Source organism: Acanthopagrus latus, unplaced genomic scaffold, assembly GCF_904848185.1.
Source record: "Acanthopagrus latus isolate v.2019 unplaced genomic scaffold, fAcaLat1.1, whole genome shotgun sequence".
In the NCBI taxonomy this organism is placed as follows: Eukaryota; Metazoa; Chordata; class Actinopteri; order Spariformes; family Sparidae; genus Acanthopagrus; species Acanthopagrus latus.
The window spans coordinates 290,381-434,559 of record NW_023504055.1 but is presented as its reverse complement, the minus strand read 5'-3'; the positions used below and the strand labels follow the sequence as shown (position 1 = coordinate 434,559).

At 42.0% G+C, this 144,179-nt stretch overlaps 4 protein-coding genes and 3 long non-coding RNA genes across 34 annotated transcripts in view; 6 read left to right on the top strand and 1 right to left on the bottom strand.

Annotated features, from left to right (window-relative positions):
* The window catches only part of LOC119015900 (diencephalon/mesencephalon homeobox protein 1-B-like), a 25,559-nt gene extending 4,653 nt beyond the window's left edge, over positions 1–20,906 (top strand). The window contains exons 2-9 of one of the 3 annotated variants that reach the window (XM_037091970.1): positions 349–554; positions 3,243–3,405; positions 3,511–3,617; positions 3,864–4,000; positions 4,083–4,219; positions 5,684–5,945; positions 12,473–12,789; positions 20,044–20,906. In XM_037091970.1, the coding sequence (XP_036947865.1) occupies positions 349–554; positions 3,243–3,405; positions 3,511–3,617; positions 3,864–4,000; positions 4,083–4,219; positions 5,684–5,945; positions 12,473–12,789; positions 20,044–20,207 (1,493 nt within the window). In that variant the 3' untranslated portion in view covers positions 20,208–20,906. Of the gene's footprint in view, positions 1–348; positions 555–3,242; positions 3,406–3,510; positions 3,618–3,851; positions 4,001–4,082; positions 4,220–5,683; positions 5,946–12,472; positions 12,790–20,043 lie in introns of all 3 variants that reach the window. The other 2 variants (XM_037091968.1, XM_037091969.1) reach the window with 2 other exon arrangements.
* A 6,087-nt stretch (positions 20,907–26,993) lies between these two features.
* LOC119015888 lies at positions 26,994–34,364 on the top strand. Its single transcript, XM_037091957.1, has 9 exons — positions 26,994–27,052; positions 27,324–27,494; positions 27,994–28,071; positions 28,183–28,258; positions 28,470–28,729; positions 28,828–28,917; positions 29,137–29,207; positions 29,559–29,647; positions 30,019–34,364. The coding sequence occupies exons 2-9, from the start codon at positions 27,489–27,491 to the stop codon at positions 30,033–30,035; spliced, it is 687 nt and encodes a 228-aa protein (XP_036947852.1). The 5' UTR covers positions 26,994–27,052; positions 27,324–27,488; the 3' UTR covers positions 30,036–34,364.
* Positions 34,365–57,229: 22,865 nt separating this feature from the next.
* Positions 57,230–58,366, bottom strand: LOC119015891. Its single transcript, XR_005073619.1, has 3 exons — positions 57,945–58,366; positions 57,665–57,783; positions 57,230–57,506 (listed from the first exon to the last, which is right to left on the bottom strand). It is a non-coding gene; the product is annotated as an uncharacterized LOC119015891 (long non-coding RNA).
* A 2,381-nt stretch (positions 58,367–60,747) lies between these two features.
* On the top strand, positions 60,748–62,451 carry LOC119015890. Its single transcript, XR_005073618.1, has 3 exons — positions 60,748–60,962; positions 61,072–61,131; positions 62,305–62,451. It is a non-coding gene; the product is annotated as an uncharacterized LOC119015890 (long non-coding RNA).
* A 4,355-nt stretch (positions 62,452–66,806) lies between these two features.
* On the top strand, positions 66,807–76,111 carry LOC119015889. Its single transcript, XR_005073617.1, has 3 exons — positions 66,807–67,169; positions 67,327–67,418; positions 75,320–76,111. It is a non-coding gene; the product is annotated as an uncharacterized LOC119015889 (long non-coding RNA).
* Positions 76,112–78,158: 2,047 nt separating this feature from the next.
* Positions 78,159–80,105, top strand: LOC119015886 (induced myeloid leukemia cell differentiation protein Mcl-1 homolog). Its single transcript, XM_037091956.1, has 3 exons — positions 78,159–78,791; positions 79,119–79,366; positions 79,542–80,105. Exons 1-3 carry the CDS (start codon positions 78,338–78,340, stop codon positions 79,653–79,655), a joined length of 816 nt encoding a protein of 271 aa, XP_036947851.1. The 5' UTR covers positions 78,159–78,337; the 3' UTR covers positions 79,656–80,105.
* A 2,848-nt stretch (positions 80,106–82,953) lies between these two features.
* LOC119015885 (transient receptor potential cation channel subfamily M member 7-like) lies at positions 82,954–131,011 on the top strand. 26 transcript variants are annotated; one of them, XR_005073603.1, is made up of 41 exons: positions 82,954–82,998; positions 85,175–85,254; positions 90,369–90,407; positions 91,695–91,896; positions 92,127–92,340; positions 93,525–93,649; positions 93,738–93,909; positions 99,937–100,111; positions 100,666–100,789; positions 101,110–101,182; positions 103,609–103,709; positions 104,020–104,154; positions 104,241–104,294; positions 104,390–104,530; positions 104,726–105,003; positions 105,087–105,315; positions 106,596–106,751; positions 108,050–108,193; positions 110,380–110,508; positions 110,638–110,889; positions 111,941–112,115; positions 113,214–113,346; positions 113,472–113,650; positions 113,783–113,915; positions 114,132–114,631; positions 116,503–116,591; positions 117,039–117,135; positions 117,232–117,308; positions 117,406–117,443; positions 117,527–117,555; positions 118,437–118,481; positions 118,607–118,672; positions 120,052–120,335; positions 121,232–121,314; positions 121,831–122,036; positions 122,223–122,274; positions 122,541–122,647; positions 126,173–126,256; positions 127,223–127,292; positions 127,499–128,520; positions 128,615–131,011. XR_005073603.1 is itself a non-coding variant. In XM_037091951.1 (40 exons), the coding sequence occupies exons 1-39, from the start codon at positions 82,993–82,995 to the stop codon at positions 127,285–127,287; spliced, it is 5,271 nt and encodes a 1,756-aa protein (XP_036947846.1). In that variant the 5' UTR covers positions 82,954–82,992; the 3' UTR covers positions 127,288–127,292; positions 128,397–128,536. The 26 variants fall into 26 exon arrangements, 6 of the variants coding, with proteins under 6 accessions (XP_036947846.1, XP_036947845.1, XP_036947843.1 ...); XR_005073600.1 differs by having other exon boundaries at positions 127,476–128,520; XR_005073599.1 differs by having other exon boundaries at positions 127,223–127,326; positions 127,476–128,520.
* The last annotated feature ends 13,168 nt before the right edge of the window (positions 131,012–144,179 follow it).

The window sequence follows — 144,179 nt, the reverse complement described above, 5'->3', positions numbered from 1 at the left end:
GATTCAAATTCAAATTAGCTCAGAGTGATAGATGACAGTCTTTGGTTCCAGAAGTTGTGAGTTCAAGCCTCAAGTGATCACAAATGAACATTGTTGTCAACTGTCTTGTCTTCCTATTCTCCTGTTTGTTGCTCAGAATTGCCTACATTTGCACAGCGTCTATAAGTTTGTTTTGTTTTTGATTGTTTTTCTTTCTTTATAGTACTATTATTATTATTTGGAATATGTTTGTGTGGGTTTAAGGACATATGTGTATGTATCTGCATTAATTAAAAAAAAAAAAAATAGGTCCAGGCTTTACATATCGTATATAAGAGTAAAAATTCTTCTCTCTTCACTCTGTTACAGACTGTCCAAGCCTTCTGCGTGATGAAGAACTGGAAGACTTGGAAACAAAGAACAGCCGAGGGATCACGAGGAAGAGGAGGAGGGATGGAGAGGGGGAAGTGTTTAATCAAAGGGAGGATGAAGAGGCGGGAGGCGAGACAGGAAGTGAAAATAAGGATGAGGAGGACAAAGAAACACAAGCTGGCAGTAAACATGAGGTGACAGCGGTGAGCTTAGAGGACAGCTCGGCTCTGTCGGAGCCTCAGATTGGAGTGATGAACAGCTCTGAGCATTACTGTGCTCTTAGAATGAGTACTTTGTGGTTCTTATGTCTGCCTGCCTGTTGACATATTTTGTAAGCATAAAGCACAACTGTAAAATATGCAGTCATAAAATTTTACAGAGTTTGAAATTTGGCATGGTCCAAGCAAGGGTGCCAGAACTAGGGAGGTAGGAAGTAGGAACGGTGCTATTAGCTCCCCACTGTGTGACCTGGATCCACATTTATTTCATTTATACTGAAACTCTCACCAAAAAGCAACCTAAGGTGATCCCTGAGTGCGACCTAACAGGAAGGAGAGTAATGGTGGACCGCTCCTCAAGCCTTCCTGTTAGGTCGCGCTCGGGGATCGACCCTTTCTGTCTGCCATGACGACGGTGCGTCAAAGATACAGCTGCTAACATGAGTTGTTCAGAAGCCTTCTTTTTAGTAAACTCTGCATACACAAACAGTGTTCTCAATGCTGGTGTTCATGTGTAGAGACCCTGGTGATACTACGAACAAAGTTTCATGTTGTGTCGAGCCTTCTTAGTGAATAATGATTTTGATGCTAGCGTAAAAATGCCCCTTAAACTCCCATTGAAAATGAGCTTGCCCGAAAACGTAAAGACGGTAAATCTCAAAGGTGCCTCCTTCATGGTAATTATGCTTTTACACAAAGGTTTCACTCATAAACAGTCACAAAAAAGCCTAGGTTGCATTTTGGCGAGAGTTTTGCTTTATTTGCAGATAACTATCACATTTTCAATCATTCAACCTGTCAACTGTAGCGTAGCTGTTGTTTTTGGTCTGTCTGCGTACATATTGTTTCACTGCGATAGAGTCACAACTACAAAACCTGCACTGTCGTTGCATTTGTGTAGTTGAGAACAAAATGAAGGCCAAGCTGAAAGATCTGAGCAAGGGGGGCTGAAAGTCTGTCAGAATGTGGGGTCTACCCTGCCCACAATACAAAAGGTGGTGAATAGTTCAGTCTGAGAGTCAGGTGTGTTTAATACAAATAGTGGCTAATGTAGCCGTGTGCCACTGGCCTCAAGCAGAGAGAGGAGGAGGCTACAAAGCTAAGTAAGCTCACTCTTCAAACTCTAAATCCAGCTCCAGATCCAACTGATGCAATTTATTCAATTTTATGAGACTCCATCTGGAGTCATGAAAGGTTTTATATACAACCTTTTCACTTACGCGATAGTACTCCCAAAGACCTGTAAACAGACTTTGATGTGTAAATTTGGTGGAGTTTCCCTTTACGTGGCTTTAAGGTTATAAAAAACGCAACGTCAGTCTGCTGCAGCTCCAGCAACAAACTCAGCTTTAGCTGAAATTTTCAGACACTGATGAGTACAATTTTGCATCTGTTATAGAGGGAAGGCATGAATGTAGTGTTATTGATATCAATACAATATATTGAGTTGTGTTCAAATTGGTTCATTTCAGCTTAGACCCAAATTCAGCCTGACAGCTTAGAGATATTTAGAAAGTTTGGGTAAATTGCATAAACTTGAAAATAAACGCCTGTGGTTTTGAATAATGTTTGATTGCAGAGCAGCATGGCAGACATTTATGCATCTTCTAGTTAAGATCTCCATGTTACTCATTTGTCCTATATAATTACAGTGTGATGTGTATGGTATGATTAACACCTACAGTCTGCTGCAATGTTAATGATGTGGTTGTGAAAACAGCCTCCAGATTTAAATCTCTGGATCATTGTGTGATCTGGTGTTATATAAGTGGGCGAAAGACTTTCATTGAATCATTGGAATACGCACCTGCAGAATTTGATCATGACAAACTGTGTCAAATCATTACATCTGTAAATATGTGAGGGGGAATGTATTATAATAATTCATTATTATTTGCCAGTATAATTCACTGTACCTACACCATGAAATTTGCCAGTAATCTTTATTTTGTAAGTAGGCTCCGTTCACCACCCACAGCTGCAGTTAATCTTAAAGTCATATTATGAACAGCAAGAAATGTACATTTTCCTGATTTCAGGCTTCAGCTGCACTCATTGGAGAAATACAGCACGCAGAAAAGCAAACATAAACCGTACAAACATGCCTGTTTTGCTGGTCCTGTGAGTCGGGTTGTGGATACAGCCAATTCATACAGAAAATGCTGTCAGTTAATTCATATATTACCAGGACATTAATTGTAACTCATGTATAGTATAGTATAGTATAGTATAGTATAGTATAGTCCAAACAATGAATTGGTCAATCAAGAAAATAATTTCAGATCATTTAAAGATGAAACGATCATTATCTGCACCCTTGAGTGTAGATAACATGAGAGGAGCATAGACAAAACTGTAAATGAATTACTTGGTTTTGGAAGTTCTGAACCAGCTTTTATTTTGTTGCTACTTTTCACTTTGTTACTTTGCCTTCTGTGGGCTGAAACATTCAGTTGTGCCCTTTTTGCTGCACTTCAGTTGTGTTTTGGCAGACAAAGATCCCTGCTGGCTTTTAGTTTACACCTCATCTTTTTTCCACCCTCCAAACTTGAGTTCAGCTTTAAAGAAATGTGATTATTCACACTTCACAGTGCAAATAATTATCATTTTTAATCAGGCAATATTTGACTGAGATGAAGAGTACTGAGGCAATGTTTGTCTGGTAAATTGCAGATGGAGATAACCCAGGTCTACTCCATCCAGCGCTCCATCCTCTACAGCACTACGGGTGGAGACCACAGCGTGAGCTTCTCTCAGGTGCCGGGGTCAGAGACTGTGGACAGCTGCCCACCGCCACCTGCAAAGAAGAAGAGAAAACGAATACCCTTCAGTGCTGGTAACTTAAGTGTCAGTTTATCCAGGTGTGTTCAGGTTTGACTAAGCAAATAGTTGACCTCCATTTGGTGTGTGTGTGTTTGTGTACATTTGCATATGCCCGCAGATCAGTTAGTGTATTTAGAGGCCTTGTTCCTGGAAGACCAGTATCCTGATCTACAGAAGAAGAGGCTGATCGCTGCAGCACTTGGTGTCACACCTGAAAAAATGAGGGTTTGACACTTATTTTCCTGTTTTGATCCTCTGAGAGATGTCCCTTATTGATCCGTTCTATTGCTTATTTGATGATGTAACTCTAAGAACAGATTAAGTGCTTGGCAAACAGGGAGTTAAGTCTTACCCCTCTGTCTTGGGCTTGGTCTTGGACCACTTTCTCTCTCTGTCTCCTTCCATTTTCTCACAACCGTCCTCACATTCTCTCCAATATTGCATATTTTTATGTGCCAGATTTGGTTTCAGAACCGCAGGACAAAATTGAGGAAAGAGCAGAGCTCCATCACAGCAGAGGTTGAACACAGACAGAGTAGAGCTGGATATAACAGCAGCCCCACACATCAACCAGTTAACTCCACCATACCCACACAGGCACCTAACAGGTATCACAGTGTCATCTCTGTGTTTATGGAGTTTTTTGCTGTCATACGGTGTATTATTAGTTATGTTTTCTCTCTTTTTCAGTAAGGGAGCTCCCTCTTTTTCTGGTAACTTTGCCACCAAGGTGCCCCAACTCACCTCCACAGCACCTTCTTTCCCCACCCTGTCCAACCAGACTGTGCCCTCCCACAGCAACCTGCAGGCCAGCCTCAGCAGCCCAGGTATCTGAATCCTCATTTATTAACACATTTTCTCAAAATGTACTGCTCCGGATGCATTTGATCATTGTGCTCAATACAATGATATAATGATCAATTGTGTGAAACTAGAGGTTGTGATAAATGGTGAAATGAGCTACATTAGCTTAATTAATGAAGGTTTTTGTGATTGAGCAGCATTCAAATGACACTTTCTCCACAGCTGAGAGTTTAATAGTCTTTGCTCAGAGGTCTAGCATTAATAATCTTTAACACATTCACATGTTAGATTACAATTGTTGTGTGCACACAGCCTGACGTTGTGTTAAGATGAAAGTAACGCAGCTGCCTTGTTCTTGTTCAGTTCAGTGAGACCACGATATGTGGGGATACTGATGCAGAGGGCATCAGCAGAACAACTGCAGGGTTCTCTGGCAAAGATAGGAAACTGGTTAGATGTTCTTTTTATTTGTGTTTCAGAAGCTGTAAAATCCCGTCTCATAGTTCAGCTATAGACATGCTAAATGCAAGGCTTGTTTTGGTCTGAATGTCTAACTGAGAGGTCCCACTGATGGCACCAACACCCCCTTAGTATTTTCATCTGTTTTTTCACAATAAAACAAAAGTAGTGGTTTGTTGAATCTTAGTCTGAATTGTATTTTGAATACTGAAATAATTGGCTTCATACAACCTCCTTATTTACAGTTAGTACTTGTTAGTGTATTTTTCTTCTTTAACGCTCCCATTGAAGAGCTTGTAGAGCGCTATTTCCTTCAGCATAATACGGTCTATCCTGTACAAACAGACAGTTAGGAAGGGACTTGTTATGGATATTGATTAGCGTTTCAAGTAGCCAGTAGTGCTGAAGATATGTTGCGCTCTTCACTGTGGCAGCTGCCAGTAAACACAGCCAGACCAGAACAGATCAGTACATCCTCAAAGAAGACTGAGGCCAGCTCAACGACAGGGAACACCAAGGTGGTTTTGTTTCCAGGGTTGACTCTGAGCATACCAAGGCTCAGTCAAAAAAGCTGTGAGACTAACTAGCTAAGGGCAGCTTCATTTAGCAGCAGTTAGTGGTTACTTTAGCAACAAAGCTACTGGTACAGGTAAAGTTGTGCAATCAGGGTGTCCTGCTCCATCAAAACGCTCCGCTCTTCTGGGCCATGGTTCCTTTTATAAATCCATTGTCCTGTGATAAAAATTAAGAAAGCATATTGGACGCAAAATTAGTATATGTCCCAAAAGTGCAGGATGAGTCAACAACATTTTTATTGAATTCTTCTAAAATACCATTTCAAAATACCTACAAAGCTACTTTATTTTGCTGTTCTTGGGTCTGATATCCATGCTTTGAGTTCAGCCAAGTTTAATCTCAGAGCTCAGTGAACCCTTCACACTGCATGTTAAGAAGAGTAAAATTCCCCAGAAACCAAACTACAGTATCGCTTTAATCTCAGTGTTTAATCTCTATGTATAATCTCCAAGGCCAATCCAGGATGAGAGATGGGGGCCAGCACCAGCTTTCATCTCAGGGGGAGTTGGCAGAGTACCACCCACACCCCATGCACAGCCCTCCCCCACTGCACCAAGCCAGTCCCCCCGTTTTCACAAAGACCTACAACCCTGCCAACCTGATTCCTCCCCTCGTTCACACCCTGGCCCACACCCCACCTCTGTTCCTGGATGCTGTGGAGGCTGGCTCCTCCTTGGCCCATCGTGACTCCCAGTCTCTGCAGACAGGCACCAGGTCAGCTCAGCTCATAGCCAGCAGTGACATGAATACTAGAAGATGATTTGAACAGGGACAACCAGTACAAGAGATGATAGGAGGACAGTGGGTTGGCAGGCTGCAGACATGAGTAGGGATCCTGCAAAATACCGATATAATGATGCCTCAGACAGTGCCTGTAATAGAGGGAGTCAGTTTCAGCTGGCGCTTTGAAATATCTCTGAAATCATGCTGTGAGACATCTCAGTTGCTTTCTACAAAATGATGTTTGTTTGTTAGATGACATTTATGAATCACAGCACGATAAGTCCCCCGAAGACCACACAAAGACAAACAATGAATATTAACACATTTTCAATCTGGTCCTGCTATTAAAGTTAGAGGGTCAGTTCACTTGAATTACAACACAACATATTTTCACTGGTACGACTCTGAGCATGAATAATAGTTCCTTTCAGATTGGTTGACAGTGTTCTGTAGAGTATCTGGGACATTCTGTCTCAAACAGTGCAAGTAGTAATAACCCAATGACTACCTGCAGCGTTGGCCATTATGAGGTAATTGAGAAAATGTTTGTTTTGTATAGCAAGTGGCATGTCTCTGTGGATGGCAGTGTTGTTTGGTCAGTCTGCTTTGCCATGAACGAGGATGAACCCTGTTGATTTTGGCGATCCCCTGACAGTCAGAGTTTCTGCTTACAAAGATTGGCACAAAGTTTATCATCCTCAGACTCAGGGTTCGTACGGGTGCTTGAATTCCGTGAAGGTGCTTGAATTACAATGTTGTTTTTTCAAGGTCTGAAAAGTGCTGGGATTTTAGTTTAAGTGCTTGAAAGTGCTTGACATTATAATTCGATGTCTTTCACAAAATTGTGATCAGACTGGATAGTTTGTTTATTACAAGGAGAAATAAAATCAGTAAGAGAACCGTATGTGGAGACGTTTTCTCCTGGGCTCCGCTGAGCCTCTCTGCTCCTCTCTGCGACCTGCCGGTCTGTGTGTGACTCCACACCGCCCCCTTCGAAGAGAGACAGCAGGAGATGACAAAATGTCGAGAGGCTGTAGTTTTAACGAGCGCTGCATGGCTGGAGAATGATGACTACAAACTATGGTTAAGACGAGGACCGAATCAAAGAGTGGAGTGATGCAAAAAAGATTTGCAGATTTGTGCAATGGGAGAGTCTGCGCTCTCCAGTCACATGAAATGTAAGTTTAGACTTTGAGCAACTAAGGCCAATGCTGCACGTTAACACTTTGTTCATGTTAACCGCTAACATTTGATAAATCAGCGTTTTTACAGACTAAATGATATAAAATGTAGGGTTGTCAAAGTTAAAGTGTTAACTGAATGAATGAATGGATTACTTTTATTATTGTGTCATGCATACATGTATGCTCAGCCCACATGGGCTTATAGGACACAAGGAAAAAAAAAGAACCAAACCAGATCCAGAGCACAACTGGATCAGCACAACAACATCAGCACATCAAAAATTAAGTAAACAAATGTACCTGTCTTCTTTTCCAGGCTTGAGAAATAAAGCTAGCAGTTTTAAACACATTGAAATTAAACAACCACCCCAGCTTCTGCTCATCAGAGCACCAAAATATTTTGGGATTTTGTCCGTAGATTTCATGAAACGATACCTCTCTCAAATCATCATACTATGTACAATATAAAAGGAATTGAGACTCACTCTCTACTTTATCTAGGTCGCACATTTCACATATTATATTCTCCTCAGGAATATATTTAAATCGACCAACCTTAATGGCCAGAGAAAGTTTACCAGATGTCAACTGTGCAACTAAAGATCTTTGACTTCTCTGTAAATGTGCTGTAACATATAATTCAGGTCCAAAGTTAGATTTAATCTGCATATATGTCCTTAATTTTGGTTTTAATAGGACATTTTCAAACCATTTCTCTTCAAATTTCAATAGAAGCTTATTTTTAATGACGTTAACGTTACAGCATCAGTTATTCCTGTAAGTATACACCATATCCACCTCCTCAAAAATAGAGTACATTTCTTTTGACAAGGGGGAACTATGTAATTTACTCCATATAAATGCTTTTTTAATTTATTCTATCCTCTGCCATTTTGTTTAGTTGACTCCACAGTCGAATCATTTCACATTTTCGTTGTACACATCCTGGAATCCAGCCCATATCTCCTTCTATTGCTGGAATTGGCGCAAATTTATGGAGACCCAAAAAAAATCTTATAGCTCTATTCTGTATAGTATCTCTAACTTTGGATTCTTTAAATCCCCACACTCCTGCAGCATCGTTCAGTATGGGAGAGAAGCATGCATTATACAGTTGAGTATAAGTAACCCAAATCATTACAAACTTTAATTTTATTGATAACTGATCCCAAAGCTCTCCTAGCTGAATCAGCAAGGCGCCTAAAACCAGTTTCAAACGTCATAAAATCATCCAGAAGGAAACCTAAATATTTGTATGAGCTAACATCTTCCAAGGGAACTGAATCAAAATAGAATTTCTGTTTACTTCTTTCCATGCCTTTATTTGTAAAATGCATTATCTGTGTATCTCTGATTTATCACCAATCTCCATTTATGACACCAGGAACTAACCAAATTTAGCATATTTTGAAAATCAGACTCAGATTCTGCCAGTAAATTAATGTCATCTGTGTATAATAGAATACCTAAGCATGTGTCATCCAAACATACACCCAGATTATTTTTCTTAATCTGTAGAGCTAAATCATTTACAAACAATACAAAAAGTGTTGGAGAAAGAATATCACCTTGTTTCACACCAAAAGGGGCTTCAAACCAATCAGTATACATATCATTGATCTCAACACAAGCAACTGGGTTACCATACAGACTCTGAATAGCTTTGTAGAATCTACCATCCACCCCTTCTTCCATCAGTTTGAAGACAAGTGAATCTCTATTAATCCAATCGAGTGCCTTTTGGACATCAACAAAGCATGAGAAAGTGGGTTTACCTGTGGCGATTGTAGCTCTAATAATAGTTGACATGGAATGAATATGGTCAACACAGGCACAGTGCTTTCTAAACCCATTCTGCTCATCAACAGTTTCATTTCCAAATATCGAATAAGCCTATAATTCAGTATATTAGAATATCCCTTATAAACTGTATTTAGGAGACTGATGCCTCTGTAATTAAGAGGTATTCTGGGATCATTCTTTACTGACTTTGGGATAGGTTTTATGATAGATTTATACCATGGTGATGGAATTATACCATACTCAAAACGTGTCTGAAACAGGCAAAAGAGGACTTGAAGGAGATATGGAGATTTCAGGGCTTCATTTGGGATGCCTTCTATGCCCGGTGTTTCCTTCAGTTTTACTTTGTCCAAAGCATTTTGAAATTCTTCTATAGTAATATCCCGATTCAAAAATGTATTTACGCTATAGCCTGGCATATCCATACCAACACCATCATCCATTTTGAATTTTCTGTAGTGGACAAGTCTATGGACGACATAATTGGAGTACGTTTGGAGCATTGGGAGCTGCAGTATAGTTTAGTTATCTTTCCCTGCTATCTACCGCCAGAGTACAGGACTCAGTTACTTTTTTAACTCATCTGCTGGCCCAGGTTTACTCCTTCGAAGCTGATGTCATTTATTTATGTGGAGACTTCAACAGTCGCATTTCAAATAAAGATGACTGTAGTGGGGATATTGATAATGTCCCACCTCAAGTGGCCATAGACCAAAGCATGAACAGTCACGGGGAATCACTCCTTGAATTTCTCAGGGATTGTAAATGCTGTGTCCTAAATGGCAGAACAAATCCTGATACTGACAACTTATCAAGAAAATCTTTATCTGGCCAGGGAGGAATACATTTCAAAGTGGGTAGGAATAAACCATATTGGAATGCAGAACTCAAAAAACTTCTGAATGACAAGAGACAGGCTGAGAGGGAATTTTTGAAATGTAAAGATCCAGCTATTAGAAAGCAACTTAAAGATCGCTACAAGCAAACTCGGTCAAACTTTGATAAGAGAGTCAGATTTTATAAAAGACAGTTTAGAGGAGGACAAGCATTACAGGTTTAAAATGCATTATAATGCGCATTACTGGGATTTGTACCGAGTAAAATATTTACCTTTTTTTTTTTTTTTTTTGGAATGGCTTACATCAGTGCGTTACAGAAAAAGTAATGCATTACGGTAATTGCATTACTTTTGTAACGCGTTGCTGTAGGGCTGGGCGATATGGCTGAAAAATGTATCACGATGTAAGTGTTTCATATCAGTCGATATCGATAATTGTTGATCTTTTTTTACCCATTTGAAATAAGAACATTTTTAGAAATAACCCTGTAAATGCTGACTACAGGTGAGATTTGAAAAAAAAAACATTTTCAAGATTTCAGAATCTAAGACATGAGACAAAATAGTGTAGAAGCTGACATTGCTGCTTGACAATGTGTTAAAGGGATAGTTGGAGTTAGTGGGGTCATATAAAGTACATCTCTATAGTCGGTCTGTTCGCTACCGTAATCAGCGATCAGCGCAGCCTCAGTTTGGAGAAGCAGAGAGCCGCTCCAGCCCAGACGCTCAGCTTTGTACTGCAGTGAACGGAGTCCAGACGCAAAGCGAATTTTAACCACCTCAAACAAGGCTCACCTAAAATCTCTATTATTGCAAGTGTAAGTTGAATAGAGAAAATTAACACCGCTGTCAGACCGCCCTTTCTTTTGGTTCTACATTTTCTCAACCGTAGAACCTCCGTATCCCTACGCAACTGTTGCACTAATGCGTAGGGATGTGAAGGTTCTTCGGTCTGTGTCTGAAGTTTTGTTTTGATCAAAATTAAACAGAGTTGCGTGCATAAACCTCTCGTCCGTCAGCTGGGCCTCGCACTGTATTTTGCCACTCGCAGATCATCTGTTTCTAATGGAGTTCAGTGAAATTATCGATCGTTCTATTGAACATATTTTCTGTTGATATTGATCACATGTTTATTGTGATAGATATCGTTATTGTTTCATTGACCAGCCCTACGTTACTCCCAACAATGCATTTTGAAACATAAAAAGGTATGTCAAAAAAGGAAATGACAGGTTGCTCTCAGGTCTCTCTTTGTCTCGGTGCAAGTGTGCCTGAAGAATGCCAAGTGGCTTCCCTTTTTTTGGAAACTTTTTGCTAATATGAAACATAATTCTAGATGTTTACAGCATAATACAATGTACATAATTGTGAAAAAAAATAGGGTGCTGGAAAAAATTGAAAATTACCATTAAAAGTGCTTTAAAAGTGCTTGAGTTTGACCTTGAAAAATGTGTATGAACCCTGCAGACTTCACTTCTCTCATAACAATGATGTTTAAGGTTAAATATTGGTACACATGGAGCACTAATGACATCTCCATCAACCTCATGCAAGCATGCTAAACTAATCTGGTAAACATCACTGTGATGACTATGCACAAGTACAGCCTCTCAGAGTTGCTAGCAAGACTGTAGACCCAAACTTATCAAACCATTTTTTTCAAGATACTGGAATGGCTTACTTCTGTACGATATCTTCAAAAATATTGATACTGCAGAGAAAAATTAACACAATACTGTGTCATAAAAATAACAAGGGTTGGAGTGAAGACAGAGCGAGTAAGCACAGTTGATACAGGTAGATATGTACAGCGTAAATATTCTGAATTTCTGTGTTGGTATTTCAATGTTTTTGAAGACAATCTTGCACACATATAGATTGTTTGTGTCTAACATAGCCACCATATAGTACACTCAAGGAAGATTTTCTTTTCTTAGACAGTTTGTGTCCTGAGAACAGAATAGCTCTTTTGTATTTTTTTTTTATATAGTATCATAAATCTCTGTGCAGTATACATGAAACTTGAAACTGTTTTAATACAGTGGCACCTGAGCTGACAAGATTGCAGTCCAGTCACTTGAAACAATCCTCACTCTATTCGTGGAGCAGAGCAGTAGACAACTCGGTGTGTGATTGGCTCTCATCTGGTTGTTGCTTGCAGTGAGTCGGAGGATATTTGCATCAACTAGAACTTTTTTCAGCTGTCCCCTGAGCGTCTTTCACATCTCAGGAGCTCAGCTGGGCATGGTGGGCTGCAACACTACAGGTCCAAATCATAATAAGGAGCAGCCTATTACTGTCCCTGCTCTTGATTAGACATGTGTGAACAGCCCCTACATCTTTGGGTGAACTGACCCTGACCCTGACCCAGACAGGGAGCTGATATGAGTGATTTATAAAGTAATCATTGTAAAAAAATACCACAGATTTCCTTCTGGACCCCCTTTTCCAGATAAAAATGTTGTCAGTCATCTTTGACAGTCCTGTCACTGCACAGCCTTCACCTAACGTCTCCTTGTATGACTCCTTTTCTCCTTGTCTTGGAAGAGTGATAAAAATACAGATGGATCAGACAGATATGGATTTATCGGAGGAGTTTAAGAGTTTATGACCTTATGGATCTCGCTCTAGTGACACTCTGTATTCATGGATGTGTGCGCCTGAGACTAAATTCTTCTTTGTATTGTCCTCAGGTCTTTCTTTGACTTTGGGGAGAAGCTCGGCGATCTGACTTCAAGCCAGCAGAACAACAACCTCCCCTATAAGCTGCAGCCCTCCTACCCCAGCAGCCAGCCCCAGCATCAACCTCAAGCATCTCTGCCCTACATGGCATACCTCCCCCCCCCCCCTTACCCCACCCACACTCCCCCAGATTCTAACCCTACACCTTACCTGACCTTTGGACCAGGAGGAAACTCCACTGGCATGGTCACCAACTTGACTAGAGGTCACGCCTACTTCCAGTCCCAGAGCAGAGGGCAGGTCCTGCTGCAGTCTGCAGGCCATCATGGTGAGTCACAGGATGACATTTGATTTATTTATTTTTTGTCCAAAAAAAAGGAAACCAAAACATGAAGATCCATAAATTAGTTATTAATATGGTATTGATTTGTGGACAGGACATCTCAGAAATGCTTTGAGAATTACAACAAGTTTGACACCAACGACCACTTAAACTCAAGGATGAACTGATCAGAATTTGGTGGTTAAAGGTCACTGTGACCTCCAAAACACATTTTTTGCCATGTCTCAAGAATTCATACAATATCCATCCATCCATCCATCTTCTACCGCTTTATCCGTTACTGGGTCGCGGGGGCAGCTGTCTGAGCAGGGACACCCAGACTTCCCTCACCCCGGACACTTCCTCCAGCTCTTCTGGGAGGATCCCAAGGCGTTCCCAGGCCAAGGCGTTGCCTCCTCCACCTGAGGCAGTAGCTCTCCCCCAACCCGGAGGGGACAAGCCACCTTTTTCCAGTCGAGAACCATGGCCTCAGATTTGGAGGTGCTGATTCTCATCCCAGCCGCTTCACACTCGGCTGCAAACCGCCCCAGGACATGCTGGAGGTCCCGGCTCGAAGGAGCCAACAAGACCACATCATCCGCGAAAAGCAGAGATGAAATCCTGTGGCTCCCAAACCAGATCCCTTCCGGCCCGTGGCTGCGCCTAGAAATTCTGTCCATGAAAGTAATGAACAGAACTGGTGACAAAGGGCAGCCCTGCCGGAGTCCAACATGTACCGGGAACAGGTCTGACTTGCGAACCAAGCTCCTGCTCCGCTCGTACAGGGACCGTACGGCCCTTAACAGGGGGCCTCCGACCCTGTACTCCCGGAGCACCTCCCACAGAATGCCACGAGGGACACGGTCGAATGCCTTCTCCAAGTCCACAAAACACATGTGGACTGGTTGGGCAAACTCCCATGAACCCTCGAGCACCCTGCGGAGGGTATGGAGCTGGTCCAGTGTTCCGCGGCCCAGACGAAAACCGCATTGTTCCTCCTGAGGTTCGACTATCGTCTGAATTCTCCTCTCCAGTACCCTGGAATAGACTTTCCCAGGGAGGCTGAGGAGTGTGATCCCCCGATAGTTGGAGCACACCCTCCGGTCCCCCTTTTTAAATAGGGGGACCACCACCCCGGTCTGCCAGTCCAGAGGCACTGTCCCCGACTGCCATGCAATGCTGCAGAGACGTGTCAACCAAGACAGCCCTACAACATCCAGAGACTTGAGGTACTCAGGGCGGATCTCATCCACCCCCGCTGCTCTGCCACCGAGGAGCTTCCCAACTACCTCAGTGACTTCGGCTTGGGTGATGAATGAGTCAACCTCCGAGTCCCCAGCCTCTGCTTCCTCTATGGAAGACATGTCAGCGGGATTGAGGAGCTCCTCGAAGTATTCCTTCCACCGCCCGACAATATCCCCAGTCGAGGTCAACAGCTCCCCACCTCCACTGTAAACAGTGTTGGTGGAGAACTGCTTCCCCCTCCTGAGGCGCCGGATGGTTTGCCAGAATTTCTTCGAGGCTGACCGATAGTCCTCCTCCATGGCCTCTCCGAACTTTTCCCAGACCCGAGTTTTTGCTTCCGCGACTGCCTGCGCCGCCGCCCGCCTGGCCTGCCGGTACCCGTTAGCTGCTTCAGGAGTCCCCCGGGCCAACCAGGCTCGGTAGGACTCCTTCTTCAGCTTGACAGCATCCCTTACTTCCGGTGTCCACCACCGGGTTCGGGGATTGCTGCCACGACAGGCACCGGAGACCCTACGGCCACAGCTCCGGACAGCCGCGTCAACAATAGAAGTGGAGAACATGGTCCATTCGGACTCAATGTCCCCAGCCTCGCTCGGGATCAGGTCCAAGCTCTCCTGGAGGTGGGAGTTAAAGACCTCTTTGACAGAGGGTTCTGCCAGATGTTCCCAGCAGACCCTCACAATACGTTTGGGTCTGCCAGGTCTGTCCAGCTTCCTCCCCTGCCAATGGATCCGACTTACCACCAGGTGGTGATCAGTTGACAGCTCAGCCCCTCTCTTCACCCGAGTGTCCAAGACATACGGCCGGAGGCCAGATGACACGACCACAAAGTCGATCATTGACCTCCGGCCTAGGGTGTTCTGGTGCCATGTGCACATATGGACACCCTTATGCTTAAACATGGTGTTCGTTATGGACAAACTGTGACTAGCACAGAAGTCCAGTAACAGAGCACCACTCTGATTCAGATTGGGGAGGCTGTTCCTCCCAATCACACCCCTCCAGGTAACACTGTCGTTGCCCACGTGAGCGTTGAAGTCCCCCAGAAGAACGACGGAGTCCCCGGTTGGAGCACTCTCCAGTACCCCTCCCAGGGACTCCAAGAAGGCCGGGTACTCTGCACTGCCGCTCGTCCCATAAGCCGAAACAACAGTGAGATACCTATCCCCGACCCGAAGGCGCAGGGAAACGACCCTCTCGTTCACTGGGGTAAACCCCAACACATAGCGGCTGAGACGAGGAGCTATAAGCAAGCCCACACCAGCTCGCCGCCTCTCACCGTGGGCAACTCCAGAAAAGAAGAGAGTCCAGCCTCTCTCAAGGAGTTCGGTTCCAGAGCCCAGACTGTGCGTAGAGGAGAGCCCGACTATCTCTAGTCGGTACCGCTCAACCTCTCGCACCAGCTCAGGCTCTTTCCCCCCCAGTGAGGTGACATTCCATGTCCCCATGGCTAGAGTCACCATCCGGGGATTGGGTCGCCGGGGCCCCCGCCCACGACCGCCACCCAGATCCCACTGCACCCGCCCCCTCTGAACCCTCCCATGAGTGGTGAGCCCACAGGAGATTTTTACATATTCATACAATAATTACAACTAAATTGTACAGAATTGTCTAAAAGGATAAAATGATGGAGTGATGTCATTTCATAAACAAAAGGTCAAAGGTCAACTTCAGTGCGTCTTCATAATGTTCTATAACACATGTTCTCCTCATTGTTCAATCCAAAAGCTCAGGCTTGCTTACTTAGACTCTGGCGGCCCGCCATGGTCTAATTTATTCCGCCACAGTCTCAGAGTGAACTGAAAAAAATCTTACACTTCTCATAATAACATAAAAGATCTGTAACACGTGTTTCGCGCTGCGGCTTTGGCAAAGGAGCTCTCACTCTCTGTCTGTCGGCTCTGCCCCGCTCTGCCCCCACCCCGCTGTACATGGCGCGCGCACACTCACTTACACACTCACGCAGGCACGTACGCACTGGAATATATCGCGTTACCTTACGGCATTGTGAAGCAGAGGTGAAGACGACGTGAAGAAGGCATTTTAGGACACCACATCATTTGAGGTAAGAAACTTTAACAAACTTTACAATATCCACTAGTTTAGAAACAATGTTATCCTGATCTATGTACTACAGCAAAAAGATAACGTTACGATGTAAGCTGTCAGTCTCGATTATGTCGATTGATATATCCGGATGCTTTCCGTGAAAAAGTATGTAACTTAACGCTAACCTATATCGAACTAGTTAACGTTAATGTTATTGCCAGAGACGGTTCAGAAAGTATAAATGTATATAGAGAATCGTTGTTATTACCAGCGACTCTGACAACCAAAACTAGAACGGCCAAGACGGTTATTTCGACCGTTTTCATATTCATGTGTGCAATAACTGTGTTGAATGAAAAAAAAACCCCGCAATACTGCCCGTACATAATTGTTCCTAAAAGTGTCTTGATTTTTAGTTTTTATATAAATCATACAAAAGACAATGAAAATGTGATATGTTTTATTGCGGCCAGAAGTGGACTTATTTACCGCACATCGCATGTACCGCAGTCTCTTTTGTCTCTAACTTTGTTAACGGTCTCCAGCTGTGCTTCTTTGCGAATTTACTTGAGTTACTTGAGCAGCAGCTGGCAGAGGAGTAGAGGGCAGAATATATGGAGGGGAGCTGCAAACAGAACCAAACGTCGGACACTTGAAATGGCACAAGCCCGCGTGTGGTAACTGCGAGGAGAGCGGAGATAATCTGCGGAGACTGTGACCAGTGATAACAACGGCTTTTTTTTTGTTTTGTTTTTCTTGTACTAGATCAGGTCGTTTCCAGTTTTTTTCGATTATTATATATATATATATATTTTTTTTATAATATATTAAGTATTAAAATAAATTGTTTCAAATACGTTACTTTTAATTATTAATTGTCTTGTTCTGAGATTTCTCTATTAAAATCGTGTGTAAATATATGCAATAATTACGATGATATGAATATTGATAAATGTATACTCAAATGTGTTAAAATGTACGTTTTGGTGTTATTTCGTTTTTTAAACACAATGAATGCATTCATCACTCAATTGGGTATTTACATGAGAGATTACAGAGTGTAAAATCTAGGAGTCAAAATGAACACTTATGGCCGTTCTAGTAGTGGAATTCCGTCCGTTCTAATGTCTACTTAAGGCTTCGTTGTGGACGAGAGCCCTGCGAGCCATGTAGGCCTAACTAACGTATTTTCAGCATCTGAGGAGCAAGTTACCTCACCAAGACTTTCAAGTCTTAAAAATTATTCAGTTTAACCTGCAGACACACCTTTATCAATTTAGATATAAATTAACATCTTTTTGAAATTATTCCTCTAGGACAAGAACCAGGCTGAAATAATGACCCTGCTAGCCAGTGAGTGCGATGAATTGGGACAGATGTACCCATTACTCAGCCGATTGGCAGCAATTGCACTTGTCATTCCGGTGTCAAGTGTCAACTGTGAGAGAGACTTCTCCACAATGAACAGGGTAAGGACAGAGGGCATGGTAATATGTTGCTGAGATGTGTGTCAAACTTTTAACCCATTGCACTTACATGATAAACTGCATACTCTTTAACTAAAAGAGCAGTGTCCTTAAAATATTTTCATTCATTTGGCTAATTGTAGTTACCTTCATTTTCAGGTCAAATCAGAGCTTCGCAACAGGCTGCAAGGAGAGCACCTGGCTGCCTGCCTGAGGGTCTCCATCAATGGGCCGTGTCCAGAGAAATTTGACTACCAAAGGGCATTAGAAGTGTTTTTTTCAAAACCCAGGAAAATTCAATGTCCAAATTCAGGGTGCAAAGTTTGCAAATAGGAGTGTTGTATAAATGTGTATTTTGGATGTTTTCTTTCAACTAGTCTGAAAGAAGACAAGTTATGGAAGCAAAAGAGGCCAAAATGTTTTTGCCTGCCAAAATGTTGATGCACCCTCCGAATCCATTTTATTTTTTATTACAATTTAGCTTACAGTTTAATTATTTATTATTTTATCTGGTAAAGGTAAACACTTTTGCTTTATTTCTTTGATGGCTCAGATGTATGCGATATTTGATTTTGTGTTTTCACTATTAGTATCTATACAACCAATGTGTTTGTGATTAAATTGTGTACAAGAGCACACAGTTCCTCATAGATCTAGCCTCTTAATTTTGCTTTCAAAGTGCACCAGATTGATGCATTCAACTTCAAAATGGTAAAAAAAAATCTTCCGGGGGAGCATGCCCCCGGACCCCCCTAGAGGGTCCAACATTCACCCACCATAGTCTCATTAAATCCTGTGGGAAACACTGCAGCCATGAGGCCGTAATTCTGGGTCTTATTTGTCTGTGACTTTGTAATACAACACCAGTATGAAAATGGAGAATCTGGTTACATGGACGCACAATGGCCCTGGTGTTACAGTCATGTTGAGTGTGGAGTCAAAGTTTTCTTTCAGGTAGTATCTCGATATTCCTCGTAGAAACACAGGATTTTTATGATAATTGTAGTTGTCAACTATCAATCCAACTCAGTTTGTGTGCTCAAAATGGAAAAAATGAGCCAGTCAGAAGCTTCCTTCCTGCAGCTGGGAATAAAATACTAAGAGTTCATCCGAAATTAACCCAGAATTTCAAAATGAATTGATTTATCATGCTGAATGTGTTATTGGGTTTCTAAAGGTATAGTAGAAAACGTAGAGATATATTCTGGTTGTTTATCTTTTTATACTGATGATTTTAATGTAACAGTTTCAAACCCGTCCAAATCTTGGAAGTGCTTAATCACCAAAAAATCTTTATTCAGTTCTTCTTCTCTTCTCCTTAATGACCCCATAAACTCTTCCTGCTCTGCAGTCAGCTCTAGAGTAAAAACCACAACCAACAAGGAAATACAAGTGTTTATTTTGGCGTTAGCATTTGGCCTTTTTATTTATTGGGTAAACAGTAAACTACAATCATTGCATCCCCTAGTTTAGTGAAAACATATGGGAACTTGTCCTCCTGTGCTCTTATTATCTACTTAATATTATAATGTGCACTTCATTTACTTGCATTGGACCTCATACTTGACCTCATTTTAATTTTTCAGTTGTGAATGAGAGAGAAGCTTCTACCAAACCAGGGCTGTAGGTTGGACTGTGTTAGTGTTTGCCCTTCGTGTGCATTTGTTAATGGAATAAAGGGCTATATCGCTTCAATGTAAACATCTTGGGAAGCAAGAGGGAAGACATGATATAGATGTCCAGAGTAGAAGACAAAGCTGGAAACTACGAATTGCATAGCAGGTGGCTGAATCACTCAGACACCAGGACGCCCATTTATAAGTGTTTATTGAACTTTAAACGAAAGATTAATGATGATAACGACGTGTAATCTAATCACACTTAAACCCATAATTTTATCTACTAAAGTCCTAATCAAATTTGGCACAACCACATCAACCATGAAATAGGTATTATTAAAATGGTTCAAGAATTCATTTGAAACTTTGTAAAATGACGTAAAAGCAGCAACTCAGATTTAAACCAGACAGGTCACAAAATTAAAAATGAGGTGAGCTGCTCCGTACAGCAAAGCGATCCATTTTCCCCGTTATCCTCCTTCACACCGGCCATCAATCAGGGACTTTGATGTGTCACACTCACATAATTCCCCCCACCAGACAGTTGCATGAATGCCAAATACGTACAAAGTACCAATATAGGGAATTAAAAACTCATTACTCACTTGTTGCATATTTGTGCATTGCATCTATTGCAATAGATATCATGGCACACCATTAAGCACTTATGAGCTTATGGGGACTAATGAGAGAGGAGAGAGATAAGAGGGGAGTCAAGGTGGGGAACAGAAAAAAGGGAACGAACAGGAATGCAGGTCTGGTAGGCATACATAGACACATTAGAGGATAAGGTGTGTTTGAGATGTGGCCCTGCTCCTGAGCTAAAATACCCTCGGTAAAGTTCAGCTGTCACATCTCTGTTTAAACCTGTTTCCTTGCAGGTGGGATGGCAGAGATCACTCCAACCAGGGCTTCATCCCTTCTGCCTTCTCAGGTCAGCCCTGCCGCTCCAGAATGCCCTCCAGCGCCCCCTTGTGTCAAGATTGAGAGAGAGATTCATAGCCAGGTCCACTTTGACTTCTCCCCACACAGATTTTTTACTTAATGTTTGTTCGGCTTAGTGTGTCAGTGTGTTGTGTAGGATCTTCTGCATGTTCTGTTTAGATAACTATTGGGATGTTCAGTAGATATTAATGCCAGCATACTTGGTCTGGGTTGCATGTGGCTTGGCTAAAATAAATGCTTGTTGCTCTGTTAATCCTTTATTTAATATGTGTCCAACATATTTTTAGTTTTGATTAAGTCAGTTTTGTTGCAGACCAACAGTTTGGACATAGAGGGGTGTGGGAGGTCGGGTAAAGTGTAGTTCTACATATCCTTTTTCTAAGTATGCATACATGTTCATGATTGTGTTGATTCAGGCATGATCACCTACCAACACACGTAAGCCTTTATTACAAGTTACAATTTCATCATTATGTACTCAACCCCATGCTGATGGAAAGTTGGAGTTCACAAAATGTCTGGAGGTTCACGGCAAAACAGTAAATAGTAGATGAGTTTTCATTTTACAGTTAACTTATCAAGTGTTACACAGAAATGTTACTCGTTACTTATTAACTATAAGTATAAAAGTCACTATATTGTTCACGATAATTACTGCACAAACAGACACTTTATTCATTACAAGGGAGACTAAAGTATAGACTGTTCATCTCCAGTGTTACATGATTATAACTGAGTCTGTACACTTCATTTTATGGTCTGTTAACAACTCAATAAAAGAAAGAAAATGCATCCTCTCCATAAGTAGTCTTTATTGTAAGTGCATTCTGGTGGTTCTTTCAGGTGGAGATGACAAAAAACATGTTTTCATACATGTAATTAAGCTATATGGCCTATTACACAGTGCATGAGTGGTGGGATGCATTTCTAAAAGTCAATCGATCAATCAGTCAATCTTTATTTGTATGGTGCTTTTCATACAGAAAAGTAGCTCAAAGTGCCTCACAGAGATTAAAACAACTACAGAAAAAGAGAAACAGCAAACAAAATCAAGAGAAGAACATTAGAGGAACCCAACCCTCCCACCCCCTCAGACGTGCACAGAGACATACACAAAAACATACACACACTCACACATATGCACGCAGACACACACACTCACACCCACACATACACTAGCTGTCACTACAGACATGGCTGGGCAGCGAGACCTGAGACGTGGAGGAAGCTACCTTTGGGGGGCCAACCACACTGAGAGAGATCACTGTCCAGGGCCACAGGGAGCACAGATACAGAGACCACCCCAACCTGGGCAGACAGGAGGCCCCACACCAAGGTGCAGAGCCCTCTGGTCACCCAGGCCGGAGCTGTCCATGGGACAGCACCCCCCGCGGCCAGACCAGAGACAACTCCCAGTCTGGCAGGCCCCCATGAGGAAACACTGGAGATTAAAAACTGACAGACTAAAACAGTCGAATAAAGCAAAAAGCACAGAGAGTAAAAACATGAAGGACGAAAACATGCTCTGAGTAGCACGGCATAAAAGGGATTAAAAAGAATTTAAATTTCAATTAAAAGCCTGGTTAAAAAGGTGGGTCTTGAGCCTCTTTTTAAAAACCTCTACAGTCTCTGCGACCCTGAGGCTCTCTGGCAGGCTGTTCCACAGTCGGGGCCCATAACAACTGAAAGCCGCCTCCCCGTGCTTTTTTGAACTGACCTGTGGTGGTTAAAGGGCCGGTGCCGGAGGACCTCAGGGTCCGCGGGGGCTGATAGACTAAAAGCAGGTCAGATAAATAAGAAGGCCCGAGACCGTTAAGACATTTAAAAACTAGTAAAAGAACCTTAAAATCAATCCTGAAATGCACAGGGAGCCAATGAAGTGACTTTAAAACCGGTGTAATGTGCTCCCGCCCTCTGGTCCTCGTCAGCACTCGTGCAGCTGAGTTTTGTAATGATTGTAAGTTCGAAATGCTCTTTTTGGGAAGGCCAGAGAGCAGAGCATTACAATAGTCTAAACAGCAAGAGATAAAAGCATGCATCAGCACCTCTGTGAACACCAGCTCAGTACTATGGAACAAGAATATTTTCAGAATCAGAAAGAATTATTTCAAACTGAATATTCACAAGCCATTGAATTCTGTACGCAGTACTGCACGAGTTTGAAAAGGGGTTGGAATAGGCAAAGCTTACGTGTTTCCAGACCCCAACAACACAAATGCATACACAAAAGAGACACCCTTAACGTGATTTTCGTCCCTCATCGTTTAAACTAAAATCTCTCAGGAAAGGGTTTTTAAATCTACAGGGACCTAAGAAGTAATCTATACTCATGTGATGCATTCTGCTGGCCATTCATTTGAGGTCTGAATATTAATTTACTCTCCAATTAAGCCTTGCTTTGTAATCTTGTCCAGGCATAAACAAATATTTTTAGAAATGTAGTTTGTAAAACTACTGTTAATAAAAAGTAGCTTTAGCAACTACTCATACTCATTTAACTCAGCATTAAATACATCAGCATATGGCGTATATGAAACAAAATGTAATGCCAGCAGAAATATGACTCAACTCCAGTTTTATTTTTTAAAGAACAAAAGCTGACATGTTTGGTCAATACCACAGGAACTTGAGAGACATTAACACTCAGGCACGAACACATGAACACACAGGTCGTGTCTGAAGAGGGACTTTTTTTCCCAAGTTTTACCAGTTGTTTCTGGCCTGCTGAGGCTCGACCTTCCCCTGCAGGCTCGTCTTTTCCAGAATTGTTCTCAACACAAGATCACATTAACACGGATGCAAAGATTTACAAACAGTGACATCAGGACTGACAAATGGGTGCATCATTATTTATCGTTTATTATGTATTATTGCCGTACTTACATCCAGCCACGGCGGAATGTTTCCCCCCTGTGAAGAGGTGGCCGTTCTCTGCCCAGAGTTTGATGAAGTGTTCAGCTTACTTCTTCAAACTTAAATGTAAAAGACATTTTGTGTTATGTCAGACAAAATGGTTATAATATAGCAAAAGAGGATCATCCTAAATGTCGTTCTTTATTCAATTGAAATGTTTTACTGGACTTTACAGTTTTACAGAAATAAAGCAGGGATCACAGCCTGATCTGAACGTGTTCATCTGGTCCATTTATGTACAGGAAGTAAAAATAGTCTGTAATACACTAAGAGTGAACAAATAGCCAACGTCAAGCTCAAACATTGCACTGTTGTAATGGATGGAGAGGAAAGACATGTGACTCTTTTCCTTGCAACCAGGACTATTTTACCAGATCAAGAGGTGTTGCTTGGCTGTGGAGTCAACAAAACATCCCTTGGTGGAGAGGGAAGAGGGCTCTCATAGCCGTGAGTGTGTGTGAGTGTGTGTGTGTGTGTGTGTGTGTGTGTGTGTGTGTGTGTGTGTGTGTGTGTGTGTGTGTGAGAGACAGAGAGAGAGAAGCCGCTGCCTCATCAGAACTCCACCACACACATATGAGATGAGATGTGACAGTGGAGCGACTTGAACCTTAGTGAGTTATAAATCCACACGCCACACACTACAGGATTTAAAGTCGCAAATATTGAACATGTTCATTATTTACGATCTCTCCCTCCGACGCCTTCCGAGCGGATCTGACCAGGCAAAATCACTCTTAACACACCCCGCACCACAGGACAATCAGACACGATGTCCTTTGCAATCATCAGATGATCAGGCCTTTGCTGGCTTTGATCATAAGGGGGAAATTGGGACAAAAATCGGCCCGATCATCCTGTAGTGTGTACCCGCCTTGAGGACACAAAAAATCTGATTTTTAACTTTTTGGACGCAAAACTAAATTTTCTCTCCAGCACATATGTTGCCCGAGTCCACATTCCCAAAAACACGTGTGCCAAAGGGGTCCAAGTTGTCACAAAAACCATCAGAAGGGTTCCATGCAAGGCTGTGCAGTGTAAGGCCGCAAAAAAAATCAGATGTTTAACTTTTTGGATGCAAAACTAAATTCTCTCTCCAGCACATTTGTTGACCAAGTTCTTGTGCCTATAAACACACGTGTCAGAGGAGTCCTAGTGGCCAGAAAACCCACAAAAACCATCAGAAAGGGTCCTAGCTAACTAGCTAGCATCATTGGCTTGGTTGTTGTTTGGTTGCCAACTGACAAATGCTGCTAGATAGCTAATCAACTGCCAACTGCTCTATGAGCCTCAGCTCCCCACAAGGAACCAGGTGGGAAAATAGCACTGACCTGATAGCAAGAAAGGACAAGAAGCTTACTTGCTTATCAGTTACAAGCTAAGAAACTGCCTTTTTTATGTGTGTGTTTTTGCTAGCTACCTAGCTAGCATCATTGGCTTGGTTGTTGTTTGGTTGCCATAGCAACATGGCCACTGAAACTACAGCAGCAGCAGTAAGGTACACATTACTCCTCCAGTTTTTTGAGTACCCTTAAGATATAAAATCAGAAAATGGTAGAATAAAGTTCAAACATAGAATTCAAAGATAATATCCAGAGACTTTATATACTGACCACTTTAATAAAACTGATGTTACTACCAATCTGCTGTTTTACACTGAGCATATCACTGCATGGCATACAGCCACATCAAAGCACTACAGCTTCTACGTCAAGAGAGGAATGTGCAAGGGGAGACAAATTCAGATCTTTGAGGATGAAGATAAGTGCTAAGAGAGAAAGATATTGACCATCAACTTCTACCAAAATGGTACAGTCATGGTGCAAGGCAATGAAGATGCCCTTGGTTCGTTTGTGCAGAGCTTTCATACTCTGAAGAAGATAGCAGCATCTAAAAAGGATACAGGAAGCACTCTGAGCTCTGCCACCACCATACGCACTACATCAGCAGACAGCCAGGTCCAGAGCAGTACTCAAAGCTTCCCCATACCTGAGCCAAACAAGCAGCATCCAGAGCAGCACACCATCAGCCTCCTGAGAGACAGACTGGCTCTGCTAGAGGTGGAGCTGACCGAGCTGAGAGAACAGCTACTCCCCACCAGCACCACAACACACCCTGACCTCCAGGAACAACTCAACCAAAATAAGCACCAGATGGACACTACTACACAAGAACTCAGGGAACAGATCTCCAACCTGCAGAAGGATAAACAGGCCCTCAACACAGAGCTGAGAGAAACAAAAGACATCGTGAGAAGAGAAATAGCGCAGATGAGAGACGACATGACGAGGGAATTATCAGCCGTCAGGTGGAACTACAACTACAGCACAGAACACAGACTGTAGAAATGCCCCCCAGCCTTCCAACTACTGAGCCCCCACCACTCAGTGAAGACGCAACAGAGGAAAGACCCCCAGCCCCCTGCCCCCCTCCCCATCTGGCACCTCACAACGCCAGACCAGCACCCTGAAAAAAGACACCAAGGTTGCTATTCTTATTGACTCAAACGGCAAAGTCATCCAAGAACAAAAGCTCTTCCCCAATATGAAAGTATCAAAGGTCTGGTGCCCCACAGCTGAGGCTGCACTCCAAATCCTTTCCCACCATGAATTTGACACACCAGGCCATATTCTGATCCACACTGGCACCAACAACCTGCATGAGGAGCAGGAAAAGGTTGGTAGTCTGGTCACCAATGTAGCAGAGGAAGCAGCGTCATCATTTCCAAACTCCCACATCACCATCTCTACCCTGCTACCCCGCAGAGACTTTCACCCCAGGACCATCCACAGGGTGAGCAGAGACATCACCAGAGGCTGTGCCTCGCTCCCTAATGTGCAAGTTGCACATCATCCAGCCATAACTCCTGAACACCTGCTTGACCACTACCATTTAAACAAGCAGGCAGTGGGCATATTTACCAAATCACTGAAGGATGTGGCACTGGGCCGTCAAAGCCTCCATCTCACACCAACCAGAGGAGTAGCCAGAACCTCAGTACCAACAGGACCCCATCTGGAGCCAAAGACCTCCCAGACATCCACCCAGACCCGGCTCACGCCACAGACCCCCACCTCCACCACTATACCATCACTTCCAGCAGCAAAGGCAGACAGGCCCTGACTCAGCAGACAGAGTCACACCAAGCTCCACGCAGCTATGCAGAGGCGCTCCAAAGACGAGTGGACCGAGAAGGGACGAACGGGATTAAACAACTCCTTCAGTATATCTGCACAAAACTGAACTAGTGTTCACACACACACACACACACACAACCTCTGAAAAGGTAAAGAATGCCTATTGATATTTTATATCTTTGAAAAAATACTTTTAACTAGATATTGTTCAGTCATGTTGCATTTATACAATTCAGTGTTTGACTCTCTTGACAGTCCAGTTGTTTTCAACTGTTTTCAACTATTTGCTTTTCTTCCGGTCACCTGTCTTATACAATGAAATCCCTTTCAATATGCATGTGGAATATACAGGGCCTAAAATCGTCAACCTTCAGGTTGAAGAGTTTGTATGGATTCAGATCAGTCTCATAAATAATAAATGCACAGCGAAAGACTCACCAGTGTGTTTTGTGATTTATATATAAATGACTCTCTACACACAAATATATTTCAATGCACACACAAAAAGTTTTCAATATATGTAAATGTAAAAAAGTTTCACTTATATTTTTCTGATCCTGATCATGATTAATATAAATGTAACATAAATCCACATATATGTATTTAAATTATATATTTACATGTTGTTACATTCATATACAATCCGCTGCACTTGCATTTAAAAATCGTTTTTCATTCGTAAACGTGTCTGTATATGTGTGTCAAGTTGTCTACATTTGTGTCTCAGCCAATGCACGAATGCATCTTTTTCAGATGGAACTGTCCGCAGCCAATGAGCTGTCGTTCTCATTTTCAGCCAATCACATTAGCTTAGCCACGGTTACGCCCATCACATTTTGCGGAGGGGTCAGAGGTCAGCTTCAAGATGGCGTCAGGAGGCAATTCTGTGGAATAAAGTGTGAGTAAAACATAACTAATTTAGCTTCTAACCTCCTTGTCATAAGCAACCAATGAATTGGTTTGCTAAGTTATAACATGAGCTGAGTTACTTCGAGAATGATTTGAAACCTTAGTCGGTTTAATTGTGTTTTAAGCTTGTAACTCCATAAGCTAGCGTTAGCCAGCTTTGCTCATGTGTAAAGTTTCCGCATGCTAACTAGGTGTTTCTGCTTCTATGATGTATGAACTATAACGTTACCATTAGTGAAAGTAAAGTGTCTGTGTGACAGGGTCTTACGCCTCGAGCCGAGGTAGCAGCACGGGCTTTGGTTCAGCTATTAGCGAGGGAACTGTCCGCGCCTTCAAGCGCATCCCAAGTTAGGGTAGCGACAGGACAGGGAGCCAAGTCAGCGGACCAGTCAGGGCTGGAGACAGCACCCAACCTGTCCCCAATAATGATGGTAGGCTGAGGCAGGCCATGAGAAGGTCATGCGTTTTATTAACTATCCCTATATTTCACATTACAATATCAAAACAGTGGTTTAAGGCCTGTTTATATGTAAACATCATTATTTGATGTTATGGTTGACGACATTTTTCCATAGTCTGCGTTTCTCTGTGTCCTGTTATGCTGCCATACAAACGATAACATTACCGAACAGAATGAATGTATTTTATACTCCTATTTAGTTATTAATAACTACAGTCTTTGAAAACGAGTTAAATATAAAACCTTCAACTAAAGCCATTTTCCTACATTTCCATTATTTATCAATATTGCTCTAGAATAAATAGACCATCTCTGGTTTTCCTCACACATTTTTTTGTAATTCCCACATCAGGCAATTCCCAAGTATGTTTGGAGATCAGCTGAGAGGTAAAAGGCGGTTCTTAGCCCTGCCACCTATTATTGTCAAAAGGACTGATTTCCATATCTGTGTCCTTTCAGGACGCAGCCAGTTCCCGCCTGAGGGCCCAGGGGAGCTGGAACTTGCTTATGCTGGCCTTGGGAAAAGGATTATTAGTACACACAGTGAGGTAATCATACATATATGTATATGAATATGTATTAAACAATTTTGTACAATGTTCAATGACTGATGTTAATAACCTGCTGAATAGTTAATCATATCTCACTTTGATTTAAAGATTGTGGCTCTCCTTGAGGAGGAGTTTCCAAAACCAAAATTATTAAAAGAAGGATGGATGTTCTTCAAATCTACAGGTAGCATTTTTCTCAACCAAAAATATAGCTATAATTTTTTTTCACATTCAGAGCCCCAGAGATGTGTTATGTGACATCCTGCTTTGAAATACCATTCATATTACACAAAGTGGTAGAGGACAGTACTAAAGTTGCCTGATATTAATGCATGTATATTTTTACAATGTTTTGAAGGACCCTTGTGTTGTTCCTCTTTACATCTTAAACATAGGTGGGAGCAGACGTTGCAAGCTGTCCATAATCCCTACTGACAACGAGGGGTACTCCACAAGGCTCCTCAAATCAGTGTCCAACAACGGCAAAGACATAGTGTTTGTTGTTCCACTACAGGAGCAACTTTCCACCGAAGCGCTTCCTTTTGATTCGCCAGAGTTCGCAAAGATGCCACAGTCATGCTGCATTTCATGTGGCAGTGAAATGCCTTTGCAGAGGTTGCCGCTGCATGTAGAGGGATGCAATGGCAAAGTGACTGTAAGTTTTCTATAATTTCACAAATAAATATGTAACATTTCATCTTGTGCCAATGACTGTTTCAAAGTCTATAGCACTAGCTCTTTTTTTCTTTTAAGGAGAGTGAACCTGTGACGCCTCTTGTAGAAGATTGCCAAGTTATTACGCAGCCTTTTCCACCTACGACAGGGATGGGGGAATCCTCAGAGGTAATGGATGTTGTCCTCCAGTGTAACTTTGCTATTGAGAAATAAAGTCTTATTCTTTTTGTCCCTGGGAAGCAAGGTAGAAGACAGTTGTAATATTTTTTTAAAGTCAGAATTATATTTCCTGTGTCCAGGAGATGTGACATGTCTGAGAGAGGTTCATTAACCACAATACATTTCTCCTAAAAATTAAAGTATTTATTTTTTAAAATTTTCTTTTAGGTTTGCCCAGTCTGTCTCGTATCATACCCAGTTGGTATCCTCCCATCTCACACAAGCACATGTGGTGACAGGTAAGAGGTTTTGACTAATTCAGGTTTACTTAATTCAAGTCCATGTTCTGAGTCAAGTGAAGAACATGTAAAGACTGTCACGCATAATTAGAGTATGATTATGTGTTGTGAATGCTCTTGTTCCTGTTTTGTGCTCAAAGTGCTGTATTGTGACAGCTATAGTAGTTGCATCAGAGTGTGACTGCAACATCATCTATTTGCAGTAGAAATCATAACAGAGCTACTACTTCTTAGGGTTCTGATTTGATGACTATGTAAGATGGAGCCTATATGCATGAAGAAATATGTGAAAAATAATAACCACTATTGATCTGTCTCCTTTTGCCATTCTGTTTTTTTGTCTGTCCTAAGAATGGGCAGTGCTCTCTGCAGTGGAACAGCTATGGAAAAAGAATTACCAGGACCTTCTGTCCCACGATTACCACCATCTTTTTCATCAGGTTATTTATTCAGAACAATTACTGTTGTGGTGTAATTGGAAAAAAGGACATTTTTTAACTGTAAATTATTTAATAAATACTCACAAAGTTACAACAACAAACATCCCCAAAATAAATTTTGCTACAAGATGTTTGATCCAGTCATTTAAAAAGGAACATTGATTTCAATTACCTACCCTTAATTTATTGCTTTAAAATGCAAGGCTTTCAAAATGTCACTGTCGAGACAACTAATTCAGACTCTGGAGTGACAGATGCTATGTTGCTGTGATCTTATAATATTTCGAATTACTTGTAGTAATGGCGCTGGTAAAATATATCTATTTTTTACTTTCTAAATTATTTTTATTATTTTCTCCCCCCGTTTTCAGCGCCCCCCTGTGGATGACGGCGCCCCTAGCATTTGCCTATACTGCCTAGCCAATGCACAACTGTAGAATTAGCTGAAGAACTCTGTCCAAAGGAGAAAAAATACATTTTACCATGGCTAATTCAAATTGCAACATGTCTCTCCAGTGAGACAACATGTGTTCTGCCGCTCATGGAGACCAGTGTACTCGGTCATGTACGGTTTGAAACATTGCTTTTGGTAATTTTGGAAGGTGTGGCAAGCTTTCAATCAGTGTGTTAATATGAGAGAGCACCTGTTGGTATTTGTTTGGAAAATGTTTTGAGAAGGAGATCAGAGGCATGACTACCTCGGCTTTTGGAAATCTTTCTTTGGCCACGATAAAAATTGCCTCCAGTTCCCGTTTTACCTGCTCTCCATCCCTGGCATTTTTGTCATTGATTCCAAATGAAAGAGTGACTTTGAGGACATGATCCGTTTGCTTTGTGTTCTCCAAAATGTGCAGGGCATGGCACAATCGTGCTCCCGGGTAAGAGTCGACCTGTACTCTGCTGTCATTGCACTTTGGTAGCCGTGAAGTATTTGAGTCACCAAGTATCAGGATTGGCCTCTGGATGCTTAGCTTTTAAATGTGTCATTGTAATGCTGGTGCCTTGTAAACAGGGCTTTGTCCTCTGCCACTTGATCCAGTTTTTCCTTCAGCTTTACTTCAGCTCTCATCGCAGCATCCATATTAAAATCAACCAGTTCTTTCTTGACCCAGTTTACTGCCATGGTCCATGGCTCCTGCCAGTTTGTGCTGTCAGTAGTGAAGTGGAAATCTAGTGGAAATCTTCCTCTCCATTCTGGAGACTCCACTGAGAGAGCATGGTTTCACTTTCATGCATTTGGATGGCACCATGAGTCAAAACAAGAGGACTCGTGTCATCCAGGAGTTTCAGAGCACTGCAGCAGACAGTCCTGCTATCATGCTTCTGTCACTCAAAGCAGGAGGGTGGGGCTTAACTTGACAGCCACCTCACATGTTTTCCTCATGGACCTGCATGGAATCCTGCTACTGAGGAGCAGTTTATTAACCGCTGCTGGCTTTCGGGACAGACGAGGAAAGCCGTCGTGACCAAGTTCATTGTGAAAGACTCAGTAGAGAAAAAGATGGTGGAGATCCATTGCCATGCAATTCCAAACGAGTGCTTTGGCAGTATGTACAGTGTTACCTCATGCCAATAAAGCCAGTTGAATTGAGAGAGAGACTGAGAGACTGGCTGACTCTGTTTCCAGCACTAAGACTGTATCTGACTGTCCATCCACACTTGACACCCAGCAGAGGCTGGATAGTACAAACACTCCCACTGGCCCAGTTGAGTTTTTGATTTTGTTTACATTACATTTTTTTGTTTTTTTGCTTTTTTTAAAATGCCACTTTTCAAGTTGTCTATTTTCCTTTGTACTAATTAAAAGTTAAGTTACATGCTATGAGGAAGTGTATGCCATATGATTGATCTTAATCTGTGAGAAGTTGAGATAATGGCAAACATGGTGTTTTACAGGAGGGCTAATGTTACGTTAGCTCTGTAAGGGAGCGGATGCTCTGTAACTTTGCAAGGGTACATCGCAGAGGGTTACGGCCTTTGACATGATTCTGGTGTCAGAGTGTCAGAGCCAAAAGTTGTTATGCCAGAAAGTGTTCAGGAGCATTTTTCTTGCCATTTGGAGTCAATTTGGGTTAATCTTTTAAATTTATATCTGTTGAAAGTGAAATTGTTGGGTCCGAAATCACATAGTGGAGGATGGACCTTACGTAACCTTATGTAACCTTACATAACCTCCGTATGGTGTGCCTTTTTCCTGCGAGGTCAGGGAGCAGAATTACAGCCAATCGAATTTGTGCAAAATATTTGCATTTCTCTCGCCCCCTTTTAAAGTGTCAATAATGAGCTTAATCTAAATTACAGACAAATCTTTCCAATTTCTTCACACTGGTATTTATTTTATCTTATCAGTATTTATATGCCACATATGCGTCTCTATATCAGTACACAGTGTACCAGAGCATGTGAGCGCAGCTGAGCGGCGAGAATTTCTGCTCCCTGCTTTCGTGGGTGTTCGCTGCTTCGCTCCATCACTCAAAGTTATACCAGACAGCTCCGCTCAAAGAGTGCTCTCCGCTCACCTAAAATGTCATTCAGCTCCGGTGAAATCGCTCCACGCTCGCTCAAATTTAAAAGAGGGAGCAATTCCTGACGTTTTTCACTGAATTACGGCTGGGACACACTGCCCGATGTGGCCTAAACTGACATGCAGCGGCTCTGTTGCTGGAGAGAGCCTGTCGATTGAAACCCTTTTCAGTTTGTAAAGAACAGTAGATTGTTTTGGGGTGCTGTGTTCTGTCTGTTTGAGCCAGTGGATGGCCTTGTACTGCCATCTAGTGGCCAGTCTTGGAACTGGAGCGAAAAGGAACCATCGCTCTGGCCTTTGGATTAAAACCCGCTCTGCGCTCCGACTATATTTCACACGCTCCGCTCACATGCCCTGCAGTGTACAGTCACAAACTTTTACATCAGTCTGCATTGTTTTGTGGTGAAGTGTCTGCTTCAGATGCTTAAAAACGTGCATGGTTTGAAATAAAACAAATCTACCTACATTTTTTAAATTTGATTGTTTGCAAAAGTTAAAATGGTAAGACGGTAAGACATGTTTTTGTTATGGAGAGGCTGGCTCTGATGATTTATTCATTTTTTTATGCGTTGGGGTTGTGCATTGATATGTCAAAAGTGCATGTTCTTTCTGTGCGTCAAAAGTTCCATCTGCGAGTTGCCCCCGATAAATAAAATACCTGAGCAGTACATGTTGCCCCGAAACACATCGGCAATATCAAGTAAGGAGCTTGTTGTATATAAAATGGTTCTAACTGGAGCCACAAACCACCAGGAAACACAGGTTGCAGTCAGTTCGTCTTGTTTATTTCCCAGAATTATGTGAATGTTGGCATTATAGTTCTTCCTGGTCGATTGCCATGGTTCTCAACAAAAGAGAACAAATTACAGTATTTGCCCAAACAAATTAGACATCCAGCTCCAAATAATGTTAAATACTTGTAAATTAGGATATAATTTATATTTCAAATAAAGAACTTCATAATCCAAATGAAGCAGATAATGTGCTACTTACAGTGAGGGATTTCAAATACACATGGTAAACTCAGGTGAGCACCAGCACACACTCAGCCTGGTAAAAGTTTGGAGACAAAGAGGAGGGAGGCCTCATCCAGCCCTCTATTTATAAAGTGGGAGGAACAGTGGGAGGTGCTTGAACCACTATTGCTGGTCTCCTTGTCACGGACAACTAATATGAAGGGGGAGCAAATCTACAGTTTCTAACAGAGCTGTTCATACCTTTGGTGGTGACGTACATCAAGGACTTCTGTGAGAAGCTGTTGTTTACTGCACATGATCAGGGTGGCAACATATATGTATATGTATATCATTTTGATGACTTTGTTTATGATTTCAGTGCAGTGTTTGGTTTTGAGCACAGGTAAATTTGTTTTGAGGCGAAAGTTTCATTATGTACGAGGAGTCAGAGGTTTTCTAAATAGTGCTTGAAGCTGAGGTTTTGTGTTGAATGTTTTCAGAAGATGGAGCACGGTTTCAGAAATTGTGTTTTAGAGTTTGAGAAAAACTGTAATAGCCGTCACTGGCAGTGCTCTTATTTTGAAAAGATGTAAACCGTGTCCTTCCAGTTCAAAGGACGGACCAGTCCAATCAGCGACGATTCCTGTCACCCAAGGGTACCTACCTCTTCCTGTTTGGTTAATGTCGTTGTGGGTCCGGGTATCTTTTGGTCATTCAAATTTCCTTTCAGAAACGGGTGTTTAAAAACAAAAAACTAGTGGTTATTTGATTTTCGTTTTAAAATGCAAAAAGTAAAATTGAAATACACATACAACAAGGTTTTTCTTTTTCATGGTCAAAAGGGGATGAGTGAAAATTGGAAAATGATTCGATTTTCATTTTCTATTTCATATAACAAAAAATAAAATCACTAGAAAACAGAACGGGAAAAGGCCTGTTTTTTTTTCATATTCTGAGACCGGATGTTGTCATTTACAGGACGGTGCTGTGTAGAACAAACGGGCTATGGCGGGGTAATCTACCGTGACACATGGACATGGAACTGCGGTCAAGCCTGCCATCAGGCTCCGTGGTCAAATCAGCCGCACTTAAATTTCGACCAAAAGATACATTGACCGCTGTGTTTTCTGATTTGCATGTGTGTGTTTTTGATTTGCACTTGTGTTCTGATTTGTGTTTTCTGATTTGTGTTTGTGTTTTCTAATTTGCACTTATGTTTTCTCATTTGTGTTTTCTGATTCGCGTTTTCTGATTTGCATGTGTTTTTTTGGATTTGCGTTTTCTGATTTGTGTTTTTTGATTTGTGTTTTCTGATTTGCGTTTTCTGATTTGTGTTTTTTGATTTGTGTTTTCTGATTTGTGTTTTCTGATTTGTGTTTTCTGATTTGTGTTTTCTGATTAGTGTTTTCTGATTTGTGTTTTCTGATTTGCGTTTGTGTTTTCTGATTTGCCGCTGTGTTTTGCACTTCAGGTCCACCGTACAAACCAGTTACAGAACAACACTGAGGATGGTTCTATAGTTTGGTCCATTAGCTTTGACACAGATTTTTGTCCTCGTGGCTGCATAAGCTTTTGTCCTGATTTCCTTTCAGGGGACGCTGACCTGACCCCTCCAGATTCCACCTCCCTAATAGACCCTCCACAGCCATCACAGACAGAAGCCATTCAACCATCACCTGTGAGCTCATAGTTCATAGATTACACTGATCACGTCAACATTTAGGTTTTATACTAATACACTGATCTCTTCCAAGGGTCCTTTGTCAGCTCCCGCTGGGAAAAAAGTCCAGTGTGACGGAGGCAGCAGTGGCTGCTACCCCAAGTGAGGTAATACATGCAGCGTAATGGAGAAACAGCCTTACAGTCAGAGCACTTGCCGGTCACTAAATGAAGCTCTTGTCTTTGTTATTCAACCAGGTAGGCAGACATCAGGTGGCTGAAAGAGGATGCTGAAAGAGGGCAGTACAAGTACAGGAAAAGGAAAGTCCTCAAAAGTTACCCAATGTGGTTTCACCCACCTGAATTTCCTGGAGTGGTGGTGGGAGGAGGAGTGCCCTCAGCAGACGCTTTTTTTAACAGCCGCATGTTTTTTGGAGACCAGTTGGTGTGTGGGGTTACAGCCTTCGCTGTCCCAGGTCTGAGTGCCCAGCGCGAGCCAAGAAGGACACTTTTCTGTACCGCTGTGGCTCCTCAGAAACTGTCAGGCAGATTTGCCACATGTCCAGCTGGTACTCAATGCTGACTGAGGTCCTGGCCTGTAATGCTTGCAGGAAAGCTGTACAGGAGTCAAAAGAACATGCCACTGGCCGCTTCCTGGCGTAGGATGCAGGCATTTTAAACCAGCTCAGTCCAGCTCACAGAGCCGCGTTCCCTGCTGTTTTAACGCCGTGGTGAGTCTCTCAGTTAGTTACTGTAAATTGGATTCTACAAGATTGTATTAGAACGTGTCATTCTTAATGATTGTGCTGTAATTTCAGACATGGCGTGGACAAGCAAGTGGTCCCCCTGATGAGGGATCGAGTACCTGCACAGGAAAGACCTCAAGACAGAGCCTCGGCACATTGGTCACGCGCTACCAACCGAGCTAAGCGGCGCCCCAAGAAGGTAATTTTGATGCAGTCTTATGAACAGGAACATCTTTAATTGAAAATATAGTCATTGAGTCAATTTAAATTAAGTATCGATTATGTTTTAGTGATCATGTAGTTTGAATGCGGAGCAGAAAGAAAATCCTATGAAATTATGGCCAAGCATAACGCTGAGGTGAGATGTCTTTTAGCTCTCTTCTTCAGCTGACACCTTGAAAAGTATAAGAAAATGAAGCCATAGATCTCCCGTCACTCTTCATGTCTCAAAAGATAAACAGTCCCGGAATAACACAGAAGATATGTGCTAAGATTACTGAGAATTTATCACTATCGTCCATTTTAAGGCACACGTACAAACATCAGACATGAATTCAAAACAAATGAAAGACAATTACAGCGTGCACCTCTTTGATCACATGTAGAATAACCTCATTCTGGAGCAGTAAGTTTTTCCTCTGCAGCAGTGTTGGTCTGACTCATACTGCTACTGTCCCATGACATCACTGCATGGCATCATAACACGTCCCTTTATGCCCTTAACTAAACTCTGGTCCTGTGAGCACTAAATTGCTTAGTCCAAAATGATATTCAGGTGGACGTGTTTCTATACATGTCACCCTGTTAACCCTTTTTTATTACATTTGTAATCAGGTTGTATCGGCTCGATGAACACAAATAATTATCACTTTATGACAAGAGCATACACAATAAACATCTCAGTGAAGTTACTTACAGTTTTTACACGTACACATGCGTTATACTGCTGTTAATGTAAGAGTCTCTCTGTTTTCTGTTCATCATCAGATTTGCAAGAAACTTTCTGGAGATGGAAAAGGCACTGCAGAATGGTGCACCAACGTGGCCAATCAACTTGGTCAGATCCTCGTGGCTGTAATCAAAAGTGAGGAGTCTCTGGACAAAATGCGGCCAATGGCTGAAGGCCTCATGGAGGTACAGAAGAGCTGGTGAGGCACCTCCTGAACTGATGTACGTGGACCGCGGCTGCTGTGGCGTTCATGGTGTGTCACACCTGGAGCAGCTGTTCAGTGAGTGGGCCGACAGTGACATGATGGTGCGGCTTGACATCTTCCACTGGATTTACAGATTTGATGCAGCAGTCAGAGCAGATCACCACCCCAAGTACGCTCTCTTCAAGTCTAATATTGGGTTCGTTGCCCTTTAAGGCAGGAACTCACCGGCCCAACCGTTTGACGTCTGAGGCGTTTGGAGAGACTCGGACGAGGTCGGGAACATTTCTGTTCGGTGTGAATCTGAGGAGGTTGGCTGTCGGCCGTCTGAGCCATTGGATTCTCTGATTGGCGGTGTGCTAGTGAATCAGCACGGTGTGTGAGGGGGCGGAATACTGTACCGCATTGGTTTTCTATGCACTCTGTTCCATCATTTCTTGTTTTCATGTTTTGGAGTAGTGGCATGAGACTAGCTGTTAGTATGTCCGTTCAGGATGAATTCATCTGTGTTTGTTTGGTAATGCCTCGTTGCATGTTTAGTATGCAGCTGTTTTTGTCTGAAATAGTTAAGTCCAGTCCAGCATCTTTAACACTAGAGCCATCCGCTTATCTCTCAATCACAGAATATGGAGGTGGGAAATTTTCCCGCCTCCACATTCTGCGATGGGGCGCCGTCCTGAAGTTAACCATCAATTTTGGGGCACTTCCTGTTGGTCTATATCCACCAAATTGGACTCTCTATATTTAGAAATACACAAAAGACTCCCCTTGCATGGCTGTTTATTCATTAAACTACCTGAGGTGGGATGCCTCAGGGGAAGGAGGTAGGGTTAGGGAAAGGGAAGGGAAGGGGTATAAATGTGTGGCACTTTAACGAAACAAGTGATGTGCATGATGGGTGCAGTTCTTGGGTGATGGGGAGGATGACGGTGAGGGATCAGGTTAAATAACAACGTAAAAACCTCAAGTTTCATCTATATGACCGCACTAACATACATAAATTTTGCTTCCACTTGGCAAGCTACAAACGGAAACTCTGAAGTTTGCAGTCTTTCTCTTTACTTTGTTTCTCCACAGTCCACCTCAAAGCACCTACTTTACACAGTTTTCAGAATAACTGCTTGAAGTCAAAGCCCACTGACGGTTTTGTCAACCTGAAAGGTACTGCTTGCCTTTAGCGTACTCCACCTTAGCGCATCCCAAAGCCCAAACATTCACCTCCACCTCTATGTGGCCTAAAGGGTGTGGGGATTATTTTTCTTAGGGAAGGGGATGTTTAAAGCCAGCGGGCCCACCTGGTGCCAGCAGCATGTGGCACACTAAGTTTGGACAGGTGACGAAACTGTAGACAGTGTTCTTGTTCCGTCATCATTTTCTAGACAAGAAAAGTGAGAAAGGAAAGGAAAGGAAAAGGGGGGTATAGGGGTCCCCATATTTTTTTGAGCTGAAACTTGGTCTACCCCCACATTTCCAGGTCCCCTGAGTCCACTGGTAGCAATGGATCATGAATCCGAGCAAGTAAAAGTTTCATGAAATTTGGTGAAAGTGTTAGAGTGAAAATTCACCTTGCAGAAAGTTTTTAGGAGCACATTTCAGGTCATTTAGGTCTATAGATACCTATAAAAAGTTGAAAAGTTTCCAACTTTTTGCTGAAATTTAACCAAGTGTCAGAGTGAAACTCCTACTTCCAGAAAGTGTTTAGGAGCACATTTCAGGGTTAGGGGTTAGGTAAGGTTTAAAAAATGATGAACCCCAGTAGCTGGGGGCATCATGCAGTGGATCTGGTTCCTATTGATTTTGTATTTATTCATCTGCCTTTTTTTTTTTTAATTATAAACCCCAAATGAAACAATAAAAAATCCCTATAAAATGAAACTTAGGTGTATAAAAAATAGAAGAAGGTAAATAAAGTATTGTTGAATTTTTAAAGGAACATTTTTGTTGAAAAATTGTTGAAGACCTCCTAAAAGTGGAAGAACAGGGGGTTTATGAAGCCGAAGTGCTTCAGGGCTGCGGTCATCTGAGCCCTCTGGAGATTCCAGAGATGCTTTGCCATCATCTCCAGGATTTCCGCCTTCTCCAGTTTAGAGTGTCTGTAGCTATCTTTTTTTTGAATGCATCCAGGATGAGAGTTTTCAACTTGCCCAAGCTCTCGTTCATTCTGGCTTTTCTCCTCTTTTCCTTAATTGGCTTGGATAAGTTTCTGTCTGTGAGTTTGTGTGATATTTTCTACGACTCGACATTTTTTTATGGACTCTTTTGTCTGCCTCGGTGATACTAGGGACTTGGACACTCCCTGGTATCACAGAGGCACGCAAGCCTCCACGACACGTCAAGGCAGAGTCCATGTGCAGGGATCTAACTAACAATATTTAATGCTAACTAATTAAAAAATAACAAAATGTACTGAATGAAATATAAGTAACTGTGACTAATTTTTAAAAAAAAACTTAAACTATGTATAACTATGTACAAAAACAACAAAGGATGCCACTGTCTGTAAAATGAAAAACAAAAACCAGGATGTCACCTGGGACTCAAGCTGCCTGGAAAAAAACTACTTGTGGTCTTCCGTGTTTCTAACTTTGCTCATGATGTGTTTCATTACATTCTATCATCTTTATCATCATTATCATCTGCTGCTGCTGGGGGTTGGGGTTTGGGTAGGGGTAGCATCGTGGCACCTTAAGGAAGCATTTGTTGAGCGACACATTGTGCATGATTGTCAGGCTTAGTTTCGTTGCTCATCCTCGACTCGCACGTGAGTTAGACTCTTTTGTCTGTGTTTCAAGACGGTCCGGGTGTGTTGCCGACATCGCCCCAGACCCCTGGAGCCTTTTACTTGGGCCTGGCAATGTGACACGGTTGGGGCGCACTGAGGACATTCAGCCACCATATAGACACGGTTTGATTATTCAAAAGACCATTCAAAGATCATAAAAGACTGCAAGTATAATTGATAAAGTATTTTTACTGTACCAATGTGATTAGACAACAATTTGTTTAAAGTATTTTTGTAATATACCAGTGTTACTATCTGAGATGTTTATTTTATTTTATCATCTTTGTATTATTTAATTTCTCCTTTTTGTCCTTTGACTTATAATAGTTTGTTTGAAATGTTGTGTATGTCACCTGTGTCTCAGTGGAGTCTGGAATATTCGACGTACACTTCTGTGAGTTTAACTGTGCACACGTGTTTTGAGTAACATGTCAGTGAATGTATCTTTCAAAAATGGTCAGAAACATCTCAAAAGTCACAATAAGATGAAAGACATAAGTCAACCTCTGAACATCAAACATTTGAAAGTGAAGGCTTTTAGGCTTTAACAGGCGTCTGGGCACCTTGAGGATGATATGAGTACTTAATTATTACAAAAATGTGATTCAAAATTATGACAGTAAAAGAGTACAGTTGAGTCTTTCTATAGTTTTAAAATCTCTCTCTGTGGAAAGGAATGGGATGTTAGAAGATTTGAACATCTGATTAGCAAGTGTTGTAGTGAAAGAACAAGAAAGGGCTGACATATGCCATTGAAGGAAAATAAGTATTTTTTAAACAACCTTTCAAAGCCTTGTAAGTAGTAATTTCTGTTTATGAGGTTCACCTGAATGCACCACGAAGTCCCTTTTTCTGTTCATGATGGCACTGGATTTCTCTACGTGCCAACGTGGCAGATGGCCTCGCAAAATCTACCTGCATTTTTCGCTTGGTGGACGTTAATTTCAGACCCTGTTAAGATTTTACTTTAGGTGTTATTGAAACAAAAGATGGCATTTAAAATGTTACAATTATGCAAAAACACTTCACTGGAAATATTCATGTTTTCCTTATTTTCTCATTATTTGTGTATATATTTGTTCAAACTGGACGCAAATTTAAAGACTCCTAATGTCATGGTTCATTTTGTGTTATGTTTCGATATCATGGTTCTGTGTCTTGTGTTGTATTTTGATTTTCGTGCCCGCTTGTGTCTCTTGTCCTTTAATGCCCCGTTTACACCAAGGGAAGACGCAGATATTTCCCTGAGGTTTGTTGTAGTGGCTCTTCGTATGTCTCTAGTCTCTGTGTTTTTGGTTTTTGCATTTTTGATTTGAACTTTGCTTTTTGTTTGCACTTTGTTTAGCTGTTTTGTCCTCGGTTTCTACTTTGCTTTGTGTTCCCTTTTTGTGGTTTATTGTATCTGGCTCCCTTTTGTGTAATTCAGCTTTTTGAATAAAGCTCGCTTTTTGCTCTCTCCAATCCTGCTTCCTGTTAGTAACTGCGTTTGGGTCTAGGTACTATTTCCCTCAACCTCGTGACACCTAATTGACTAACTGTAACTAATGTGACGTAGCCTGTACAGAGTGAGCCGCTGCAGATGCATAACATACAGAGGACTTCATAATATTTAACTTTGTGATGATGTCAGCACCATTCTACATTTATGTTTTCGCTCATTTCTGGTTCGGGTGTGGGACCACAATCTCTCTCCCTGAGAAAAAACCATCGCAGGCCTTGGAGTTCTAAAGAAAAAGATGCAGTCTGGCGACAGCTGGGACAGTACATCACTCTGTAAAGAGTTCCTGGCAGAGAAGCATGTGTCAAGGCTCTTGATACAGAACCGGTATTCTGCAGGCCTGATTGGAGGGATGTTAAGAACCTAGTATACAATGCCATCACAACTCGTAAAAGGAAACAGATTTTTTTCATGATTGTGGGTTTTTCCTGCCTTCATATTCCGAAATAAGCTGGAACTGACATGATTACATTTAATTGTTACTTTGAAACTGCCTCAGGAAGTTCTTAATTGAGCTCTCAGCGGCAAAGCTTGATAAATTGAGGACTTTGTGTGTGGCTTCTTAATATGTCACTTCCTCCAACCCTTTTCAGCAGCTGTGTTTAAGTTATCAGAGGAGGCTGTAACATATTTGGGGGCTCATCCGGAAACTGAATCTGTTTGGAATTTAGATTTGTGCCAAAAGAAACAAACAAAACTTCATAAGTGTTGAACAAAAATTAGAATTTGAGAAAACATAAAACTGATTTAAAAAATAAAACTTATAACTTGCAATCAAATGTGTCAAAAAGTGTAAAGTATTGGTCTTTTTCTCTTCTAAGATTGCATTACTTTGCTTACAGTTCCCTCTGCTGGTCTCTCTTGGCTCAGACTTTTGCGCTGACTTGCAGCTTTGCGCCTCTCTGCAGCTCTGTCTTGTTTGTGCTCTCTGACTTTTAGTTTTGGCACCAACCTCTTGGATGGGTGGGCTTTTTCAGCAGGGCGACCCCATTGGCTAATTAGTTTTTGACTGACACAGCTCAGTACCTATGTGTAGATAGCTAATGCGCTGAACGATCCTGGCTTTAAAACTGAGAGAAGACGACGATGATGGGGATGACAATGAAGAACAATATATGTATTTTGTTGTTGTTGTTGTTGTTGTGGACTGTTATTGTTGTTGTTCATTGTTGTTGTTGTTGTCTTCTTCCCTCCGTTTTAAAGCCAGGGTCGTTCAACGCTGGTCCCCTCCTGTTTCCAAAGCGCCGCAATGATGGACGCACCATCAAATTTAGTTTTTAACTTGGAAAAGAAAAATGGACAGAACAGATTCATACACGAAATACAATCTGCTGCAGGACAGGAACTAAAAAGGCCAGAGGAGATCCGCAGACGGATTTCTACTTTTTATACAGAACTCTACAAAAGAGAGTACCAAGAGAACCTGGAGCTGTTTTTTTTTTGTTTTTGTTTTGTGGAACTTTACCCAGGGTAAAGAGAACATCGCCGTGTCTCTTCTATGCACAGATTATAAACTGTTGTCCAAAGCGCTGGCCAACAGACTGAGGGAGGTGATAGACCACGTCGTCCAGCAGGACCAGGCGCACTGCGTGCCTGATAGGTCTATTCTGGACAATGTGTCCTTGATTCGGGATATCTTGGACATCTCTGGTTCCTTGGGCATTGAAACTGGTCTCATGTCGTCAGACCAGGAAAAGGCTTTTGACCAGGTTGAGCACCTTTACCTCTGGAAAGCTCCAGAGAGTTTCGGCCTCAGCCCAGGTCTATTAGCTATGATCCAGGTTTTGTACCAGGACATTGAGAGTGTACTGAAGATCAATGGAATGGAGGACTGAGTGCCCCTTTTGAAGTGTGTCGGGGGGAGAGACAGGGCTGCTAACTCTCAGGTCTCTTGGATTACCTCAGACAAGTAGTATGGAGACATTCTATTGGTTATTGACGCATTTTTGGTCGAAAACGTCTCTCACACTCGCAGAAGAACAAGGATGTTAACAGAGTGGGTTGAATTAAACAGTTGCCTCATTTTTGTTCTAAACACACTTGGTAGGTTCACATGCACAGCTTAGTCAGATTTCAATACTGAGGTTTGGAAGACATGCAATTCTTAAAAAGCAATAAACACTGGTTTGTTGTTAGGCTATTTATTGGAGCGCAAGTGCAAACTAGAAATTCAGGCTACACATCTAAACAAACAAAAAAAACGAGAAATGACTACCTACTGCTGCTGTGACTGTTAGTAGGAAGTCACAGTAAACTCAATATCTGGAAGAAGTTTAAGATTTGTGCCAAGATAATCAGCCAACACAGACAGCTGTCAGATTAGATTATTCTCAACGCTCATTAATAAGCAGTTATCTTAACAAGCACAAATGGGCGCTTTTCTAAAATATGAGTCATATTTAAGCACGTTGAATAAGTGGAAGGCGACTTGTTAGAACCCACAAGGAAGTTATGTTAATGGGTTTATAACTCACTCAGGTTCAAGTCGCTCCACTGTCACATCTCATCTCATATGTGTGTGGTGGAGTTCTGATGAGGCAGCGGCTTGGCATGAATGTTACGAGAACTATGCTGCCAAAGCAGCAACAATCAATTAACCCCTTCGCACCCACCTTTGTTGGTAATTTTTGCCTAATTAGCATACCGAAATGGAAAAGCTTATAACACAACAACTACAAGTCCCAGATGGATGTATGATACTTCACTGAAAGCTGAGAACCTCTAGTTTCTGAAAATGTGCTTACCTAGCATGTACCATACACACAACCTAAATGACATCAGTTCAAACATGGCTCTAAAACATTTTTTTTTCTTCAAAAAAAATAGGTCATTTTTGAATAACAATAACTCAGATGTGCTTTATGTACGGCATATGGCAATATACCACATACCTTCTACATCTTGTCAACTACACCTGGATGAAATTTTAGACTTCTAGGCCTAACCTTATGGGAGTTATGGAGTTTTTAGTTTGTGGTGTCACTGGCGTCCACGAACCTCTCCAAAACCTCTCCAAATGGCCAAATTGTGCCAAATGCTTTTTCTCACTTCTGTGACACTGGAAACATTACTGAAGCATTTTGGTGACTATAAAGCCTTCCTCCATGATTCAAAACATAATTTTTTCACACATTCATTTGATGGGTGGTCGGAGGGGTTTCCACACGCTTCTAGGTGGCTATATTGTGATATTGTCATGCGACAAGACACTACAGAATAGTAAGCGTTATACAAAAATGACATACTGAAGTGAATTTCAAACAAGGATTTTATTATCTTTCAATATACTAATACTGTATGTGCGCAGCGGGGGAGGTAGCACTGGTGGATGCAGAGGAGGATCGTTGGCACTTCTGATGACCGCCTTCAGCAGGAGAGGGGGTTGGGCGTCTGACTGCCTCACTTTCAGGCTCCCAATCCACGTCACTGTCTTCAGACTGTGACCTACAAAACACCATGCAATGCACAAATGTTACCAAATATAATGAAAAAATATATAAATGCAATTCAATAGGGTGCTATTTACATAGGGAATAAATAAACACAGATATATGATATCACATATTACACAAAAACATCAGGAAAATAACCGTACATAAACAGAATAATTGAATTGGGGGAATATTCCCAGTGTCTGGTCAGTGAAAAAGATCTAATTCAATTTGTTTACAAGCTTGATTAAAAAAAAAATCTAAATAAAAGGGAATTAGAGGCTCAAAGAGAATTACATCATAGAACAGAATTACAAGGATTACCTAGCTTTGGTTGAGTAGTTGAGGCTAGCTAGGCTAATTAGCCCCTGGGGCCCTAACCATTTACCGTCATTTATGAAATGCTAATGTATACTGTACTGTTCACTGTAAGCATAAGAACCCCTTCCCACTAACTTTCATTCAAATTTCACCCATGGCTAAATAAATAAATCAAACATCATCAATGATAACGTTACTCACCGATCTAAGATGTCGTCGAGGCCCTGAGCAAACATCTCCTCCCTCTCAGAGTCCTACTCACTGTCTACAGTTTCATCAGATGATGCCATGATCCATTCCAGGTCTTCTTCTCGGACATATTTAGTGTTTTTGTGGATTTCGCCATTGTAAACTGTGAAAACTGCCGTCAAAAAAACTTTAAATGTCCGGTGCGAGTGCGTCTGCTGCGTAAAGTTAGCCCGCTAGCTGCCAGACGCAGCGATATTCCTCGGCTCATACCAAACGGACCTGGGCACGCCTACCATCGTTGGAAAGGTAAAATAATTGGCTAGAAGCCTGAGTGATTGACATGTTGATAGCCAAAACGCTATCCCTGTACTAAGGCGGCAAAAAACAGTAAACAAAGCCGATTGGCCCTTTAAACAAGGAGCGCTCCATGTACTTCACGGGCTGTGCTGGGGGGAAAACTGAACAGAGAAAGATGGGGACACTTTTATTTTGTAGCCAGCAAAGTGATGAAAACAAGCACACCCAACAACACCGTACAGGAACTAGAGAAAATAAAGATACAGCCGGCGAAGTCTGGATTTTATTTGACAAACAAAGTTGGTGGACGGTAAACAAATGGACTTTACAGGACGATATTCACAAGCTGGAATAATTTTATGAAAAACCATTTTGATGCTTTTGATCAGTGGATTCTTACGGACAACTGGAATATAAATAATTGAGGATCGGACACATATTACGGCTTTATGGCCGCGTCAAAGGTCGTGCGTTTCTTGTATCTCACGTTTACCATGCTGGTAAATATCAATGATTTATGGTTTAGTGCTCATGATTTCTGCAAAATCAACTGGACGAATGAATTGCTGAGATTCTACCCTTTCCAACGTCGTATAGTATGTCCGTAATGATGAAAGTTGAAGCGAGTTACGTCACTGCGCAGTGTAGAAAACAGTCAGTTATCTGCAATCGCCCGCCGGCGGGCGGATGGGTGCGTAGAGGTTTTAAACAAAACAAAAAATACAATTTGTAAGTTAAAATACAAATAAATGAAATGAAACTTGAAAAATAAAGAGAATAATGTGTGTGTGGAAGGATTAATGAGATTGGGTATGATTAGGCAATTACAAGTTGTCATATACAATGAAAAACATATATACACATATAGTTCATATTAAATGATAATAATAATAAAAACAACAATATTACACTATAGTAATAATGGTTCTGATCAGCATTCGTGTGTTTCTCTAGCATCATGGCAGAGTGTTACATATTGAGCAGCTAATTTTATAAATTGTGGATCTTCTCCCAGACAGACTTTTAACAGTTCATTACATTTTGTTCCCTGATATGATGGATCTGCTGCAGTTATCTGCTGGAGGAAAGCCTCTCTCTCAGTTTGGTACAGGGGGCAGGAGAGGAGAAAATGGGCCTCAGTTTCTATTTCTCCTGAAGAACAGTGTTTACATACTCTTAATTCTCTGGGCTTCCATTCTTTCTCATGCCCACCTTTTTCAGCCTGTAGTTGATGGTCGGTGAGTCTGTACATTGTTAATGTGCGTCTCTGTTTGGGGGTTTTTATGCTGACCAGACATTGTGCTGGAGAATATTCTCTATCCAGTAAGCGATAGCATTCTAATTCATTGATGGATTTAATTTCATTCTTCCAATTGTCAATGTAAGTCATGTTGTTGTTTTTGTCTATAGGTGCCAGGTGAGTTTTGGAGAGATTTTGGAGGTCTTGGATTTTGAGGTGGCAGGTTTCTCTGGTGCTTCTCAGAGGGTCTGTCTCTGGACAGAGGCTGTTACTGTGAAAGGCTCTGTGGTGATAGGAATCAGGATCAGCTTGTGTTAAGTGAACCTGGAACTTAATTGACCACCTGTTTGATCATGTGTAGTGAGAGAGGGAAGTGTCCCAGCTCTGCTCTACATGCATGGTTTGGACAGTTTCTCTGGACCTTGAGGATTTCCTTGTAGAACTGAAGGTTAAATTTCTCTGTGGGTGTTGTGTCCCATGAGGTGTGCCTCTGGGTAATTAGAGGGCCCCAAACTTCACTTCCATACATGATTACACTGTTAAATAGTTTTAGCCAAATTGTAATTGGGGGATTGAATTTATATAGTGAGCTTTTGATGCTACAGTAGGCCCTGTGTGCCTTTTCTGTGAGGGAGTTTATTGCTTTGTCAAAGCTGCCAGATGCACTGATGATGATGTCTAGATAATTATATTCCATTGTATGCTGAAGTGTGGTCCCTCTTACCCTGAAAACATGTTTGGATTCCTGTAGCCGGGCCTTTTTTTGGAATACCATGACTTTGGTTTTGTCGAGGTTGATATCTACCGCCCAGTTCTGACAGAACGTCTCCAGCAAAGAGAGGTTCTGCTGTAGACCATGTTCTGTTGGGCACAGTAGAACCAGGTCATCTGCATACATGAGGAATTTGATTTCTTTGCCTTGTAGATCTGATCCTGGGCTTGGGGACTGTTCAAGAAGAGTGGCCAGTTTATTGATATAAATGTTGAACAGAGTAGGAGACAGGTTGCACCCCTGATGCACCCTTTTCCTTGTTTGAAGAACTCTGTTCTTTTGTTTCCAATTTTGACACAGCACTGGTTGTCAGAAAATGTGGATTTGATTAGATCATATATTTTACCCCCAATTCCATTTTGGAGAAGTTGTAAAAATAACCCATTGTGCCAAATTGTGTCAAAAGCCTGTTTTAGATCTACAAGACATGCAAACATCTTTCCTTTGTGTTTTTTTGTGAACATGCTCTTGGATGAGTGTATGGAGAGTGTAGATGTGGTCAGATGTTTGATGACTGGGTAAAAAGCCAATTTGGCTTCTAGACAGAATACGATGATCAGTGAGATAATGTGGTGATTAATCTGGAAGTTAAGGATGCTACAGAAGAGTTTACTCAGGTTGCCCCTGTAATTGCTGGGGTTGTACTTATCTCCACTTTTAAATCTGGGAGAAATGAGACCTTTATTCCAAACACTGGGGTCATTTCCAGCAGCCAGCACCAGGTTGAAGTGTTTTTGCACAGCAGGTTGGAGTTTTAAATTACTGTGTTTCAGCATCTCTGAGTTAATGCTGTCTATACTGCAAGCTTTTCCATTTTTAAGGGTTTTGAGTTTGTGCTGTATTTCTTTACTGGTCATGGGGTAGTCAAGGGCACACTGGATGTCCTCCACTGTCATTTCTAGTTCTTTCAGTTTGTCTGTTGTTAAATTTTGTCAAAACTCTGGATTTTTATAGAGGTCATCAAAGTCATTTTTCCAGATTCTGCTATTTTGAGTTGGGTTGGTCTCTGTACATGGGTTTCTGTTGATGTTTTTCCATAATTTCCAAAAGGTGTTTTCATTGATAGCTTTTTCAATTTTGTTGAGTTCTCCCTCCATATAATGCATTTTTTTCACATGAAGGAGTCTTTTGTAATCTTTCAGAGCTTGGACATATTCAAGCCGTCCCATTAGGTCACTTGGGTTCCTGTGTTTTCTGTTTCCTGACAGTTTTCTCAGGTTTTGTCTGGATACAGCACATTCTTTATCAAACCATCGCTCTTTTTGTTTCATGCTTGATTTTTTAGTTTGTGAGATTTTTAATTGAGATTCTTTTGCCAATTGAATAAATAATGTGTTGAAGTGATGTGTGGCCAGATGTATGTATTCCCTTGCAGGCTGATACTGGCTGTTGAGAAAAGTATCCAGCATGTTGTGAATTTGAGCAGAGTCTAGTGCAGAGGTATAAGCAGCAGTGCTCTCTTCTGTCCATTTGTATTTCCTGTAGAGGAAACAGCCTTGGCTCAGGGTTTGGATTCACAGTGGTTGACAATGACTTTTTCAGAAATAGGGTTATTTGGCTACGGTCTGAAAGGGGCTGTTGCGGTGATACAGTGAATGCATTTATATATTGTGGTTCAGTGTCAGTAATGGCATAATCTACAACAATACTACCTAACACAGAGCATTGTGTGAGTCTGCCCAGAGAGTCTCCTCTGATTCTGCCATGAACAATGTACAGACCCAAGCCTTTACACATTTGTAGTACCTGTTTGCCAGTTTTGTTAACCATGCTATCATAGCTTTGTCTTTGTCTTGTTGTGTGTTTATGCAAGTCTGGTACAAAGAGGGATGTTTGAAGATATGATTGTTTCCTTCATAGTTAATGAAGTCTGGCTCTCTACCAGTTCTGGCATTAAGATCGCCACATATTAAGATTGACTCTAAACTTTGGTGGAAGGAAATTTCCTTCTGGGGTTCCTCAAAAACCTCCTCTGCATGATAAGGGGAGTTTGAGGCTGGAATAAATATTGCACATAAATAGACATCTCTGTTGTTTTCCACAATATTTGAGTGAATTTTAATCCAAATGTAATTTGCACCTTGTTTAACTGGTGAGATGTAATCTTTATGTTCTCCTTTGTACCATATGAGTAAACCACTTAAATCTCTGCCATACTTAATATGGCTGTGTTTTACAGAGGGTATAATAAGTTCTATATAATCGTTAGGACAATTAGATTGATTTTTGTTTTGATTCCAAGTTTCATTCAATATGATTATATCTACATTTCTAACATTATTCAGTAATTCAGGGTTTGCTGATTTGAAACCAAAAACTGAAGAGCATAAGCCCTGAATGTTCCAGCTACTTATCGAAGACGATGAAAAAAAAGAAAAAAAACCAAGAGAGGTCTTGGATCCTTCAGTGACGTCTACCTATCAAAGAGGGGACTTCCATATCCTGCATTGGAGCTGTCTGCACCCATTCTTTGTTTACTGAAGAGATTTTCATTGTTTCTTTCTGAAGTTGATAATTAACTCTGATGACGTCAATATTCAGACATTTCTCTGGAAAATACAGGATACGTTTTACCTGTAAATCAGAAGTAATTTGCTTATTAGTATAAGCAACTTAATTTACCTACATCAGTTACAGCAGGACACTAATTTTAAGGGGAATGCATATTCATCTACCAAATAATGCCATTTCTATTCTTTAAACCTGATTTGTCATTCTGGTTTAATATGAAAATATTAAGGCTATATTAATATATTAATAGCTCTAGTGGATGGCTTAGCCATTTACCAGATCTTCTCTGTATTAAAATGAGGAGCCAAGCAGAATGAAAAGAAGTAACAAGTACTTCCAATAAAGGATAAAAACAAGCAGGATGAAGTCAAGAGGAAAAGGAATATAGTTTTCTTTCATCTCTAATTAATTGCTTAGAATAGATGTATTATAAACGTCCCCAGGAGTCCCCAGTTAGCCAGTATTTTACAGCACAAGTTCCCTCTTGGATAGCATGGAGCGACACTCACACTCCAACATGGAGTGTCTCAAACTCAACTGAATTGTCTCTATAAATATTGTCTTCTTTTATAACAGTACATTCAGTTCAACTCATTGAATTTCCCAGGTTAAAGCTTCAGTCTCTGTGAAAGTGAAGGAGTACAGGGAAGGCGGGAAAAAAACCCAATGTTAATTTAAAAATGTAAAAAAGGAACAACCTGGATAAAGTTCAAATAAAGATGATCAGTAGTGAGATTGTTGTTTTCATGTTCAAGCACTAGGCTTTTTGCCAATTCTCCGCCATTGTTTGTTCACACAGAACCAAGCAGCTCCAGTGTAAAGACGAACCAGTGTGTGCTTCACACAGAAAGCCGGCGCTGCAGGTCCAAAAGAGGCGTGATGGTACTGATCATGACGTTGAGATCTGTGGGGGTTTTTTTTCAATATGTTTCCCCTGGTGTCCTCCTGCTAATCTAAACATGTACCCGCTGACTGTTTTAATCATATGGATGCAGCTATAATGTGTAGTGATTAAGGTCTTCACCCACCAAACATCCTGGAAAGTAACAAAGTTACGTTTTTTTCGCTCTAAATGACATGATTACATAATGGGCACGAGTAAACAGGACGCTGTCTGACTCTTTCACTCGCGGGGAGGGATGCTGTTTTCTGAGGAAAGTTCGTAGTCTGTACTCTCGTCAGGAGGGCTGACCGTCGCGGTGATTTTTTTCAAGACTAACTACAACAACACAATAGTGGAAGGAGACAAACACTCGGGGAATTAACTCCTTACGACCCTGTGTCCTTTGTCTCTAGACCAATAAATACTCTGTAACTGAATGATGTCAGCAATGCTGGTTACTGATTGGATCCTGATTATCCAATCACAGTCATATCATGACTTTGATCACGCTCAGAGAGAGGGACAGACATCGGACAAGACAAGACAAGCATGGCGGAGCAACTGCAGAGAGGGAGGAGTAAGTGCCCATTTTCAATCAAAATATACATTTTTGTTCATGCTGGCCAAAAAAAATGCTGTCAGTAGTAATTTTAACTGTTACAAGTGATAATATTTGAAGTTATTTTAAACACATATCATTAATTTATAGGAATTTTTCAAAGTCCATTGCAATGGACATCAGGAGCTGGGTGGGTTTAGCTAACACTCACATGTTTAGTGTCAGTATATAAGCCTGTAAGCTTTTCATAGGTAAAGTATGGAGTCACAGTTTATCTACTCATGATTATAACTTTTTAAACACATATTTTATAATTCTAGTCACTGTGTGTGCTTCCACCAGCTGCGAAACTACATCCTGTTATATCGTGCGATCATGCGTGAATTCGAGAGGGCTACACCATCAGAGAAATCAGCCTAACAAAAGGTGGGAGTCAGCTTGAGGTGAAGCCAGTGCTGGTGTGGAAACACAACATGCATATCGAGTACTTGGCAGTCGCCTGTTGGCCATTGGCTGGCACTAAGAGAACCACCTGTGTGGAGGTGACGATGGAGGGAAGCTATGACAGTGGATAGAGGGACAGTAGAGGAGATGGAAGATGAGGAGAAGGAGAAAGAAGATTCAGAAGTGCCAGGGATTTCACACCTCGGCTGGTAAGGTTGGTATGGGGAAGGCTCTGTCGCCTCCCCCCAATCCATGGATTTGTACAACCATTTTAAAAAGGAGGGAATGCATATTTTCTTTGTGAATTTACAGAATGCATTTACAGAAAAATGTGAACATTTGTCAAAGACCAGGATGTTAACTGTGAAGTATGTGGTTTCAAGTTTTCTTTTTAAATAGAGGAGTTACCCCTTGTTGAAAAGTTTATTGTCATATTACCCATGTTTTCCCTCCCAATAAACCTCATGCTTTCCTACAGTCAAGGAAAAAAAAAGAAAAAGCTTCCGGAGAGGGTAGAGAGTCCCCTACCCTAAACCTAAACCTAAACCTAAACCTAACCCAAGCCAGGCAGCACTCAGATCAGATGACTGCTCAGTGATAACGCAACAGCAGAGTGACCGGAATGTCAGCCGTCTCTTACATGTACATCTGCAGCGGCTGAATTATTTATTATTACAATTGTAAGCCTAGCAAGGGGAGAGAACCTGTTGGAGAAGGCAGAAAAACAGACAAAAAGAAGCAAAGCTAACGGTTGACAAACATCTGGAAACGTGGAAAACACTAACACACAGAAATGGGAAGTTTGGATGGAGAGTGAACGTGGTACGTTACGGAGGGAGATGCCAACGCACCTACCAGCCCTACTGGGATATTACGGCTGAATACGACAGGGGAAGGAGAGTGTACTTCATGTCGCCTTCAGGGGGAAGGTGACCCTGTGGATTTGAACCACCATTTAAACCAGAAGGAAAGCTTATTTTCATCTGTGTTTCATCTGTTTTGACTTTTTATTCCAAAGCACTTAAGGTGAAACATGACACTACAGAGATTCTCCCTCCCTTTCCCTGGAACCTGCTTCATCAGAGCTGGTTGTTTAATCTATCAGTTCAAAATCAGAGGAGGCAGCAGCTGCAGACAAGACGGACGTGGTTGTTCATCCTCACAGCCTCATATTTGTACTTCTGTCTTAGGTTTCTCTGTTACGCTGTTCGTCTCTTCTTCAGTTCTTCTCTGTATTTAGTCTTTGTTCTCCCTGTACTCCCTGTCAGTTTTCCAGAAAGGAAATGTCAAACCAATCTGTGCAGATTCCTAATCTTTGTATAGTTTATGTACATTTAAGGTGAAGCCTGTCACTTTTTTTCAGGTGTCAGCGTGCTGAGAGGAATTGGGAGTCAAGGTGAAGTGGGAGAGTACAGGACATGGACGAAGAGGAGGGGGAAGATGAAGATTCAGCCTCCCTCCACACAAGCTCACTACTGAAAAACTGTAAATAAGTTTGTTTTGTAATAAAGTTTGTTATTTAAAAAAAGTCAAATGTTTTCTCAGTGTCTACAGAAAAAAATGGCCCTGTGACAGTCATTTTCCTGTTGTCACGGTCAGTGTTGCCACAGTAATCTTGAAAAAGTAATCTGAAACTGATTACTGATTGCTTCTTTAAAAAGTAACTTTGTTACGTTACTGATTACTTGTCTTTAACAGTAACTGAGTTAGATTACAAGTTACTTTATTAGTTACATTCAGCAGCTGCCAACAACACCCTCGCTGCCTCAACATAAAAATGACCTCCTGCAGAAGTGGAGGCTGCAGCTCGCTGCTTAACACCACCTGGTGGGCCTTGCTCTGTGAGCTTAACTGTGCTGTGCTGCGACTGTCATGTTTTTGAAGCTTGATAGTAATTTGTTGCCAGCACAGAGTTTACGACAAACCTTAATATTCTCATCTGTAGCTGCCACAAACTCAAAATAATGACTATCTCCTGCTAGAACTTGTTGCGTACGTGACATCACTCCCCGAGATGCAAGAAGAAAGCAAAAATACATACTTTTACCAAGGAAAATGACTAAAGTAATAGTAACACATAGTGACTTGAATACTTAACTTTATTATGATTACTGGTTTGGAAATATCAACGCGTTAGATTACTCATTACTGAAAAAAGTGGTCAGATTAGAGTAATGCGATATTAAGTAACAATTTACAGTACACACAACAGCAAAAACACTAATATAATCATAGAGAGGCAAACATTTCTCTGCCTCTGCCTCTTCCTCCTTGGGCTTTGGGTAAGGGACATGGCCCTGGTGGGGGATCTGGCTGATACCTGAGGTTGCAGAGGTTGCTGGGGTGGCCTGATGCAACAATCCGTAGTTCCGGAGACGCATCACATTCTACAATATCAAAAAATCAACGGTAACATTTAGTGCCACTGGACTATCCTGCTGTTCCGTCGTGGATCACTGAAGGATTACTCTTGGCCTGTTGTCCACTCAGGGCAATGGGACATATAACACTTCAGTCCAAAGAGTTGCTGACATGTTGCTCTTTTGCTGATTCGTAGCTCTTCTTCTTTTTTTTTTCTTAAAGTATTTTTTGGCCTTTCTGGCTTTATTGACAGTACAGCTCGAAGATAGAGACAGGAAACAGGGTAAGAGAGGGGGAGTGACACGCAGCAAAGGGACCCGGGTCGACTACCGGCCCGGGTCCCTTTGCTGCGTGTCCACTGCAGAGCTTCAGCACATGGGACGCACACGCTACCAACTGAGCTAAAACAGGCTATATTACAAAACGAGGTGAACTGGTTTAGTCTTAACTCTTGGTTGACGGTGTTGGGAGGGGTCACGTGTTGATTCCCCAGTGTCAAATAAACAAATGGATAAGAAGAGGACACAGCCATCAGGTGCCCAGGTCAGGAAAAAGACAAGAGAAGAAGAGGAGAAACCAGCAGAAGATAAAGGTACGGAGCCATGTCAAACACTCTTCAGAAGTGTGACCATGCATGTAATGAGATGAAATGACATTAATTAGTAGAAGTTAGGCTAACTGGTATGTTTGTTAGCCTCTTGCTACACTGCTGGCTACAATAGTAGATGACGACAGCATCCGTTTTCAGTCCAGCTGACCTGCAAACATTCTATCTAATTCATTTCACCCTAATAATGTAACACAACATGACCAGCTCACATAGTGTGTGTTAAACATCACGTTAGGTCCTGTGCTGCTCAGTAAAGTCACTTATCACTTCTGGAAGCTAATTCCTGATGTAGCTTTCTGACTCATTTGGAGTGTCATGTATATAATTAGCCATTAACCAAGGAGGTTGTGTTTTGTTTTCTATTCATTTGGTTCCTATTCTAAAAGTTGGATACATTATGCTTAATAACAGCTTTATTTAGTTGTGCTATTCCTGCATTGATCATTTATGTTGTATTTTAATGCCAATGCAGGGGACTTTTTAAATATCTTGGAGCACCCTCTGCCACTAGCCAGGAGGAGGAGCCATCTACCTCCTCAGACACACATAGTCTCCACAAACTGTCTGATCCTGAGGATGAAGACCCATTTACCTCTGCTTCTCCGCAGCAAGACTCAGGTGAGTGAGTGTGTGTGTGTGTGTGTGTGTGTGTGTGTGTGTGTGTGTGTGTGTGTGTGTGTGTGCATCCCTGCAAAGCATTTTGCAGACAGTTATACTGTTATTATCACTGTGTATGTGTGATGTTCTGCACTGTAAACACTGTGAACAATGTGTGTATACTAATGCCCTTGTGCTCTCCATTAGATAACACCTGGAGCAGCATCGTCTCTTGAGGATGAGCTTCTGTCCACTGACCTGCTGACTGGCCTTCAGTTCTGACTGTGAGAGTTCAGACACAACTGGTTTCCAGGGGACCAAGTCAGGTACCATCTGCCTTTGTATTCCCTAGAAACAACAGTGACGGAAGAAGTTGCCACCATTAATACTTCAGGAAGTCACTGGTTAGTGGGGAAAATATATCTAGAAGTTGGTTGGTATTCATTTTGTGTTTCTTGTACAAAGTGTAGTAAAATTATTATACTCTCTTAAGTGTGTTATTGTACTTGTGTGATGAAGGATTTGTGCAATTTAGATATTTGATTCACTATTTTCTTTATATTTCATTCTATTATACTAGTTCTTTTGATTGTTGGTACCTATTTGTATTCATGATTTTATATCTGTTTTATTGTAGCCGTTACTGTGTATGTTGGCCAAATTTCCAACAACTTTATTAAATGAGTTATTTTGAGGGTTTTTTTTTTCCTGTCCATTTTTCGGAGGGGGTGGGTGCTGGAGGTGAGGTTCGCCCAGGGCGTCATGAAAGCTAGGACCGCTACTGGTTGTATCGAATCGTAGAATAGGGAGTATATGTGTACTGTACATGTAGGTAAGTTAAATGTTCCGTAATACATTTTAAGACACACTTATGATATTAAATAAGTGTCGAAGTAACACTCAAAGAAACAATGCATGACCTCCATTCATGTGCACTCAGTGATTTTTATTTCTGAACACTACAGACACTGCCTTGGACATGGTATGTATAACTCAGCAATATAGTAAAACGCAGATATAGGCCAACATCTTGAGGACAGTGGGGCGACTGCTTTTTATAGATTTTAGTTCTGCTTTAAACATACTTCAGCCACATCTTTTGATTCAGAAAGTGAAACAACTGGCTGTCAGCCCCTCAGTTATAAGATGGTATCACTGCTTTTTAACACACAGAACTCAGCTACTTAAGGTCAGTAATAGTGTTTCTCAGGTAAAAGCCATAAGCACGGGAGATCCTCAGGGGTGTGTCAGCTCACCAGTCCTGTTCACACTGTTCACAAATGAGCGCTCAGCAAGTCACACACAGAATTATATTTTCAAGTACTCTGATGACTCTGCAGTGCTGAGCTTACTTCAGGTGCATGACAACACTAACATTTATCATTCTGAAGTGGAAAGGTTTGTTGAGTGGTGCAATACCAATCATCTCACAATAAATGTTAAAAAGACAGAGGAGATTATTTTCGATCCCAAAGGAGTCTGTGATCACAGCTAAATTGTCATCCACAACCAACCAGTTGCACAAATCCAGACCTAAAAGTACCTTATTTTCCACATACACAGAACTTTAACACGGACCACCCATGTAGACTGCTTGTGTTCTAGACTCCTCCAAAGATTGTAATTTTTAAGGAGACTGCAACTGTACAGAGTTGAGCAGAGAATTATGTTTTATTGTACCAGGCTGTGTTGGAGAGTGTAATCAGTATGACTGTTTGATTTGGGAACCTCCCTGTTTCAGCTAAATCAAAGCTAATGCACCTGGTTCAAAGAGCCATGAAAATTATTGGCCTTAAAGATCATTACAGTCTGCAGTCTCTGAAAGGTGTGCACTGAAACAGGTGAAGAGAATCCAGGAGGACTCATCCCATATTCTACACTCACAGTCTGAGCTGTTACCATCGGGCAGGAGATAGTGAGCTCAGAGGTCCAGATTAAACCAATACAAGAACTCAATCAAAAACATGCCTGGAGTGCTGCATGGGTATCAGTTGTTTGTAAGTTAGTGTCTTTGTCTCTGCCTCTGGTCCTCTTCAGTGTAAGGATCCAAATACTGAGTGATAGCAGGAACTGAGGCACTCAGAGTAGGAGAGCGATTTAAAAAGTCTTTATTGCAGCATGGCCATACAAATTAAAACAAGTCAACGCATTGCGGCCACAGGCCTTCATCAGGGCTTATATAAAATGTGTTCTCCAAAGCAGCCTCATCAATTGCTGCAGAGTCTGGTACTAGTCCATTGTACCTCTGCATCTCCTGAAGAAGCAGTTTTTTGTCTTCTCCCAGCTTCCTCTGAGGGCGGTGGCGAAACTTGCTGCTGTCTGAAAAGACTTTAAGAGCAAGAACACCATCTAGATTATCATAATCTAAATGGCAGTTTAAATAATGGACAGTTAGAATTCATGAATTGCAAGTACTTGCATTTGTTGGAATGTTAACACTATTAAATACAGCAGATTGATTTTATGAACTTGTTTTATTGTTATACCATCCTGACGGTAGGGGGTTTGTTTCCATTGCCTGACTCTAAGGTAGAGCCCCATGATGGACTGCTGAAGTTCGCTCTGTGTGGTGCCTTCAGTGGTATGAGGTGCATTTGGTGTCTCTCTAAAAATAAAAGTTACAGTAAATTCAATATAACAGAACACAGGACTTTAAATTTAAGAGCTCGTTTTGGTCTACATATGAAATCCATTTCAATACAACTTGGGTGTAAAACATGTGATGTGCACTCTCTGCACTGATTTCTGTTATCTGGTCTTGCTTACCTCCAGCTGCCCATTCCATCACCTCAGAGATCCACTGTGATGTCATTTCATCATCCGAGCAATGCAGCTCTGTTTTTAGCTCAGCTAGCCTTGCAGTCTCGTCCAGGAAACTTTGACATGTCTGATAAATAGTGTTATATAATAATCAGGTTAATGCCCTTAAGGATTAACAAGCCAAGTGAACAACAAATGTGTCAATACATGACACAACCAAACCACAAATACAGACTTACCAGACTTACATATCTAGTGGAAAGTGCTTGGTGTAGAGAGGCCCTTTTTGTGTGGTTCCACCCCAATGCATGCAGTGTAAGCATGTCCACACGTACTGTGGAAAACAAAGAACTAGTTTATGAAATGCAATCTAAAAAAGGGTACAAGAATATGGTAAACAGATTAATCACCTGCTTTCGACATATATTTTGTCGTCAGGGCTCAACGAGATAGGTAGCTGTTAACTTGCTCCACCTCCTCACCAGCAGTCATCCCTGCTCCTTCCTGGTTCCTACCACTCCATTTGATCTTTAAGTAAGTAAAGAGGGATATGATGTTAATGCAAAAGGCTACATACCATAGTTGTTCATAAACTTATATGTTGTTACTGTTCTTGTAAACGTTACAAATGCTCATATGACACAAAAATGTTAAAAATACCTCACACTTAGTTGCATGAGGTCTTGCATGCATAACACTGAGGAACAACTTCATTTGTGTCAGCTCCTGGAGGGCAGGAAGGACACTGGCAGCTTTCTCTAAGTAGGGCCAGTATTTGCAAGCCACATCCATGGCAACATTTCAGGTGTGCAGGCTGGGCAGGTGAATTCAGCACCACAGTTTTCCTCGAATGAAGAGTATGAAAACTCTAAGAAACTGCACCGCAATGCATCTCCATTGATATGTCCAGACTAGAAGATACAGAGAATTATACATTTTTGTGATGTTGTCTGCTTATGTAAATGCAGTTTTTTAATATGGTTAGGAACAAATAAACATACTCTTCCTCCACACTTTGTGCGGTGCTCCAGCAACTTTGAGAAGGCCTGTCTGGCAAAACCAGGAGAAATGACCTTCAATTACTGGAAGGAGCTCAAAAGGTCCAATGTGTACAAAGCAGACACATTAAGAGAGGCCGGCCAATATCCGCTCCTAATGAGGTCCTTTAATTCAGGAGTCCACTGCCTCTGGCATGTTCCACACAAATATAGTTGATGGCAAAATTAAAATCACTGTTTTCCCTGGTGATATGATGATGCTTGTGCCCTCACAAAAGAACAGCATGGTGCCTTCACAGCTGGCAAAATGCATGCTGACAAAAACAAGAAACCACTGCTTTACATTATTTGTAACAAGCTAGAAATATATATGGAAACGATTAGGCTTAGATTGAGACATACCTTGCTCATGGGTGCAATATCCACCCTCCTGTTTCATTATCTGTGTAGTTGGACGAATAGCTTTAAAAAAAACCCATCAGTAATGGATTCCCTGTTGTGGAGTGGCTGCTTTTTGTGATGCAGTACATCACAGTCGCCACAGAACTTCTCCTTGGGAAGACAATCTCTGCACCTAGAAGCGAAAGGCAAAATGATTCTAAAAAAAAATATTTCATGGGAATAGTGATAGGTACTACAAATTGGAGTTAGGATATTCTGAATTAGGTGAGATACAAAGTTTTATCTATTTGGGATATGTGTCTCAGGGTTTAGCCCCTTTACATTTGGGCACAGGAGGTCCTAACTAAGTTTTCCACATTCCTGTGGGATGCTTCTACCAGCACCAAAGAAAACATAATTACAAACTGACCACTTATTCTAAAAAAGCCCATCATGGAATAAGTTTAGTATTTCAGAATACCAACCGAATGACAGCAGGCTCATTGCAGAGGCAACACAAAGGATGGCCAACAGCCTCTTTCTCTATGAGGCACTGGAGGTTGTATGGTCTGGGTATGTATGGACTCTTTCCAGCACTCCGAGGCTCTCTGCTGATGGAAAGACCGGGATGATGCTGAGCTTCTTTGAGGCTCATCAGAATGACATGATGCCAAAATAGCAGAGAGCCTCTCCATATTTTTTTTCTGTAAAGAAAATATAAACTTGAGTTATAAAAGATGACTTAGATAACAACCATTAAAACAATTAATCAACAGATAATATACACATATTTTCATCACCATAGAACTGGCTCTAATCATTAGAGTTCTTTCTCTATGTAATACATTGTCTTGACAGTTAAAGGTTTGTTTCAATGTCTTAAATTCGACTATACATGGAGATTTGAAGATTACATTTAAAGTTACATTTATTCATCACTGTGATTTACCAAATTTTGCCAGAGGACTTGCTGAGGGTAAAGTAGGCAGATCTCCCACACTGGATGACATGGAGCACTCAGTTGGAAGCTGTGCACCTATAAATAAGCACATAGAAGAATAAGTATGGATTACGGTAGGATTAGGACTGCAATCATGTTTTTTCTACCTACATATGTTAGCTAGTGCTTGTCTGACTGTATCTGTGGGTGTGGAGGGCTTGATGAAGGCTGTAAGCTTGAGCACATACCTAGCCATGCCTTTAGGAGGAGCCTGGGTGGAGATAGCAGTGTCACTGATCTTCTTGTGATGTACTCCTTGTAACAACCCGAAGTAGCTCTTGGTTAGCTTTCTGGCTTCCTCATCAGGTTGGTGGTGGTGGTGGTGGTGGTGGTGGTGGTGGTGGGGGGAGGAGGTGTGGGCCCTGCCTGTGTAGGACCTGTGTAGTTGGGCCTGTAATACCGATGTTGTCTGTGTCTAGAAGTAGGGACATGGACCTGGCTACCTGCTGCATGGCTGAAGTGAGCTGCCTTCAACCTGTGTGAAACAGACCAGTTAGGTCAAGAGTGGGCCAACCTGTGGCAGAAGCCTGGATGGATGGGGATACTGGATGCTCCTGAAAGAAAGAAACAAGAAGAACAAAAAGGCAAAAGAGGGAGAGCAGCTCCATCTATTGGAATCAGAGGAGAGCAGCACACACAGGGAGGGTGAGAGGGTTAATGGTAATACAGGGGTCATAACAGTATCTTCAGAGGCTCATAAGTGACTCAGCCCCCTTTCCTATCACTGCCTCCAGTAATGTTTGTTTTTTGACAGGTGGTGCTGTCGATGGGGAACGGGCCATGGGCGACGGCCAGCCACACACCTGAACCTGGTGTAAGTGCAGAGAGGTGTATGAGTAAATTTTCTTGATTGCATCATACCTCTGGGCATGCACAAACATGGGGCCTTGGGTTTAGGCGTGGAGGAAGGCAGTGGTTAGGGGTCAAAGTTAGGGGTCAGGGGAAGGTTAAAAAGTGGGTCAAATGCATCTGAGGGGTCTGTAGCAAGCTGGGGCAGAGAGAAAGGTATATGTAATAATACCAAGTCTATCAATTGTAGTGGGGCAGTGTGGATTGGTGAGGTGGACAGACGCCGGGCATCTGGCTAGGTTACTTAGAGAATGATTAGATCTAAAATTGCCACTGATGTGGGTCCAGTGCGCTGGTGCAGAGGTCTGCCCAACGTTGCACAAATCCACATTGCCCAGTACTACACAGAGGTTCGTATGGTTGTGCGTACCCTCAGTCATCATAAGTCATGCACCAAACCAAGGCATCAGGGGAAGAAATTATACACAAAAATTCATAAGAAGGGGGATTGTGTTCGTGTGCAACAGTATCTCATGTGCCAGCTGTAATAAAGCAATGTAAAATAAAACGAGTGACTGTATATACACAAAGAAAGAACAAGCAAAGAATTCAAAAGACTCATATGTACATATGTTATTTTTTAATATAGAATAGTAATAATCAATATAAATAATTTTAAGACCCAGACTGTCCTTCCCATAATCTGAGGGGTATCGATTAATGTAAACACCACACAAAATGGGAGAGGAGGGTAAAGAAGTGCAGTGTCGGCTGACATTATGGGTCTCCACTGAGGCCCCCTGTGAAAATAAAGAGGTAGAGGAGAAAGAAGAAGAATGGACAAACACTGTGGTACCACATAACTATCCATTATTTAATCATTTTTCTGTTTAGGCCTGCAGGTAGCCTGTAAGTGCTTTTGAGGAGCAGGTTGAGAGGCCAAGAATTCTAATGAAGAGCAAGGAGGCCCTCTGCTGGATACAGCTGAGACGTGCCTTTTTTTATAAAAAAGGTTTTGCATACTCACGTTAGGTGATCATACTACTAGTTCAGATTTTTTTCTTTTTTTTTTTTTGTTATTTATTGTCTAAGTTATTTATGTTGGGGGGGGGGGTTGGGATATAAGAGAGTATGTGGCATGATGGTTTTTTCAAATCTGTGAAATGAACATTAACTGTGATTTGTCCCTGTTTATAAGGGAGGTTGAGGCCCGAGGGAACCTCAGTTCTCAGCTTGCAGATCCAGAGTCCCTCGTTTCTTCTGCGCTGGCCGACCGTCCAAGACGCGCATGTCTGCAGACCCGAGATGGAGAGGTGCTGGGGAGAGTGCACCTGGAAGTGTTTGATTAGGGGGGTGTTTAGTTGTTCTGCCCAATGTTGTAGGGTATATATATATATATATATATATATATATATATATATATATATATATATATATATATATATATATGTGTGTGTTTGTGTGTGTGTGTGTGTGTGTGTGTGTGTGTGTGTGTGTGTGTATACTTACTTACTCTCAGGGGGCTCTCCTCTCCACAGATATGACCTGTAACTTGGCCTGTTGGCATCACCTGATTGTCTCCATGGAGATAAATAAGTTTAATGCCATTACCGTGAAACATTCCAGACAGAAAACTTTGATTCAGTCACAGTTAAAAGAACCATTACATGTAGCTTCTTTGCATGTTGTATACGTTTGATAAAAATGTATCCAGTTGTTTAATGCCATACTGTGGAACATTGCAGACAGAGAGAGTGTGGTTTGTTGTTGTGAATCTGGTTGTTGTGCACCTGGCACTTCAACTTTGTTTGTGACAGAAAAATGTCCAGAAAGAGACTAATCTGGAGTATTTCAACTTGGATTCAGTCATAGTGAAAAGAATCATTACATGGAGCTTCTTTGCATGTTGTATACGTTCAAAATAATACATCCAGTTGTTTACAACTATTGACAATGGCTGTTAAATAAATTTCCCAAAAGTGATATTTTCCTCTCTTGTCTTTTCTCAAGATGCCTTTTTTGCATGTTTTGGTGTAGGCATAGTAGTAATCATTTTGCACATCTTATAAGTATATTTTACATTATAACTTGATTATTAAGACAAAAATACAGCATATTATGAATAGATGTATGATTTACAGAATAGCGCCGTTTAAAATGCTTTTATTTAGAATTTTAAAAGTTTTACTGTTGTTCTACCAGTTTAAATTAGTTTTTTGTTTGATATTTGCCTGTTAATTTTATCATTTATTGACGCACAATAAGCAATTATTACATACAAAAAATACAGGAAACTGCCCCCCCCACATCACTGGGTCTGAAAATGAATGGCGGGCTGAGTGCACCATTTGAGATCCAGAGAGGGGTAAGGCAGGGCTGCTCTCTCTCTGGGATGTTATATTGGGTATTCCACTAACTAAGATCTAAACTTACAGGTATGTGTTTCCCCCAGTGTCCCGTGTCTTTTAAACTATCTGTGTACGCGGATGATCTCATTGTTTAATAAAAACTGGGACAATGTCCTGGAACAGGTTAAAGGTCGGCTGGAGAAGTCGAGGTGGCTACTCCCGAAAATGTCATATAGAGGCCGAACCTTTTTAGCCAATAACCTGGTCTCATCCTCCTTGTGGCACCGGCTGGCCTGTGTCGATCCTCCAGTTTCTCTCCTATCTAAAATTCAGTCGGTTTTAGTTGATTTTATTTGGGACAATTTGCACTGGGTCCCACAGAGTGTCCTGTTTTTACCTAAACAAGTCCATCTGGCCAGCAGGGGCACGGCTTTTCGCCTCCAGTTTATTCAAAGACTGCTGACCGGACCAAAGGACACTCTGTGGAGACCCCGTCCCGCTGCATTCTGCAGGGTTTTAAAGGCCTGGGTCATGATTTTAATTTGTTTTTAATGAACATTCTGAACATGAGCACATCTCCTTTGCCTGCTTTTTATAAAAGTGTTTTTAGAGTGTGGAACCTGCTAAGGAAAGAAAGGAGGGAGCAAGTGGATTCCCTGTACTGGATCCTCCAAGAGTCGGTCCTGTGGGGGACCCGTCTAGACCTTCCCAGCTGGGCAGGTCAGAGTCTGGCCACAAGATTGCAGACTGCAGGGTTGTTACTCTGGGGAGGTGGTGGTGCTGACGGGGCCCTGGATGGATGACCCTTCTGGACTCACTGCCCGGCTGGGACTGACGTCAGTGAGGGTCACACAGAAACTCTTAGAACACTGGAAACAGAGACTGACAGGACACGACCGCCTGCTTTTAAACTCCTCTTTTAATCAAACAGTGACCGATGACGACTCTTTTCCTGCCATTTTCCTGGCACCGGATTTTAAAGACTGCTCTGGGATTTTAATGGAATATACACACCTCACACCACTGGATGATGCCGCAGGAAAAACATTTTACAGAATATTGGTGAAAGCAATAAACAGAACAAAACTGGACAAGAGACCTGACACTCCATGGAGGAGATATCTGCAGCTGGCTCCTGCAGCCAGACCTGAGTGGAGGTCCTTCTACAAGCCTCCACTCTCAAAAAGACATGCAGACATTCACTGGAGAGTCCTCCATGGGGTAATGGCAGTGAACTCCTTTGTGTCCACTATAAACCCGGCAGTAGAGGACAAGTGTCCCTACTGCAACCAAAGAGAGACTGTGTTTCACGAAGACACTTTCACTGAGTGTCTTTGTCTTTTACCCTTGTGTCTGTTTTTACAAACTGTTTTTACCAAATGTGGAGAGGTTTTTAACAAGCAGCTTTTTACTCTGGGTTTTAAATACACACGCCAAAACAAGAACAAATGCCAGCTTATGGAGTCAGATCAGTCTCATAAATAATAAATGCACAGCGAAAGACTCACCAATGTGTTTTGTGATTTATATATAAATGACTCTCTACACACAAATATAATTCAATGCACACACAAAAAGTTTTCAATATATGTAAATGTAAAAAAGTTTCACTTATATTTTTCTGATCCTGATCATGATTAATATAAATGTAATATAAATCCACATATATGTATTTAAATTAAAAAAAAATATTTTATGTTGTTACATTCATATACAAACTGCTGCACTTGCATTTAAAAATCATTTTTCATTTGTAAACGTGTCTGTATTTGTGTGTCAAGTTGTCTACATTTGTGTCTCAGCCAATGCACGAATGCATCTTTTTCAGATGGAACTGTCCGCAGCCAATGAGCTGAGGTAGAGGGACAGCAGCACCTGATGCTGTGTCAGTCTGCTGTGCTGAGGTAGAGGGACAGCAGCACCTGATGCTGTGTCAGTCTGCTGTGCTGAGGTAGAGGGACAGTAGCACCTGATGCTGTGTCAGTCTGCTGTGCTGAGGTAGAGGGACAGTAGCACCTGATGCTGTGTCAGTCTGCTGTGCTGAGGTAGAGGGACAGCAGCACCTGATGCTGTGTCAGTCTGCTGTGCTGAGGTAGAGGGACAGTAGCACCTGATGCTGTGTCACTCTGCTGTGCTGAGGTAGAGGGACAGTAGCACCTGATGCTGTGTCACTCTGCTGTGCTGAGGTAGAGGGACAGCAGCACCTGATGCTGTGTCACTCTGCTGTGCTGAGGTAGAGGGACAGCAGCACCTGATGCTGTGTCAGTCTGCTGTGCTGAGGTAGAGGGACAGTAGCACCTGATGCTGTGTCAGTCTGCTGTGCTGAGGTAGAGGGACAGTAGCACCTGATGCTGTGTCACTCTGCTGTGCTGAGGTAGAGGGACAGTAGCACCTGATGCTGTGTCACTCTGCTGTGCTGAGGTAGAGGGACAGCAGCACCTGATGCTGTGTCACTCTGCTGTGCTGAGGTAGAGGGACAGCAGCACCTGATGCTGTGTCACTCTGCTGTGCTGAGGTGCTCCAACAACTGTAAGTACGATTATTAAACTCTCGACCTGCCCCCCTCACAGAGGACAGGTGCAGCGCAACGAGCCAGAACTCAGAAGAAAGGCCTCTCCGTTATTGAATAGTCTTTGCTATGATGCTATGTTGCTGTGATCTTAGAATATTTCAAATTACTTGTAGCAATGGCGCTGGCAAAACATATCTATTTTTTTTATTTTTCAAATCATTTTTATTATTTTCTCCGCCTGTTTTCGGCGCCCCTGGCATTTGCCTATCCTGCCTATGCCCAGGGCCGGCTCTGGAAAAGAGGGTAAGGTCTGTGCATCGTGCTGTACCAAAAAGACCACCACATGGAGGAATACAGAGGACAGGACCTCCATCTGTAATACTTGTGCATTAAGGCAGCTGACGCTGACATGCATGTATGCATATCCAAAAAGCAACTCATATGTCTGCTTCAATGTAGAGATTTGTAGTTAAAATCTTGTGAAAATACCTTTTAACGTTCCAACATATATGCTAGAGGCGAGAGGAAGGAAGGGAATTGATGTAATTCTAACCTGCTTCATCCTCACCACGGGCCTCATGCATTAAGACTGCCGTGGATTTCCTACTGAAACGTGGCATATGCTAGAATCCAGAAACTGTCGTATGCACAAAAAAATCCCATGTATCAGAGTGTGCGTACGCATTTGTACATCCCAATCAACGTTGGAATTGAGCGCACATGAAGAAGTGCTAAACTCCTCCCTGTCCAAGCCTCTATTTAAATATGCCAACTGATTTAAATAGGGCCTGCACCGGAGACTCCCCTCTCTGCACCATCAGATTCACACCATGAGTAAAGGGAAGAAGCGCAGCTTCACTGAGTCTGAGCTCCAAACTCGAGACGCAAAGATCTGTATTATTTGGTAGCTTCTCGTCAGGGATAAACACCAAAAAAACAAAATGTGAGTGGGAGCGTGTGTGAGGCAGTGAATGCTGTGAGGTCAGAGCAGCGCACTCACTGAAATTAAAAAGAAAAAAAAAGGGTCCGACGTGAAGGTGGAGGTGGAGGTGAAGCGGAGGGTTTCGGCTAACCACTGAGGCGTTACAGCGGGGACAGGAGGGGAGGAACTGACCCCTCTGACCAGACAGCGGCAGCTACTGTGGGTGACACGGCTCTAACCGAGTTGAGGGGCCCGTGAAGGCCACACAGATCATCCTCAAGGTAAATGTGTTCAACTCAAATGTTGTCATTATACTGGTCGTACAATAGGCTGCTCACATTACAGATGCTCGTGCCTGAAGTTGCCAGGATATAAACACATTGACTCACGTTTTATTACTTTTTTTAAAAATTTATTATTATCATTTTTTCTGAATAGACGATGAGCCAAGAGAGGGCGTCTCCACCGGCTGCTCCAGCCCCACCAGCACCTCCACCAGCACCATGCTCTCCAGCCTCTCCAGCACATGTGTAGGCACAGACAACCCCTGAGTAGTACATATAATACATATAATGTCCCGATGATTCTCACTGTGCTGTTTTAGACACCGTGATATTGATGATGAGAGAGCTGTACCTATTACTACCGAGGGTGTTCAGGGCAGGTATATCCAGTTTGCGCAAAAAAATGGCTGGCTATGTCGACACATTGTCTAGATGGGCTAGAGTTAGGGCCAGGCGAGTCGAAGCCTTGACAAGGCGTGTGACACATATTGCTCTCACCCGAGGACGTACTGCTCGTACTGTTGCTAATGATGCTAGTTTTACCTATGCTGCTGATGGGTGTGCTAATACGACCTGTGATGATGAAGGTGTTGCTGCATCTGCTCGTGCTGATGTGACCGGGGCTGGGGAAAGTGCTTCTGACAATGTTTGTGTTGATGATGGTAATGGCTTTATTATTGAGATATTTGATGATGATAGCATGGTTAGTGCCGTGAATATTACCCCAGTTAATGTTGATGCGGTTATCGTAATAGACGACAATGATGTTGGTTTTTTGTTCCGGTAGTGCAGGGTTTGATACTGCCAGCACTGCTTATTCAGCACCTGTTGCTGTTCAGCCTGACACAACTATGATGCAGAGTCCTGTAGAGCCACGCAGTGTTAGTGAGTCTGATTCTATAAACCAGACAGGCGGCGGCAGTGGTGATAGAGGTAGAACAGAAAGCAATGCCCACGAGTGGCTTGATGTCTGTTCATGATGATGATGCTGATGGTGATGGTGATTCTGATGAGGCGAGACCGCCAATACAAGTCCACGATATACCTAATTTTAATGCGTTCGAGCTGCGCCAGCGTCTCGATTTCAGAGACATTAGTCTCAGTAACCCCGAGCTAGTCCCGATGAGAATCAGAAAGGTTGTCTGGCATGATTGACCGTGCATTAGATAGGGCGCATCCCGGCAGTATTTTAAACGCGGTGTTGAGAGGTCCGTCCCTCGCCAATGACCGGCAAGCTATTTCAAAACGCTGACAACGAATTCAATGCAGATTTGTTTCTGGAAGAGATTTCGCAAGTTTTGCAGAGTAATGACACGTCCATGTCTGATGTTGAATTAGAGTTTATTGTCACAGTGGTGCAAAACAAAAGCGGAGGAAAATGTAAAGGCATTGATAAAATACCATATGACAAGATCTTGTCAGAGAAAACACGTTTTCTTTACAATCCTGACAATGCTGGTAATAATTTGTGCTTCAGTCTCTGTCTTGCGTGTTAAGAAAAAACAAAGCAGAAGATGAGAAACAAAGAAGAAAAAGAGGGAGAAAAAGGACAACAACAACAAACAGGGCATGAACAATCATTGAATGAGCAAACATGCAGAAAACATTCATCTGAAAATTATGGGTAATCTTACAAGCAGTGTGTCCTTTGATAAAGTAGCGGCATTTGAAAGGGAGATAAAGGCAAAAATCATAATTTTCCATCACACAGCCGGTCGCAAACGTCTGGCGTGTTACAAAACACATGAGATCAGCAGACATACTGTCTGGTTATACTTACAGGATAATCACTATTATTTAATAGAAAACCCGGCAGGTTTCTTTGGCTCAGCATACGTGTGGAATTATTGTTACGAAACATATGAGGCAGTCAAAAGAGATAATGGATGTCAAGGCATCACATCAGTGCTACATTCAGCTTTTGGGAAAGAAAAAAATGACAAATACCTAGTATTTGAATTTGAGACCCGGTATCACAATGGCCGACACGAAGCAAACTTTTGTTGCGTAAAAGACCTTGACGGTAAAAACATGTACTGTTTCCCCGGGCTAAATTGTGTGAAATCATTTGTGGACCGCTATTGAAAACCCAAATATAGTGAATACACATTCATCGCACACAACGCATCAGGGTTTGACAATTATATCTTATTAGAATATATATATTAAACAAGGAATAACCCCTGAGCTGACAATAAGAGGTAGCAGGGTCATTTTGATGTATGACAGGGCATACAAACAGCATGGGATAGATTCTTTCAGCTTTCTGCCCATGAGACTGTAAAATATACCATCAGCATTAGGCTTCAAGGACAAGATGAAAGGTTATTTTCCTCACAAGTTCAACACACCGGGAAACGAGAAGTATGTGGGTCCCTATCCGGCCCCATACTGCTATGGCTATGATAGTATGAGTGACACTGAAAAAACCACATTCATGGCTTGGTATAATACTGTCTGGAGAAACCTTTGACTTCGAGGTAGAGATTCAGCGGTACTGTGTCAATGACGTGGATGTGTTGCTCAGGGGATGTAGTATCTACCAGGATACTTTCTGGAAATGCACAGAACTTAACCCCTTTATGTTCACTACATTGGCATCAAGTTGTATGGGCGTGTTTAAAACCTTGTTCCTGAAGAAAGACACACTCGCTCTCACGTATGACGGTGCATACGTTGGTCAGTAGGCATTGTCAGACGTGTCTATACAGTGGCTTGAATATCTGAGTCACACTCGAAAGATCGAGATAAAACATGCCGTCAACCAAGGGGAACATCAGATAGGTCCGTATTTTGTGGATGGGTATCAACCTGATACAAAAAAGTGTTACGAATTTGTAGGGTGTTTTTACCACAGGTGTGTCAGGTGCTATGCTCAAGCTGGTTTAAATCCTGTGACCAGAGAGACTTACGGTGTGCTCCTCGGGCAGTTCATGTCGAAAGTAAACGATTTGGAGGTTAGGGTCGATACGGTCAGGAAGTTGTGGTAATGTGGGAGTGTGAGTGGCTCCAATGTAAAAAGAATGACTCTAGCGTCCAAGCGTTTTGACAGAGTTACAGGAAACCAGAACGTTTGGACCCTCGAGAGGCTTTGTTTTTATATTATGACTTCACCAGTTTGTATCCTGCCGTGAACTCACAAAAACAATATCCGATCGGACACCCACAGATAATCTATAGGGATTTTGGTTCCCTTGATAAGTATTTCGGCTTCGTGAAGTGCGATGTGCTCCCCCCAAGAGGGTTATTCCATCCAGTCCTGCCCTATAGGTGCCACAAAAAACCTCATGTTCCCATTATGTCGCACATGTGCAGAGGAGCTGAACCAGACCAGCGAGTGCACACACAGTGACAAAGACAGACAGCTGTCAGGCGCGTGGGTCTCGTTTGAGCTTCAAAAGGCGGTTGAAAAAGGCTACAATGTCGTGAACACTGATGAGGTATGGCATTTCCCTGACAAAACAGACACCTTGTTCAAGGACTATGTCAAGACCTTTCTCAAATGTAAGCAGGAGGCGTCCGGCTATCCAGGACATGTCAAAACGGCTGAGGAAAAAAGAAATACGTTGAGGAGTATTTCAAAGAGGAGGGCATCCGGCTAGACCCGGACAAAATCTGCATCAACAAGGCGGTGACAAGTTGCAACAAACTTCTTCTGAATTCACTGTGGGGCAGATTTAGCATGCGGAATAATCTCCCATCATGTGAGTTGATGACAGAATCGCAGAGACTCACCCAGCTTATGTTTGGCGATCAATGTGATGTGCGACAGTTTTGTTTCATATCAGACGATGTGGCCATGGTACAGTGGTGTCATGCTGACATTAAAGCAGCCAGAACGAAAGATGTAATTATCTTCATTGGCGCTTTTACCACTGCCCATGCCCGTCTCATGCTTTATGATGTGTTGCATAAGTTAGATCAGCGGGTGTTGTATTGTGATACGGACAGTGTTGTTTTTACATCGCAGCCAGGGGATTGGATACCCCCCTTAGGTGAATACCTGGGTGATTTGACTGATGAGTTGAATGATGGCAATGTGTGTTACCTCCCTGAAGAAGATTATATCACAGAATTTGTGTCAGGGGTCCGAAATGTTATGCATATCACACAGCTCGCGGCAAAACAATGGTTAAATGTAAGGGCGTGACACTAAACTCAAACACAGCGGCGGTCACCCACAAGTCTCTTGTGGGTCTGGTTCAGGCTTTTGTTGCCAATCAGAATACAGACGCACACGTGGTGACTGTTTCTGAAACCATCAAACGAGACAAAAAGCACTTCCACCTCAAGAATGACACAGTCACGAGAAAGGTTCAGGTCGTTTACAACAAGCGCAGGATGTTGAGTGATTATACCATCCTGCCTCATGGCTATCAGACCAGACCAAGAATTTGATGCAAGGCCACAACTTCCATTTAGTCTGCTGGTGAGCAGGCCTTCAAATTGTGGGAAGACTGTTTTTGACAAAAAAAAAAAAATGTTGAAAAAGCATCGACAATCATATCGCACAATACTGACAATATTGTGTACATATACTCCTGCTGGCAACCTTTTATATAATCAGCTGCTGCAGATAAGAGACATTAATTTTGTGAATGGTCTACCTGAATCTCTGTGTGATGATGTGTTGTTACCCCCTGAGAAAAACAACCTGCTTATTATAGACCATTTAATGAATGATGCTAGTAGTAATTTAGAAGTCCAAAATGTTTTTACCAAATATGTTCATCATAGGAATCTGAGTTGTATATATCTAGTCCAAAACTTGTTTATTCAAGGTAAAGCTAGTCGGACTATTAGTTTGAACACCAATTACCTTGTCTTGTTTAAAAATCCTAGAGATAAATACCAGATCACATTAATAGGCAGACAAATGTTTCCCGGTAACGCCAAATTCTTTTTAGAGGCTTTTAATGACGCCACCCGCACCACTTATGGCTATCTTCTTATTGATTATAAAGCCAAGACACCTGATTATTTAAGACTCAGAACAGCTTTACTGTCTGACTGTCCAGTTGTATGTATCTCTAAAAAGCAGAAGGGGTAACCATGTCATTACGTATGCAGAGGAATCGGGGTCTGTTGGAGCTGTTATATATTATGTATTATTATAAATCAACACCGAGTGTATGACGGGTCATAGTGGGGAAAGCCACCCCAGACTTTATCAATGCTCTGTGTAAAATAGCTCTCAATGTGCTAAGCGGCAACATCCCTTTGACTGATAAACAATACAAACTGCTAAAAGAAGGAAAGCTGTCATCACATTAGTAGCTGACAAAAAAGTCAAACTTTTAAAAAAGAGTATCAATCAGTCTGGAGGTTTTTTATTGCCTCTACTAGGAGCAGCCATACCGTTTATAACCGCTCTTTAACAGAAGTTGATATGGGACATACACAGAAAATGTTCCTGGTACCACAGCATCAGCTGGATGCCTTAAAACAGCCGCAACAGTACAAGCAGAACAACAGGCCCATAAGACAAACAGCGCGAAATGAATTGGATAAAGCAATGATGTCCTAAACCTGCCAGACATGAAAAGGCCAAAAAATATGCAGTAATTCTACAGAGATACCTGGTGTTGACAAAGCAGAATGAGCTTGAAAAAAACGTTTTGACACTATCAATGCCAAACACTTCAGATTTACTTCAAAGATTTAATCGCAGAAGTATTAAAACACATGCCTAAAAGAAGCAGGAAAAACGCTGAACATATTTTGGAAGCTGTAGCCTGAGCAAAAAACGTGATCTCGTGGACAGATCAGGGTGAGATTGTTGTCAACAGCCGTCCTGTCCGAGGTTCACATTTATATGATCTGATAAAGTGTCACTGCAGCACATAATGTTTCAGACGTTTCAAGACCTATAGGTTGGAGCGCCTTTTTAAAAACTATGGCCCGTCTAAATATTCCTTTATCTGCCATCCCTAACACTATGGTGCGTAGGGCTATTACTGAGTATAAAGCAGTCGATGACACGTTTGATTACGAGAGTCTTATGAGCCGTAGCTCTACTCAAAAGAGAAAAAGACTTGGAAGCCAACACAGAGCCAGCACACCTCTTAGGACACCTGGGTTTGAGTCAGACAGCTGGAATACCTCCTGGTTAAATGTCTAATTTCTATTATTATTATTATTATTATTATTATTATTATTATTATTATTATTATTATTATTATTATTATTATTATTACTGTAATCATTTTTCTTTAACATTACTTATATTTTCTTTTATATTCTATATATGTATAGTTTTATTTTACGGTTATTCTTATGGACAATGTAATTTGTATTATGAAATCCTTGTTTGTTTCAATGACTACACACTTGTAATTTCTAGATCTGTATATATATATGTATGTATATGTATATATATATATGTATATATGTGTATGTGTGTATATATGTATGTATATATGTATATATATGTATATATGTATATATGTATGTATACACACATACATACTTATATACATACACATATACATATGTATAGGATTTTTTTTTTTTTTTTAGTTTCACTTTTATAAAATGATTTTGCATTATGAATACAGAATGACAACCATTTAAAATGAAATTGAGTTCTCTATTTATTTTGATGTGACATGTTTTACACTCCATTTATCATTTAAATACACATTTGTTTTCCATACTGCACACATGTAAAATTATAATCATGACATGCGTCGGGATGTATCTCGTTAACAAATCGACACACCATTGCATCATTACATACCAGATTAGGTTTAACAACTGTGCTTACGACATGACAGAAAAAAGACACAATGTGGACCACATGTTACAGCTAGGTTATTCTGAGCCTGTTTTCTGGAATAAGACACGATTGCGCAGTTTTTCACCAGAAACCTGTTTATCTCCTTAGGAAATTTGTCAGGCGGGTTACCAAAACTGTCAAAGAAATACCCCTGTCTCTTTTGTGATATAAATTGCCAACCAGTGTTCACCAGGCATGTTAGAGGGATGGGTGTTTATAGACACCATGCTTAGGGAGTTGATCACAGGCTAAAACCCCCAAGAAATCTGTGCTGTTAATAATTCTTTTCCTAACAAGACTAGTTCATTCAATTGTATTCATTATAATCTTAATAGTAATCCATCAATACTTGTCTCCTGTTTGATATCTCTAACTGAATCGAAGACTGAATAACAAATCAAATTAACTGTACGCGGCAATGGAACTTTAAATCAGGCTTCCAGTCTTAGATTGCCTGTTTTAATTAGTGATACATTCCCAGCACTCCCCTCAGCAGGCTCCAGGTTGAAAGAAAATGTATAACTGGCACCAAAATCTCGAGGCGGTATGGCCAGTGATCTGTCTTTTTAGATGTCGACCTGTGGTCTGTATCAGCTGATAATATGACCAGGACTTGTATCCAGTTTTTAGACGGGGGGAGGGAATAAGGCTAGAGCTGTGATCACCCGCCCAGGAGGCATGGAGCACACACCCACAAGGTATGGATACACCCACCTAGGAGGTGTGGTCAGTCACGCGCACGTATGTATATTATTTTCACACCTTTTTACATATGCACGCGCAAGGGACAATATAAGTACTATTCCCCTGGCTCCTGGCTGTGTTTCGTTCTAGGGCCGGCAGCTCTGCGCACAGCTGCAGTAACACTGGCCTCGTTAACCTTAAACGACTCATGAGCCAGTTGTCGTCATGTGCCAAAAGAGTTTCCCGTTCTCTAAACACCCTCTCATGTCTGATATTACCATTTGCGATGTCTTCTAACAAGGCCAAGGCTGCCATTGTTAATGCCATTTTTTTCTTCACTTTGCGCATGCTTTTATATCCATCAATTTGAGTGCAAACACGTGTGTGTTAATTGTCCATTAATGTGTCTCTGATGTGCACTTTACTCTGAGGACTAATTGTTTTCACATAATTAACAGCATCACCTCTAAGTGTCACCAAAGAACAATAGCTTAGCCATGAAGCTGGCGCGGGGCACCACACATTTCCATGGTCATTTCACTTTAAATACATCTGAATGTTGGCATGGAAAATGACGTACGCTGCGTTTTTGTGCGTACGCAACATTGATACATGAGGCCCCAGGTCGCTTACTGCAGTGCCTTATACCTTGTACCTTAAAGGTTTTCTTTCCTTTTTCTTCCAGAGGGAAGAACTAACTACTCCATAGACAGAGAGAAATGCTGCCTTGCCGTGTTGAGAATGGACCCGACTGCTGGATGTTTTTTTAAAAATGTTTTTTTGTTTGATTTTTAAAAAAAAAACATTTCAATATGACATTTGCAAAGCAAGGGAAAACATGTTATTGATCAGATGATGCTCTCGAGAGTATGGGTTCATTTGACTGCTATAGTGATAGTAGTGATAGTGTTCAATAGTGATTGAAAGGCTAATTTAATTTTCTGTCGGTGGAAAACGGAGATGTTTTAAATGATTGTTTAGTGCCTGTTTAGGGTGTGTTTAGTTCATGTTCAGGAGACTGACTGTGCCTTGGTGACAAATGCATACAGCAAAATAAGAAGGCACTTTAAAAAATGACGGTTGTTTCAGGGTTTCTGTGTAACCTGTTTGTATGATGTGATTTCATTCATTGTCTTATATTAAAAAGAACTTCTATCTATTATTCTTGTGTGAATTTCGTGCCTTGCTGGCACTCCAACACAGATAATTTGGTGAATATTAAAGTGCATTTCATGTTCTTGGCCCAGACAGAACCAAGCATTAATCAATAAACTCTTAAAATGATTCTGCAATAAAGGAAGTAACCAGTGTGAGGAGCATGGAGTGGAGCTGCTACAGTGCTACTGTTGAACTACTCATCATTAGATTGTTATGAGTTTTATATCATTCTGAATAGGATTTGACTTGAATTCAGAATAAGCATGTTAAAGAAAGACTAAAACAGTGGTTATGAAATGTTCTGTGTGGATTGTCTATCTTCTTGTGACATGACTTGTTTATGATGTTTGATATCAGTTGAATTTATTAACCATAAAACTAAGACAGCCCCCATACAGTAATACGTTCCTATAAGGAACTCTTAACCTGGTTTTATTGATGGCTGATAAATTATTTACCAATGCTACTTGGTAGAAGCCATAAATAACACTTTTTATTGCCAGGTGCTGGTGTTCAGAAAATAATCTAATATCCTGTTTTTATTTATTTGTTTGTAATATGAAATTCTCAATTACTATTGAGATTTTTGCATTGGTGTGTATGGGGTGGAATGCTGACAGCCAGAGTGGAGGAGCCAACTTGCCCTCATTTCCACTATTTTCATTCCAGCAGAAAAATAAAAGCTTGTAGGTACACTCGTGCTCGTGTCACAGTCATCTGTGGGGGCAATCAGACAAACACTTTTGGTTCGGTGGGCCTTTAACTGACAGGAACACAGACCAACTGCCATATTGAGTCCCATTAAACTGAAAGGAAAAGTTTCTGGAGGCAGGCAAACACATCCACTTTTCTAAACTGCTCCACAAGACACATTTTTTCACAAAATGCAAACAAAAACTCTCGTAGTTTCAACTATATCATTATTTGAGTGATAGCAGTTACTGTTTTGCAGAGAGAAGTATGATAATGTGAGGTGAGCCTCAACTGAAATCACTATTACTTCAACCCTCACTGTCCATTACCAGGATCAACCTGGTTACCGTCACCGTGGCAACCGAGATCAACTGGCCCAACACAGAGAGACAAACTTATCAATGAGTCAGTGTAAAATACTGTACACACACAAAAGAATTCAGATATGCATGTGTAAGCATGCACACGTGATCACACACACACACACACACACAGCCATGTTTAAGCGTGCACTCATATGCACACAAACACACACAGTATATTTGCCAACATTTTAACTATATTTATCTATAATCTTTTCATTCATTCAAGCCAGTGACTTTGTTTTAAATATTTAAATGTTCCCAATCATTGATACATTGAGATTTATTGAATTTCTCTGTCTGATTCCGAGTATTTGATTTATCTTTTCTTTATAGTTTCTGTTCATGGACATCAGTTCAGAATAGTGATGGGAACGGCAGTTCTTTTTACTGAACTGAATCTCTAGAATCCGTTCATTAAAATGATTTGTTCAAAAGATTCGTTCACTGAATCATTCACTGCTCTCCAACTCCCTGATCTGATAAGCAGCCAAACGATCTGTCATTCAGTTAATAATTCAGCCCTGAGGTTCACGTTCACTTACTGAGGGACGGTGCACAATCATTCGCGGGAGACGCAGCGCTGCTCTGAGTGGTATACATGCACTCAAATTATTACACAGTGAAAGTGTCCTCTGTGCACAGTAAAATCACTTAAGATGATGCTACACGGATGTTAGCAACACAGCGCTAATTTTAGCAATATGGTTACTGAACGTGAATCATGAGTGAGAGACACAGCGCCACTGTCAGCACAGTACGTGAACGAGAATCACGTCCTCAGCGTCAGTTCTCTGCCCGCAGTAGGTTCGTGAATCATGAACGAATCACAGCGCGAACGTGAATCGCGTCCTCACAGTTCTCTGAGTGAGTGGCGGCAGTTCCACTCCCGGCTGGCATGATCGTGGCTGAGCTCAACTGAACTGAGAAAGGAATGAATCAGTCCATGAAGTGATCCCCGTTCACCTCGTTCACTGAAAAGATCCGTTTGTTCGAACGACACGTTCGTGACCGACACAACACTAGTTCAGAAAAAATGTAGCATACCATGCCACTGCTATATACAGTGCTAAAGGTTGCTGTTGATTATTTGTATATATATGTTGATATTTTTCTGTTCTGGAAAAATACAAGAACAACCAGTGAATCACTTCAGCTCTGAGACCCCGTTACTTTAAATCATCAGCTTCAGAAACATCACGTCTTCTCCCTCATCTCATCTTTTTTATTCTGAAAAATAACCTAAACAAACAACACATTTGAAAAAAAACCAAACGTTTTGTGTGGGTAAGTGGGTTACGTAATGACGCAATGACGTAAAACCTGCGCAGTGGTAACCCCCCTAACCCACAGTGGAGACTGAGTGAACTTGACGGACAGGGCTAGCTTTTTGTTTTAAACAGGCTAGCATCAATCCCATAGTAAATTATTTAGAGGTTTTTTGACATAGAGAAACAAGTAAGCGTAACTTCAAGAGACCAAGAATTCAAATGAATATGTTTCCAAAAAGGGCTGCAGTTATGACGGGAGTCATGAGCTACATTCAAAATGGAGTCGTAGGGGGATCGATGCACCACGACTCAAGAGATTCCACCCCGGAAAACGGGAATGTCGGGTCTAACGACACGCCGAACCGACCAATGAACCTGGGAGTGAACACGGCGAAGGCGTATACTGTGCCGAAAAACCTCCTGGAGGACCCCGACGACATTGAGGACGGCGCGTTACCGTGTACTCCAGAGCTACAGTCCGAGAGCGAGCTCGACATCTCCAGTTGTCCAGCAGGGGACGAGATGCTGGATCAAGTCACAAGGCAACTGATCGGCCGGTTCCTGGCAGTATATACTGGACTCTCTAAACTTCGCTGGAAGGAAACCAAAGAACTATCGACAATGAAAAGAGTTGTGGAAGGTGTTTTGGAAAAGCACAGATACGCGTACAATGGTAGGTAGTGACTCTGGTACAAAGACAGCTGCTCAGAGTTTTTATCTTCTGCTGCTACAGACTGTGTTTAATTGCATTAACTCCTTTTTAAAAGATACGATGTTTGCTGTTTTGACCAGTAAGAACCTTTTTACTCCACATGAAAACAATACTTGCATATAAAGTTAAGTTCAGGTCCTCCATTTATTATTAATTTCCATGAACGTATTTGTAAATTGAGTTGCTAGCCACACAGAAATCTGTCCCTAAATGTAAAAACAGGATGAATTTCTAACCTTTTCCATGTATGGATTTTTCCTTATTTTTTATTTTTTATTTTTTTTTTAGGAATGATCAATAAATTATCAATGAATGACAGAGGGGATGCAAGTTTTGTCAGCTCAGTTGCCAGGAGCCTTTTTGGAGACGGGACCACAAACTGGGGCCGGGTCGCCAGCCTGGTGGCCTTCGGGGCAGTGGCGTCTCAGTACCTGAAGGAGAAGGGCAGGGGCCACTGTGTGGAGCAGGTGGGACAGGAGCTCTCTACCTACCTGCTGACAGAGCAGAGGGACTGGCTGCTCAACAACAACTCCTGGGTGAGTTAACAACTCATGTTTGAATGACAGGATGTTTGAAAAAATGAACTGGCTGCACAACTTTCCTCACTGTGCAATTCGGGCCTACGTGTCCAGTGCACATTGGCCTTTGCCCCAGTGCTGTATCCTCAGATTTCCATCTTAATGATTCTTCTTTAATACCTCTTGTTTCCAGGATGGCTTTGTTGAATTCTTCGGGGTAGCAGACCCAGAGTCCACGGTGAGGATCACACTCATGGCATTTACTGGATTTGCTGTTATTGGAGCAATACTTGCCCTGTTGATTTAAGGCTTCAATCCTGGACATAAGACAAAGGACTTTGTAGGATCACCCCATTGGTTCATGGCCTCTTTCCTGGGCTCACATCCACCCCAACAGCAAAATAAGTCACACATTTGATGTTGATTACATGGACAAACTTTGCCCACGGCGATCGACTGTAAAATAAATGTTTTATTTTATTTTTGAATAAGCTGTTTGATCTGATTTTTATCTTGATGTTTTTTTCTGCATAATAATATTAGTTTCCTGGTGGTGGTGGTGCCTCAGTTCAAATCAGGAAGGGAAAACTGGTCCTTTTTTTTCAGTGGATTTGCATGTGTTCATGTGTTTGTTGTGATTGGGTGCACCAAGGGTGAACATAGTTGAGGAATGTTTTTCCTTAAGAGGAAGCAGACATTGAATAATGGTTGAGTTCCAGTGTAAGCTTCTAACTAATAAAAAAGTTGATATAATTCACATGGTTTGACCTTCTAATAATGTCTCTCTGTTAAGGGAATTTTGCAAAGGCAGCAGAAAGAGCTCACATCTGCACTCATCTGGTTCTGTTGTGCTGATCTGAATCTTCTTGCTCTAAACTAAGCTTGCCTCCTCTGCACTTTTCGACCTTTTGATGTTTATTCACACCACAACCCAAGACGGCTACAGCTGCTGTTCCCTCCATGATGTGTGGCTGCACCTTTGTTTGTTCAGATCCTCCTGTTGTCTCGGGTTACAGGACAAACACAACACTCATCCAGGTCTTAGGAGGGAATGGAGTAGAGCCTTCTCCATGGTGATGATCCACAGCAGACCTCCTCATGTCTGCTTGGTAACTTGCTCACTGGAGCTATACATTATTTAAGAGCATGTGAATGCATTATCTTCTCTCCTTGGAGTATTAAAGCCTAATGTTTGTACTGGGTACATCCATCTGTATTGGTGGTGGGTTAATATTAGCTTGTTTTTAGGTGAATGTGAAGATACTAAAACAAAAAGTGGAATATGATTCACAATGTTCACAAAGCCTCTCTGCAGCATTACAGTACTTCATTGTAACACTTGTCACTTATTTTAGATTTTTGCAGCTTCTGAGATGATACTGCGGTTTGCCATATTTTGATAATATTTCAATTAATTTTTCAACCACTAGTTGGATCTGTTTCATATTTTAAACATGAAGAAACCTCAACCTTGTAGAAGCATGCTTTAACCCCTTCGCACCCACCTTTGTTGGTAATTTTCACCTATTTAGCATACCCAAATGGAAAAGCTTATAACACAACAACTACAAGTCCCAGATGGATGTATGATACTTCACTTGAAAGCTGAAAACCTCTAGTTTCTGAAAATGTGCTTATCTAGCATGTACCATACACACAACCTAAATGACATCAGTTCAAACATGGCTCTAAAACATTTTTTTTTCTTCAAAAAAAATAGGTCATTTTTGAATAATGTACCATACACACAACCTAAATGACATCAGTTTAAACAATGGCAATGGTACATGGCAATATACCACATACCTTCTACATCTTGTCAACTACACCTGGATGAAACTTTAGACTTCTAGGCCTAACCTTATGGGAGTTATGGAGTTTTTAGTTTGTGGTGTCACTGGCGTCCACGAACCTCTCCAAAACCTCTCCAAATGGCCAAATTGTGCCAAATGCTTTTTCTCACTTCTGTGACACTGGAAACATTACTGAAGCATTTTGGTGACTATAAAGCCTTCCTCCATGACTCAAAACAATTTTTTCACACATTCATTTGATGGGTGGTCGGAGGGGTTTCCACACGCTTCTAGGTGGCTATATTGAGATATTGTCATGCGACAAGACACTACAGAATAGTAAGCGTTATACAAAAATGACATACTGAAGTGAATTTCAAACAAGGATTTTATTATCTTTCAATATACTAAAACTGTATGTGCGCAGCGGGGGAGGTAGCACTGGTGGATGCAGAGGAGGATCGTTGGCACTTCTGATGACCGCCTTCAGCAGGAGAGGGGGTTGGGCGTCTGACTGTCTCACTTTCAGGCTCCCAATCCACGTCACTGTCTTCAGACTGTGACCTACAAAACACCATGCAATGCACAAATGTTACCAAATATAATGAAAAAATATATAAATGCAATTCAATAGGGTGCTATTTACATAGGAAATAAATAAACACAGATATGATATCACATATTACACAAAAACATCAGGAAAATAACCGTACATAAACAGAATAATTGAATTGGGGGAATATTCCCAGTGTCTGGTCAGTGAAAAAGATCTAGTTCAATTTGTTTACAAGCTTGATTAAAAAAAAAATCTAAATAAAAGGGAATTAGAGGCTCAAAGAGAATTACATCATAGAACAGAATTACAAGGATTACATAGCTTTGGTTGAGTAGTTGAGGCTAGCTAGGCTAATTAGCCCCTGGGGCCCTAACCATTTACCGTCATTTATGAAATGCTAATGTATACTGTACTGTTCACTGTAAGCATAAGAACCCCTTCCCACTAACTTTCATTCAAATTTCACCCATGGCTAAATAAATAAATCAAACATCATCAATGATAACGTTACTCACCGATCTAAGATGTCGTCGAGGCCCTGAGCAAACATCTCCTCCCTCTCAGAGTCCTACTCACTGTCTACAGTTTCATCAGATGATGCCATGATCCATTCCAGGTCTTCTTCTCGGACATATTTAGTGTTTTTTGTGGATTTCGCCATTGTAAACTGTGAAAACTGCCGTCAAAAAAACTTTAAATGTCCGGTGCGAGTGCGTCTGCTGCGTAAAGTTAGCCCGCTAGCTGCCAGACGCAGCGATATTCCTCGGCTCATACCAAACGGACCTGGGCACGCCTACCATCGTTGGAAAGGTAAAATAATTGGCTAGAAGCCTGAGTGATTGACATGTTGATAGCCAAAACGCTATCCCTGTACTAAGGCGGCAAAAAACAGTAAACAAAGCCGATTGGCCCTTTAAACAAGGAGCGCTCCATGTACTTCACGGGCTGTGCTGGGGGGAAAACTGAACAGAGAAAGATGGGGACACTTTTATTTTGTAGCCAGCAAAGTGATGAAAACAAGCACACCCAACAACACCGTACAGGAACTAGAGAAAATAAAGATACAGCCGGCGAAGTCTGGATTTTATTTGACAAACAAAGTTGGTGGACGGTAAACAAATGGACTTTACAAGACGATATTCACAAGCTGGAATAATTTTATGAAAAACCATTTTGATTCTTTTGATCAGTGGATTCTTACGGACAACTGGAATATAAATAATTGAGGATCGGACACATATTACGGCTTTATGGCCGCGTCAAAGGTCGTGCGTTTCTTGTATCTCACGTTTACCATGCTGGTAAATATCAATGATTTATGGTTTAGTGCTCATGATTTCTGCAAAATCAACTGGACGAATGAATTGCTGAGATTCTACCCTTTCCAACGTCGTATAGTATGTCCGTAATGATGAAAGTTGAAGCGAGATACGTCACTGCGCAGTGTAGACTACATTCAGTAATCTGAAATCGCCCGCCGGCGGGCGGATGGGTGCGTACAGTTCAATAAATCAATAAATAAATATATAAATAAAACTCTTAACATTATCTTCATTCTCAGGCCAGAATACTCTGTCAAACTGCAAATGAAGAGTTGGAGGTGACACTCAGAAAGGCTTTTATCTCAGTAGATTTAGCACATTCTCATTGTGGTTATGTCCACTGTGGTCGGATGGTCCGCTATCTTTCTCTGCTTGGTACATCCGCGTGTCACCACGCCCACCCTCCAGCCTGCAGACACTCATACTTGGGCTGGCTGCCCCTCGGCCACATGTGACAGCGTACAGGCTGAATCAGAGACCTTCGGTTGGAGCTACAGCCAACCTACACCGGGCTTTCCTTCCAAGGCTAACCGAGAGCACCGCCGGTAGTTGGATAAAAGCCACGACGCAGCTCTTCCTAAATCTCAGCGGTGAAGAGAATGGTAGAATGGTAGGGGATCTGTGTTTTTTGTTTGTTTTTGTCTCCGCTCCGGCTCTGCGTGGCGGGTCTCCCCCCCTTTCAGTGCATGCTGCCTGTCAGGCACCCAGGCGGACCCCGGTGGATGTATTTTGTTTATTATCTGTTTCCTCTACGTCTGTATGTGCTGTTGAATCAAACACACTGAGTCTAGTGAAGTTTACATGGTGACACACTGTCTAGCAAGAAAGAAAAGAGAAAACAAACGCGGGCGTAACGTTAGCAGGCTACGTAAGCTGGCTCGCTAGCGCTAACTGCTAGGTACTGAACCTGAGCTAACTAGCTATCAGCTAGCTGGGCTGGTGTTAGCAGCGGTCTGTTTGCGGTTAGGACAACAGAGACAGAGCTCCACTTCACCGGACAGAGCGCACACACACGCAAAAAGAGGACACTTCAGAGCATTTGGCACTTTCAAGAAGACACGTTTCCCCCCAAGCTGTCGCAGATGTCGGAGAAGACACACTGTCATTGTCAGTAACAAGTCAATGCCACCTTGAATAGCTGCCAATGTCTGTTCAAACTGAGGGCCTGTTTTATTCCGGCGGCGTCGGGGAAAGTTAAGTGAAGTTTTAAACAGTGCGTTTATTATCTCAGACCCTGTTTTGTGAGACTTCTTTACGCTCACTGTGTTTGTGAAGAGGGGGACATCCAGGTGCACATACAGTGAATCGGTGTCACTGTTCAAGTAGCAGCAGGACAGCTGTTTGTTTTGTTGTTTTTCTAGATGGGACTCATGGCACCCGAGATTTGCCTTTGGGCATAGATAAGAGGACTAAAAACCTTTTAAAAAACTTTTATTAAACTTTTGCAGCTAGCTCCAGCAGGAAATGTCTTGCTTGCAACTGCCTGGTTCACAGGATTTTCCTCTGCGGTGGTTGTAATACAGATGTTTGAGTTTCAGAAATAGTTGAAACGCTTTGGTGTGAAGCAGGTGACAGTGTTGCCAGGTTTCCCTCTTTGTGCTGGAAGGGATTAATGGGGCTAATCCTTCTTTGGTCACGTACTGGAGGAACAATGAGCAATGAGAGCAGTGATAAAGGATGAGATTGTTTTATTGCAGTGTTACAGCGTTGGCAGACTGTAGCTTGTGAAACTGCAGAACTGTGGTTTCTCCTAAATTAATTTTGTAGCTTGTTTTATTTATTTATTGAACCTTCTAATCCCTTTTGATTTTCACAGTCTAAATCCTGGATTAAGGGGTTACAAGCTTCCTTTGAGGATGTTCGGAGTTTATTATTTTCAGAGAAAACTGTTTTAACTGAAGTGAAACTGCCAACTGAGCACTTTTTTGATTTATCTACAATGCCTTTTTACTAGTTTTTCTTTGTGAAACTACAATTGAAATAATGTTTGTACAAGCACTTAATTACTGCACAGAGGAGCTTTGCATTTATAATCCCTGGGGAACAGTTTCCTTAGCAGCTTGAAATTATTAAATGCAAACATACTAGTAGTACGGACAACAAACAAGCTGCTGTCCACTGCTCATAATAACCAACTGTTTCTCTTTGTCCACAGTCCCAGAAACCCTGGATAGAAAGCACTTTCACAAAGAGGGAATGTGTGTACATACTTCCAGTGTCAAAGGACCCCCACAGGTATGTGCTTAGACAGGGCTCGACAGTGCGACTGTTTTGCTCGCATTTGCGAGTTGATTATTTCCAGTGCGAATAGAAAATTACATTCAGTCGCATCAGTGCGACTGCGCACCGTTTTGCTGTTTACGTGAGCACTGAGCAGTATTTTTATTTATTTATTTATTTATCGGCAACCTGAAGCGTCTCCTCCAATGCAAGCGCAGCATGTAGCTACATAATCAGATCTAAGCAATGCAGTGCTTCCATAACAGACACGTGACCACACTCCAGGGATAGAAATTAGCACCCGCCACATGTGGGTGAATCAGTTTACCAGCCACTGTGGCGGGTTAATTCCGATCACTGGTCACAGTCTACAGATTACCTCCGCTCTCCTCACACAGTTACCACACACGGGCTTGTGGCATTTTGAGTGTCCGACGTTTGGTTCTGTTTGCAGCTCTGCCTCCGTCTCCGTATCTGTTGTTGCGGTGGATGCTTCCGCTGCTGCCCACCTTGTGCCCCCTGCTGCGGCTCCTTTCCCCTCCATGTTTTCTGCCCTCAGCTCCTCTGCCAGCTGCTGCAGGACTTTCCTCCGGGCTCTCCTGCTGCTGCTGCTCCTTGAATAAGATGCAGGCATTGATCCCAGCCAGGTCGAGGACGATATAGAAGACCACCACTGGCCATCTTCCGTACTGCATTTGACAGAGTACGCCCTCGCCATCTGGTCCGGAACATCCTCGCTGTACTTGGTGTTGTTGTAGTACATCACAGACTCTGGTTTTGCCTTCGCCCCACTAAAGGTGCCCACACCTGTGTGCAGGGTGCTCAGGATGCAGACATTCTTCCTCGGCTTTCCCTGATACACAGTCAGAGTCGCATCATTCAGCACCTAACAGCTACGCTTGCTGTTTCACGGAGGGGGAACTCCCGTTTTTGTTTGCCCATGGTGCCAACCAGGCGATATAATAACTTACAAGTACATTCGCAAAGAAGCACAAACAATATAACAATGAAACCCCGCCAAACGATGTGCGGTCAATATGACCGCTTATGGCCGAAATAGGTAAAAAATATATTGTCTTTGACTTTTGTGCAATTTATGTAAAATATATTCTAAATTAAAATACAGACAAAGTTATTGCACATATTTGAAAATGATCAAAATGACCATCTTGGCCGTTCTACTGGCAAGCCCTCACTTGAACTCTTCATTGCTACTAATTATTACTCCGCGCCCCGGTCAGCGGAGCTGGCTACTCTTTTGTCGGAGTTTACATGAATGGAAGTAAATTAAAATGTGGCTTTACATCATAACAGTTGAACATAGGGAATAATTAAGTACAGTAAATTAAATTAAATAGTTGCAAGTAGATATTGCTATATATTACTACCTTCTAATCACCTAATGATGCAATTTCCACTTCCTTTGTGTGGGTCCGGTGCAGTTGAAGATATGAAATAAGTTGTAGGGAAATACTGATGTAGATTCCTAACCATCTAACCTTCATTTTGAACCACTTTGTATATTCAGACTTCATTCCTGTTATATCACGGCTTAGTAGATGACCCTTGGATAGCTTCACCCCTGTAATCATTCATTGGTATCACATAATTACTGAATAATCAATTCTGGTAACAAGTACTGATTGGGAAATACTATGTGCATGTCTTTTACAAGAAAAATATGTTTCTCTGCATTGTACTGAACACATCGAAGCTTAAATATAAAAGTGGCTGGTAAAAATGTTGAGTGGCTAGTAGATTTTAGAATTTACCAGCCACAGTGGTAGGCGGACAAAAAAGTTAATTTCCATCCCTGCCACACGGGCACACAATGAAGACTGCAGCGCGAAAACTAAAATCAAAATACAAAATGGAGAAGCGAAAGAGTGTCGGCGTCGTGAAAATGAACCCCCTAACGCAACTCATTGTGCTACTAAAAAATGTTGTGTGCTACTAAATGTTTTAGCATGGTAGCACAGTGCTACTTGGAAAAAAGCTTAGCATCAAACCCTGTTAATCGTACTGTAGTCAATGGCGGAGGGGTGGGGTGGCCGGTGCCACCTCACGCTGAATCCTGGCCACCCTATTGGCCACCCTAGCCTGACCCCAACCACCCATGCAACCACTGTATCACAGCTGTTACTACTTGCCGGCGTGCGGAACCTTTCCATTTTAGATGCGTGCACATCCTGTCTGAACCCTCCTTTCTCCCCGGAGGAGAGTGCTACCCGCTGGTGCACAGTGCAGCGGCCAGGGTGAGGCCAGCTGCGCTGGGAGTTCACAGTCTCTGAAAGAACGGTGCATCAAACATGGGGTACCTGATGGTGTTTCCATGGCGCATCACCCTCTGACCTGGGGCGGGCGAGGCGCTTCCAGCTGCTGGAGGAGGGGACCGAGAAGTGTCCAGCGAGGGACGGTGGGTGGTCGGGGGGGCGCTGCTTGCCTGAATTGATTCAAAGCAGTGTTTCCCATACATTGATGAGACAGTGGCTGCCCACCATAGTCTAATTTGCCCCGCCATAGTCTAATTATGTGGAATGTGAAAAAATGTTTCCACCTTTCCAATGCATACCGACGTTTCAGTCAGTCTCGTTTGTTTGCATTACCTTTAATGACTTCAGTACTGCTAATTCAGGGCTGTATTAGTGAAAAAATAATAATATAACAATAGTTATCGAACCTGGAACATCAGGCCCTTGGAGGCTCCTCCACTCACACACATACGACATAAGGTGGGTCTGTGTGTCGGTCCGAAGCAGCCATGAATTAGTTACAAAATGATAAAAATGACACCTATGACTGACTGTTACGGTGAGTTGAAGAGTATAATTATCTAGTTTGTTATTGTGTATACACAAAAAATCCAATTTCATGTAAAACCCTTGGCATAAATAAATCCAGTGTTAGAGAAAGGAAATATTTTACCTTCGTCTCCCACCGCAGTCCTTGACGTTAACTAGCATGTTGGATATTTAGCTTGATAATTAGCTAGAGGATTAAAATGGTTACTTAGATCATTCCTCTCTTGAAACAAATAATAAGAATAGTATTTCTGTACAATGATAGATGAATCTTCATTCCAAGCCCATGCAGAGGAGTTGATGGTTGTGTGAAAGCATTATAACCAGAGAAAAAAATGAAATTCCCAAAGTAGCCTATATAAGTATAAATATTACAGTATGACGACCCAATCTTTTTGACTGTGGGATAATGTTAGGGTTCTTTCTTTTCGGTGCCAGCTGAAATAGCCTGGTCAGAATGTTTTGATACAGAGTTCAAATGTTTCTTTATGTAATTTTAAGAGGAGAACCAATTATTACTAGTTGTTTTTCTAACAGCATTCCAGACCATCAACAAAATGCTACAACATACATACAACTGTTTTGTGCATTTGTACAGTAGCCCTTAAGCCTTGTATGCCTATGACTGGAAACAAATCTCAATTTGTTCCTTGTTAGATCCTTATGTTGGCCCATTTTGCTGGCCATTATTCATATGTGTGTATATAGCTTGATCAGGCAATAGTAAAAACAACTGTTTTTCAAATTATGTCTGTGTATTCCTGATACACTGAGAGAATGAGCTCCTAGTGAGCACCAGCAGGTGATTTGTTAATTTTTAACAGGGGGGATGGCCCAATGGGAGCACCAACCTGCCCCGACACACCTATGTACACCTCCCAAAGGACGTTGTTGCAGGACTCCTGAACAATAACTATGACAATTCCACAATTCCATTTTATCCAGTTATCTTCTTTCTTTACCTACTGCACTTGTCTTTTTATAACTGTAAATACAGAATGAAGAAAGTCACTCCAGCAGAGTGTGTTTCAACACATTATCTGCATCTAGCAGGGGAGTGATGTCAGGTTAACAAGGAGGGTGCTTTTGGTAATTTTGCTAACAAGGGGGACGGCATCCCTCAAATCACCTACTGGTGATCACCACAAGCTGAGCTGAACATCTCCCAAGTCCTCTCAGCACAGTATACAGTACAGTTTTCTGTATATTGTGCTACATTTATGTAAGCATCTTTGTTACTCTACTTGCAGGAATAAGAAGAAAGTTAGATACACTGAAAATGATTTGATTTTTTCCACCATTACCTGCATTCCAAATATTGTGTGGGTGTGTGCCTTAGGTGTCCTAAATACCCCTGTATTTTCTAGTAAGACATTGCCACCCCAAAATTTCACATAACCATCCTGGCCACCCCACAGAAAAATTTCTGGCTCCGCCACTGACTGTGGTGCGCCTTGTGGTGATAGCCATGGAAACACTGTAATTGCATGGTGTGTGTTAAAGTAGGCCCAAACCCTAACCACTACTCTCTCACTGTGAACACAGTGTTAAGTGAGAGGGAAGACCAGTGATGAACGTGTTTGTCATATCTTCTCCCAGTCTTGAGGATTGGATTTGTGATTAATGTTTTATCAATCCGTCATTTAGGATGTTTGGATTTTCTGAATCCCATTTTAAAAAATTGGTTTGCCTACAAGCATTTATTTTAATTCAAGACATAAGACATTACGTTCTGTGTGTATCTGAGAACTGATGTGAATGTTCTCCTGTTGAATATAGAGGGGTTTTTCTGCAGGCCTACTAGAATCTTACAAAGCAGTGTTAAATCGGTGTGGAAGGCGTCTTATTGGTTGGCGTGCAGGCCACTCATTCACAATGTGCCATGTTTGCATGAGAAGCCCACACAAAATAGCTCAATTAAAGATACAGCAGCTTGTATGAAATGTCCAGTAGTGGAGAAATAGTCAGAGCAAAATGACATTTTTTCAGTTCAATATCAAGTAGTTTTCCACAGTTACGTAAAATTGATATTTCACCAGCTCCTGTTTTTATTGTTTTTAATTACACGTTAAGAAGTCACATTCCCTCCTTGCTTCTTGTAAACACAGGATGACACCGGGTTACTCTTTTCCCTGTGTTTTCTTTCACATCAATTATTTGCAACTGGCTTTTCTTCTCTAACTCCAGTATGTGCTGCTTCTCTGTGTTGATTCGGAGGTGTTGGTGAAGGCTATCTTTGTGTCTCTACAAATGTATCACATGTATATGGTCCTAGTTTTTTTGCATTTAGATTAATGATTAATTATGCTGCTGTGAAATTCCTTCCAGATGCCTTCCAGGATGCCAGATTTGCCAACAGCTGGTCCGGTAAGTATTTGTTTCACTCGCTCTTTGTGACCTGACAGGATTAGCCTGAAAGAATATATGCTAACAAGTTACTTTACACCAAATCTTTCACAATGTAAGTCTGCTGAAGAGCAGCCCTCCTCAGGAAACAATTACCTTCCAGGATGCCCAAGTTCATTAAAGGAGATGACGAAACGGAGAGGCTCACGTTGGTCATTAATTGTCATAGTAATGCAGTGTTGAGGCACATTTGAAGTAAAGCTCACCTTCAGACTCGAAAGTGTGTCAATCCTTGTCATCATGGTTGGTTGTTGGGATCTTTTATTTCAGACAGAGTTGACAACAACTGTTTGCATCAAGCATCACCTATAGCTAGATAGCCAAGTCAGTTAAGTTTAGCATCACGATTTGGCTAAAAATCTCACCAGCTGTCTATTTAATGTTTTTAGTCAACTTTTTTTAAGATGAGAACCCTGTCATATGTGTTTTTATGTGCTTGATAGCTATATACATGATAGTGTCGTGAAAGAGTGATGCTGAAGCTGCAAACAGTCAGCATCCATCCCAGCTGATGAAATAAAGAAAACATGGTGTTCTTGTATGACATTGTATTGTTAGATGCCCCTAGTGATATAGGAGATTGTTTTCCCCTTCTAACACAACCCTGTTTGCCTGCTTTGCTCACATTCTTTGACAAAGACAACCGTTTGCTTTAGTGTTTACATTTTGGGAGCATACGTTTCACTTTTCACATTATAAGAGAAAGAGAAAAGACAGACCTGCTAACACTAGCCTAAACTCTGATCCACACAGGCAAATGCTATACAGTGGTTGTAAAAGCATGACAAGTTATTTTTATGGAAAACCAGAGACAATTCTCCCTGGTCTGTGATTCTAGGTTGGGTAATGCTGTTGGTAGTAAGCTTGTTCAGTGAACATGCTAACATAACAAACAAAAGATGGTGCTATCCAGACCCTTGAGTACCAAATATAGTTACTACAGCTCCGTGCACAATGTATGTTTGAGAACATCTCTTAATATTCATTATATACTGTATTAGTAAATATATCAAATAATTATATCTGCGTTGCTAATTTCTTACCAGAAACCCTGATTGTTTTTTTTGTGATGAATGCCATTTAGGTTCCTTTTAGTTTCTCTGTATGTTGCTTATTTTTTGTGTTGAAACCAGGGGTCCATGTGGAAAACATATTTCTTATTTGTTTGCTTGAGGGTACAAAGCATAAGGAGAACTGAATAAAAAAATGATGGGATTATCAGTCACAAGTGATTCTGTTCACCCTCAGGTGCTGCTGTGGGCGGCTGGTCCGGCAGCATGTTGGCGTCACAGCCAGCTTGGCCACGAAGTACTCGGGTGTGAAGTTGGGTGAAAACCCCAACCTGCCCGCGATGGAGAAGTGGTCGGTGGAAAAACACACAGAGGCGAGCCCCTGTGACGCCTATGGTGTCATCAACTTCCAGGGAGGGTCTCACTCATACAGAGCCAAGGTAAGCTTGGCAGGGTTTGATAACTGTTTTATAGATTTGTGAGGAAATTGTCTTGCACAGTTATTGTAATGCATTTCTAGTTGTTTTTAAAATCTGGTGCTGAAACCATGAGGATCAGCTAATTATTCAACAAACGACAACAAAGTTCACGACAGCAATTTTGGTAACTTATCAATCATTTCACTGATTTTTCTCGTTTCTCTGCTGCTTTTCTTGTGTGTGTCATGCAGTATGTGCGTTTGTCCCACGACTCGCGGCCGGAGAGCATCCTGTGGCTGATGCTGAAGGAGTGGCAGATGGAGCCTCCTAAAATCGTAATCTCTGTCCATGGAGGAGTTCAGAACTTTGAGCTGCATCCTCACATCAAGCAGGTTGTGGGCAAGGGCCTCGTCAAAGCTGCAGTCACCACCGGGGCCTGGATTCTCACCGGAGGGGTCAACACAGGTATGTGGTCATAAAGAGATTAGTTTAGTCATCCACGTGCCCCCAGCTGGGTGTGTTGTTCTCTATAGTTATGAGAGGTTCCAGGTAAGTCATGAGATTTCTTATTTCAAGGATTATAGCATTTCTTGATTATCAGAATGTTTTTCTTTGCTAACCCTCCGATGTATTTATTGGGGGTTTTCAGCTGTGTTTCACCTCAGCAAGCCTAAGAGTAAAGGAAACTAGACTGTTTACCTCTTCAGTAGGTAGATGAAGAACATGTAATCAAACTGGCTTGCAGCTCTGTCACAAACTCACAGATTCACATTCAGTATTAGTAGCTGCGTTATTTGTGGATGTGGTTAAGCTAGTTATGTAATTCTCTACCAAAAAAGGAAAGGCATAAATCTCTGCCATGGTTTTACTTTCTTTGCCCGTAGACGGCACAGATTTCCTTGAACCTACAGGAGTAAAAAATCTCGGCACTGTGGCTCTGCAGGCTTAAAAAACTAGCTTGGACTGGTTTTGGGTTCTGACAGATAAGACAGATACGGCCAGTATTACAACATGAAGTTGCAGGTAAACACTCCCTCATGCTTAAATTGTACAACCACCATCAGTAGGATGCGCTGATGTAGCAGAAGTTGTAATACCGGGCTCAAAGCATGTCATTTGGCTGTGTGTAGTGGCCCAGGTGTGTCTGCAGCCACAGCGTGGCGTTAAAGATGGTGTGGTCTGATCACAGTGTTTAAAGCATTACTCACACGGTCAATTATCCAGACCAGTGATTACTTATAATGCCTCCTCTGGCGCCCTGGCCAGTTTGGATCGTCTCCTGGCTCACACATTACTGCTGAACCCATGAGATGCATTAGCTGAGGATTGTGGTTCACAAGCAACCCCAAGGTCTAATGTACTCGATATGGTCTTGCCCTATATGTGGTATTTTGGTCACTGAAGTTCAGGTGTTTTGGCTATTTCATTTCATATCCATGGTTAGTAGGACCTGCAGTATTAACCACACTTTTACTGTTCATAGATTTATACTGAAATATACTGTACGTACATGTTATGGGGCCAGTTTTATTATTCAGTCGCCCAAATTTTAAGCGAGGTATGCCAAATGGTTAAGTTGCAATATAAACGTACCACTCCAGTCAAAGGAAAAATGTTTTTATTGATTGTTTAATGCATCCTTCCTGAAGGTGTGGCGAAGCATGTGGGAGACGCTCTCAAAGAACACTGTTCAAGATCATCAAAGAAAATTTGCACTATCGGGATCGCACCCTGGGGAGTCATTGAAAACAGGAATGATCTCCTCGGCAGAGACGTAAGACAACTGTTACAGTCATTTTCTCTCCTCTCCTCTCCTCTCCTGCCCTCTCTCCGCTTACCACCTCTTCATCTTCGCCCTGCAGATTATAGCTCCTTATCAGACGCTGCAGAACCCGCTGAGCAAACTAAATGTTCTTCATGATCTGCATTCTCATTTCCTCCTGGTGGATGATGGGACGGTGGGCAAGTACGGCGCCGAGGTCAACCTGCGGCGGGAGCTTGAGAAGCACATCAACCTCCAAAGAATACATGCACGTGAGTACAGCCAGAAACTTATATTTCCACACGACTGCTTGGATTCCTGAGAAACAGGAGATTATGTGAGATCTGCTGAAACAGTCTGAGTATCGTCTTCTGATATAATGCCATGACATGTTTTGTGTGTCTCACCTATATGCTCATCTCCTCCCAGTCAAAGTACCACATTTGATCCATTTTATTAACTAACTTATTAATTAACTAAAATCCATAGCGTCATGTTCAAAACATTTGGCAACTTGAGTTTGTTTTTTCTTTATGATTATTCTTTGTTGTCATTATGTTATTTACACGTGGACATCAGAAAGATTTAACTGAACTTAAAATGTATGTCACTGTATCTTGTGGCTGATATCGATAATATAACTGATAATTTTAAGGCTGTAATCAAGCAAACAAATCCTTGGTCGACTGAAGCCGTGAAATTTCGACTGAACATAAAGACTAGTTGTCTATTTGCTTTAGATGAAGTCATTTTTTGACCCTATTATTTTGCACTGAAATGAATTAACTTAAGTGAATGAATTAATAAACACACTCAAGTCTGTCGGCTCCGGCAGCGTGTTGCATCACGTGCATCTGCGCAGTATCATAGCCCAGGCGTGGTCTGGGTGTATCTAGGGGATGATGCCGTTTGCGGGCGGCTGCGTCAGCAGTTATAAAACGATTATTAGCCTAAAACATTGAAATATGCCAATTCTGATATGTTCATATACTTAAAACGGCCAGAGCAACCTAACGCAGACAAGTCAGCGTACCGTTTTAAGGTGATATGCCATGTTTGTAGTCAAGCTGTGCTATACACTGTTGTTTGCAAACTTTGCATTCGACTTTTTTTTTTCTTTTTCTATTTTTTATAAAATGCTGCCACACTGCTGATGTCTTTGACATGGTTGAATAGGACTGACTGTAAATGAAACACTTAAAAATAAATAGATATTTAACAAACCACCAGACCTAGGCCTTTAATATGTTCTTCAATCTGTTTGTCTGTAGTGGGTTGGGCTAATCCAAAATAGTGAAAACAAGGGGGGTGTTCTGAAGCCACACTGTGACCTGTGAAAGAGGGGTGCTCTGAAAACACCCTCATTAGCACATGGCACTTTTCCTCCCGATAAAGTCAAATGCCATATGCAGGACACGCAGCACTGGGATGGAGATGACCCGCTGTGTGTTTAAGCACTGCCGTAGCAGCATGTAATCAACACACCAAAAATCGACCAATCAGAATTTTGGTCGAGCCAGAACGTATTGACCAGTCGACTAGGAGATTACAGCCCTAGATAATTTCACATTTTTGTCTTTTTAAAAAGAACTTCATAACTACAAGCTAATAAGCGAAGATGGGTGACGTAATATTTAATAGTTCTAAGAAAGAACATTTTTTCTTCTCTTGGAAACCTTATACAAAATGTTTTTCATGCTGCTCTTGTCCTCCTTCCTCCTCTGTGTTTTTTGGCAGAACCAACGGTGAAGTTGCATGACATCACCTGCTGCATCAGAATATGTAAATGCTGTGCTTAAAGGGCAACTCCACCACTTTTCTTGAGGAGCATATGTGAAAAGAGAAGTGTAAAGCCTTTTGTGGCTCCAGAAGAGGCTATATGTAATCTGATAAATTGCCATGTCACTCAGTAGCTAAGTTGCATTGTGGGTAATCTTGGTGCGGAAAGGGAAGAATATGTGGCATAAAAAAAGTGATATCTCTGTTTTTGCTGTATCCATTTTGATCATTTGTTTTTTTAATCATCCGCAATGAGTTCAATACTATTCCAGCTTTAGAGCCATTGAGTGACATGACTGAACATAATTTATCTGATTACATGCAGCTTCCTCTGGAGCCATCAAAGACTTTATATTATTCTATTTTCACATATGCAGTAGTATTCACCAAGACCTGCACACGGTCACGACTACGAATATGAGTTACCCTTTAAGTTCTTGCAAGCATTATGGCTTCATAAGTGCAACAAACAGAAGTTGTTGAGCAATTATTTAGCAGATCACATCATGAATACCTACAGCATGTTGGACATGGCAGTGAATTATCATGACATACCCTACAGACAGGAGTACGGACATCCTCAGGATCAGGTTTCAGCGTCAGACCTCAGATGAAAAGGTATAAGGCCTCAGGAAAAGCTCTGTCACACTCGCACCAAACAGCCACATGAAAAATAGTCATCGGACCAAAAGGCCTGAGAAAAAAAACTTGTCACACTGAAATGCCTGAGGACAAACGTTGTCACACTGAATGGACTCACAGTGAACAGCATCAGCACAAAAGTCGTCACACTGAACGGTATCGCGCAGCAACGGCCAAACGTTGCAAATATGCCTACATACATAAACGATGCAGAACCAACGACACGCAAAACACATGCAACAACAAAATGCTGCATCGAGTTATCAAAACGGAAGTGTCAACACAACGGAAGTATTAATCTTTTTGAGCTGTTATTGTTATATTATTTTTAAAAGATTATAACCAAATATTTAAACCACGTAGCTTTTTATGTCGTCTCTCTAAAAGTTTTACTCCACTATCGTCAGGTACAATGTTCAGACTGTAACGCCCGCCAATGTAATAATGTCCACAAACGTAATAAACCACAAAGGTAATAAAAATCTGCAGCATTTAATGTAATAAACCCACAAATGCAATACATTTTCCACAAACGGAATAGCCGCTGCCTACTAGAAACGTAACACGCGATTTCCCACAAATTTAATAACTATTATTTGCAGGGATTTGTTACAATTGCGGGGACGTGAAAATCTTTATTGTAATAACTTCCCACAGATGTAGGCTAATAAGACAATGAATAATGGTCGTTGTGGTGGTTTTGTGGCATATAAATAACTAGTTTAAACAGATTTAGTTCTTTGCATAAGCAAAATGCTTCTTGTTAATGAGGATCATCTCTCTCTCACCAAAGTGTCAGTTGGACTTCAGAAGGGCCGAATTCAAACACTACTAGAACGGCCGTAAGCGGTCATTTGGACCGCTAGATAATAAACTCTATATTCTCTCATGTAAAGACCCAACTGACTGATGAATGCACACATTGTGTCATGATATTTAAAAAAACAACAACAAATAACACCAAAACGTTCATTTTCACAAAATAAATGATACATTTATCAATATTCATATAATCGCATATATACATTATATATACTCAAGAATATAATAGAGAAAAAATCAGAATACGAAAATTAATAATTTAAAGAAACGTATGTGATTATGAGACAATTTATTTTAATACTTAATATTTTATATTGAAAAAATGATAATCGAAAAAGCTGGAAATTAATTGCTCTAATAAAAATCATAATAGTAACAATAATAAGGTCGCTGGTTAAAATCCCAGCTCCAGGCAGGGCTGAGCTGCATGTCTAAGTGTCCTTGAGCGAGATACTGAACCCCACATTGCTCATCAGTGAGGCCCTGCGATGAGCTGGTGACTTGTCCAGGGAGCACCCTGCCCTCGCCCAGAGACAAGGCTGGGATTGGCTCCAGCAGCAACACCCCGCGACCCCATGGAAAGGGATAAGCGGTTACGGACAATGACACGACATGATGATGATGATGATGATGATGATGATGATGATGATAATAATAATGATAATAATAATAATGATAATAATAGAAAAGGCTTGAAAGGAGCTGCTGCCCACCTTGTGCCGCCTGCTGCGGCTCCTTTCCCCTCCATGTTTTCTGTCCTCAGCTCCTCTGCCAGCTGCTGCAGGACTTTCCTCCGGGCTCTCCTGCTGCTGCTGCTCCTTGAATAAGATGCGGACATTGATCCCAGCCAGGTCGAGGACGATATAGAAGACCGCCACCGGTCATCTTCCGTACCGCCTTTGACGGAGTCGCCCTCGCCATCTGGTCCAGGTCCACGCTGTACTTGGTGTTGTTGTAGTACATGACTGTCTCTGGTTTTGCCCTCGCTACACTAAAGGTGCTCACACCTGCATCCTGAGCACCTGTGCAGGTGCTCAGGATGCAGACATTCTTCCTCGGCTTTCCCTGATACACAGTCAGAGTCGCATCACTTCAGCACTTCAGTGTTCAACAGCTCCGCTCGCTGTTTCATGGTGGGGGAACTCTCGATTTTGTTTGTCCACGGTGCCAACCAGGCGATATAGGCTAATACAACTAGGTAATAATTAACTCACAAGTAATTTCGTGGGGAACCACAAAATATTTAACAATGAATTCCTCCGAAATGATGTGTGGTCAATATGACCGCTTATGGCCGAAATGGGTCAAACATAATCCTTTGTGACAGCGGAGCAGAAAGTTGACAACTGGATTTTGCACCCACGGTCAGAAGTATTAGTAGTATTAGTAGGTGTATAGACAGTCACACAAACAAACAAAACCATTATTCATTGTATTATTACATTTGTGGGAAGTTATTACAAAAAAGATTTTCACGTCCCCGCAAACGAAATAGTTATTACATTTGTGGGAAATGGAGTATAAAGTTTGTTAGTAGGCAGCGGCTATTACGTTTGTGGAAAATGTATTACATGTGTAGGTTTATTACATTAAATGCTGCAGATTTTATTACGTTTGTGGTTTTATTACGTTTGCGGGCATTATTACATTGGCGGGCGTTACAGGGCAAAGGCAAAACCAGTGTCTGTGATGTACTATAAAACCACCAATACTGCAAGGACGTCCCAGACCAGATGGCGAGGGCGTACTCCGTCAAAGGCAGTACGGAAGATGGTCAGTGGCGTCTTCTGAAACAGCCTCAACCTGGCAGGGATCAATGTCCGCATCTTATTCAAGGAGCAGCAGCAGCAGGAGAGCCTGGAGGAAAGTCCTGCAGCAGCTGGCAGAGCTGAGGGCAGAAAACGTGGAGGGGAAAGGAGCCGCAGCAGGCGGCATGATTATTATTATTATTATTATTATTATTATTATTATTATTATTATTATTATTATTATTATTATTATTATTATTATTATTTTAAGTGTTAAAATGTTTTATAATCAAATTAGTTATTTTTAATTGTTACATTTCTTGCTCTGAGTTTTCTCTATTAAAATCGTGTGTAAATATATGCAATAATTACGGTTTACTATTTGCATGATATGAATATTGATAAATGTATAATTAAGCGTGTTAAAATACACACATTGGTGTTATTTTGTTTTTTAAAAATGTTCATGACACAATGAATGCATTCGTCACTCAGCTGGGTATTTACATGAGATTATAGAGTTGAATATCCAGCGGTCACAATGATCGCGTTGGAGTTCAGGCCCTTCTAGTGTTAAAAAGAAGCATTTTGCCCATTAAAAAAAAAAAAAAATCTGTTTAAACTAGATACATATCGGGGTGTGTGTCGTTTTGTTTCTGCATCGTTTCTTTGTTTGCAGCATTTTGTTGTTGCATGTGTTTTGCGTGTCGTTGGCTCTGCATCGTTTATGTATGTAGGCCTATTTGCAACGTTTGGCCGTTGCTGCACGTTTGCCCTTACCGGCCACCGTACTACACGACCTCTGTATGAAACTGATTTTCCCGATACTGTTCAGTGTGACGACTTTTGTACTGATACCGTTCAGTCTGACAATTTATTCCTGATGTTGTTCAGTGTAACAACTTAGTTACTGATGTGTTCAGTGTGACAGTTTTTATCCTGAGGCAGTTCAGTGTGACAAGTTTTTTTTCTCAGGCCTTTTGGTCCGATGACTATTTTCCATGTGGCTGTTTGGTGCGAGTGTGACAGAACTTTTCCTGAGACCTTATACCTTTTCATCTGAGGTCTGACGCTGAAGCCAGATCCTGAGGATGTCCTAAAATGTACACCGTACAGGAGTAGACTGTAAGGTACAATCACTGTGAAGTCATTGTGTCTTTGCTTGGTAGAAACTAGGTGATAACAGTAGACTGGCAGTTATCATCAACTGTCATTTGTGTGGAGCTGTTTTATATGATTGTTAGAGCTGAAGTGAATGATGGAACCATGACATGACACACGCTCTTTTTGTTCTTTTGTTACTCGTAGGAATCGGTCAGGGTGTTCCCGTCGTGGCCGTCATCTTTGAGGGGGGTCCCAGTGTGATCCTGACCGTGCTGGAGTACCTTCAGGAGAGCCCTCCCGTCCCAGTGGTGGTGTGTGAGGGGACCGGCCTCGCTGCTGATATACTAGCCTACGTCCACAAGCAGACAGAGGAGGGAGGGTACAACACGCACATGTGCACGCACACACACACACACACACACACACACACACACACACACACACACACACACACACACACACACACACACACACACACACACCAATGTAGAGGAAAAGTAGGTGGGGGAAAGAAAATGAGCAAACAAAAAAAGAATTTGACACTACAGAAGTATTTATTCGTTTAAGGTATAATGAAGGAACAGTAATATTAATATTAATCATGACACACCTGACATTGAATTGAATAACATTTTGTGAAATTAAGATTTCAGTGCATGTTCTCTTCAAGAACATTCATAGAAGATTCATAAACCAAAATGGCAGTACAATGCTGTTTGTAATGACTTATTTACTGTGTTTTCAGACAGAGATGTTACTTGTTTTTCCCATTGCCTTTAACGTCAGTGTCGTTGGTGGTGCTCATCTATTTTTATCCTAGAAGGATTTCTAACAGCCTAACCACAGCCCAGTGTGTTACAAAACAGCCTAAAATAGCCGTGTGGGTTTTGAGAAGCGTGACTGTAATCATGTTATACTGTAATTCTTCTGCAGAAGACTTCCTGACGGAGTGGAGACCGACATTATCGCAACCATTAAGAAAACCTTCAACTTTAGTCAGCGCGATGCCATCGACCTCTTTCAGACTTTGATGGAGTGCATGAAGAGCAAAGAACTGGTACATTCATGCACATTCATCACATGTGTCAACCTCTTATCATTCAGGTTCCCTTTTTATATCTCCATTTCAATGACAGTGGAATAAATCCTGGTCAGAGTTGCTTAATAAACTTCCTGAAACACAAAAGCTTCAGAAGAAGTAAAAGGAAATGAAGCTGCTGTTAACTCAATGAAGCAGTCTTGGCATTGCCACAGAGACGACTGTGAATTACTCCGGTTTTGTGTTTGTAAATTAATGTATCACATATCACAAACCCGTGAAACATCTGGAGAACGTCTGTGGGAAAACTAAGTGCTATCTTGTTTCCTGGAAAACAGTTAAATGTGTTCCGCGTCAGCTCCGAGGAACACCAGGACCTCGACGTAGCAATTCTGAGGGCTTCACTCCAAGGTTAGTGCCTGACTTCTCTCTAAACTTCTTTGAGAGAGTAAAAGTCACAAAAGTTGATTTGATCTATTCATATGCTGGGTCTGCTGGCATTGGGAGATTGAGATTTCAAGACTCTGTAATGTTTTTGTTCTGGTATAGCTATGCTTTGAGAACAGCTTTCCCCCCTGTGTGCCCTTCTCTTTGTGTTCCTCAAGAGATCATATTGCTTGCATTCACAGGGCCTCCGTATTCCAGCACAGTCAGTCGCTGAGCTGCATATTTCAGTCTTTTCATCCCTGCAGTCTGTTGAAGAAAGAGAATAACTGGACATTCACCTGTGCTCTTCCTTTTTTCTGTATGCTTTAGAAGAGGAGGAAAAATACACACCAGCCTGTACTTTATTTCAACTACAAAGCAAATGTTTCAAAAGAGGGCAGGGGTTGTCGTGCTGAATGTGGCAGGGTGTGGCAAATTGGTGCCAGCTTCAGACAAAAGCCAGTAATTTGTGATTGACTGCAGCTGATCGATAGTCTGGAGAAACAGGCTCAGACGCTCAAAAGACAAACCGCCCTGTGACTGAAAAAGCCCACCCAGGCAAATATTTGTTGGCCTGAGGCGCAGTCATCTTGGTGAAACAGTAACTCATCCTCTCGAAGACCATTGAGTGCTGCCATTTCTCTCGTCCATTATGATTGAATTCAATTAACAGGCAGGATATTAAATGGGAAGTTAAGAGGAAAAGCTGTTGCTGAATATACTGTAGAATACTTGCTGTGAAAGCTGAGGTTATGAAGAAGTCAGGTTTACAGATTTTCAGTCCAAACTCCTTTTGAGTTTCTTATTTGACCTACATAGTGATTATGATTGTTTGATACACTCCTTGATAATAAAGGGTAATTAATCAAGGGCGATTAATAACACACTCATAAATGGGGCACCACCTCCAGTCTTTATCTATGTGACTAATCCGGAGGTAATTAATCAAGATCCAACTGTACAAGTTTGACTCAAACAGTTAAGATTAATCTCAAATCAGTTTCTTAGATCTCAAAATCTATATTTAATCTCCTATCCTGAAGCCGTGAATACATGATTTACATGATCCCATCGATTTCCCACATCAATTAAACTTGCACAGACAACGACATGTGTTATGTTTATTAACTAGATGCAGAGTAAATGATGTGAGGTAATAATTCAAACGGGTGACAACAAGTAACAGAAAATGTGAAGATTGTGGGAGTAAGTTATTGATCAGATGAATTATAAACGATGGTGGATTTTAGTGTAATGAGCCGTTAACCATGAAACTATGGGAGTAATTTCTATGGGACGATGTGTGAAATTTATTTGAATTTATGATCTATATACTCGAAGCTTCACAAACACCAACTCTGATTTCATTCTCTTGTGACTCCTGTTGTGTATGGAAAGTCAGCCTACTTTGTTGAAGATGGAGAGTTCCAAGGATCCAGATTTTCTGGATCAGGTCTCAGTTTGGCTGCGGATCTGCAGCGGCAGCTTAGCAGCTGGAAGGTGACGTCGTCCCGGTTCAGACGAGGAGACCAGATGACACTCTCCCAATCGTCTTCTGGATCATCCAAATGCTCTCTAGCGAACTTCAGACAGGCCTGCACATACTGGCTTCAGCAGGGGGACACGTTTGGCACTGCAGGATTTGAGTCCCTGGCGACGTAGTGTGTTACTGATGGTAGCCTTTGTTACTTTGGTCCCAGCTCTCTGCAGGTCATTCATTAGGTCCCCCCGTGTGGTTCTGGAATTTTTGCTCACCGTTCTTGTGATCATTTTGACCCCACGGGGTGAGATTTTGCGTGGAGCCCCAGATCGAATGAGATTATCAGTGGTCTTGTATGTCTTCCATTCTCTAATAACTGCTCCCACAGTTGATTTCTTCCCACCAAGCTGCTTACCTATTGCAGATTCAGTCTTCCCAGCCTGGTCTACAATTTGGTTTCTGGTGTCCTTTGACAGCTCTTTGGTCTTGGCCATAGTGGAGTTTGGAGTGTGACTGTTTGAGGTTGTGGACAGGTGTCTTTTATACTGATAACAAATTCAAACAGGTGCCATTACTACAGGTAACGAGTGGAGGACAGAGAAGCCTCTGAAAGAAGAAGTTACAGGTCTGTGAGAGCCAGAAATCTTGCTTGTTTGTAGGCAACCAAATACTTATTTTACCAAGGAATTTACCAATTAATTCATTAAAATGAAAGATTCTTTCCCCCCATTCTGTCTCTCATAGTTGAAGTGTACCTATGATGAAAATTACAGGCCTCTCTCACCTTTTTAAGTGGGAGAACTTGCACAATTGGTGGCTGACTAAATACTTTTTTGCTCCACTGTACACAGTTAATGAGGCTTTACTTGCCTGGGAATTCATAAGTGTTTATGTGTGCATGTTTACTCACGGCTGTACCTGTGTATTTCAGGCACAAATGCGACTGCCTTCGGTCAGCTGGTCCTGACTCTGGCCTGGGATCGGGTAGACATTGCCAAGAATCATGTGTTTGTGTACAGACAGCAGCTCCTGGTACGTGTTTTGTGTGTGTGTGTGTGTGTGTGTGTGTGTGTGTGTGTGTGTGTGTGTGTGTGTGTGTGTGTGTGTGTGTGTGTGTGTGTGTGTGTGTGTGTGTGTGTGTGTGTGTGTGTGTGTGTGTGTGTGTGTGTGTGTGTGTGTGTCAGTGTCATTGCTAATGAGAGGATGGATCATATTTATTTGTTTTTCTTGCATGGTTTGTTATTCGGCTGTATTCTCCCTCATCGTGTTTGTTTTATAAATAATAATTTGCTATAAAAGTATGCTTCAAAACAGCATGTTTATCTTTTGTTTGAGTGTTTAGGTGAGCTCTTTGGAGCAAGCAATGCTGGAAGCGCTCGTGATGGACAGGGTGGATTTTGTCAAGCTGCTCATGGAAAACGGTGTGAGCATGCACAGCTTCTTGACAATCAGTCGGCTGGAGGAGCTCTACAACACGGTAACGTGATGACACATGCGCCAGAATAAAAGAGATCGACTATCTGTCAAGAAGGGTTGTTAATGTTTTTGTATCTTCTGTTCTAGAAACAACCAAGCAGCAACCCAACTCTCCTGCAACTGGTTAGAGACATCAAACAGGTACAATTTGTCTCCTTCATATCATTTTTATAGGTTAACTTTTATCCGTCTCTTCAGTCTCATGCATCATTTTGTTTCTGTGTCTTTCCCTGTAGAGTCATCTGCCTCCAAACTATAATATCACTTTGATTGATGTGGGTTTGGTTATTGAGTACCTGATGGGCGGGACTTACAGGTGCAACTACACCAGGAAACACTTCAGAATTATTTACAACAATCTCCACGGCAGCAACAGGGTGCGTTTGAACTTCTGCATTTCCTGCAAATTCTTTGTAGAAATGTCAAAAAAATATTTTATGTTAAACCCAATATAATCCCCTCCCATACAATTAAAGGAATGAGGCTGATGAAAACCTGTCTCATCTAAGGAGGCACTGTAAAGTGGGGAAAAAATAAAAGTTTGCTTCTTCTGTTCTTCCACCTCCTCCTAGCTTGAGTCTACTGTCGAGCAGAACAGAAAGAGAAGCAAAGAAGTGATTGTGGACATAGACGACCCAGAAGCGCAGCGGTTTCCCTACCCTTTCAATGAGCTGCTGGTGTGGGCTGTGCTGATGAAGAGGCAGAAAATGTCGCTCTTCTTCTGGCAGCACGGCGAGGAGAACATGGCAAAGGCACTGGTGGCCCGTAAGCTCTGCCGGTCTCTGGGCTACGAGGCCAAGAAGAGTGACATGGTGGACGACACCTCGGAGGAGCTCAAGAAGTACTCGAAGTATGTCTGTGTGGCTTTGATTACATGTTCTCCCATCAGTGAGTAAAGGTATGAACTGAATCCTCTGTCCTGATGTATTTCAGTGATTTTGGCACATTGGCGGTGGACCTGCTGGAGCAGTCGTTCAGGCAGGATGAGGCCATGGCTATGAAGCTGCTCACCTATGAGCTGAAGAACTGGAGCAACTCCACCTGCTTGAAGCTGGCCGTCTCCTCCCACCTGCGGCCATTTGTGGCTCACACCTGCACCCAGATGCTGCTGTCAGATATGTGGATGGGAAGGCTGAACATGCGCAAGAACTCCTGGTACAAGGTTCATGTTTCATTTAGATTTTATTTTTGGTAACAAACAAGAATCTCGGGGAGTGTGTGTGTGTGCATGAATCAGTGTGTTGTCTGTGGGCAGCCTAATACAAATATTAAGCCATTCTGTCTTGGTTTAAAATGAAACTCTCACCAAAAAGCAACCAAGGCTTTATTTGTGATTGAAAATGAGTCAAACCTTTGTGTAAACGCATAATTACGACGAAAGAGGCACTTTTAAGATTTACTGTAGTTTAGTTTTTGGGCAAGCTAATTTTCAATGGGATGCACTCATCAAAATCGCTATTTTTTAAACAGTAAGAAGGCTCGACACAACCTGAAACTTTGCTCGTAGTATCACCAGGGTCTCTACACATGAACACCAGCATTGCAAACACTGTTTGCGTGCACAGAGTTTACTAAAAAGAAGGTTTTTGCTAACTCCCGTCAGCAGTAGCAACTCTGGTGTGGCTCCGTCATAGCAGACAAAGTGTCGATGCCCAAGCGTGACCTAACAGGCAGGCTTGAGGAGTGGTCCACCGTCACTCTCTTGCCTGTTAGGTTGCACTCGGGGGTCGACACTTTTTGTCTGCTATGACGGAGACCCTGGTGATACTACGAGCAAAGCAGTTGTGTCCAGCCTTCTTAGTGTTTTTGATGAATGCCCCTGCACCCCATTGAAAATTACCTTGCCCAAAAATGAAACAACGGTAAATCTTAAAAGTACCTCTTTCATCGTAATTATGTGTTTACACGAAGGTTTGACTCGTGTTCAATCACAAATAAAGCCTTGGTTGCTTTTTGGTGAGAGTTTCACTTAAAGACAGGGGACCCAAAGCAAACACTTGTATGGAAGCCGCTTGTATTGGTTAGATGTCAAATGGTACCGGATCCAAAGTCCCCTTAATTGACTGCCCATCGTGCTCAGAATATTAGATTGGTCTCTCTCAGACCTCTCGTCCAATCTTCTCCCAGCTGTTCTGTTGTAGCTGTCGTCTCTGTAGCGGGACAAAACAACATTGTAAAGATGTTTTTAAACTTCTAACCAGCTGTCATGTCCTCTCCTCAAAAAGTTCTACAATTTTTTTAACTTTTTCCTCCTTCACTGCAGCCGTGCCTTAACTAGGAAAAAAATGAATGGATAAAAACAAAATATTTAAATTATCGAGAAGCCACAAAACATGGACAATGAAGCACTTGGACTGTATTAGTGTGTGTGTTTATAATTCAAAGGACTTTGTAAACATAAACAGCAGCATCCACCCGCATGCATGCGTTTTTTGTCTCTAGGTGATTCTGAGTGTGTTGGTGCCTCCTGCCATCCTACTGTTGGAGTACAAGTCCAAGGCTGAGATGGCTCACATCCCTCAGAGCCAGGACGACCACCAGATGACCATGGAGGACAGCAAACACAACTTCCAGAACATAGCTGAAGTCATCCAAATGGTTAGGTTTACTAAGATGTTCTGGTTTGGTGTTTTTATCCAGTTGCTTTGTTTCCGTTTTCCTTTTTTATTTTGAAAATATGATAAAATATGATCTCTCCTTTACTTTGAAGTCATCTGAACAGCCTGCATTAAAATAAATCATTTTAGAAACAACTGGTTCAGGAGCCACTGGATTTCATCTCTGCTTTTTGCGGACAGTGCTGTCTTGTTGACTCTGTCGAGCCGGGACCTCCAGCATGTTCTGGGGCGGTTTGCAGCCGAGTGTAAAGCAGCTGGGATGAGAATCAGCACCTCCAAGTCTGAGGCCATGGTTCTCGACCAGAAAAAGGTGGCTTGCTCCCTCCGGGTTGGGGGAGAGTTCTTGCCTCAAGTGGGGGAGTTCAAGTATCTTGGGGTCTTGTTCACGAGTGAGGGAAGGATGGAGCGTGAGATTGACAGGTGAATCGGTGCAGCGGCCACAGTAATGCGGTCGTTGTATCAGTCTGTCATGGTGAAGAGAGAGCTGAGCCGGTCAATCTACGTTCCTACCCTCACCTATGGTCATGAACTTTGGGTCATGACTGAAAGAATAAGATCCCAGACGTCTGGTTTCCTCCGCAGGGTGGCTCCCTTAGAGATAGGGTGAGGAGCTCTGTCACCCGGGAGGAGCTCGGAGTAGAGCCGCTGCTCCTCCACATCGAGAGGAACCAGCTGAGGTGGCTCGGGCATCTGTATCGGATACCCCCGGGACGCCTCCCTCAGGAGGTGTTCCTGGCATGCCCCACTGGGAGGAGACCCCGAGGAAGACCCAGGACACGCTGGAGTGACTATGTCACTCGGCTGGCCTGGGAACGCCTTGGGATCCTCCCGGAGGAGCTGGAGGAAGTGTCCCGGGAGAGGGAAGTCTGGGTGTCCCTGCTCAGCCAGCTGCCCCCGCTACCCGGCCCCGGATAAGCAGAAAAGAAAGTGGATGGACGGATGGCATTCTAAAAACCATATCCAAATTCACCACAACGTTTAAAAAAACAATTCTCCATTGTTGAAGTGATGTTAATTAATGACCTGTAAATATATACCTCTTGTATAAGAAGAATAGCCTCATACATATTCATAGAAAAAATGTTTTAAGACTTTCTTTGCATTTTTGGCCTGAAATTCCTCTTTTGTTTGTTTTGTTTTGATTCAGTCATTTATTTGCTTACTTTCTGTCGCTCACATTCTGTTTTTTGAATTTGTGCTCTCTCTCTGTCCGTTTCTATTTTCTCTCCTCACTGTGGCTTGCTGCTGTTTAATTTGGGCCTTTGAACCTCTCTGCAGGATGTATTCAAAGAGGCCAGATCCCACGACCACGTAGAAGCAAAGAGCGAAACAGAGACACACATTCACTCCAGGAACCTGCCCTTAACCAGGAAAATTTATGCCTTCTACCACGCTCCCATTGTCAAGTTCTGTTCCAACACGGTAGGTAGATTACAGAAGAGAACATACACACTCATACAGTCATCTGCTCACCTGCTCATCCATCCGACCATCTATTCTATGGTGGTTTATCTGGGTAGGATTCTGGGTAACAGCATCTACAAGGAAGAGGGTGTTGCTAGCCAGGAGCAGTCGCCGAACACGCATTGTTTGTGTTTTTGCACTGAAAATAATCGGGGTGGAATGGTTCACAAAATCCACGCTTTGGTTCCAATCACGGTTTTGTGGTCATGGTTTTCGGTTCGGTTCAGTATACGCTGATCGTTAGGAAAATCACTTAAGTCTTGTATTGTCAGGTTAAAACTTGAAGAATGAGGCAGTCTGACATTTGATACATCATTGTGACAGTCGGGTTAAAAAGTAGGTAGATTCTGGCACTGCAAGACAGGTGATATTGCTAGTTCCAACAAGAAAGTTATCTTTAACAAATGCTAAGAACAAATAGTTATTCACTGTCACTAATGTAATGTAATGGGCAGTCACAGTCAGGAAACTTTCAGTAGCCCTGGAGGTCCATCTGTCACTAGTAAGCACTACATGCTATGTCAGACAGCTCTTTAACAACTCCTCGTCGGGTCTCTTCATAAATTGTGGAAATTACCGTGTTGCTGAGGTGTTTGCGGGAGGGCGTTTTATTTTATATCGTGGCTCGAGTGTTTTAATCACACAAACAAATCCCGCACCCTCCACCACAGCCAAAGGCTGCATATCTTACCCCACTCACCCCATTCCTTTGGTTATACATGTTGGCCCGTCTGACTCGTCACTGTAAGGCAGTTTAAAAGCTGCGGGGAGCAGAAGTTGTCCTGTCTACTCTCTCTCTTTCCTCCCTGCACTGCCAGTTGTCTCACCGGGATGATTCTCCACAGATGAGCTGACATGTTAGTCGTGTTACTGTCGGCATAAACAACATGTGTGGCACAATGCTTGCACACTGTCACACTGTTGTCAACAACTTTCATACCACCATCATCGTAGGTCACTCTAAATGCAAAGTGGTCCCATACAGCAGACCTATACAGTGCTGCTGGTGCATCTTCTATCTCCGACTCCTTTCCACTCGCATCGCCCACAAACGTCTCCACAGCTGACCCAAAGATACTCTATTACTTTCTGCTACACCGCTCCGCGTCTTCTTCTTGTTTACTGGCGGTTGGCATCCAGCTCAGTACCGCCACCTGCTGCTCTGGAGTGTACACACTCCGCCTCGTTAGTAAATGAGAAAAAGAAGTTGAGCGTGCCTATGAACTGAACGGTACACACACGCCCTGAACCGTGACAAGCGTACTGGATGGGACAGATTTTTTTGATGAGCCGTTCCACCCCTAGAAAATAAGATTTACACCAACCACCCTGCAGAGATACAGATAATGCTACTGTTTACAGGGCATTCCCACCACAGGAACTTTCCCAGAGGACCAAGAACCTTTTTTGTGGGAATACATTTATTTACTGTAGGATCATCCCTGGTGTCAATGTTCCTGTTCAGGATGTATTTCTTAAAGTATTAGCAGAGCTTGTAGTGCTGAAAGTCACTTGAATTTAAAACCCAAGTGCTGCAACAACTCATATATAAATTGCCTGTCTCGATGGACATTTACAAAGTTTCCCACAGTCTGCGGGATGGTTGACCTATGCTTCACACACACAGGGGACTGTGTTAATTCACATTTAGAAGTGTTATTCTGTGTTACTATAAGGTAACTGATTATTGCAGCTTTAAATGAGGGCTGTGTTTTAAAATTCCCATGTCTATTTCTTACGTAATTCCCTCATCCCTCCCCTGTGAAAGCAGGCTTTGTCAGGAACTGTGATTTCACTTGAGACCTCGAAGCTGAAGTTTGTCTTCTCTCACACGGGCCCTATCCACACAGCTAACCACCAGCTGAGCTCTGAGACCTCAGGGGCCTTCGTCAAGACTATTTGCTTCTGACTTTAAGTGCCACGATGTGATTCAGCCCCTCCAGAGGGCCTCAACTGACCTTGTCTCAAAATATTTCAGAGAGAGGAACACATGACAGTTAACATCTATGTCCAACTTATCTTACGTACTGTCTATCTAAATTGCTCACATTTGTAAGGTTTAAGAAATGTATACGTAGAATAAGCATTTCCTATGATATTTCAGGGTTGTTAAAGAGTGTTATTGTTGTGTCTGCGATTGTCAGCTCTTCTACCTGGGCTTCTTGATGTTCTACTCGTATGTGGTCCTGGTGAAAATGCCTGAATGGCCTTCTCCTCAAGAGTGGGTGGTCATCCTCTACATATTCACCTCTGCCATTGAGAAAATTCAAGAGGTATGTGGAACTGAAATATTTAAGACATTTAAAAATTATGACAAAGACTAACTTTGGTTAGTCCTAGTCCTTAGTTCATCTCCTGATTATTATTTCATGTTGTGCCTCTTCATCCTTACTTTTTTGTAGATGTTTATGTCTGAAGCAGGCAAAATAAGCCAGAAGATAAAGGTGTGGTTCAGTGACTATTTCAATTTGTCTGACTTTCTGGCCATCGTGACCTTCTTTATTGGCTTCGGCCTGAGAATGACTGGAGGAGAAGCCTTTGTCCCCGGGAGGACGGTGTATTGTCTCAATATCATCTTCTGGTACGTGCGACTCATGGATATCCTGGCTGTGAACCATCAAGCTGGACCGTACGTCATGATGATCGCTAAAATGGTGAGTTCTGTGAGAGAGAGGGGCACCGCTGGATGATGTAAGCAAGCAGATATCAGTGTTTTTATATGCCGTTGAAAGACTGTCATTACTTTTTCTTCCACATTTGTTTCTGAAGGTGCTCTTATATTTACACAATGCAGAAAAAAATATGTCTACCAGTGATTATTGATACATAAAGCCATGACAGTATGCAGCTTTTTAGCAATTGGTTTCAGTGTTAGAGCAGCTCCACGTTGTAGTTTAAACATAGTATTTTTATCATTTTTTAGAGGTGGATTACCTCCAAAAGCATATTGAGCGAAATGATCTGACAGTCATGACAAAACCTTGTTGATTATACTTTTTTAAAGCAGTTGTTTGTTCATTTTTGAAATGTACTTTCTTGCCCTGAAGTAATAAGCAGTAGTAAGTAGAGGCTTGTATGGTGGCCCTAAAGTTCAAATCACAACGGCAAATCAGAAAACACAACAACAAAACAGAAAACAGGAGACGCAACAACAAAACAAAAAACAGAAAACACAACAAAACAGAAAACAGGAAACACAACAACAAAACAGAAAGCAGGAAACACAACAACAAAACAGAAAACACAATAACAAAACAAACAACAGAAAACACAATTACATTAACCAAATCGGAAAAGATGGGTACCCTCAGTTCCCTTTGAACTGGAGGGACGTGGTTTACATGTTTTCAAAACATGAGCGCTGCCGGTTCGAAGGACGGAGCAGTAGAATCAGCAATGATTCAAGCAATGCTGACTCGTTTTTACCTGAAGATACACTGCTTTGTTATAATGTTCCAGGTTAACCATTTCCCCTGTTTTCAGACTTCATCCTGACTGGCTGCTATCGTTAGCTTTTCATTTAGTCTGCAGATATATAAGTTGCATCAGTCTTGTCCTCTCAAGCTAAATTAATGATGTAGTGCTGATGTTTGATCCCCAGAGTAGACGTGTGTGCAAAATTGAGACTTTCTAATTCAAAGATTGTTTCAAGTAGTGACAATGCCATCAGTTACATGTTTCTCATTTGGTGTGTCCCTCTTTCAGGTGGCCAACATGTTTTATGTTGTACTAATAATGGCCATAGTCCTGCTGAGCTATGGCATACCCAGGAAAGCCATTCTGTACCCACATGAGGAGCCCAGCTGGACGCTGGTCAGAGATGTGGTCTTCCAGCCGTACTGGATGATGTACGGGGAAGTATATGCTTATGAAATCGATGGTAAGGACTATGAGGATGGTAGGGGAGATTACGAGGGTAGCCAACACTGGTCTCTTTGGGCAGTGCGGTGCCTTTTGCTTCACCATATCGTCGACTGCCTCAACTCAGTGACAAGCGGTCTGGATGAAATGGAGCATTGAGTGTTGATCACTTGAGTCTGGCGCATTTGAAGCTTTGGTGGAACAAACAGCTGGCTGTGCCACTTAACCCGAGTAGGCTGTACCAACCTCTCACCCACAGTTGGAAATGATCACATAATTTATGACAGCTAACGTGACCTTCATAAAAACTGAGGAGGTGATAGATAGTCATTTGTCAATTAAGCAGTGTAGGTTTGTAGAAAAGGTTAAAAAAAAAACAAAAAAAAAAACGAGGAGGAAAAAAAATTATTAAACGCTAAAGGTTCAATTTTGAATAATCATTAAAAATATTCCCCTGAATAAATTCTAGTAATATAAGTTCATGTTTTTACCATATAACAGGCTACTATCATTGTAATTCCTTCCAAATCACATGAACACTCTTGGTAGAAAATACGCATTAGCGCAGCTGCGTAGGGATACAGAGGTTCTACCGTTGAGAAAATGTAGTGCCAAAAGAAAGGGAGGTCTGATGGCAACGTAAAGCGGCATGAATTTTCCCTTTACAACGTACACTTGAACTGTTAGAGATGTTTTAAGGTGAGTGGAGCGGCTCTCTACTTCTCCAAACTGAGGCTGTGCTGATCGGTGGGAACAGATCGACTATAGATATGTACTTTATATGATCCCACTTCAAAAAACCCAAACTATCCCTTCAAATTCTGTCACTTGTTATCTGGAAACAGTTCCCGAATCAAGCCTGCAAAATGCTAAAATACCTGATTCTATTTAATTTCATGGTAATATTAGTTGAAACCATATAATGAAAAACCCAGAACACATCTAATTACATGGCATTACCTATTACCTCTTCATCATTAAACTGTTACTCCAATTACCTTGTTATTTTCAAGCTGGACTAGGTAAAGATCAAGACTAAGATGTTTTGAGACCATGTAGCTTTATATTTTCGGAGGTTGCATGTGTGTGTATCCTAAAAAGCTCCTCCTCCTCGCAGTGTGTGCCAATAACAGTGAGAGCTCAGTAAAGACCCTGTGTGTGGCAGGAGTGTGGCTGACTCCTCTGCTGCAAGCAGTCTACCTCTTTGTACAGTATATCCTAATGGTCAACCTCCTCATCGCCCTCTTCAAGTAAGTGCCCTACATGTCACTGCTTTATCCAGCTGTGTTACCAGAATAATGTGTGCGTGCTCATTAGCCACGTTCTCCACATCATCATCATCATCAGTGTAATTTCTATACTCTTTGTTTTCCAGCAATGTGTATTTGCAAGTGAAGTCCATTTCTAATCTGGTTTGGAAGTACCAGCGTTACCACTTCATTATGGCCTACCATGAGAAGCCTGTCCTCCCGCCGCCCTTCAACCTGCTCTGCCATATCTACTCCCTCTTCTCTATGTGTAGGAAGAGGAAGAAGGAGAATACCTACGGAGCAAGTACGAGCACATAGTTGGAGGCATTTCGCCACTGATTGATGCCTGATGCCATTTTTCAAAAGAACACTTTGTGTTCAAAACAAAGAACATTTGGTAGGTTAAAGAAGTTAACAGTTCTTTCTTTAATTCCAGAGCTGTTGCTCACAGTGGAGGACCAAAAGAAGCTTCACGATTTTGAGGAGCAGTGTGTAGAGACTTACTTTGGTGAAAAGGATGATCAGTTTCATTCGGGGAGTGAAGAGTGCATACGTCTGACCTCAGAAAGGTGGGACTGATATTGGCCTTCTGTGGAGCCTCCTTGTAAAGGAACTAAAGTTATGTTTACTGTCACTGACATCGAGACATATTGTGCGTAAGGTGTAGCAGTTGTGCTGAACGCATTTGTTCCTCCATAAAATGGGTTTTCAAATTTCCTTTTTAAGAATTTTAAATGCTAGTTTGTTTACATGAGCTAACTGAAGTTACTCTTTGTCCTTTGCAGGGTTGAGACTATGTGTATGCAGCTAAGAGACGTAGGGAACAAGTTCAACTTTATAACACGCTCTTTGCACACTCTGGACTCTCAGATCGGTCACCTGCAGGACCTATTTGCTCCAACCGTGGACAATCTAAAGACCCTCACTGCTCAGAGGGCTTCAGAGGCCAGCAAGGTCCACAATCAGTTCACCAGGGAGCTCAGCCTGTCAAAAAACGTGGTCCTCAGCACCAGCCCCAGCGCCTTTGTCCAAACTGCTGTGGCCATTTCCCCTCCGGAGCTGCGTCTCCGAGGCCACTCACTCACCCAGATTAAGCTGACCCGTCGGGGCCTTTGCAACTCCCCATCCAGCCTGCCCAATGTGCCCTCCCCCAGGGCTCAGGTCCACATCAGCAGCACCCCTTCCCAGCCCAGTGGCTCCAGCCACCCAGAACTCGCCCTCACTGGGCTTTACCAGCAGCCCCTCAAGCCAGACAGTACCACTGTCGAATGTGGGGCGTTTGTGGGTAAGTATGAGACTGAGAGTGAGTCTGTTGTTGATGAGGAGGTGAGAAAGGATGGTGAAAACTGTAGCCCTTTTTACACAGCATCTCTGCATTTTCTCTGGAGCGGTAGTTCGCCTATTCTCTGCTGATGGTGATTCACACAGAGTGAAGCATCTCCGCCTTACCGCCTGTAATTCACACAGAAAACTGGCGCTGCGGCTCCTAGAGAGGTGTGACGGTGCACGTCATGTTGATGATGTCTGTGTTTCCCCAGGTGTTTCCCCTCTTAATCTAAACCCGCTGACAGTTTATAAACATATGGATGCTGTTATAATATGTAGCGATTGAGATACTGACCCATCAAACGTCCTGGAAAGTGACAAAGTTACATTTTTTGTGCAAATTACATACATAATCACCATCAGTAGACGGGACGCTGTCTGACTCCCTCACTCGCGGGGAGGGAGGCTGTTGTCTGGAGGGCAGTGCCCTGAGGTCTCGGTCTGGAGGGCTGATGGTTGCAGTGATTTATGTTCATCACAAATACTTGGTGAGTTAATGTTTTTGCTGGTGACAAACACTTTTTTTCGGTGGAAATGTGAGGAAGAGTCAGTAGGACAGGCGGGAGGAAGACGCTTCTCCATGTATAGCTGTGGTATTTTTTCCTCATATCAGTTGCCGAAGACAGTTACAGTTACTACATTGCTGTTGTTCGGTCCTGTAATGTTGCTTTGCGGTACATTTCTCTGTATTTCGTTGAGTGAAGGACCTGTGCAGTTATCAGACTAGTCAGACTGACAGGCCCTCGCTCCGTGCCTCCAGATTATCCATTCACACTGGGACGGCTCACCAATAATGCGGCCCTGATACTACCTCCGGAGGCGGATCAGTGCCGGAGCGAAATTTCCCCCCTCTCCACGTCCGAAACTTTCACACAGAGGAGGGTGCGGAGAATTGGCGCAGGATCCCCGCATGCAAATGGCAGTGTGACTGGGGCGAGAGTGAGTATGTATCCTACAGTTGTTTTCATCCTTAAGACTTCGGGCTCTCCTCGGCCTGTCTGCTTGCCTGCTTATGCTGCAAAGCCTGAGAATGCAAAGGGGTTAGGAAGGGGAGGCATTCTGCGATGACGAGGGCGGATCAGGCTCTCTAAGTAGACAGAGCCCAGACACTGAAGTCCCACTGACTCCTGAAGCTGAGTCATCATTGGGTGACACCCATGGAGACAGCGACCTGCTAGGTGGCACCCAGAGGACCCCACAGACGAAGGAGCAGTGAACAAAATGCATTGGGACGATCTGCCCCTCTAGCGTGGTAAGAGAGGTTTGAGTTCAAGTCTGAGCTAATGTCTACTGGGTTCTGGGGCCTGTCCATCTTCAGATCAGGGTTCCAGTGGACCTTTGACTGGTGCTTTTTACTTTTCTTTCTGTGCTTTGTCTGGATCTCTAGTCTGACCGGTTTACTCTTTGTTCCTGGGTGGTTCTGAGGTTTACACAGTTAATGTGACTGGAGCATGAATGATTGTTAGACTGGTTGAAGATTTTAGTTTTAACCATGACTGATAAAAGAATTATTTGGCAGGTGATGGTGAATCAGATGTTTGAACTTTGATTATTATACAATTGGGATGATCTGGTTGTCTTGTCACCAGGCATTCTTGATATGAATGCAACACAGTGATCACCTTAGATTTCACAGTGGGAGTAGAAAACAAATCCTAAATGCTAGAAAAACAATCATTTGTGATTGTTTTGGTGGGAAATTGTTACAGGATGCAGAAATCGAAAAAATACGTTGTTTTTTTTTTGTTTGTTTTTTTGATAATGCACCAACAACAAGGGAAGTTTTTTGAATTAGGCCAATATGGACTGACAGCATTTTCTTTGTTTTAGGACATAAAGACAGTTTGGACCTCCAGCACTCCACACCCAAAAAAGCCCCCAGCAGACAGCAAAGCCTGACTGCAGAGGCCAGATCGCAGGTGTGTGTGTGTGTGTGTGTGTGTGTGTGTGTGTGTGTGTGTGTGTGTGTGTGTGTGTGTGTGTGTGTGTGTGTGTGTGTGTGTGTGTGTGTGTGTGTGTGTGTGTGTGTGTGCTTGTCTCCAGGCCAATTATGCTGGCATCCCAAATGTTTGTTTTTGTTTTGTTTACTTGGTGTGTTGGTTCAGTGTGTGTTTCTGTCATATTTTTCTCCCATCTTGTAAATACTCAGAAGGATGTTGTCTGTCCATTGCGACACAATGCAATTGATCAATCTGTCACCTGTCAAGCTGCTGCTCGTTTTATCTACAGTATCAATACTGATTATGATATTTCATGATAATGTTATAATATAATAGCATTCAGCCTATTAAAATTAAACATATAAACCAGCTGAAAGTTTACCTTTGTTCTCCTTCTTTTGTCTTTGTCTGTAATTCTGGCTACAGGTTCAGGCTGAAAGTCACCGTCACATCAGAGCAGTCAACTCCTATGCTGGTTTTACAGAGTTTGACAGAAAACCAGCTTTTCTCCACCCTGACTCCAGTAAGCCTACAAAAAAAAGCCCAGAAATCAACAGCGGCAGTGACATTCTCACACTTTCACTGTTACAGCTGGTAATTGTTTGCTGTGTTTCTGCAGCTCTGACAAAGGAGGACAGGAGCAGAGTGTCAGCTGAAGACACCCCCATCCACGAGGGTCCCGGGACAGCAGTACTGGTAAGAAGTGTGTCTAAAGCAAAAACCAAACAAAACAACACACGTCTGTAGCTCGATTCTGTCATTGTTTAACCACGTCTTCTTGTTTCCTCAACAGGAAAGAGTTCAGGTCAATTCAGCCCAAGGGAGCAGCCTGTAAGTGTCCCGCTGGCTAACATGATGTACACACACACATATGCATGTAAAACTGATGTGTCTCTGTTGTCTCTTTGCTGCAGACGAGCCCCTGGAGAAGATGCACTAAGCGGTAAGCTGTGTGGTTTCACCGTAGTGCTTTAGTCTGTTCACACTCGTTCTGTCCTGATCTGCAAGTCCAGCTGCATTTACACAGATGCTGTTATCAGAGTGACTTTCACTCTTTTACACGTTTGTGTTTGATAAAATCAAACAGGGATCTCCCATGAAAACCCTTTTCCAGTGTTTTTTTTTAACCAGAGAGTGACCTTTGCTGTACGTAGACTCGAAGTGTGATGGACAGTTGTTTTTTTTTACTATGTTGACTTTTTCCAAACCAGGCGATTAATTATGTAATTAAGAAAACAGTCAGTTATTATTATTATTATTATTATTATTATTATTATTATTATTATTATTATTATTATTATTATTATTATTATTATTATTATTATTATTATTATTATTATTATTATTATTCACTAATAATTAATAACTAATTGCAGCCCCACTCCTGCATTCTGTTTGACATAAATAAATGAATGGATCATAATAAGTGATGTGCCTAGATAAAATTATCTTTGTTGTTGTTATTGATGAGAAAAAAGGAGATAAAAAAACATAAAATGCATGTAAAACATTATACATCTGTTTTCTATTAGTCCTTCTGACTTTGAGTTAAAGAGTGAGTAACAAATCATTTATGTAGCCTCCAAATACAAATCCAAGAGGATAATTACAAATACAGATACTTTTTTTTTTTGCTTAGTAATTATTTCCAGGAAATAAAAGAGTTGCATTGAGCTTCAGCTGTTTTGTGCTGTTGTTGTGAAGCAGATCAGAGACCTCTGCTGGTGGATGCTGGAACAACTCAGATTATGTCTGTTCAGTTAACACATTCAGATGATTTATTACCACTGTCATGTTTAACAACAACATACCCGCCCCCCCCAGCTATTGGCTCACCTGTCAAACCCATGGAAAACTACCAGTACTCAGGTGAGACATGGAGAATATATATCATGTTTTCATGGATTTCCAAAATCAATGCAGACTGTATTCTGTTCACTCTTCTTCTGCACTTGTCTTAAACTGTTTATATGTGTTTGTGTTACTTCTTGTAGCTGTGGAGCGCAACAATTTGATGAGGCTGTCCCAGAGTATACCCTTCACCCCCGTGACCCTGAGAGGTAAGTCTGGGTCACAGCATAGCGTCAGACATGTCTGGTCAGGTGAAAATCCTGCTGACACTTCTGAGAAACAAGAGTTGGATAACAGTTGGAAAATGAGGACGTTTTGTGGCAGATAAGAGATGTGGTTCGTGCATTGTTTTCATTGCACCAAGCAAGTGCATCATACAGAAACCAGTTATTAGTCTGATTATGATTTTAAAATGCCATGAAGCAAAATTTTAACTATCATCGTGTGATGCTTTGACAGACATAATACAGTTATCAGTACTGCAACAAACTATAATCTTGGGTCTTGGACAAAATTAGAGACAATATGTAAAAAAAGAGAAGCGAGTCTTGTTGAGAGTAAAGGGGTTTGAAGTTTAAACACATAAATCCATTGTTTGTTAATTGTGTGTGCCAATTTGGACTGAATCTCTTATTACCTCTTATTCAATTAAATATGTTATATAACTGAGGCTAATTTAGCTTTTACACATCACCATAATTTTACCAGAGTCCAACACTACTGAGACGACGGCTACAGCTCCTCTGCTAAGCTAGGCTAGTTACCTACTAGCAGCGCTTCTTGAACTGGGGTTAGCCTTCTTTTTAACTTCATTACGATTTAACGACTGTCTTATTTTAGTGATATACTAAACTTCTCCTTAAAATGTTGGAACGTCGAAATAGATGAATTTTTCAATAACAGGAAACCGGGAAAAGGGTGTAAATGAACTTGGCTAAGGGTCTTGCACGCTAGCCTTAACTGGCCAGATTGCAATCACAGTAGTTTGGTGATTTCCTATCAGTTTTTCGGTTCTTGAACATTTTCTATGCCATTTTTTAAGCACATTTTTAGACCCTGAAAGCAAAACAGGTAAACAGATACAAACGTATTAGACTCTGGTCTTTACTCAGTTCTGGAGATGTAGTTATTACCTCTTGGCTTTGTAGGACTGTACAGCAAAACACAAAACCGTGGAAATAACTGACTAAATTAAATGTTAGAGCAGCATCCTTCCTTCCACGGTGCACACCGTTGCCGCGGTTAGCTACTTGGTGTTTATTAGTCATTTCTAGATGGTAACTCACGAAAAGATCGGGACAGATTGATCGCTAACTCAAGCTACGATCTTTCCGACAACCCTAAGCGTGTCTACTCCTAACCTGATGTTAACCGCAGTGTCGTCACATTATGTAACATAATTAGTTTGTGCGCGCACAAGAACTGAGTTGGATGGCCCTGGCTGACAAACCTAGAAAAAGAACCGTCTCTGTGTTACACTGAACAGGTAATATCACCATCACCTTGTAATGCAATGTTCTTGGTTCAGATCCACACCTGAGACACTTTTGTACTTCACATCATCACATGCTGCTCTGTGCTTCTGCAGGTGAGCCGGTGACTGTGTACCGTCTAGAGGAGAGTTCCCCCAACACCATCAACAACAGTATGTCTTCCTGGGCCCAGTGGGGCCTCTGTGCCAAAGTAGAGTTTCTCAGCCAGGAGGAGATGGGTGGAGGACTCAGACGGGCCCTCAAGGTGCTCTGCACGTGGTCAGAGTACGACATCCTGAAGCCAGGACATCTGTATATAGTCAAATCCTTCCCTCCCGAGGTGGTCCAAACCTGGTGGAGCATCTACAAGGAGGACACGGTGCTGAACCTTTGTCTCAGGGTAGGAGGACAGACAGAGACCGATACAGACACACTCACACTTAATCTTACATTTTACTCATTTACACTGATGAGCTTCACAGAATCTGTTTGCTGTGCTCAGCAGGTTAGGTTAGATACAGTTTGCAGGATGGAATTGGTCTGTGGAAAATTGCATCCACTAAATATGTCTGACTTTGCCACTGACAGGCTGAGGTGTTTATTTTGTAAGTGTCTGACAACTTTACAGAAATGATTCTTTATAGTGAGACCTTTTGTCAAATAATAAGCTTCTTTTTGTAACCAGAAGCCAGAAGTCTCGTTCAAGGAGAAGTCTGGCTCTGAAATCTCCAGAGAGGCTGTTTCAAGAAGACAGCGGTGGAGAGAGTTGGAAAGAGGGAAAGAGCTGCCAGCAGGAGTTTATCTTCCAGGTCATTGCTGAGCAGTAACTTGGGACTTCCCCTTGAACGAGACTTGAGACTCTGGTCTAACCACAGATCTTAATATTTATTAACGTTTTCTCGCTCTCAACTTTGACTGTCATTGCTGCCTCAGAGGATTACATTATAGCCATGTCTTGGCTGCCAGCATGAGTCGATCTGCTGGAATGACTCCAAAACCTTTGGTTACATGTAAATGTAAAGCCTGTGTTTAAATGTACTGGAATTCCCCTTTTAATGATCAAATAATCAGCTGTCACTCATAGATTGTTGCTATTAAGACATTAGATGGAGCAGAATTTACTGTAATACATAACCCTAGAAACCCCCCCACTAAATTGCTTTACTGTTTGTTCTTGTGACCTTTATTCTTGTTGTTATATCTTCAGCGTCTATATTGGGAACAGCTCTCACACCTACGCTAACGTAGGACATTAATATTAGACCTGTTATGATATGTTGTCCTGCGTCATTACAGGAAATTCAGCAACAACGAGCTGCTCAGAAACTGACATTTGCTTTCAACCAAATAAGTCCGAAGACTATTCCTTACTCACCGAGGTAAGCGCGTTCATTTTTTTATTTGTTTCCCTGTTGGACTGTTTTGCTCAGCTCATGGTGGTTTGGCAGAACATCAGTGTCAATATGAAGCCGTCCTTCACCTGATCTAATGAACACTGCTTTGACTGTGTTGCCATTGTTCCTTGTGCTGAGCTAACTGTCAGCTGGACAGACAGACAGACAGACAGACAGACAGGAGAGTGATATCAATCTTGTTGTCTAACTCAGTGTTCCCAAAGTGTTGAATCATTCAAGCATCAAGACCTTTGTAAACTGATGACATTATTCAGTCAAGGAGTTGTTTACCTTTGTTTACCTTTTGTAACATTCTAATTTCATGAAAGCTGAAATCACTTAGCATGCAGCTTGTTAGGACGCAATTCTTTCTTTATCTTTAACGCCTCATGACTAAAGGAAATTCTGAAACTGACCAGGAGAATTTTTGGGGACGTTACGTGTTCAAGTCTCTGCTCTTGTGAACCATTACCCTGAACCCAGAGTGCTCTGTGTGTTCAGGTTTCTGGAAGTGTTTCTGCTCTACTGTCACTCTGCTGGACAGTGGTTTGCTATAGAGGAGTTCATTACCGGAGAGTTCAGGAAGTTCAACAACAACAATGGAGAGGAGATCAACCCCACTAACCTGCTGGAGGAAACCATGCTGGCCTTCAGCCACTGGACCTACGAGTACACCTGTGGAGAGCTGCTGGTACTCGACCTGCAGGGTAAAAGACTGTCAGCATGCTGACATGTCACCACACTCAGTCATTTATAAGAGAAGTTTCCTGTTTCTAGTTTTAAATGGCACTTACTCACGTAGATTGGCCTTTATCTCCAGTGACTTCCTGTTGAGGGTTATATTGATGTCATGATATTAAAGCTTGTGTGTTGGTGTTGGTGATTCTCTGAAGGTGTTGGGGAGATTCTGACGGATCCATCCGTCATGAAGAGCGGTGAGAAGGGGTAAGTGCCCTTTTTAAATGTGTTCTGTCAGCTTCTTCTGGCTGAATTATTTTAACATGAAACAAGGAAGGATTAGTTGATCGATCAGCATCTATTTTGGCAATCGATTAATTAAGTAAGTCTTTTTTTTTTTTTTTATGAAAACATAACTTAGTTTCAGCTTCTCACCTGCGATTTGCTGGTTTTTGGTCTTAAATTGACTGTTGCTCAGATTTTTTGTCCAGTAATATTTATATTTATATAGGACTGCTGTGTGACTCTTGCAGATCATACAATATGATATTTGGACCTGCCAACCTGGGGGATGATGCCATTAGGAACTTTTGCTCAAAGCACCGCTGCAACTCCTGCTGTTGGAAACTCAGACTTCCTGGTGAGGAATAGTACACCACAGAGTTTGCATCACAAATATTCGCACCGTCTTCATATTACAACCTACAGACGCACTCTGATAAGGTGTTATTTCTTCTTAAAAGCTCCTCAGGTCCATCTCCCACTGTGAAGGCAGTCCTTCACAAAAGAGCACAGGAGGTTCAAGTTTCCCCATCACACTGGTTATTTGCATCCTGTATCTATATGGAGTTTAACACAGAGACAGTTTCCCTCGTCTCTTCAGCAGATAAAAGTGAAAATAACCTCACACTTGCACTGTCACTCTGATGTATGAGGAAACATTCAAGTGAAGAACTAGAAGCAGGACACATTTCTGACTGGTGTTCATTTATTTCAGTGTGTTTGTGATTAAAAAAAGAAAAAGAAAAAAGTTAGAATAAAGATTCTGATCTGTTAAATAATGTGGACTTTTCCCCTTGTTTCCAACTCATCAGATCTAAAGCAAAATGACTACACACCAGATAAAGTGACGTTCTGACCCTAACAACACAAATACATACTCAAGAGCCATATAACAACCACATCATCATCATGAGATGCATTCTCTGGTTCCCTGCTACCCCCTTTCCTCCTCAGTTGGCAGTCTCCTCCTTTTTCAGTGATTCAAAGACTCAGTTTCTAAACTTGGTGAAATTATTTCAGATGTTTAGGATCGGTAGGTATTGAAATATGTATATTTTCAACAGTAGTCTATAACTTGAATAAAAAAATTAAGCTCTAGTGTAATTGATGAATTAACTTAACTCCAGGATTCACTGGCCCAACCAAGAGACCCATCATCAACAGTCTTAAGTGCTAGTTACTGAAATACATCACAATTCACTCTTTTTGCGAATGTAAGCACAACATCCAGCTCAAATGTGTGTCTGAACTCTGTTACTTTTAGAGCAGTGACAAAATACAAATTACTCATGCCTTTAGTAAGTTTCCCTGGGCAGGGACACTTAAATGTATAATGACTCAAAAGCCAATGCAAGACTGAGGAATTAGCTGAAGAAGTCTGTCCAAAGGAGAAAAAATACATTTTACCATGGCTAATTCAAATTGCAACATGTCTCTCCAGTGAGACAACATGTGTTCTGCCGCTCGTGGACACCAGTGTACTCGGTCATGTACGGTTTGAAACATTGCTTTTGGTAATTTTGGAAGGTGTGGCAAGCTTTCAATCAGTGTGTTAATATGAGAGAGCACCTGTTGGTATTTGTTTGGAAAATGTTTTGAGAAGGAGATCAGAGGCATGACTACCTCGGCTTTTGGAAATCTTTCTTTGGCCACTATAAAAATTGCCTCCAGTTCCCGTTTTACCTGCTCTCCATCCCTGGCATTTTTGTCATTGATTCCAAATGAAAGAGTGACTTTGAGGACATGATCCGTTTGCTTTGTGTTCTCCAAAATGTGCAGGGCATGGCACAATCGTGCTCCCGGGTAAGAGTCGACCTGTACTCTGCTGTCATTGCACTTTGGTAGCCGTGAAGTATTTGAGTCACCAAGTATCAGGATTGGCCTCTGGATGCTTAGCTTTTAAATGTGTCATTGTAATGCTGGTGCCTTGTAAACAGGGCTTTGTCCTCTGCCACTTGATCCAGTTTTTCCTTCAGCTTTACTTCAGCTCTCATTGCAGCATCCATATTAAAATCAACCAGTTCTTTCTTGACCCAGTTTACTGCCATGGTCCATGGCTCCTGCCAGTTTGTGCTGTCAGTAGTGAAGTGGAAATCTGCCAGTACACCCTCAAAATGTCTAGTGATAACTGCAACTGTGTCCTCAGTCCAGTCGCTGCAAGCTGTGTTAACTTGCGTGTGCACGTTCCCATCTGATGGTTTGGTTTGCACAGCCAGTCTAAGACGTTTGTAAGCATCCTTAATGTTTGTATTTTCCAAAGTTTTCCTGTTGAATTTGAAGCAGTAATAAAGGTGCTGATGAACCTTAAGATATCTTTTAAAAGATTGGCAAGGGTCTTAGGGACTGCCTTGCCTTCTGCCATATCTTCTTCTTTTTTTCTTCAAGGAATAAAAGCTTTCAAGTTCTTCAGTCTAATTTTGTTCCAAATATTCTTTAAATTCGTTTTGAATGTCTTGATTGCACAGAGGATCATTTAATAAGCTCGTGTTGAGCCTCCATGTGGTATTTTTAATTTCACCATCTAAATGTAGGGATAGATATTATCCAGTGGTGATTCTGGGGGGTGGCCTGGGGTGGCCATGGCCACCCCTGAAAACTCATTGGCCACCCCTGATCTGATAGGTAGTTGGTCAAGTTCATCAACACAAGAAACAAGAGAAATGCTGTCAATCAATGAGGACGGCCACAGTGACAACATCAACTGCTGGATAAAAACGCTGAAATCTGTCTATTGAGAGGTAATTTAATGTTTAGCAATGTCGTAGTTCCCTCTGAATGTGTAGGAAAACTTTATCTGGTACTAAGTAGCAGCTAAAAGAGGAGCTAGTTCAGCAGTCTGCAAACCAAGTTAAGCATTTAACGTTAGCATTTTTAAAAAAAAATGTTATTTGCATACTGCCATGAAATATGAACAGCTGTTTTCTGGAGTGAAGACTGAGGGCTTCTTTTTTTTTTTTACAGATGTGTGTGTTCAGTAGAGCTGATGTTATATTTCTGACCAACCAGTGTGTGAAATAAAGTGTGACAGACTAGATTTAAGTAGCTATTACACAAGAACAAGCTGGGATTTATTTATCTGCTCTGTGATTTAAGGGCTGTTTAAAGACTTTATGCTCTTGGAGATAAAGCACTTTGTGTTTGTATCAATTAGCTCATCTTAACAGTTCACATATTTTTAGATGTTTAAATATGCAGAAGACGAGCAAATTGCATTCAAATGCCACACATGCTTGAGATGCAGTATGTGTTAATTGTGTTATTAAAAGTGATGGAAGTTGTCGGTAGTTATGTAAAAATAAACCTTTGTAGATACTATAAATAGACATAATTAGGCACATTGTTGACACCTCCTTTCTTTTTGGCATTTTAATGGAGTCAAAGCTGTTTTTAAGACCTGTAGTTTGCATACTGATTCTAACCCAGTTTGACAATGATCCTGCTTGATGTTTGTAGTTACAGCTATTACATCACAGTGAATTGACTGACTGATTGAGTGATTGAATTCCATTTCCCCAGGGTTATTTAGAGAATAGCTATGGCCCGGTCCAGTCAGCAGCCTCAGTACAGCTGTAGTAACCCAGAGCAGTCAGCTCCCCCTGCACAGGATGGTGGGTCATTCTTGGACAGATGGAATGTACCATGTAGGCTCACATTCAAGTTGTTTGTCACTCCAGTCATACAATTACAACTGTATGTATGAATGGATGTATATATGAATGTGTAAGTGTGAAAGAAATAAATTGATAAATATATATATACAGTTTTTTTTCACACGTACATACATACATAGACGTGTGTGTGTGTGTGTGTGTGTGTGTGTGTGTGGCAGAACCTCCAACCTATTGATGGCTCAGATTTCTCAGATATCTGTGTGTTCCCACAGCTGACCGGCCACACCCAGAAGAGGAGGAGATAGTGAGAGATGAGTGTGATTCAGCAGTGTCTGGAGCTCCACCTGCTGAGCATGGTATGTCAAGTTCTGTTTTGTCCAGATGTGTCATTCATGAACAGTTACTTGAAGTTGTTGTGTACTTTCATACATGATTATTTTAAAAAGGATGGTCCAATTTTGCCCAAAGTGTTTGCTATTTATTTGCTAATGCACAGCAAACCCCATGCTTAAACATAGACAATCTGCTCTGTAGATCTCAACCGCGGTCGGCTGCGTACGTGCCATTAAACTTGGCTATGCCATGGCCACCCCACACTAGCTTTGTGTCCCATCTTGGCCACCCCAGTAAAAATATCCTGGATATGCCACTGATGGATATACACCCGCATGGTCTGAGATATATTTTACCCCTATTTGACATTTGAAAATTTTGTGTCTTTCTGAATGAAACATTAAAAAGTAATCAGCTCTTGAATGGACGTTATGAGGGTGGGAGAAAAAGGTAAACTGCCTCATTGTTGGGTTTAATTCCCTCCAAACATCCATCATACCTGCTTCAAGGAGAAGTTTCTTAACGGTGACTTTCTCAGGATTATTTCTTTCTGTTAAATTAGTCGAGTCGAGGGACTGTTGGAATTGTATCTTCCAGTCTCCACCACAGATAAGGACCCCACCAGTGTCTTCAGCAATTATATCCAATATTTTCCTCCATAAATGTTTTATCATTACCTGGGGGTCTATACACATTTAATAGTGTTACCTGCTTGTGGTCAATGTAACCTTTTACTAGAATGTATCTCCCCTCAGTGTCCTTTATCTGTTTGGAGATCTGGAACATAATTTTGTCAGAGATTAATATTATAACTCCTCTCTTTTGTCCATGTTTGTAAGATTAGTAATATGCTAATATATTTTCAAAAGCCAACTGTTTAAACTTTTCATGCTCTTTATCACTGAGGTGAGTCTCCTGCCAAAAAATAATATGTTGTTTTTGTCTTATTTTTCTCAGACTCATTTTGGATTAATTTTTAATATTTCCAGACATTTCTCAAACCAGAGCTGCAGGCCCTGCTCGCCCTCCCTCGTACTCAGCACGGACAGGGTAGAACCAGTAGGTTATTATTAAAGGATATTGTTGTTACATGGTAAGAATTTAAGTGGTGCTTCAAACTGATTACTAGACAGAACACTGCTATGTTCGCTGTACAGAGCATGAAGCACTAACTCCTTGATAACTGTACAACAAACATGCTAGTGGTCTGTGTGTTCTAACCCTCTCTCTCCCGTGTTTTAGATCTGTCTACTGCTTAATAAAAGGTGTCCATGCCAGAAAAAAATCTTAAAAACAAAAAAAAAGATGCTGTTTGAGTTCCTGCAGCCGCTTCCTGTTTGTGGAGACAATAAGGTGGAGTCCTTCCTCAAGTAGAACAAGATAATGAAGAAGGTGAAGTGGAGGACAAGCTCAAAGGTGCAGGCACTGATGACAACGGTGAAGCTGTACTTCACTAAGACGGTAGAAGAATTAGCTAACTGTGACGCCAGCAGCACGTTGGCCTCTGTGACACTGAACGTTAGCGACACCTGAGAGGGAGTGAGGGAGAGACGGAGGGAGAGAGAGAGAGACACAGACAGCAGGTCATTACTGTACCTGCACACATGACAAGACTACAGGTTGTTCCTGCACCTGTGATGGAGCCGCTCATACACATTCAAGGACAAGAGCCACTCGCTGCCTCCATGTTAGCTGCAGCTCCACTCATGGATCAATAACAGCTTCTTGGGGAGCGACTGTACCCAATGATTCAGGCCCTTCAGCCAAATTTGGCTGGTAAAATTACTGGGATACTGCTGGAGATTGACAGCTGGGAGCTGCTGTACATGCTGAAGGCTGCTGAAGAGATATTTGAGCTGTTTGAAAGAACGATAGCAGAGCAGAGCACATGACTGTGAGTGTTACTGTGATCTTTTGGTCTGCATTGGTAAATTTCACCCTGATATTTTAGTCATTAACTCTACTAATTCATGTGAAACCCTGAGTGGCTTGGCAGGGCAAAACAAGGGCAACAGTGGGTGATTACGGTAAAGGAGCACAAGACAGCAGCACAGCAAGTGGCTGCCTTTGCCCCATCAGAGGAGGAGATGCATGTAAGTTCATCACATTTCCTGTCAGAACCTGTCAGAACATTAACCTTAATTTTTTCTCCTCTGCCAACAGTGGTTTGATGTCTCCTACAGACTGGTGCAGCCACAACTCCTGAGACCCACCAGGAATTGCAAGAGGGATGTGAAATGGAAAAATGTGATTGTGATGATTGTCTTAGTCTTATTAAAACTGGGAAGTACGCAGAACACTGAGATTTTTGTTCCATTTTTTTAAGTAATTTTAAGTACCTTTGCCCCCCCAGATTAATTGTTACCCCCTGTGCCCCCCAGAAGAAAATTCTCTGGACGTGCCCCAGCTGTAGCTGATCAAGCCGTTTTGCGAGGATCTGGATCGGTGGCTGAGCGAGGATGAGCAGCACGTTGCTGTCATCCACTGCAAAGCAGGAAAAGGTCGAACAGTTGGCCTACCTGCTGCACCGGGGCAAGTTCCAGGAGGCGCTGGGCTTCTACAGAGAGGTCCTGACACGAGACAAGAAGTGTGTGACCATCCCCAGTCAGCGGCACTGTGTCATCTACTACAGCTTCCTGCTGAGGAACCAGCTGCTGTACAAACCCATCGCTCTGCTCTTCCACAAGATGCTGTTTGAAACCATCCCCATGTTTACTGGAGGAACCTGCAACCCTCAGTTCATGGTGTACCAACACGTCGAACCCGAGAAGACAAGCTGATGCTGTTTGAGTTCCTGCAGCCACTTCCTGTTTGTGGAGACTTTAAGGTGGAGCCCTGCCACAAGATGAACAAGATAATGAAGAAGGTGAAGTGGAGGACAAGCTCAAAGGTGCAGGCACTGATGGGAAACCTCCTCAGGCCGCGATGTGAAGATAGCAGCATCAAATGTTTGGTCGTCTCTCACTTTACATGCTTCCTCTCCATTCTGGAGACTCCACTGAGAGAGCATGGTTTCACTTTCATGCATTTGGATGGCACCATGAGTCAAAAGGAGAGGACTCGTGTCATCCAGGAGTTTCAGAGCACTGCAGCAGACAGTCCTGCTATCATGCTTCTGTCACTCAAAGCAGGAGGGTGGGGCTTAACTTGACAGCCACCTCACATGTTTTCCTCATGGACCTGCATGGAATCCTGCTACTGGGGAGCAGTTTATTAACCGCTGCCGGCTTTTGGGACAGACGAGGAAAGCCGTCGTGACCAAGTTCATTGTGAAAGACTCAGTAGAGAAAAAGATGGTGGAGATCCATTGCCATGCAATTCCAAACGAGTGCTTTGGCAGTATGTACAGTGTTACCTCATGCCAATAAAGCCAGTTGAATTGAGAGAGAGACTGAGAGACTGGCTGACTCTGTTTCCAGCACTAAGACTGTATCTGACTGTCCATCCACACTTGACACCCAGCAGAGGCTGGATAGTACAAACACTCCCACTGGCCCAGTTGAGTTTTTGATTTTGTTTACATTACATTTTTTGTTTTTTTGCTTTTTTTTTAAAATGTCACTTTTCAAGTTGTCTATTTTCCTTTGTACTAATTAAAAGTTAAGTTACATGCTATGAGGAAGTGTATGCCATATGATTGATCTTAATCTGTGAGAAGTTGAGATAATGGCAAACATGGTGTTTTACAGGAGGGCTAATGTTACGTTAGCTCTGTAAGGGAGCGGATGCTCTGTAACTTTGCAAGGGTACATCGCAGAGGGTTACGGCCTTTGACATGATTCTGCAAGTGTCAGAGCCAAAAGTTGTTATGCCAGAAAGTGTTCAGGAGCATTTTTCTTGCCATTTGGAGTCGATTTGGGTTTATCTTTTAAATTTATATTTGTTGAAAGTGAAATTGTTGGGTCCGAAATCACATAGTGGAGGATGGACCTTACGTAACCTTATGTAACCTTACATAACCTCCGTATGGTGTGCCTTTTTCCTGCGAGGTCAGGGAGCAGAATTACAGCCAATCAAATTTGTGCAAAATGTGTGCATTTCTCTCGCCCCCTTTTAAAGTGTCAATAATGAGCTTAATCTAAATTACAGACAAATCTTTCCAATTTCTTCACACTGGTATTTATTTTATCTTATCAGTATTTATATGCCACATATGCGTTTCTATATCAGTACACAGTGTACCAGAGCATGTGAGCGCAGCTGAGCGGCGAGAATTTCTGCTCCCTGCTTTCGTGGGTGTTCGCTGCTTTGCTCCATCGCTCAAAGTTATACCAGACAGCTCCGCTCAAAGAGTGCTCTCCGCTCACCTAAAATGTCATTCAGCTCCGGTGAAATCGCTCCACGCTCGCTCAAATTTAAAAGAGGGAGCAATTCCTGACGTTTTCCACTGAATTACGGCTGGGACACACTGCCCGATGTGGCCTAAACTAACATGCAGCGGCTCTGTTGCTGGAGAGAGCCTGTCGATTGAAACCCTTTTCAGTTTGTAAAGAACAGTAGATTGTTTTGGGGTGCTGTGTTCTGTCTGTTTGAGCCAGTGGATGGCCTTGTACTGCCATCTAGTGGCCAGTCTTGGAACTGGAGCGAAAAGGAACCATCGCTCTGGCCTTTGGATTAAAACCCGCTCTGCGCTCCGACTATATTTCGCACGCTCCGCTCACATGCCCTGCAGTGTACAGTCACAAACTTTTACATCAGTCTGCATTGTTTTGTGGTGAAGTGTCTGCTTCAGATGCTTAAAAACGTGCATGGTTTGAAATAAAACAAATCTACCTACATTTTTTAAATTTGATTGTTTGCAAAAGTTAAAATGGTAAGACGGTAAGACATGTTTTTGTTATGGAGAGGCTGGCTCTGATGATTTATTCATTTTTTTATGCGTTGGGGTTGTGCATTGATATGTCAAAAGTGCATGTTCTTTCTGTGCGTCAAAAGTTCCATCTGCGAGTTGCCCCCGATAAATAAAATACCTGATCAGTACATGCTGCCCCGAAACACATTGTACTTATCAAGTAAGGAGCTTGTTGTATATAAAATGGTTCTAACTGGAACCACAAACCACCAGGAAACACAGGTTGCAGTCAGTTCGTCTTGTTTATTTCCCAGAATTATGTGAATGTTGGCATTATAGTTCTTCCTGGTCGATTGCCATGGTTCTCAACAAAAGAGAACAAATTACAGTATTTGCCCAAACAAATTAGACATCCAGCTCCACATAATGTTAAATACTTGTAAATTAGGATATAATTTATATTTCAAATAATAAACTTCATAATCCAAATGAAGCGGATGACGTGCTACTTACAGTGAGGGATTTCAAATACACATGGTAAACTCAGGTGAGCACCAGCACACACTCAGCCTGGTAAAAGTTTGGAGACAAAGAGGAGGGAGGCCTCATCCAGCCCTCTATTTATAAAGTGGGAGGAACAGTGGGAGGTGCTTGAACCACTATTGCTGGTCTCCTTGTCACAGACAACTAATATGAAGGGGGAGCAAATCTACAGTTTCTAACAGCTGCCCCCCGATTTGTGCAGCAAATATATTTTATTGTAGTTCAATCCATGATTTCAGTGAGTGGAATTAATCTTGAGACAGGTATGTACTCCCGACCTTGGATGATGACCTTTACACTGCGAACCTTTCCAACCTGCGCATCCTTCCAATAGGCCATGATGACCGAGGATACTGTGGGTCAACAATCAGAACAGCCTGACCTGATTCCAGGTTTTCCTTGTCAGATTTCTATTTTTGCATGGTTTGGAGGTTTGGGAGATAATGCCGAATAAATGCTGTCCAGAAACAATATGCTAAGATCTGTCTGTGACGCCATTTTCTTCTACCAAGGAGCTCACTTTGAGAATAGATTGCCTGAGGAAGAGGAGTTGGGCCGCCCCATCAGCAGCATATTTGGTGTGACTGGATCTGGATCAGCAAGGTCAGAGGAGACATATCCGAGAGGTTTTGAATTCAGGATGCATTCAACCTCAACCAGAACTGTGTACAAGACTGCTTCTGTTGTTGGTTGCTTTCCCAATGCAACATAAAGGGCCATTTTAACTGATTTTATTTCGAGTTCCCAGCTCCCACCAAAATGTGTGGCAGATGGAGGATTGAATTGGAAATTCACCTGTGTGTGGCCTAATTGCTGCTTTAAGTCTGGTTCCATGGCCTGGAAAGCATTTTGCAGTTCTGACTCTCCTGACAAATCTTCTGAAGGCCATTAAGAATGTATCTGCATCCATACTGTCCAGTAGGCCAAGGTGTATGCAGCGAGTTGTTAAGCATTTGAAGAGTATGCCCCACCTTTTCTCTGTACGACAACCAACTTTCACTATGAAAGACCCAAAACAGTCCATGCCTGTGGACCAGAATGGGGGCCTTGATAAGCGAAGGCGGGCTGGAGGGAGGTCTGCCATTTCTGACAGTCTTGACACTGGTGTTGATGTTGATGAATAGCTTGGCGGCCACGCAGGATCCAGTACCTGCGTCTCATTTTTCCTAGGACGTGCTCAGGCCCTGGGTGGAGAAGTTTCTCATTATAATGCTTGATAATGAGTTTGGTTATGGGATGTTTTGGGTCCAATATAACTGGATGGATATAGTCATGGTCAAGGGTCTCTGCTCTTCGAAGTCAGCCTCCCACTATGATTAAGCAAAGTTCAGGGTCATATTCAGGAAACAGAGGGAGCAGTTTGCTACTCTTTGGAAGGGATTTACCAGTTCTGAGGGCATTTAATTCCTCAGGGAAACACTCTGATTGGGACCTTTGCAGGAGATGACTGTCTGAGTTTATGTAGCATTCGGCTATGTTTGAGCTGTGATCTACTGCCCCATAAAGCACAGTCTTTGTTTCCTTTATTAGATCATCCCAACCCCTGTGTTTGTTCAGATCAGGGAGTTTTAGGTCATCTGACATCACTGTGCCACAGAACATGGACTTCCTGACTTCCTCAAGAGGTTCTGATACAGTTAGTACACATGGACTGACTGGCCAGCAGTTAGTGTTCAGCAGGAGGAATGGAGGGCCTTGCCTCCATCTGTTTTGCTGGTAGAGCTCTAAGAGAGTTATGCCCCGTGTTATGTCATCACCACCAGCTCTTTGTGTCAGTCAGAGTCTGAATTTCAGCTATTCTTGTTCCAATAAACACCTTGTAGTGACAGGAGTCAGATGTTAGCCATGATAGGACTGTAGTTGAGTCTGTTCAAAGTGTCACGGATTGTAGGGGGATAGTGAGTTCAGAGCTGAGAAGATTAGCCAGCTGAGCACCAGTTAGGGCGGCACACAGTTCAAGGCGAGGGATAGATAGCTGGATTTTAGGGATTATACGAGACCTAGCCATAATGAAGCTAACATGGGTGTTGTCGAGCTTGTTCTTAGTCTGACGGTAGGCAACTGCACCATAGACACATTCAGAGGCATCACAAAACAAATGCATATGGGATTCTGAGGTGTCTGTGCTTGTACAGGGGTTCGATAACAGCGAGGAAATTGAATGTCTGGGAGATTTTGCAGTTCCAGCTCCCATACTTGCCATGTTTTAACAAGTTATCTGTTTTGATGACATTATCCCATCCTCTTTCCTGTTTCCATAGATCCTGTACTATGAATTTTGCACAGGTTGTAAAGGGAGTCAGATAGCCCAGGGGATCATATTGGTTTGCCAGCACTTTGTAGATATTCCTCATTGTAGGTAGATGATAGATGCTGGGTCTGGTTTTGTAACTTAGCGTGTCTGTCAAGCAGTTCCATTGGAGGCCTAGTGTTGTTTCTTTGGGGTCCCTTTTCTGAGAGCCACAGTTCATTAGTTTTGACTTTGCCTCAGGGGAAGATGGTGGATTACAGCTGGATTATTACTAGCCCATTGTCTGATGTCAAAACCACCATTAGCCAGCAGAGATCGCATTTTGTCAACTAGTGACGTGGCTTCATGAGAGGAATGGAAGCTTTGGAGGCAGTTATCAACATAAAAAACTTTGTTGGACAGATTGAAGGACCTCCTCGTTTCCATCACAGTGATCTTGAACATGTTTGTGGACTGCGTAGGTGGCACAGCATGGGCTACAGGTTGTTCCAAAAGGCAAGACTTGCCACTCATACACACTAGGCTCCTGGTTTAGTTGCATCCCTCTCCATATGAAACGCAGCAGAGGTTTGTCCTCATTCAAAAGGCGTACTTGATGAAACATACCTTTGATATCTCCACAGATGGCAACAGGATGTTGGCAGAATCTAAGAAGAGCTCCAAGCAGAGAGGGACCAAGTGTTGGGCCAGGCAGAAGACATTTGTTTAGGCTTTGTCCCATGTACTCGAAGGAGCAGTCAAATACAACTCTGTATTTGTTGTTGTGCTCGACAGTTTGATGCGGGAAATACCAGATTTCCTTTGATTGGTCTAGCTGCTCACTTGGAATCCTTTGAATGTAGCCAGACTGCACAAGGTTATCCATTTCCTCTTGATATTTATCAGACAGTTTGAGGTCTTTAACTAGATGTTTTTCTGTAGCACAGGGATGGGACATGACAGCTTCCTTTGGTGCTTTGAGGACAGGAGTATTAGGGGCTCTAAGCAGTGGAGTGGCATAGCGCATTACACCAACTGTATTTACTCTGGTTGTCTTAGAATGGAGAAGATCAAGAGCTATTTTGTCATGTTTTGACCTTGTGACTCTCTTTTCATTCATATAGGCCAAAGTGTCAATCTGCCACAGTCTTTCAACATTCCTGAGCAATTTGCTTTTCAAGCAGGTCAAGGTGAAGGAGAAAGTGTGCTGGGTTTGGATTAAACTGGCTGGTCCTTGGAGAGCCCATCCTATCCTGGTATGTACTGCCAGTGGGCCACCAGGGGGTCCCATGAGTATTGGCTCTGTTGCTGTGATTAGATGGGCATAGTCTGAGCCGATGAGGACGAGAGGACATACATGATCAATAGACTGTAATGGGATACCTCTGGGATGATGATATTGCTCTTGTAGCTGCTTCACAGGGTGTGTGTGTGTTCTGACAGCCCAAGATTCTCTGCAGTGAATGCTCCGTTGATAACATGTATTTCTTCTGTTTCTTCTGGACAGCTTGGGGGAGCAAGATACATCTATCTGCACCATCATCAAGGACTGCATAAGCATTTGTTCACCATTGTGGATACATATATTCACAACCTTCAGCATTACTTTATATGAGCGATTAGGTTTGTCAATGTGAAGGAGCTCAGAGGGAGAGGATGTCAACATCACTGTGGCTGATTTGGTTGCATTGACATCATGGAGAATAGTCAGGTGACTCTCTTTACAGATGTTACACAGCCTCTTTAAGGTGCATTTGTCCATTTTGTGTATCCTCCCACATTTGCCACATCTTTCTTTCTCTCTTATCCATTTGTCAATGTCCAGTTTGGAGAGTTTTTTAAACTCTGTGCATGAACCAAGGAAAAGGTCTCTAATGTTACAGCAGGGACAGTAAGGCTTTGGTTTAATGTTGACATTTACCTTTACCTTTGTGTATGCTCTCAGTGGGCCATCTACATCAGATATTGACAGGTAGATAGAGGAGGCTTGTCTGAAGGGCTGGCATTTCCCAGCTTGTGGTCTTTCCTGTCTGTAAAGCTCTACAGCTCTCTCTGATATGCGTTTGGCTCTCAATTTTAACTGAAGCCAAGTTGAAAGGTCAAGGAGGGATCAAGTTTTAGTCGTCTGCCCAGTCAGAATGCCACGATTGATGCAGTGTTCAACAAATCCATCTCGATAATATACAGGGAGTTTACTGAGGAGTCTGTCAACATGTGAGCCACATCTTAATTCAGACCCATTAATGCCCTCTAGGGACAGCAGCCTTCCCACCAGAGCATGGACAGAAAGAGAAAAATCATCAAAGGCCTCTGCATCACCTATACGAATGATCGGGGAATTTAATATTGTTCCAATTTCACTCTGAACAAACAGCCTTGACTGACCATACTTCTTCTTAAGTGCTTGGAGGGCAGTGGAATATGGTCTCACATCATGCATGCTGGACCTGGCCAATTTATTGGCTCCTGGGCGCTGAAGATGTTCCAAGAGGACCTGATAATTATATTGCTCAGTAAGATGGGGATGATTGTCCAGGAGGTTATCCAGGGCCATCCTCAGAAGGGCAAAATCACTCTCTCGACCACTTTTAAAAACAGGAAGCGAGGGCTTTGGTATTCCATAAGTGGAGGCCATGATCAGATCCATAGCGTTGGGGGTTGGATTGACAAATGCACATATTGTGGCTGCTGGGATGACATATTTTGCATTGGTGGTAAATTCCCAGTGAAGGCAGTCTGTCAAGGGCCCAGCATGGATGCAGAATGGTCAGGGGCTTGGGCTGTGACTGGGGGTACAGGTACATGGTGAAGAGAAAAGGAAGTTTGTATAGCAGGTGCAAGTGGTTGAGGCACTGGAAGAGTTTGAGAGGCACTGGGATAGTCAATTTGAGAAAGCAGAGGAGTTGAATCAAAGTGAGACTTAGCGTATCTTATTTTTGAGGGGGCAGGAGTATACATTTTGGTTGGAGGCAGACCATAAAAGGAAGCAGTGGCTACGTATTCTTGAGATGAGGGAGATAGGGCAGAAGCTCCAGCAGGGTGATCATCCCCTCAGACATTTTACCTAACAAAGTTAGACACAAGCTGGGCTGACGCAAGCTCTTGCTCTTTAATACGTATGCGTCGATTCATTTCAACCAGTATGACACTTTTCTCTCTCTTCTTGTGTGCATCCTCTTGTCTTTGCTGAGCAGCTCTGGCTTCCTCGTCAATCAGTTTACATTCTTCATAAAGCTCCTCATCCTCATGTCTTTGCCTTTTTAGCTCCTCCAGCTCATCTCTCTTCTTCTTCTCCTCTAGAATGCTGGCTTGGAGATCACTTAAATTAGAAAAGTTGCTGCCTCTGGAGTGCCTACTACATTGTGAAGTTGTAGGGAGACTAGAAGCTTACTTGGAGCCACAAGTCTTCTTGCTATAAGGACTACGGGAACCATGGGACCGTGTGGATGTCCTTTGTTGTGGTAGATTCATTCCATAGTAGTCAGGGGGGCTCCTAGACCCTGGCTAATTGGCTTTGTGAGATGGCTATCAGACACAACATGAGATGTTGATGGCAAAGAGGTAGCTAATGGTTCAGGTGGAAGGACAGGCTCTGTTTGGGAAGCAAGTGAAGATGGCCCTGGTGATGTTTGAGACAGTACGGGGGCAGCCTTATCCATGTAAGGCTGGGTTATGTCTTTTTCACTCTGGCATCCATCCATATTTTCAGTAGAAGGAGCCTGAGCTTCATCAGTGAACTCATCAACAGGGTTAATACCATCAGTCTCTGAATCAGCCATTTTAGGTCACTGTCTGGAGAGTGGCTCAGTATCCGGCTCGATGGACCATTTGTTGTCTATAAAATGGTTCTAACTGGAGCCACAAACCACCAGGAAACACAGGTTGCAGTCAGTTCGTCTTGTTTATTTTCCCAGAATTATGTGAATGTTGGCATTATAGTTCTTCCTGGTCGATTGCCATGGTTCTAAACAAAAGAGAACAAATTACAGTATTTGCCCAAACAAATTAGACATCCAGCTCCAAATAATGTTAAATACTTGTAAATTAGGATACAATTTATATTTCAAATAATAAACTTCATAATCCAAATGAAGCAGACATGGTAAACTCAGGTGAGCACCAGCACACACTCCTGGTAAAAGTTTGGAGACAAAGAGGAGGGAGGCCTCATCCAGCCCTCTATTTATAAAGTGGGAGGAACAGTGGAAGGTGCTTGCACCACTATTGCTGGTCTCCTTGTCACGGACAACTAATATGGCCAGGAAATATTGAGCAATGTGTTTTTACAGCACCTCAAATATGGTAAAATACGCAATCTGGAGGCATAAATATGGGACTTTTATTTTGGAATTTCTCCACACTGGTGCAGTAAAGATACTTGGTATGCCCATGATGAATAAGAAACATTCTTATTCATCATGGGCGTATGAAACACTTAAATGTAACATATCGTATTTTAAATGTAGGTTTGGATAGTAGCTTATACTGTTCTTAATACCTTTACTTTGAAAACCGAAAGTAAATATGCTGTTTCTCCGCATTTCCCGTACTGCTGAGAATACTTGTACACTCGAAATTTAAGTGCGGCTGATTTGACCACGGAGCCTGATGGCAGGCTTGACCGCAGTTCCATGTCCATGTGTCACGGTAGATTACCCCGCCATAGCCTGTTTGTTCTACACAGCACCGTCCTGTAAATGACAACATCCGGTCTCAGAATATGAAAAAAAACAGGCCTTTTCCCGTTCTGTTTTCTAGTGATTTTATTTTTTGTTATATGAAATAGAAAATGAAAATCGAATCATTTTCCAATTTTCACTCATCCCCTTTTGACCATGAAAAAGAAAAACGCCTTGTATTTCAATTTTACTTTTTGGATCTTAAAACGAAAATCAAATAACCACTAGTTTTTTGTTTTTTAATACCCATTTCTGAAAGAAAATTCGAATGACCAAAAGATACACGGACCGCTGTGTTTTCTGATTTGCATTTTCTGATTTGTGTTTTCTGATTTGTGTTTTCTGATTTGTGTTTTTTGATTTGCGGTTGTGTTTTCTGATTAGTGTTTTTTGATCTGTGTTTTCTGATTTGTGTTTTCTGATTTGTGTTTTTTGATTTGTGTTTTCTGATTTGTGTTTTCTGATTAGTGTTTTTTGATCTGTGTTTTCTGATTTGTGTTTTCTGATTTGTGTTTTTTGATTTGTGTTTTCTGATTTGTGTTTTCTGATTTGCGTTTGTGTTTTCTGATTTGTTTTTTGATTTGCGGTTGTGTTTTCTGATTAGTGTTTTCTGATTTGTGTTTTCTGATTTGCGTTTGTGTTTTCTGATTAGTGTTTTCTGATTTGTGTTTTCTGATTTGCGTTTGTGTTTTCTGATTAGTGTTTTCTGATTTGTGTTTTCTGATTTGCGTTTGTGTTTTCTGATTTGCCGCTGTGTTTTGCACTTCAGGTCCACCGTACAAACCAGTTACAGAACAACACTGAGGATGGTTCTATAGTTTGGTCCATTAGCTGCTTTGACACAGATTTTTGTCCTCGTGGCTGCATAAGCTTTTGTCCTGATTTCCTTTCAGGGGACGCTGACCTGACCCCTCCAGATTCCACCTCCCTAATAGACCCTCCACAGCCATCACAGACAGAAGCCATTCAACCATCACCTGTGAGCTCATAGTTCATAGATTACACTGATCACGTCAACATTTAGGTTTTATACTAATACACTGATCTCTTCCAAGGGTCCTTTGTCAGCTCCCGCTGGGAAAAAAAGTCCAGTGTGACGGAGGCAGCAGTGGCTGCTACCCCAAGTGAGGTAATACATGCAGCGTAATGGAGAAACAGCCTTACAGTCAGAGCACTTGCCGGTCACTAAATGAAGCTCTTGTCTTTGTTATTCAACCAGGTAGGCAGACATCAGGTGGCTGAAAGAGGATGCTGAAAGAGGGCAGTACAAGTACAGGAAAAGGAAAGTCCTCAAAAGTTACCCAATGTGGTTTCACCCACCTGAATTTCCTGGAGTGGTGGTGGGAGGAGGAGTGCCCTCAGCAGACGCTTTTTTTAACAGCCGCATGTTTTTTGGAGACCAGTTGGTGTGTGGGGTTACAGCCTTCGCTGTCCCAGGTCTGAGTGCCCAGCGCGAGCCAAGAAGGACACTTTTCTGTACCGCTGTGGCTCCTCAGAAACTGTCAGGCAGATTTGCCACATGTCCAGCTGGTACTCAATGCTGACTGAGGTCCTGGCCTGTAATGCTTGCAGGAAAGCTGTACAGGAGTCAAAAGAACATGCCACTGGCCGCTTCCTGGCGTAGGATGCAGGCATTTTAAACCAGCTCAGTCCAGCTCACAGAGCCGCGTTCCCTGCTGTTTTAACGCCGTGGTGAGTCTCTCAGTTATTTACTGTAAATTGGATTCTACAAGATTGTATTAGAACGTGTCATTCTTAATGATTGTGCTGTAATTTCAGACATGGCGTGGACAAGCAAGTGGTCCCCCTGATGAGGGATCGAGTACCTGCACAGGAAAGACCTCAAGACAGAGCCTCGGCACATTGGTCACGCGCTACCAACCGAGCTAAGCGGCGCCCCAAGAAGGTAATTTTGATGCAGTCTTATGAACAGGAACATCTTTAATTGAAAATATAGTCATTGAGTCAATTTAAATTAAGTATCGATTATGTTTTAGTGATCATGTAGTTTGAATGCGGAGCAGAAAGAAAATCCTATGAAATTATGGCCAAGCATAACGCTGAGGTGAGATGTCTTTTAGCTCTCTTCTTCAGCTGACACCTTGAAAAGTATAAGAAAATGAAGCCATAGATCTCCCGTCACTCTTCATGTCTCAAAAGATAAACAGTCCCGGAATAACACAGAAGATATGTGCTAAGATTACTGAGAATTTATCACTATCGTCCATTTTAAGGCACACGTACAAACATCAGACATGAATTCAAAACAAATGAAAGACAATTACAGCGTGCACCTCTTTGATCACATGTAGAATAACCTCATTCTGGAGCAGTAAGTTTTTCCTCTGCAGCAGTGTTGGTCTGACTCATACTGCTACTGTCCCATGACATCACTGCATGGCATCATAACACGTCCCTTTATGCCCTTAACTAAACTCTGGTCCTGTGAGCACTAAATTGCTTAGTCCAAAATGATATTCAGGTGGACGCATTTCTATACATGTCACCCTGTTAACCCTTTTTTATTACATTTGTAATCAGGTTTTATCGGCTCGATGAACACAAATAATTATCACTTTATGACAAGAGCATACACAATAAACATCTCAGTGAAGTTACTTACAGTTTTTACACGTACACATGCGTTATACTGCTGTTAATGTAAGAGTCTCTCTGTTTTCTGTTCATCATCAGATTTGCAAGAAACTTTCTGGAGATGGAAAAGGCACTGCAGAATGGTGCACCAACGTGGCCAATCAACTTGGTCAGATCCTCGTGGCTGTAATCAAAAGTGAGGAGTCTCTGGACAAAATGCGGCCAATGGCTGAAGGCCTCATGGAGGTACAGAAGAGCTGGTGAGGCACCTCCTGAACTGATGTACGTGGACCGCGGCTGCTGTCGCGTTCATGGTGTGTCACACCTGGAGCAGCTGTTCAGTGAGTGGGCCGACAGTGACATGATGGTGTGGAACTAACTAACTGAACTAACTATATACAACTGAACTATTTACAAATATACAACACATGATGACATATGTCACCTCAAAGGAGAACGTCGGCTGTGTTTAACTCATATCCCTGTTGATTGAGGTGAGAGAGTGCTGTCAGTCGGAAAAAATAGCGGTAATTCTTAGCACAATATTCACCAGATATCAGGACGGCAGCTAAAGCTAACCTATCGGGGCAGACATAACCAAAAGTGAAACTTAAGGATGTCTGTCCCCATAGGTTGACTCTAGCTGCCTTTGTGACATCTGGTAAATATTGTGCCAAATTGTCTTGTTATTTTTCCTACTGACAGCACTCGGTCACCTCGATCAACCGGGATAAGGAGTAAAAAAGGTCAATGTTCTCCTTTAAGCAATCACTCGTCTAATGACTGGTTGTGCCTAATGGGTTGAGATAGCTTTGTCCTTAAAACTCTCCTTGCATGGAGGTGTGATGGAGGGTGGGGGGTGTTGGGGGTGAGGCCTCCTGAATCCCTCACCCCCAAAAGAAACCCATCGTCTTCGTTTCCTCCCGAAATTTTGTGCCTGATGGGTGTCGGGGTTTTGGGGATAGGGAGGGTGGAGGTGAGGGATAAAGGGTGTGGGGATTATTTTTCTTAGGGAAGGGGATGTTTAAAGCCAGCGGGCCCACCTGGTGCCCGCGGCATGTGGCACACTAAGTTTGGACAGGTGACGAAGCTGTAGACAGTGTTCTTGTTCCGTCATCATTTCCTAGACGAGAAAAGTGAGAAAGGAAAGGAAAGGAAAGGAAAAGGGGGGTATAGGGGTAAGGGCCAGTTTTCAAGTGATGTATCGTCGCCTTTCCCCATATTTCTTTGAGCTGAAACTTGGTCTACCCCCACATTTCCAGGTCCCCTGAGTCCACTGGTAGCAATGGATCATGAATCCGAGCAAGTAAAAGTTTTATGAAATTTGGTGAAAGTGTCAGAGTGAAAATTCACCTTGCAGAAAGTGTTTTGGAGCACATTTCAGGTCATTTAGGTCTATAGATACCTATACAAAGTTGAAAAGTTTTCCAACTTTTTGCTGAAATTTCACCAAGTGTCAGAGTGAAACTCCTACTTCCAGAAATTATTTAGGAGCACATTTCAGGTTTTTTTTTTTAGCGGTTTCAAGGTCTGTGTTGGGTCTTTTTTACACTGCTGTACTTATAAAGTGGGTGTAAAATCCAACATGCCGTTTACCTTCAAATGTTTCAATAATTGTGTATTGCGTCTGATATTCCATCTTCTCCGTTGACCCAACTTGTAAAGATCCTACTTCTCTGTATGCAAATGACCATCAGATGGCACTATTATTCAGGTTTGTAGTAAATATTCAGGCTAAAAGCAGCAGGACATCTGAAAAAAATGGGTGAATGTGTAAATGAGCAAGTTATAATATTATCGTCAGGGCAGATCTCACTATAATTGTATATTTTTTTTCATGAAATTAATGTTTTGCTTAACTGTATTCATAATCTATGTGTGACTGTTTCAACTGGTTTTAGGGATCAGGTTAGATTTTTCTTAAAAATTGGTGAATGTTTTATATCTGAGGATCCTCACAACTTTCACGACAATATTAGATTTGTGTTGTCCTTACTCTGATGATAATCTCATCTGTACTAACATGATCTTAACTATCTAAATATACTGAATATCACGTGATAATTATATATCTAAAGTCAAGTTGGATGGAGATAAAACTGTAGTAATCAGCTATTACATCATGTTATTGAAGCAATGTAATACAATAATTAGCTTTTTGTTTACTTAAACTTTTCCACTCTGTTCATTTTAAACATTATTGCTACATAAATAGCACAGCATATATACACATCTTCATTCTGAAAGTTCTAAAATATTTTAGCTACTAAAACATTTTGTGTTTCAGGTAAAGATGGAGAAGTTTTAGTGGTATAATGTCATCACATTGGAGTGAAGATGATTTTACATAATGATGGTGATGATGGTTTATTTTTCAGATGAGTATGGAGATCTGGTGGCATTTTCCTCTGATGATGAACTGATGATGGGTCTGGCCTGTATGAAGAGCGACACCTTCCACCTCTTCATCAAAGGTACTAACATGTTATCCACTCACCTGAAACTCACCCTCATGTTCATGGCTGTTTGAGTTAAACATGTCCAACATGTTCAGGGTCATTAGACACAATTTTTGACTGAAAATACAGATTTATAATTATAGCTGCTGTGCAGCGATGGGTCGGGTCCGGGCTATTTTTGGCAAATGTAGGCAATTCTGAGCAACAAACAGGAGAATAGGAAGACAAGACAGTTGACAACAACGTTCATTTGTGATCACTTGAGGCTTGAACTCACAACTTCTGGAACCAAAGCCTGTCATCTATCACTCTGAGCTAATTGGCAAGTGGCAACACAACACTGTAAAACAATTCAGTTACCAAGACAAAAATCTGAAAATACACAATTGCAGCATGGAGATGTTGGTAATTTGTTTTTAAAAATGACTGATTTGCTCCATAAGTGAATAACTGATGTTTAGCTATGTCATTATTGCATTGACTCCAATTGTTCACATGAAATTTTAAATGCTGTGAAAAATTCAGTTTTTGAGGCTCAATTTTTGATAAATCACAGGAGGAGAGAGGAAACAGGTTTAACAAGTTTTAGTTTTGAAAAAGAAAACTGAGTGATGTACTTCATAATATTAATAGCTTTGAATGTACAAA

Excerpts from the sequence above, each read along its gene's own strand:
- LOC119015885 (XM_037091951.1), top strand. Across the intron at positions 100,790-101,109 it reads GCATGAAGAGCAAAGAACTG|TTAAATGTGTTCCGCGTCAG; the intron begins GTACATTCATGC and ends CCTGGAAAACAG. Across the intron at positions 122,275-122,540 it reads ATGAAGAGCGGTGAGAAGGG|ATCATACAATATGATATTTG; the intron begins GTAAGTGCCCTT and ends TGACTCTTGCAG.
- LOC119015888 (XM_037091957.1), top strand. Across the intron at positions 28,259-28,469 it reads GATGTTCTTCAAATCTACAG|GTGGGAGCAGACGTTGCAAG; the intron begins GTAGCATTTTTC and ends TCTTAAACATAG. Across the intron at positions 28,918-29,136 it reads GGATGGGGGAATCCTCAGAG|GTTTGCCCAGTCTGTCTCGT; the intron begins GTAATGGATGTT and ends ATTTTCTTTTAG.
- LOC119015886 (XM_037091956.1), top strand. The coding sequence starts at position 78,338 with ATGAATATGTTTCCAAAAAGGGCTGCAGTTATGACGGGAGTCATGAGC. Across the intron at positions 78,792-79,118 it reads GCACAGATACGCGTACAATG|GAATGATCAATAAATTATCA; the intron begins GTAGGTAGTGAC and ends TTTTTTTTTTAG. Across the intron at positions 79,367-79,541 it reads TGCTCAACAACAACTCCTGG|GATGGCTTTGTTGAATTCTT; the intron begins GTGAGTTAACAA and ends TCTTGTTTCCAG.